The sequence below is a fragment of the Larimichthys crocea genome, chromosome XXIII (genome assembly GCF_000972845.2).
Source record: "Larimichthys crocea isolate SSNF chromosome XXIII, L_crocea_2.0, whole genome shotgun sequence".
NCBI classification, from domain to species: Eukaryota; Metazoa; Chordata; class Actinopteri; family Sciaenidae; genus Larimichthys; species Larimichthys crocea.
This window is the reverse complement of record NC_040033.1, coordinates 14,887,891-15,030,715: the sequence shown is the minus strand read 5'-3', so window position 1 is coordinate 15,030,715 and position 142,825 is coordinate 14,887,891. Positions and strand designations below refer to the sequence as shown.

Sequence of the window (142,825 nt, the reverse complement as noted above, 5' to 3'; positions counted from 1 at the left end):
TAAAAAATAACATGACCTATTTTGCATTTGTGGAATTATTACCATACTTATATTTATACTGATAATTCTGTTTACACTGTGTCATAGTGCCACACGGATGTCTTTTAGCTTGTATATATTTTTAGATTTGTATATTTTTATTTTTTATCTTTTACTTATATTTTATATTTCATGTTTATGCTGTTTGCACCGGGATAAGAGGGAAACAACATTTCAATACTCTCTATGTCCTGTATGTATAGCTGCATTGACAATAGACTTGACTTGACAAGTAAGGTGACCTATTTGTTTGCCTTTGTTCTGAATACATAATAATTTGAAAACATTTGGTATTTAGTTTAGGTCATTAGTTTAGTGTTAGGTTTTTCTACTTGCTGATATTACAGGACTTTTCTAAACCAAAGCAGGAAACAGTGACACTGTGCCAAGCTGTATCTTCATTTTACTTCCAAATGTGGTGTTAATGCAGGTTAGCGTGCAGTGTTTCCAATGCATTTTGAAATTAGTCTTTAAAAACTAATAAGAACCGTGAGTAGTTTTACTTGGCACACTTATAACAGGCTGTCAGAAAACAGACAGATCAGATGTACTTCCAGTCCACAAGGACTGCTAGAATTGATGATGAATAAAATGTAATATGGTTGCACGTTTCTCAGAGTTCCGGCTGATGGTTTCTCAGTTTTCTGCTCAGTCTGTTAGAAGGCCGAGAGAGTGACGCTGCATAAAAATTTCCACTTGACGTATAAATCATCACATATGGGGTGTGAATGGCATGGACATGAGCGCATTCTGTGACTTGAAATCAGAGGCGTACTAACGCAGTTTAGTTTGAATCACACCTGTGCCCCGTGAACTGATGAACTGTCCATCTTTGTGACAGGGGTTATGCACTGTGGAATAGGATACCTGCCAGGTGGCTGCCAGAGGACGATGGGTCTGCACTGCGTCTTGATCCTGTGCTTGTTCACAAGCTGGACAGCGGGCTACAAGCAAGGGGACAACGTGACTCTCTTTGTCAACAAAGTAGGCCCTTATCATAACCCCCAGGAGACGTATCACTACTACACCCTGCCTGTTTGCAGGCCAGAGAAGGTCAGTGTTTGTTCTGTTTCTCTGGGTTTTAATGGGTTGCTGTAATTCACAGAGGGATTATTTTGTCATGCTAATGTATAGGTAACACCAAAGTAACATTTCTTGTAAAAAATATTTCAATCTTAAAGGTATTTATCCACCATGCTCCATGTTTATTTAGCTTGGACAGATACAATATACACAGAGAATTGCAAAACAATTGTCCGATGTAATCATTTGCATAATTGCAAAGGCTGTCTGTGTTATGCTGATGTGAGATTATACCTGTCATCTTAAGTAAACATGAGTTTTGTCTCTTTGTTTAAGGTTTAATTCCTCGTGCCTTTGAAGCAAATGCAGATTTGGAAGTGCGATTGTGTTAGCGGCAGCACAGTAACTTTATTGGATGTGGTACTTTAACAACAAGCATACAGTGACGTAGTGTGATTGTTGCCTGCTGCATTTCCCCCCATTAGCCTGTTAGAACTACCTCATAGCTGTATGTGCTCACAGAATTATGACAAACTAATGCTTTGTTTGATTGTTTGTTTGTTTTGTTTTTTCCCCAGCGGTTACTCATATTATAACACTTCTTCTTCAGGTGCATCATAAGTCCCTGAGTCTGGGAGAAGTGTTGGATGGTGACAGGATGGCAGAGTCATTATATCACATCCGCTTCAGAGAGAACGTTGACAAGAAAACTCTTTGCCAGCTCACCCTTTCAGAGAAACAGGTATTTATCTACACAAGAACAGGATAATATGAATGTAATGCTTCGTATACTACCACACATAGTGGGTTAAAGTTAAATACTCTGGGCTCAAAGATGATTTAAACTGTTAATCATTTATTAAGCAGCTTGATTTTATATTTAAGCCTGCATTTGATAATTAGAATTGCTCAACATTGCCTGTCAAAGAAATGGTTCAGGATCACAAGCGTCTCAGCAGGCTCAGCGATTATTAAAACCATCATAAAGTTCTTTACCAGTAGTAAAGTAGTTTAATTAAATAAACTTCAAGTTGTGGTCCATGAAACACAGGGGATGTGATCGTGGATATGTTTACGTGTGTGTCAGGTGGACCAGCTTCGCGAGGCCATCGAGGAGCTGTTCTACTTTGAGTTTGTCCTGGATGACATTCCAATCTGGGGGTTTGTGGGATACATAGAGGAGAGCGGCTTCCTGCCTCACAGCCACAAGGTAAACCTGCTGTGCTTCTGGTTTGTTGGACATGTAGAGCAGGTTTGATTTAATGAGGCAAACAAACACAGAAAGACTGTGTGAGCATAGTGTAAGTTATCTTTATGCAAAGTACCTGATTAAACTCAGCCGTGCTAACTGTAATTGTCCTTTCTGTAATTTTCCTGTAATTTTCTTTTTTTGTTCTCTCCCTGCCCCCTCTCTCTAATCTTCAACAGGTGGGTTTGTGGACTCACCTAGACTTCAACATCGAGTACAATGGTGACTCAGTGATCTTCGCTAATGTCTCAGTAAAAGATGTCAAACCTGTCCCTCTGGAGGAGGGGGCGGGTGCTGCCGTGGGTGGAGTTGGAGTCGGTGGAGGCAGCGTGACAGTCACCCACACCTACAGCGTGCGCTGGTTCGAGTCGCCTCTGCCTCATGCCCGGAGGGCTGAGCGCCTCAGAGATTATTCATTTTTCCCCAAAACACTGGAGATCCACTGGTTGTCCATCATCAATTCACTGGTGCTGGTGGTGCTGCTGCTGGGCTTTGTCATCATCATCCTGATGCGGGTCCTTAAGAATGACTTTGCCAGGTTGGTCAGTGAAGAACATGGTTATTTCTGGATCATTGTATCGGAAACTTGATGTTTTATGTCTTTAATATGAAGATCCTCAATGCACTGTCAGTACAAAACTAGCATCACTTAAGGTAAAAAAAGTCTTAGTAGTTAAATTTTAAATGTAGTTAGAGAGTTAGAGGTTTTATTTGTTTAACGATGTAATAAAACATTAGTCCGCCAACAGAGGATAAATCTACAGCAATGTTGACATTTTTGTGGTCATTCATGAATTGAAAATGCCAAACATTGCTTCTATCATGAGAGGATTTTCTGTTTTGTCAGGTTTCTGTCATTGTAATTTAAAACCTAAACCTAAACCTATCTATGGCTTTGTGTCCAGAATTACAAGCAATTCAAAGATATCATCTGAGAAGTTCAAAGGCATTTTCTCACTATTTTCAACATTTTATAGACTAACCAGTCAATTGATCAGTTGAAAAGATCGTAAACTACACTAAATATATAATATATAAAAGTCAGTAATTGCAGCCCGAATTGTCCTGTCTAATTGTACCTGCTGAGATCAGGTAGCAAATGGTGTTTTCCTAAAATCCATTGAAAAGGTTTAGTTTTGCCTTAAAGTTATACATTTTGGCTTGTAAAACTTTCACATTCTCTGTTGGACAAAATGTTATGAATTATAAGTGTGAGTGCAGGTACAGGCTAGTTTAGATCTTTCATACAGTATCTTGTTTATTCTTAAAGACATGAATTGAATTTGAGATATAGATCATATATATCATACCAGCCCATCTGATAGACTTTCTCCTTAGAGACTGTTAAAGGTAAAGATTTCTTTCAAAATACATTAAATATGTTGAAAAATAGTTGCTGAAAACACGTGAAAAGACATTTCAGTAATATATCATTCTGAAATGTCGTGTGGAGTTGGAGGTTAAAACAGCTTTTCACCAGTTTTCAGTCCAGGATTTTATGGGTGGTCCTAAAGGGTGGCTTGATGACACACTGAGGGCAACCTGAACATACCTCTGCACCCCTAGCAGAGAGATAGAGATTAATTCATCTCACTCAGAGTGTTTCAAAGTTAGTCATGTCATTCTCTGAATTCATCTGACACGTTTCAGTCGCTTCATAATTTCTGAGTGTGCGTGGCTTCAGCTGGGTGGTTAAGAACACTTTCTTCTTTGGTCTGACAAACTCAGAACACATATTTATTCTCACTTTACACAAACTTTAAGCTTTCTGCTGGTCAGGTTCATAACAACATCTACTGTAATAATAACCTCCCCTCCAGGTACAATGTGGAGGAAGAGGGCGGCTGTGACGATCTGGATCAGGGCGACAACGGCTGGAAGATCATACATACGGACGTCTTCAGGTTTCCGCCTTACAAAAGCCTGCTGTGTGCTGTGCTGGGAGTGGGAGCTCAGTTCCTTACCCTTGCCACAGGTGAGCGTTCACTCTCAAATACACACACACAGAGCAACACACATGGCTTAACATGCTCTGTTAAATTCCACAACCGTATTAGAGGCCATCATTGTTCTGTGTGGAAATTGAGCAGACTTGTGTTTCTGACCCATAGCAAGTCTAGCAGTCATACAACAACTAGACAACTGATAACCAAACCTGCTGCAGGTCTAATCACTCCAATGTCTCCTCCTTGCGATAGGAATTATTGTCATGGCGCTGCTGGGAATGTTTAACGTACACCGCCATGGTGCCATCAACTCTGCAGCTATTGTCCTGTACGCTCTGACCAGCTGTGTGTCGGGATACGTGTCATGCAGCTTCTACACACAGATTAACGGCCAGCGCTGGGTGTGGAACATCATCCTCACCTCGTCGCTATTCTCCGGTGAGTCCAGTAGACAGATTTGGGATCTCTTGACATAATAGTGTCCTTGAAAATCCTGTTCCAACAAATAGCTATTTTCATGCCATGGTATTTTCATGCCATGGTATATTCAATTTCACAACTATTTACCATAAATTATCCCTTTTTCCTCAAATAAACATGAACAATAAACAATTAGTCTGTTCACAGTTTTTGCATTCAGATAAGCTCCATCTGCCACTAGCTGGATGTTTTTATACCCATTTATCTCCATTAATCCTCACCTAGTCTCTATGTCCTTGTTTCACATTTCTGCATATTAAATTAGATAATTAAGTTGAAGAAGGATCTGGGGAAACATAATAACATTTAATGCTGATGAATGTTTTGTTTTTGAGGTTTTGCCTTGAAGCTGGGACTGTAAACCTCAAGAATAAATGCATCCCCCTGGCTATCTCGTATTTTCATTAAGAGACATTAATACAATTCTTTCAAAATACATATGTTGGAAAATAGTCGCTGAAAACATGTGAAATAATAACACTTCCTACTTTGGTCTGACACACTCAGAACAGATATTTATTCTTACTTTATATGGACTTTCATAATAATTAATAATAATAATAATTTGTTCCCACAGCACCTCTCTTCCTGACATGGAGTGTCGTGAACTCGATCCACTGGTGGAGCGGCTCCACCCAGGCTCTGCCAGCCACCACCGTGCTCCTCCTTCTGGGTGCCTGGATTCTGGTGGGGTTCCCACTCACTGTCATCGGCGGCATCGTGGGAAAGAACCGAGCAGGTAGCTTCCAGGCGCCCTGCCGAACTCGCAACATCGCCCGGCAGATCCCTACACAGCCATGGTACAAACACACGGCTGTGCACATGGCCATTGGTGGCTTCCTGCCCTTTAGGTGAGCTGTCTTTAGCTTTAACCCAGGAGGGTGAAATTAAAATGAGATTTTGTTCTTGAACTCAGTATTATTTCCTACACACTCATTTCTTCTTTCTATAAATTTTCTCCCTCAGTGCCATCTCAGTAGAGCTGTACTACATCTTTGCCACTGTCTGGGGCAGAGAGCACTACACCCTCTACGGCATCCTGCTGTGCGTCTATGCCATTCTCCTCTCGGTGGGCGCCTGCATCTCAGTGGCGCTTACCTACTTCCTGCTGTCTGGCGAGGACTACCGATGGTGGTGGCGGAGCGTGCTCAGCACCGGCTCTACTGGCATCTTCATCTTTGTCTACTCAGTTTTCTACTACCGGAACCGGTCCTCTATGAGCGGCCTGGTGCAGAGCACAGAGTTCTTCGGCTACTCTCTGCTCACAGCGATGGTGTTCTCACTGATGCTGGGCAGCGTGTCGTTCTGGGCCTCGCTGGCATTTATTCGCTACATCTACCGTAGCCTCAAGATGGACTAGATGTGAAATATGCGTACACACAGCTATAAACACACATTTCCCATAGCACACATGGACAATCCTCATTATTTTGCTTTGTCATACACAACACACACACACACCTCCTATAGGGTCAATGGGAGGAGAAACAGGGGCCTTTACCTTGATTTGACAGGAGCTCATCGTTGAAGTAGAGCTGTCATTGTTGAAATAAGCGGTAGTTGTTTTTTTTTGGATGGATGGACAAATGAAGGGTGAGCTGGGGAGGGGGATTAAAGGATAAAATGGAATATTTCAGTACAAAGGGATGATTGTATCCCATCAGGAGTGAATGGATCAGATGTATGAAGATATACGCGTGAATGGATTTAATTGTTTTATGATGCAGGGCGGCATCATCTGCTCTCGTTCCTACTTCATGGTCTATCAAGGCTTGGCAGGACCTACACTTATTCCCCGCATTACATGGGTTACCTGCTATGATAGCAACTCTGTAGTCTCGACTGATAATGCAGCAGTGTTGAAATTTGCAATTATACTCCTCCACACTTATGGCAGCATATTCATATATAATAGAAATGTTTTGCACTGGCCCTGCCAAGCTCCACATGGACCTGCAGTGGATATGAGAAACGATGCCTTGTAGATTAAAGAGTGGTTGCAAAATTGTTGGTGATGGGAGCAATATTGTCATTGTATTCTACGGTCACCATTGTTGGTTCTGATGTAAATAGTCTTTTCAATAAAATGCTTTTAATACAATACTGCAAAATAAACAAGTCTGCATTTTTCCCCTGGACTTCATACATACATTTAAAAAAAGTGGTCTATCTACTGTGCCACTCCATGATATTACCAACTCAGCCCTAAATTGTGTTACCTAAAGTTCTCTAGTACTTTGGGTGTTTTGGGAGTTAAAGTTGGTCTAACATGCCCCTCTGTCACTTACCTTTGACCACAATGCTTACATTGTCGTCACAAATGTTTTATGTAGCTGCGGTTGGTAAAACCGTTTTATCGGATTACAGAAAACTAATGATTCATATGCATTACCACATTATCATGCTCTTAGTAAAAACACTCAAGTAAAAACAAAGACAATGTTTCAAGTTACCAAAGTGGACCTGTATTTATAGAAAAAAGCCATTGGAATGCGTGCACATCAGATCTGTGTCAGCACTTCGTCTTAAACACTTCCAAAAAAACATGTAATCCCAAGAATGCATCCAACCTGGACACATCTAGTATCACCAAGAGCAAAGAACACACCAACATACATTAAATAATTGCATATAAAAATAAAACTTCAAGCTAAAAAGGTAAAATACTTTTGAACAGAAGTATGAACAAAGCATATGTACACCCCGCCTGACAAAAAGCACCACAATTGATCACAAACTAGTCAGGAAACTTGAATAGAAAAATATAAACATGGCTGTCGGGTAACATTTACATAAAAGCCTACACGCACAGCAGCTCAACCGTGACCTACTGGCTGTGGTTATGCACTATGGCTGTGTTTAAGGAGCTGCGGTTGTTGATGGGCTCTCCATCTTTGCTTTCAAAGCTTTCGGGCCCGCTGTTTGCAGAGGCAACAGTGGCTGAGTTGAATGCGCTGGGGTTATATTCGTAATGGCTGATGCCTGGGGGCATGGACCAGCCAGCTGCCTGTGGCCTGGCGGGCACTGCAGTCTGGGGTGGGCCTGCGGACCAGGAGGTGTAGCCAGCAGGTCCAGCAGCAGAGCCCATGGCAGCCAGATAGAAGGCCAGGTTCTGTGGAGCGGTCTTCTTGAAGGCTGCCTCCATCATGTGCTGGGTGTAATGCTCCTTGAGCTGGGGCCGACCATCTCCCTGATACTGGGACACAAACAAGTGATGGTTCAGATTAATACAATCATTTTATTCATAATAAATTCACACTATCCTATAATCACAGTACTGATTGTTTCGCCTCGCCTTTAAGGCCGTAACCAGACTATAGTTAGGCCTCCATTACGGACGTCTTGTTCTATGTCCGAGTCACTATTTCTCTGTCATCTGTTAACAGGAAACCTGGACAGGACAATGTTCTGATCCCACTTTTAACTTTTCTGCATTTGTGTGTTATATAGTGCAAACAATTGGAGCTACTTACAGATGGGATGTGTGATCCAATGTTGGGGAAGGCAGTTCCCTGGATTGGGCTGCCTTTGTTGGCGGTGTAGCGCTCGGACACCCAGCTGGTATCTTTCTGGTGTCTCCTTAGCTTCATCCTTCGGTTCTGAAACCAAGTCTTAATCTTCAAAAGAAAAAGAAAAAAGATGAAGGAGATCCAACTGATATTGATAGATATTGAATGGAATTCAATTTCACTGTACTTGTGTGCTCCAACCTTCTGGAGCCTCTCACCTGTTTGTAGGTAAGCCCCGTCAGTTCTGCCAGGTTTTTCATTTCAGCAGGGGTGAGGTACCTCTGCACACTGAAGCGCTGGGCAAGAGTATTCATCTGAGTCTCAGAGAAGGCTGCCCGGACCTTTGCTTTAGGGTTATTGACGCCAGTAGTGCTTGACTTCTTTGGGGCGGTTAAAGGTACGTTTAGAGAGGTGATTGTAGCGCTCTCCACAAAGACCCGTGGCTCCTCCACGAGGGAGCTGGAAACATCTTCGCTGGCATCAGGGCTCCTGCTGCTTGTCTCGTCGTCCAGGTCTTTATTCGCCCATGTAGTCGGGTCGGCCTGGGGGAGACTGCTCTCTCTGCTGCTGCCAGAACTCCATGAATCTAAGCAAAGGGAAACAATGAGTGTGAGCATACATCACTTTTTATTATCATTTAAGATTTTTTTTAATACAGTATGGGTGCATTAGTCTCTCCCAGTCACCACTACAATGCAATGAATCATTAAAAACAAGACAAACATTAGTTTGGACATATTTTGAGTTTCCCCCGTTAATCTCAGATTCTGTCGCGAGATGTCGCCACTTCTCCCAGGAGCGCGTTGTTAAAAATCTGTGGCGGGATATTTTCCCACTTTAAAAACAAAAAAATGGACCTCAGCTGGATTCCCGTTCTGATGGAAGAACTTGTTGCTTTTAGCAGCCAAAGAGGAGACGTAAGCACCGACTCAATGCGTCACAAGTTGTAGTTAAATATAAAAAGTTACAACTGCGCCACAGCTAATTTCACAGCTATCATTAGCCTCTTTTGGAAAATGCGTCATACCTGGAGAGGTGTGCGCCTCCGAGTCGCTGGTTGAATCGCTCCCGGCCCGCCTGGCCTCATGTTCCCGTGAGTCGTATGCAGCCCGGTGCGGTCCAGCCAGGAGCAGACGGCCTCCCGGGTTATCACCGAGGTAGACAACCCCGGTGCCCTGGTAGTGCTGCTCCGGACTGTGAGGTGGGGACTCTTCCCGGGTCCTGGCGGTGGTAGCATAATAGGCCTGCGTCACGCCAGGGTTGTAGTTGCTCAAATCCGTGACCCCAGCTTCGCCCCAGCTGGCCATGTTCCCGTGGTTTTGCTCGGGCCCGGGTTGGTACACGAGGCCGTAGGCGTAGGCATGGTATGAGGGGTTGTAGTTGTAGCTTATCTGCGACTTCCAGTCTGCCATTGCTGACAGGTTTCTTGTGGCGTTAAAAGTGTAAAAAAAAAACAATACACAGAAAAAAATCTCAGGTAACGGTGCCAAAAAATTGCGTAAAATCCAACAGGATAGAGACAACGGCGAGGATCTGTCCAGCTCAAACCAGCAGAGGCCAATTAACGTTCAAAAATTGCGCGCAGTCACCGGACGCTGTTTATAAAGACGTGTGTGGGTGTGGGCAGGGAGGTAGGTGGGTGTTTGGATTTAGGCCAATCTCTTTGATTCACCCTTCATGCACGCCAGTCATGACTTCTCATTGGCCACTTAGATTCATTCTTTGCTTTTAAATTTGTTTTTTTTGTCAGGTTTGGAGAAAGTTTGAAAAGATACCAAATACCAATCAGTATTAAATATAAACACATCACCAAGCTCTGCTTATATTTCAATGTTAAAAATTATACATGGATATTTAAAATGATATATATTGTTTGGTTTTTGCTGGATTGTTTGAGTTTTGTGTTGTGGACATTCCCTTAAATATCATTTTGTTTGGTAATATAAATTATGCACAGTATAAACTTTGGCCTTAAAGCGGGTCCTGTTCCATCACCTAATTCTTGTGTCAAAAGGATTTTAATGATTTCATCTGATACTTTGCATACATAATATATATTCCTTCATTTGTGTTTAAATAAATGATCACACAGCATACTTGAGCTGTGTTGTATCGCAGCAGAAGAATACAGTGCGAGCAGCAGCAGGAGCAGGGATTAAATGGGGTTAATCCAGCATTGACTTTTTTCACAACTAGTTTGTGATCTGTGGGTGAGAAATCTCAGTGGGTTTGGGGTGAAAGAAGTGAAAGGTAAAACAAGTAGATGTATTTCATCGCTAAACTAATGAGCTACATAAGGAAAGGGCAGTATTGCTATATTTATGGGAAGAGTTTTACATTGTCAGCACATAAGCTTTTGGGCACTAATCTGAATGTGAGTCTCCCAGTGGCATGATTAATTATATTTCCATAAACTTCAGTCTTAGATCAATGGACTAAATATAGCTTCTGGGTCTCCAGCATGAATAGTTTATGAATCACCAATACTTCTTAGTCAGCATTATTGTTGCTGCTTGAGAAATCCACATATAGATCTGGGCCCCACTTACTATTAGACGCAATATTTAGTTTGAACGTGCTGTCTGCTGCTGTCGTATAATATTTTGACTTTTTATTTTCTGCACTGTTCATGGAAGGAGACTATAGGTTCAACTCACAACATCCATCCATCCCGTGCAGTGGGTTGAGACGTGACGAGGCAAACTTCACCCCCCCATTTGCATTTCTTTTCACAAATATGAAACAGATTAGGCAGCGTGTTACCATCCTTGAGTGACTGTTTGTGTTTGTCTTTGGCTGTATTGACGTGGTAATCACTCACTTAGCGGTGAGATGATGTGAGAACAATGAGCCTTAACTGGCACATTTGCATTCCTACTGATCTCTGCCCGGGCAGGGTGTGTTTGTGTGATCTTGTACGAGGAAGGGGTACGTGGTGTGGGCGTGTATAGGGGGGGTTGGTGAACAGGTGTGCAGTGCATTAGCATTGGTATGTGCTGAGAGGACTTGAGCTTGGCCTTTGTTGACCACAAATACTGCACTGTATTTGTGCTGTAAGGCACTTCTAATGTGGAACTAACTGGATTACATTTAAATATTGAATATCATCATTTTAATCAATTATATTTTGTTTTGCTGCCACATAAACAATGGGATATGCTCCAAAATATTGATGGTAGTTTATCATTAGTATATCTAGAAAATGAATGCTGGATTAGACCTCTTGCTAACCTCACATGATAAATTACACAATGTGCTCCTTTATCAGACAATGCAGATTAGCCACGAGGTTGTGTTTTCAGTAATGGCTGTTGTGGGCGTGTTGTGCAAGAACACCAGTCTTTCTTTTGTTGTCTGCAAAGTGTGCAAACTCCCCACAGCACAGTTTATTGAGTGCCTTACCCAGTTTACCCTGGCCTGTAACAATAAGCCATTTTTTAATGCAATCTGTAGCATAGTCAGTCATTGTGTTTTAATATAAATCAAATATTAAATAAATGGAAGAAGTACTGCTCCTGTACAGTACTTGATTACAAGTAGAACCCCAATAGAAATAGAAATCCAACTTAAGTAAAGTATCATGTAGAATTTTTAGTGTTGTGTAAGAATGTTAAATTAAAGATACTTGATGGTCAAGAATGTCATTGTAGTCAGAGAAATGCTGCAATTGGGTTAGGCTGATATTGAATTATGAAAATGGATATACAATATATCAGCTGATATTCATGATGTTTTACATAAATGTAGCAATATTTTCCAAATTTTTTCATATGTTAACAATCAATTATTCAAAACAATAATTAATTGAAAATATATCAACTGCAACTCACTTCTGAACTGCAATGTGTGGTACAGATACACCAAACCCGGCCACTTTATTTGTCACACACACATAATTTGGAGGTGTTTCTAATATTTTGTCCACCCCATTTCTATCATTGAGGGTAGGCTAAATAGCAAACACCTATCTGTATAATACACTGAAGTTTAACAGCACTACAAACTACGGGCTGGGATTCATTTGGAAGAGCGTCTACTAATCAGATGATCGGTTCGATCCTCCAGTGTCCTTGGGTGAGATACTGAACCCCAAATTGTTCCTCTGTGAATGCATATGAATGGTTAGCTCCCAAAAAGTGATGAGAGGTTTGCGTGGTATCTGATGCCATTAGTCAGTGTATATGAAATATGTAGTGTAAAAGCAGCTTGGGTGGTCGCAATATAAGTACAGTCCATTTATGTTAAAAAAAAAACAGTCTTAACCTCCATTAAAGTAGGATTTATTGCAGTACTAGACTTTTACCTTTAACCATTTGTACCTATATAACTGGCAAACATTTCCCTCCTCAATGTAGTGGAGTAGAAGTATAAAGTAGCATTAAAGTAAAAAAAAAAAAAAAAAGCAAAGTAGTGTGACCAGTTCACTAAACAGAGGTGTAAGCATTGTTGCAGGGTGCCCTCCTCTCCTGCGGGGGGCGCTGTTTGTTTCTGTCAGTCTGAAAACACTGACAGCTGCAGGTCTCTTTAACGCGACTCACATGGAGCTCCTGGCCGGTTCTGCCCCGCGTGCTGGCAGTTGAGGCATTAACGGACCAGACCGAGCTACCCGTCTTGACAACTTCACACGTATCCGACTTTTTTCTTTTAAAAAAAAAACAGGATTTATCGCGACAAACTCGTCGGCTAGAGATTAAACCTGCCCACGGAGGCTTTGTTTACATATTTGACAGGTGTAGCACTCTCGGTTAACCGCACCCCGAAGGCACAGTCGGTTAATCCAGCCGGATTGATCTAGAAATATTAACGTCAACGGTCGCGACAGGTTAACGGAAAAGTGATAGCTCCGAGCTGTCAAGATGACGGAGCAACTCGAGCAGATCCTCTCACAGCTGACACAGCCTGACAATGCCATTATCCAGCAGGTAACGACAACTAATAACTTCTTTCAAGTTAGCGCCGGTTTGTTAGACAAGACGACAAGTTATTGACGTTAACGTCTGGTAACTGTCAAAGAATGATCTCTAACGTTTTCAACCGCCTGCTGTCAGTTAACCAACTGTAGCTGACTTAAACTTTGTTTTAAGGAGGCATCGGGAGTCATTTGTCTGCACGTTGCGATATGAATGGGTGCCATGTGATTTGTACAATAATGTGGTGTGTTTTGTGGCAGTCAGCCAAACTTAGTGGGGTGTCTTTTGTCCCCCCCGCTCTTTAGGCCACTGCCCAGCTGAAACAGGCTTTCAAAGACCCGGCTATTATCCCAGCCCTGTGTGCCGTCATGAGCGGCTCCCAAAATCCTCAGGTATTGTGTGTGTTTGAGCAGTGGGATAATGATTTTATCCAGCCTGATCCAAGCACCATTCCCAGGCTTGTGTGTGTGTGTGTCTGAAAATCATTTCCTGTTTTTTTTTCCCCTCTTAGATCCGTCAGTCAGCTGCAGTGATGCTGAGGCTGAGGGTGAAGAAACACTGGAAGAAGATTAGCCCTGATGACAGAGAGAGGTTCCTGCAACACTAAAGTTAAAGTTGTTCTAGTTATATTCAGTTGAATATGTAATAATTCTATGTACTTTGTTTGTCTTTGTTTATGCAGCCTCAAGGCAGTGGTTCTGCAGACCTTCATGCAGGAAACAGAGTAAGCTATTAAGTCAATACAAATACTTTGTCAGATTTTATTGACACCGAAAAAATGTTGCCTCAGGTGTGAAATGTTCTGCATGAATTGGCCTGAACTCTCTGCATCTGTATTTCACAGGCACACGGTGCAGCACTCACTCTCCCAGCTGTGTGCAGTGATGGTTAAACACGAGACACCAGACCGCTGGCCTGCCCTGCTGCAGCTCCTCAATCAATCCACCAAGAGCAGCAACCCTCATGACAGACAGGTACAGGACTCATGGAACACCTACGCATTTAGAAATAGTTTGTTTATCTATTGTTTAACAGTTAACTGTATTTTTGTAGTTGGCTGAGCATCTCTGTTCTGTAAGCTGTGGCTACAGATTGGTGTTTGTTACCCAGCTCACAAAGAGGCTGTCAAAGATTTTATAACTGAAGTCAGACATCAGGCTTTTAATTTAGTTTTTCCAAAAGTCACCTTTTTGTTTAGAGTTGATACTAGTTGAATATAACAGCCTTTGAATGTGAACACTCTTCTTTCCTCACAGGTTGGCCTTCTGCTGCTGAATAAGGTGATGGAGTCCAACCCGGAGCCTTTCAAGCCTCACTACTGCCAGCTGCTGCAGCTGTTTAACACCGTGCTGCAGGACCACAACAACCCGACAGCCTTGTACTACTGCATCCTCACCCTCACAGCCATCACTGCATACACAGGCACAGAAGAGATGGTGAGGCAGCGTTACTGTTTTAGCTTTGACATTTGGCAGTTTCAGTTTGGACAGGGTACAGTTATATTTGGCAGTGCATTACCTTCAGATACATTGAGATTAAGTTTAATATTAAGGTTTGCATTGTGTCTAAAACACAACTATTTTGAACACATAGACACTTTTTTAATGTCTGTATGTCATTTTGCTTCCCCACAGCACCAGATGCGTTCCATCATCCCAAGTCTGATTGTGGCTCTGAAACACCTGATCAAAGCAGATCAGGTCAGTTTTAATATGTAAAAGTCGTTTCTACACACATCGATGCTACTGTTGGCAGCAAAGTGTATTTAAAGGTGTGGATGAATCAGACCTGTTTGTCTCTACAGAACCAAGCCAGTGAGGCCATGGAGGTATTTAATGAGCTCATGGAGAGCGAGGTGTCCATCATCGTCCCTCATGTTGCTGACATTGTCCGCTTCTGCTTGGAGGTGGGAAACCGAATGTCTGAACTCCGTCTTAACTTCCCAGTTTTGTGTTGAATTTCGTTTTCACTTCTTAACATGAGAGTTTGTAACAATGTTCAATGTCGATTGTTTGTGTGTCAGGTGGGCAGCGATACCGCACTGAGTGACTCTCTGCGGGTGAAAGCACTCTCTTGTATTGCCTTCCTCATCAAGCTGAAAAGCAAGGTAATGCATCAGCTGCTATAAATAAATGACCTATATCTGTCCTTCAGTTTGTAATGAGGATCAAGGATCAAGAATGGGAAAGGAAGTATCTGCAGTATACAAAGTCAGGGTGCACCTTAATCCATCTGGATCGGTTGTTCTTTAGAGGAGATAGTGGCAGCTGTTCCTCAGTCTTGTCTTGATTTTCATGGACATTTAACAAGGGTAAAGTTTCAGGCACAGATGGTTGTAGCAGACCCTGGCACAGTTATTTATTTTACTGTTATAGGAGACTGCAAATTTTCCCTGTGCACTATTACCAAATTTCTCGATTTGCATTTAGGGGATTATTGGTGATGCTCTTTGTTTTATCATAGGTAAAGTATACAGTAGCTTTCAGAGGTACAGATTAAATAAAAGGCACACCGTTTTAACCTAAATGTTAACAAAGCAAATGTTAAATGTTTCATGCAAACAAAACACATCATATTCATACTTTGTTTTCTGGCTGATTACTTGCAGTATCAGCTGGCTTAACCAGAAACAAAGTTCTGACTCAGTTCACATTATGTTGATAATATTGTGTCTCCACTTTGTAGACGGTGCTGAAGCAGAAGCTGCTCAACCCCATCCTGCAGACTATTTTCCCTGTACTGGTTGCGGCTCCGCCACCTGGTGAGCAAGACCCTGAGGATGAGGAGGATGACACTGGAGATGGTGCAGACAATGACAACCCCAAACACTGTGCTGCTCAGGTGCTTATTTGTGTTAATAGATCTGTAGTGTATTTACTTCAGAGCTGAAAAGAAGATTAAACCTAAATTATTTTTGTTGTATTTCCAGATTATTGACACTATGGCACTCCATATGCCCCCAGAGAAGCTGTTCCAACAACTAGTAAGTCAGCCAGATGTTAATAACAATAACAAATCTTATGTTCAAGTGAACTTTTGTTAAAGTCTTGATGAATCTTTAAAACTGTACTGAGAATTTAAAAGTATTCCTTTGTGTCTTGTGTTTTAGATGCCCCTCACTCAGGCATGTCTTGCCAGTGAAGACCCCTATCAGAGGAAGGGCGGTCTCATGTGTCTTGCAGTGCTGGCTGAAGGTTGTGCTGACCACATACGCACCAAGTACGTCCAGTTGACTGAATACGTTTTTTAAATATATATGTTTTTCTCTTAAGACACATGGTCACATCAGGAGTGGTCTTGTTGGTCACTAGGATTTGAATATATTCATCTTTTTTGTCCGTCTGTGTTAGGATGCTGTCATCTGTACTGCAGACAGTGTGCCAGAGTCTCTCTGACACTAATCAGGTGGTGCGCAGCGCCGGCCTTTTTGCTCTTGGACAGTTCTCTGAACATTTACAGGTGAGGCAACGTATATGCAGATATTTCAAATATTAAAGAAATTTGAAAACCGTTAAATCCTCACAGACTTGGGACTTTGGTCCAGGTTACTGCTCACTTAATATAGTTTTATACAGAGACCTAATTATTCACAGTATAAGTGCACCTGTACATCTGTAGTTTACATAATACAATCATCTTTATTATTGTAATCGACATCTTTCAGAAGTTATTTGTCTCTGTCTGTTGTTTACTTTGTTTTCCACCTATTTTTCCAGCCTGAAGTGAGCAAGTACTGTGCCGAGCTGATGCCTTTGCTGCTGGACTACCTTTCTTCCTTGAACGAGGCCAAGGTCGGCCATGTTACTAAGGCCTTTTATGCCCTAGAGAACTTCATGGAAAACCTAGGTAAGCTGAAAAAAAATGGGTAGACACCTGCATACCACTGCAAGAGTAAACATGACGGTTCCACAGACATCAACTAAGACACATTACCAATTAAACCGGTAAAAAAAAGCAAATCAACAATTACATGAAATGATTCAAACTTGTTTTTGTTTTGTTTTTAGCTGATTTGGTTTTTAAAAGGTTCTTTCATACAATGTTATTTATTATTGTCTTAATCTTTATTTGCTCCTCTTCCCTATACAGGTGCAGATATTGAACCCTACCTGCCCACCCTGATGGAAACTATGTTATCTGCCCTCAACAACGCTGCAAACCTCAAGATAAAAGAGCTCGCCGTGTCTGCCATAGGTGCTATAGGTACGAAACTGTCAAAGAATTGTTTGAAGACCTGCACACAGATATTATCACGCTGGTTTTCTGGCTTACTGTGTAAGCTGAAGGTTAAGCGTAAAACCTCTTTCCATCTTCCTTTGGGAGTGTTCGGATTTGTCATAGGCAACACACTACTAAAACTTAAGTATCGGTTTGCAGGAGAGCAGCTTTATATTTTAGTCACCAGGTCATATCAACCTAGAAAACACATGTCGTTCACTATGACATAAAACTTGCAAAAGAAATGTTACTGCTCAGATCAGAATGAAGTGACCCAACCTATTATGAACCACTGTCTTATCAGCCAATGCTGCCAAGGAGCTGCTGGTGCCCTACTTCCCTCCAGTTATTGAAAGCCTGAAGGGCTTCCTGACTACCACTACAGAGGAAATGAGGTCTCTGCAAACTCAGTCGTTGGGTAGGTAACCTCAGAGAAACTGTGACGTTAGCACATTTAGAAGAGAACTACTTGGAATAGATGGATGTTGATCGTCTTTTTGTTGTTGTGGTTAGATACTCTCTCTGTGCTGGCCCGTACCATCGGCAATGATGTCTTCAGTCCTCTTGCTGCAGAATGTGTTCAGCTGGGCCTCAACCTCACTGACACGATCGATGACCCTGACTTGAGACGCTGCACGTATGTAATTGAACGTGCCCAAACATTATTTTAAAAAACAACTCAATAATTCTTATTGTGTAACCATAAACCTTTCTGTAACCTTTCCTTCATCTGTCTCTGTGCTTCTCTTCTTCAGGTACAGTCTATACTCTGCTGTATCCACCGTCAGCCCAGACTGCCTGACTCCTCACCTCACTGCTATTACAACAGTCATGCTGCTGGCACTCAAGTCCAATGAAGGCATTACGGTATAAAGCATACAGACAACTATAACACTTACAGGCTATTTCTAATAATAATAGTGATACATTATTTCATTTCCTCCCTCCTCTCTCTTCCCTTCAGGCTCACCTTGAGGAGGACAAGACCTTTGTCCTTCTGGATGACGACGACGATGACGAAAACGACAACAACGAAGAAGAAAAAGATGTGGATTTTCTGGAAGATGAGACTGAGACGGAGGTCCACGATATTACAGGGTAGGGGGGGTCACACACATGCGCACACATACATGTGTATTTATTAACCATGTTCGACAAATGAGCCGTTCCAGCGTGTGATACCACGTCTTTCCATCTTTCAGGTTCAGCGTGGAAAACGCCTACATCGACGAGAAGGAGGACGCCTGTGATGCGCTGGGAGAGATTTCCTTCAGCACCGGGTAAGACAGATTTATATGACTGTTCTCGTATATTATTTTCTCCCAGAAATGTTATTACAACCACCAGTCATTAGAGAAAAATGTCATAATTATCTTGTGAGAGTGGTTTAACTCGTGTTGCTGTGATTTCCCTTGACAGCGCCGCCTTCCAGCCCTTCCTGGAGTCCAGCTTCCAGCAGGTTTACGAGATGAGAGATGTAAGTCACTCTAGCTGGTTGGTCGGCCCATTTGTCTGTCTAATGGACTGTGAAGGGCACTCTGTGGTCTGTATTTGTGCATGCATTGTGTCTCAGCTGGTTTGTGTCTGTAGATGGATTGATAATATCTTCTTCCATTTTTCTTGATATGATGATTAGATTTGTTAGATTTAGATTTGACATATGAACATCAACAGTCCACAATAAGAGACAGTGTAAAATGTGCCGAACAAACAAACATGTTTAAATGGAAGTATCAGAGAAACAGTGATCTTCTGCAGAGTGACCAAACCATTATCATTTTTCATTTCGATGTTATGTTGATATAGAGTTTCTCGGTTCCACCTTTTTTGCTGCTGACATAAAACAAATCATATTTTTAGCTTCACCCAGTGAAGCTTGCAGGCCTGTTTTGTGATGTGGGGGCAGCTCGCTGGTTCAGTGGGCAGCGTTCTCACATCACAGCAAGAATAAGCAAGATTATCTCCTCGAAATGTTTAAATGTAAACTCCTACCTCCTCCTGCCTCAGAGTCTGTCTGTGGAAACTGCATTGTAAGCAGCCACTGCTCTTATGTCAGATGTAGGAGAGACACATTTCCCCCAGGGCCTAAAAAAGTTTAACACAAATACTGTATTTTCACGACTATACGGCGCACCGTACGAAAAGGCGCAGTCTCAGTTATGTGTGCCATTACTGTATTTAACACACACATAGGGCGCACCGTACGAAAAGGCGCAGTCTACACACACATATGGCGCACCGCCTTACAACAACACACACACAAGCATACAAGTGTGCGTATTTAAAAATAGAGCGTGAGCAAAACTGAGTTTGATTGTGCTTTATTTAAGTCTTTATTACAAAGTACTAACATTTTTTAAGCACATTACCACAGCACACATTGGCACATTAATCAAACCCATCGAAGTCCTCATCCTCCGTTTCTGAATTAAACAGCTGCGCTAAATCAAATATGCCAGTTCCACTTTCTTCGCTGTCAGAGTCACTTTCCGTGCCGTGCGGCCCCTCGGAAATGATGCCGGCTTTTGCGAAAGCTCGAACAACAGTGCCAGTAGACACGTTAGCCCACGCATCTACAATCCATCCGCAAACTGTGGCGTAACTTGCCCGGCGCTGCCTGCCACTCTTTGTGAAACTGTGGTCTCCATCGTACACACACATACACACATAGGGCGCACATTTTGAAAAAAATATAAGACGTTTATATGCACCTTATGGTCATGAAAATACGGTAATAACTTATTATTTATCCTCCTTTTTCCACTAGTCCAAGATATTTACTGAAGACTACACAGACAGTTTAACTTCTGACAGTTTGCAGCCAAATGAAGATATTAACCAGAGTTCCTGTCTGACCAGTAATAGCGAGGATAAATACCAAAGCATGATGATGATGATTTGCACACAGGACAATTTAACATACATAACGTTTTCATGAGGGAGGAGCTTTGAGGCTTCCCTTTTTATTTGGCTTCAGAGCTGTCACGTACAGTTATGTTATAGTACAAGATTTCAGCATTGAGGAACAATTAGGCTACATTCACACACACACATTTTTATTGAGAATCAAGTTTGGCATGCTCTCTCATTCACAACACGCTGTGGACGGCAGAGATACAGACATGACACAGACAGGCAGAGAGAGAGAGACAAGCAGCACCAACATCAGTCCAAATTAATGTGTGGCCAGCCCTGAGTAGAAGGTTTGTTTTGTTTTAACACTTCATAACAGTGACTTCAGTTGCTTGCTCTCTCTCTCTTAATCTCGTGACCCCACTGATCTCATTTTCTATTTTTACTCTATGCAACAGTATCTATTCTGCTGTAACTTGATGCTTTTCTTTGTATCTTCTCTCCTTTCCCACCCTCCCTAGTTTCCCCACGAGGACGTCCGCAGGGCAGCCTTCGGAGCCATGGGCCAGTTTTGTCGTGCTCAGCACAAAGTGTGGAAGGAGAATCCCACTGAGGCCAACCACCAGGGTAAAGCTTCTGTTCACAGGAATGAAATGCTACAGTTATTTTAAGGAAATAAGACTCAGGCAGTGCTGCATTCTGCTGCAGTGGAGACTATTAATGAACACCAAGGGAGACCAGCTGGTTCTTTTTAAGCCTCTTCCAAACAGACATCAGTGCTCTTGCTCTTAGTCGATATGAATTTTGTTCCTCCTCATCTCCCCCAGCCCTGCTGAAGTTGCTGGACGTGGTGCTCCCTTGCTTTGTGGAGACAGTGCGAGCAGAGCACGAGCGCCAGGTTGTGATGGGCATCCTGGAAACCATGAACAACGTCATCAAGTCCTGCAAGGAGGAGGCCTTCCAAAACCCTTCACGCCTGAAGGAGATCAGCTACGTCATCCGCGATGTCCTCAAGAAAAAGGTGAGAAGGAGGCGGACCGATCGGGAATTTCACATCAAGGATAAGCAGAAGTTATGCTAATAACAGTCCACTGTTGTTTCTCTGTGTTTAGACCGTTTGTCAGGACGGTGGTGGTGGTGGTGTTGGTGATGAAGCTGATGATGAAGACCAACAGGTTGGCTGGCCTCTCGCTGCATATCACAATCATGAACATTAAAGTGCATCAGCACAAACACAAGTAATAAACTGATGAATATGACATTATTGTGGATACATGTGTTCCTATGAAGGTGAATGGATGAAACACTTGTAGTGCACGAGGCTCAGTTACTTCTAGATAATCAGAATGCTTTATTTAACAATTATTTCAAAAATGTCCACGTCACATCATTGTGCTTCCTGTCAGGCCGAGTACGACGCCATGCTGCAGGAGTTTGCCGGTGAAGGAATCCCCCTGCTGGCTTCTTCCGTGCCTGCAGACAGTTTCGCCCCTTTCCTCAACGACCTGCTGCCTCTCATCATGAGCAAAGCTGTGAGTCTGAACCTACTGACTGAACTTTTATATAGAACCTTTCATACAACAGGCTACACGGACAAAAACACAAGGCGGTTTTGTAAAAGGTTGCAGTCTCTCTGGAGTCGTAATGGTACAAACCTTTTGATATTTAGCCATATTTAGTGTATTGCCTTAAAGTAACGCCTTGTTCAGTATCCCACTAATTCATTTTCTCTCTCCATAAAAAGAAATCCTCATGCACAGTGGCAGACCGGTCCTTCTCTGTGGGTACGATTGGAGAAATCCTGCAGGCACTCGTGAGCGTGCCCGGAGGTCGGGGAGTAGCAGGCCGACTGTCCACTCGGTTGCTTCCCGTGCTGGTAGCCGGAGTGAGGGACAGCGATGCAGAGGTTCGCAACAACAGCGTGTTCGGTCTGGGATGTCTGGCCCAGGCTGCCGGACCCATCGTCGTATCGTATCCTTCTCGCATGTGTGTGTGTTTTCTCTTGGCGTGAATGTGTGTTGCATAAACATCATGTAACAACTTGTTCCTTAGTGACGCGTGTACAGAGACTATCCCATGATGCTGTCTGTGTTTTCCAACATGCTGACCAAAGAATCCGACCTCAGGGTGATTGACAACCTGTGTGCTGCCCTCTGCAGGATGATATTGAGCAATGTTGAAGCTGTCCCTCTGGAGCAGGTACATCTACAGCATGGCAAAAAAAAAAAAAGATCTCTGCTGCTGCACTTTTTCACAAACAGAAAACAGACAGATCACCACAGTGTGCTCTCTGACAGGTCGTGCCTGCTCTGGTGGCTCGTCTTCCCCTGAAAGAGGACATGGAGGAGAACAAGACGGTGTTCAACTGCCTGGCCATGCTGTACACTAACAGTCCTGCTCTGGTACATCTATTCAGATCACATGCATTGACCCCCATCACGTCAATCTTTCAGTCATTTTTTTTTTATTACATTTTGTTATGTTCTATACAATATTCCACATTATCTATGCATACAGGCACACCTTTGCAATCTAACAAGGCATAGAGATGAAAACAGGATGTACAAAGTTAAACATTGGATTTTTTTTGACACAAATATAAAGTTGTTACAAATTTTTTTAAATCTCTTTGTCCCTTTTCAGGTTGTGAAGTTAATGAAGCCCATAGTTGCTGCTTCCAGTCATGTGATTGGCAACAAGAATGTTGACAAAGGTGAAATTAACTGAACTCTTTCGATGAACAGATGTAAAGTTATTAAAAAAACAAAGAAAACTTGCTGACACTCTGTTGATTGTTTCCCCTCAGTCTGTCCCTGCACATCAGCATTCTCCTCCTGCGTTAGTCATCTATCTTCCTTGTTTTCCCTGTCGTCCCTAAACTCGTCTTTTGTCTCTCCGCCACAGAAACCCAGAACACTTCGGCCCTGCTGATGAAAGAATTTGCCCAGCGCCACTCTGCAGACTTCCAAGCAGCCGTGACCTCACTTCCCAGAGAGGAGCAGGCCAAACTTAGCGCAGCCATCTCCGCCTCGTAGCCAACACACATCTCCCCACTCTTGTGTGAAAGCCAGCCAAAACAATGAATTTTTATAGTACTGTAGGTGGAGAACGGGACGGTTGTTTGAGATGTTTCCCCCCCAAATACAGCACTTCAACCATTCTGATACAGTCATTATCACATTCAGCAGTTATGCAAGTTCAGAGTATTAACTTTTAATTTATTTCCTTACATGCATGCTATGTTGAAGTTTTATTATTTTAAGAGTTCCAGTTGACCATCCTGTGTTGTTCCCTTTGTGTTTTGTTTCCCTGTTATTCCTGTAAAGTGCTGCTGTCCCCTTATTGCCACTGTTTGGACAGACTTCTGGCTTTGTGTGAAGCATCTGATCTCCTGATAAATTTAATTTTTCATTCACATCTCTCAGTGTAAGTCAGTCAGTGGACTTCCATCCCTCTGCGTTCTCTTCCAGCTTTGCCTTTCTGAGATTTATCTGCCGCTCACAGAGCTTTCTCCTAACGGGCTGTGTGTGTTGTGTGAACTCTGGCAGAAATACTGCAGCAAGAACCCCAGAGCTCACGACTAACTGGAAACACTGAGCTAATTGGCCACACTCGGTTGTTACATAAAAAGAAAAACAGCACTTTAACTTTATTCTCTTTACACTCTGTTAGTGCTTACAGCAGCTCAGCCTGCGACTAGCAGCAGAACTTTTGACCTGAAGCAGACCGTCTCTGCCGGTGCTAAAACGTTTCGACGGTATCCTAAAACACATATTTGACAAAGTGCAAGAGCTTTTTACAGATGCTACAGAAAGTTAATGTCAAGCCTCACTGTAGAAAGAGAAACTGGAGACACTTTGAATCCTCTAAATAAATGCAAACTTGCATCTTGGAATCAAAATGGAGTTCAAAGCTGCGCTTTGCGGTGGACTCGTGATGGTCAGTCTTTGTTGCTCCTCAGATCTCCCGTTGTTCCTGGGCCGGGGTACAGTCCGGCAACACCATAGTCATCTGCACCGGTGTCGGTCCATTCTCCCCTGACAGACAGAGAGACAGAGAGAGAGAGAGGTCTTTTAAAATAATTTTAGCACACACTGATGAAAGGGACAAATGCCACACCTTTGTAACAGCTATGGAAACAGCCCTCTGAAGCTGTACACACAACACAAGTGAGAAGATTCACTCAGGTCTGTGTCTAATTCTGTTATTGACATCAGACATAATCTTCATCTACATCTGTAGCTGTGATCTAACAAATATATTTATAAGAAATAATAAATCCTGTACATGGCTATGAGTTTTTCACAGATTCCTGACAGTATGCAGGTCCAGGTTTTTATCTGGACTCTGATGCAATGTTTACGATGATCTCATTTCAGTGGCCGAGGCTCTGACACACTGCCGCGATCTACATCATTCGGACAGTTCATCCGATATCGGAAAAGTCGCCGCATGACGAATGACTAGAGTGCACATGAAGTCTACATTCTGATATGAACTATGAGCTACCAGCTACAAACACTAAGCTGACTACTGGCAACACAAGTACACATTCAAAACGTGTAGAATTTTCATATCTGATTGATTTTAAACTGATTCCAGACCTGTAGATCTGTGTTTCCAGGGCAGGATATCCATTCCTGTGCGACAGAAGGAGCGGTCAGTGTGGGCCTCAGTGCTGTACAGGACCTCCTGGAGCTGTTTGTCTCCAGGCTTCTGAGCTTTCACTCTCACCTACAAGAGGAAACCAAAGTTGTCATTTCACACCCAGTCCTCAGACATGATTTACTTTGCCTCTATGTGGAGCAAGACAAAAAAAAAAGTCTCAAAGTGGATCTGGAAGTTTTGTTCCGTCTTACCTCTAGGATGGTGATCTCTTTCTCCTTCAGCTTCCCTGCTTTGTTCTTGACCTGCGTCTTCTTGGTGTCAACCCACACCACCCTCTCCTTCACCTCTGACCTGGACACACACATAAGCACACAGACTTATTGAAGAATCTACATGACATTGCTGTTTAGAAACCCCAACACTTGACACACAACTCACTCTTCGATGCCCAGGTCGGCCAGTGTTGTGTCCAGGAAGGGGAATGGTTGGTGCACCGGGTCGGTCTGCACCTGGATGGGCAGCATCACCGACATGGGGATCTCCCACTCCAGCTCCACACGTACCATTGTGCCACGTGGCCCGGGGGAGTCCCTGTCTGTTGGGCAGTCCGGCCCTTCGTTAGCCTGCTCCACTTTGGCCTCTCCCTCCTCCAACAAGCTTTTTGTCTTGTCCGCTGCCAGCTTGTGAATGTGTTGTATCCCTCGCCCTTGCTTGCTTTATCTGATGCTCGGTATCTGCACCTTTTGTCTCCAGCAGCTGTTGTTGCAGATAGTGGCTGGTCTAGTCTTCTCTCAGGGCTGATGATTCAGAGCTCTGCCTCTTCTGATGATGAAAAAGCCTCTGGAAAGTGTGAGTGTTTGTGTCTAATGCATGCAGACTCTTGCTCTGCCCTCCTGGCTGATATAAGGGGCCGCTGTGAATGTGTGTTATGTGTCACCGAGATGTTAGGTTTATTAGACTGTCAGTGGGCTGATGGACGGATGATGGTGTGTGTACTGCCAGGTGTCTGTGTGGATTATCAGTGTGTGAAGTCAGAGTGTTGAGCATGTTTTGACTGTAAATGGAGGAAGCATGCGGCCTAAAGGACTTGAAAGAAATAATTAACTGGATGCTTCATGACTTCAAACTGATATATAATAACACATAATGACCTATCACTTCAGGTACAGAGAGGGCAGCAGATTTATGATTGTGTCTAATGACATGATCCGCTCCTCCACGTGTCATTTGTCTCCCTCCTGTGCCCTCCCTCTCGTTTGTCTGACAGTTTAGGTGAACAGGAGGTTGATGTACGAGGCGTTCACAGCACAGCGTCACATATTCACCTTTTTTGAAGGCCGTGCTCTTACTCTATCTTACAAACATAGAACACACGTCGTCCCGTGCTGTGGAGCGTGTGTGTGTCTCTCTGGACTTAGCATGTCACATTCCATGGGCAGCCACAATAAATCCTCTCATTACAGATACAGCAGCCTTACGTCAGCACTGTGCAGGGATACAGATGATGTAAAGGCCTGGGAATGTATGGAGCCAAAGGGAGGTTGACTGTATATTCAGCAGGTTATGGTAGCACATGTTAGATTGTCTGCTAGTTCCCCATTACTACTACTGTTTATGCTGATAAATTATTATTATTATTATTATTATTATTATTATTATTATTATTATTGTTGTTGTTATTATAACTCTATTTATTTGCATTTTTTTTTTTTTAAAGATCTTGTCATCAGTGGACCTGGGGTGGACTGAATGAAGCTTGGGTGCTTAAACAAGCCATCTGACAGCACCCACCTGTCAATCAAAGCGGCCACGCTCTTAATTATACATAACTTTAAGCCTTAACAATTTGAACAGGTGAGTTAAATAAAAGATTAAGACTAAGTACAGTTGTCATGATGGGGAAAATTTAGCTAAGATACCAAAACTGTTCTTTGTACCAGGCGGTAAACATTTATTACGTAGCATAAGTTGATTTCTGCTGTGAAGTTGGACATTTTTTTAATATGGGGCTTATTGAGATTCATTTGTTTTGTAGCCAGCCTCAAGTGGACATACGGGAACTGCAGTTTTTGGCACTTTGCCGCTCGGCCATAACTACTGTTTAGAATCAGAATCAGAAATACTTTAATAATCCCAGGGGGAAATTATTTTGTTTACATACTCCAGTATAAAACAAACAAAAAAAGCTGATGTCAACACTGTGGTCACAGCTTGTTTCTGCTGACCCCAAGAGACCAAAAAAATCCACAACAAATTAGCCACTTAACGGGATTAACGACTGAACTGTATGCTGCTTTAACATTTGTATTTACATTTTTATCAAATCTGTTACGTTGAATGACAATAATAATAATAATAATAATAATAATAATAATAATAATAAGCCTGTGACTCTGCTTTTCTTAGCGGTGTGTCTGTAAACACAGTGAGGTCACACTTATTCTCTCCTGCAGTGATGCTCCAGTAGTGTAAGCTCTGAGGTGCCAGAGGTGACTAACCATCCAGCTGCTTTATGAGCCAGGCATTTAGCCCTAAACTGTGAGGGTTTTTACCTGTATGAAGGAGCAAAGAGCTGGGGAAGCAACAGAAAAAGGAGTCCTGCATATATTTGTATGAAAACATTGTGTGGCAGTGGAAAGGACATTTCCTGACAGCACCGCAACCTGAATGTATCACAAGTAGTTTCAACAAAATTACCATTCTGCTATGTTGATGTGAAGGAGGATTTCTGTTCTGTGACTGCAGCACTGACCTCAGCTCAGGCCTCTCAGTCACATCGAGGTGCCACATGGGTATGGTCTTACTCCTATGTACACACACACACACACACACACAGCAGTCCCCAGTGAGTTTAACGAGCAAACACTTTAATTGTGTGGAGTTATTGAGGCATGAGGTCAGATGGGAGTTTTCCGCCAGCGAGGCACATTATGGTCCTGTTGGAGGCAGAGAAGTGCTGATGTGCTTTCAAGTCACACCACTGATTTCTATACCTTTTTTAAATCTGCACCAGAAGCTCAAATCAGAATATTTCAAATATACTGTTGGATTTGTTGGCAGCTTGATGTTTTTATGACGCTTTTTTAGACCACAACAAGCTTCATGTTCAGTGGGTTTATTCTTGGATCAGTGTGGGTGAGAAGCAGATGCACTCAGGACTCGGTGACTGTGTTCAGGGTCAGGTAAGGGCTAAACTAGTGTTAAAAATATGTTACACTGATTATTGAATGATTGATATCAAAGAATACTATAAAGCAATTATCACAATTGAATGCAATCTGAGATCATAAGCAATTCTACTGAGCAAAACCATTTTATTGAAAGTTGCAGTCATTAAAAAGTCATAGAAATTCACAAAGCTGATAAAAACAGTATAAAAATTTTCATTTAAAATCAGTGCAGAGGATAAAAAGCCATACAAAAGATACAAACTGTATAACAAAACATACAAGATCCAGAGGGTTTCAACTTCAGCAGCACTAATAAACTCTGTGAATTAATATTTAAAAATGTAACCTTATGAACAAATCATTTAACATTAAAATGGTTAAAAATCTTTTAAAACAGGCAGAGTAATGTAGTTCTGAGTAATCTATCATATAAAAACATTTTAAAATGAAATGAGTGAGATCTGATGACCTCAAATTCATCCATTATATTCATCAATAAAAAAGTATTATGAACTGTGCTGGACTACAGTGTTTGTAACTGTGTGTGTCAGTGTTCAGGCAGTCGTCCCGACAGCTGCAGGGTTTATGGTGATGTTACTGTAGGGTTTAGTCTGATGTACAGTCACCAGTCCAGCAGACAGCAGCTCTGAACGAGAGAGAAACATCGCTGATTAATATGATCACAATGTTTCACTGAATGTTACTGTGGAGCTCAGACTGAAGCTTAGACTGTAGCTAGCAGCAAAGTGCAACTTTTAAATGAAATACATTTCCAGGTCATCAATGCTGATCAATGAAGAACATGATCATCATGTGTTCATCATAAAAAAGAGAGAGTGTCGTTTGATTTCCTCACCCAGCAGTTTGTACAGGGTGTGAGCTGCAGTGCTGCGGTTGGCCTCTGGGGGCACCAGAGAACCGAAGGTGACCTGTCCAAACGTCTGCAGGCTGGAGGAGATCCAGCTGGAAAACACAAGCGGTGTGAGCACAGCATGGCAGGATTCAACCTGCAAGCACCGAGATGGACTCCTTTTGAATTTAGCTTCCAATATTTTTAAGTAATAATAATATATAACTGTTTACGATGCCAAGAAATCAAACATTTCTTCTGATTTTCTTCTGAATTATCTGATGATGGAGCAGAAAGCTGGTGCCTCGACTACATTATAATACTGTAATGTTCAACAATCACTATGCAATCAAGCCAACATGATAGTTCAGTGTCTGACTCTGTTTAAGGAGTAGGGAATAGGGAAATGTGCCCGTGGCTCAGATTTGTCCTTCATGCTTACTGGTTGCTTTCTAGTTTGAATTTCAAAGCAGATGGGAGACAACTTTAGCAGGTGGAGAAACCTGCGACGCTGGAGGCCTCAAAACATTATGTAACGACAAAAACACCTGTATGTATACTGTGCGGTGTGACTCTCCTGATTCAGGATGATTCAGCATAAATATTTAATCCATGAATCCCTTCTTTGATTAACCTTTTACCATCGGTATCCAGAGTGTAAATAACCAGCGGCGTTCTCACGTTGAGCATGGCTGTCTGATCGGTTTCATGAGAAATCTAGGTGTGTTTGTAAGCTTGTGCGTTGTGTGTATTGTATGAAGTACGTCAGCATGTCGCTGCTCTCTGTCTGAGCCTCGGGCATCTCGATCTTCTCCTCAGCTATAGGCTCCATTGGTACCTGGGCCTCCTCTTGCAGAGACCTACACACACACACACACACACACACACACACACACAGATAGACAAAAAGTGAGCAGTGTCTTTATCCATTTGGCTGTCCATCTGTTTATCCATCAGAGACTCACCATCTGCTGACAGGAGTGATCACACCGCTCACAGATTTCTCCTCTTTGGACACGTCCACGATTACATCTAATACAGCTGTTCACACACACACACACATATAAAGACGCACACAGTGAATGGCTGGCTGCTTAAAATAAATGAGGCGTTTATTGTGCTGCTGAAACACGAAAATAATGTTTGTAAGAAGGAGAGGAAGGATTCTTACACGAGCCGTCTGCAGGTTGCAATCCTGACTCGCTGGATAGCTGAGCGAGAGAGAGAGAGAGGGGGGAAGGTGAGTTTCATGACATAGAAACGAGGTTCATAATCTAATTTGTCTAACCACTGAACTGAACACCCAGCTGGCAGGCTAGCCCACTAATGAATAACCTTTATTATTATATCCACAGTTTCACGAGAATATGAATCATTTATCTCCACACAGATGATACTCCTTCACTTTGAGATGTGCTGCACCTCCACACAGACCCACCTCCCTCATGCTTGAGAGTCTCCTCTTCCTCTCTGTCCTCAGTATCTCTCTGTCCTGCTCGGACTCCCCTCTCGCCTCCTCTTCTTCTTCGCCACCTCTCTGTTTGCCCTCATGTTCGCTCAGGACGGTGAGCGAGGCGTGCTGTTTCCATAGTGACTGCAGGTCAGCATGGAGGAGGACTGTGGAGGGGGTCAAAGGACAGGTTTTTGGATATTTTATTCACCAGAGCTGATGTTGATGCATTTGTGGGGAGAGCTAGTGTAACTCACAGGCTGCTGTGAAGTGCTGTGATCAATGCTAATAAAATGTTTGAGAGGCTCTACAAGGTTGTTGCTGATTAGTTTGTGATGGTTTACAATCCAGAGGCTGTAAAGAGACTGAGAGGTTGCAGGTTGATGATCTGCAATGAGCCTTGAGCGTGATACTTCCTCTCTGACTGTGCAGCAAGTCTGTCTGTTGCCTGAAACTTTTGAGATGTAAAACTTTGGCTGTTTTTTTTGTAGTCTCAGTCACAGTAACTTTTACTTCTTCCTATTACGACGGCCACTGACTTTGGGGTTTGCTGTTATTGTTTCATGTTTGATTTTTGTTTCTATTTCTTGTTTTGCGTCTTAATAATATTTTATAATCTTTACATCTGCCTGGAATTTCATTATTTAAGAGATAAGCTGTGTTAAAAACCAGTCAATGGAGGTGAAGTGTAGCACTTATTAGCACTGACGTCCACAGGGGGCGCTGAAGAGCTGAGCAGGAGTGGCACGCTTAGTCATGAAGTCCAGCAACACCTCCGACTGAAAGCAAGAACAAAATATAAGCTTGATGGTGAAGTTTCACATAGATTTTGCCTTTATAGTACTATAGAAAAGAGAGAGAGAGAGAAGGGATAAAAGCCGATGATCGTGTCTCAAAGGAAATTAAAGAAATAAGGAAGGAGTGAGGGAAGGAGGAAAGAAAGAAGAAAGGAAGGAGGGAAGTAAAATCAATGAACACTCTTCTACTGGGCTTATGGAGCAGGACGGGATCTGGAGAGCTGGAGTTTAATTAGCTGACACCCTGGTGAATAGAGACTTTTATGGTAAGACTTTGATCACAGTCAGGCAAGGACTGAACATTCAATTGGTCAGCGCTACAGCTAAAATAATGTGCATTTATGTGTGTGCTTACATGTGCTGGTATGTGTGTGACATCACCAAAATAATAATAATAATAACTCCAGAAAATCTGTTCAGATAGCAAAGATTAGCAGAACTATGAGGTGTGGATGAACCTTTGAGGGCTGGAACATTTGAATAATGTAAACATTGCATTTTAAGTCTTTGAATTCACATGTATTGTATCTCAGTGTGTTTCTGTACCAGGTCCACTGTCTCGGCCAACAGGTTTCCAATCTGCTCCTCCATCGCTCTGCTTGATATCTGGACCTCGGGGTCCGTGAAGACCAGTTGACGCCTGCGACGCCCCCTGAGCTTCCTAAGAGGAGGAACAGCCACCTGACGGCAGAGTGTGAAACGCGCAGCTTGAATGTTTACAGTACTGATCTATAAAAAGAACAGCACACTCCAGCACACAAAGTGGAAAGTAGGAATCTGTGTGCCGACACACCCATGTGTGCTTTCCGTGAGTTGATTCCAGAACGCAACAAGCTGCTGATGAGTCACGTTGTGGAACGTAAATTAAAGTTGATGACAGCTGTCGCAGCAGAAAACCCTTTGTCAGTGTCGTCTCTGAGTTTCCTACATGTCAGAATTGGTTGGTTGTCACCTGGGTTTATATTTGGGCATTTATATGACAGGGTGTCTCCAAAACATGTTGTAGTTGTCGTGCAGCAGTTAGTGGAAATAACAATTTCTTTACAGTACATATTTCACAGATGATCACCTATGTCTCACCTTGTCATATGAACTTTCTGTAACTTTGTCTCCCTCTTCCCCGGATACCCCAGAGGTTGGAGTTGGCATGACAACCCGTGGCGGGGTCATCTCTAGGGCAACAGCAGCCAGAGGAACCTCCACAGGCTGACCCGTCTCCTCGTCCAGCAGCCACATACTGTCCCGCTCAGCTCCCAGCACTGTCTCCTTCAGCCTGCGAACAATAACCAACTATATTTATCTGCCACGTTACACTGTTCTTTTGTTAATATTTGCCTACATAATAACATGCTGTCACGTGCACATAAGCAGGCTCATACTATCACTATGATGTTTACATAGCCCGGTCCTCTACAGTGACTACACAGCTCAGGTTACTGCAGAGGATTGACAATCATCTGTCAGTTTTAAGTTTCTCCACTTGACTTACTGGTCAATAGAGGCTCCTTCAAGATCCCTGGCCTTCTGCTCTGTCTGCTCCTCCCCCACTTCTGCTGAACGCACATGTACATAATGCACAAGAAAACAATGTGACACCTGGACACAAACACGTAATAATCTCATCTGTATAAAGCTGTTCTCTCGCTGCAAAAAACTACCAAACAAAACATGCTAAAACAGGAGGCAGTCGTGTTCTTTCAGGCAGGCTTTACTGAGCTTAGATGTTCCCTTTTTCCTGAAATCAAACAGTTTCTTTCTTGCCGCAGCAAAAACACTCACAGAGTCAGAATTGCTTTTCCTTTCAATTATAGCGTTGGCACAAAGAATTTGACCTGGTTGACTGCTGCAGACACATTACAAGAGAGGATTACACTGTGGGAATGAGAAACTAGACCCTTCCCACAGCCTTTTAATGTAGTACAAACCCACAGTTTGATACCAGACAACTAAAATGCAATGAATGATGAAGCTCTTATCATACACAAACATAATAATGTTTAAGACAGAAACACACACCGCTGCGAAACTGGTCTGGCTGATCCATCAACAAGTCAATCTCTCTGGCTGTGACTTCGGGAAGGTCATCTCCCTCAAAGGTCTGACACGGAAAGAGAGTGACAGAAGTCAGGAGAGGGCAAAATGAAAGAATAATGAGATGGGGAAACAGAAGCAATGAGGTTCAGTATGTTTAACGTCCACAGTTATGAATAATATAAGTGTTATAAAACACAGCGACAACAAAAACAGAGGGATAAAAAAAGAAACGACTAAATATTTGCACGCAAAGTAAAACTAAACCCAAGGGGCAGAGAAGCTGCGGCAGAGGACAACAGCAATGTGAGCCACGTCTCTCTCTAAACAAGCTGCAAGTGCAGAATGATGTAATTAAGTCACATCTCATCAAGCCGAGAGGGACTTGATCAGCTGATCATACATTAGGAGGTGCATTATCGGTCTCTAAGTGACAGGCTGAGGAGGGTAATCGTGTGTGGAGGTACGCTAGACTCAGACTCACTGTAGTGAAACATGGCTGTATTTTATGCTTTATGCTCTGTGGACACTGAGAGGTGAAGCCAGGACAGCCGGTTAAGCATCAGCTATTTTATGCCCACATTGCTTGACACCATTAACTTCACTGCATTGGACACACCATTTAGAAAACGAATGGAAAGACTCTTTCCCATAAATATCTGTTCTTTTTGAGCAAAAACCTAAAACAAAACACATAACTGCCACAAGAAAACAGCAGTAAACTCTGGCTTTAAAGCTACAAAGTGAGCAGCTGAATTGTGACCCGAACCAAAGACTGTTGTGGAAACACGGCCTACATTCCAGATCAATGATTCACCAGGACGCCTGCTGTGCCTAAAAATGATGACTGGGATGTTTTCTGTCCATAAACTATGACAGAGCGTTTACCTCAGCGGTGGTGATGAGCAACTGCTCCTTCTCTCTCAGTGTAATGGCAGCCGGAGGTGACCTGAAACCTGGTTTAACACAGTGGGAGGAATTATGAGCCAGGTGTGTTTGTAGCACAAGAAGTGGGTGAGATTTATCTGTGTTTGTGGGACTTGAGTGATTGATCGCTTTAAGGAGAAAAACAGTCAGGACAATGAAATCTGGGACTGGGCTCAGCCTGTTTTCAATTCAACATGTGCAGATAAAATAAGATTCATTCGCTGATGACAGAGCATTTATTCACAATTTTACAAACAGGAGTGGAAATAGCAACCTTCCTGTGCCAAAAATGGAAATTTAGAAGAAGACCAATTTATGGAATTTAAGATAATAAACTGACCCATTTATAAAACCTCTGAAGATAGATTATCTTGACATGGGAAGTTATACCACAAGCACTATTACAAACCCCAGTGAGAATAATGTGTGTTTAAAGTGCATAATCACAAATGTAACACAGCAATTTCGTTAGCCAGTAAGTTGTGTCCCATTTCAGGTGAGGCCTCTTTTAAAGGACGCGGTCTACAAACTTTTAGAGGAGTATGCTGAACCTGCACATCCTCCTCAAATCATATATACAAAAACAGGACCATGTACTTCAAAGTTTCTTGGAGCGTTTGAAAACAGGGTGACCTGATGAGGAGTTTGGTCTTGGACTCGAAAGGCAGCCGTCCCTGAGATGGGACACAGGTCATGTTAGTTAAAGGTTAAAATATCATTCTCACCCTCTTTGTCAAGTGTGCTGTGGAGACTGGGCACCAGGGAGTGCTGTGAACCTGCCTCTTCAATCGCCAACATGGGCTAGAAATACACATTACAAATATTACATAATACACAATACTGAAAGAGATTTATTCTCATTTCTTGGATAACTCCAGAGTGTGAACTGAACCTGATGAAAAAAACATTTTCATGACCAGACTGACTCAGAGATAATATGTTTTTTCTCCTTTGGTTTCATGTGGAGCTGTGGTGAAATGTATAAGTCACATGCGTGACCCTTCTTCTGTGTAAAACATTAAAATACAAAACAGAATCTAAATATACAGCAGTTTATTTGTGTATTCTGAAAGCCCCGGTCCATATTTATGGATCCTTTCAATTTCATAACAGTCCATAATAAAATATTTTCATATTATTGTTCCCGTGCTCTGTAGTCTCACATGCTGACTGTTCGTTCCAATGGGAAATATTACGAGGAGGACAAAGTTCAGCCATGTCTGTGAGATTTACAGCACAGAGAGTGAACATGAGTCATCTTCTGTGATTTACATCTGAGACAATGGATTGCATTGAGGGTTATTGCGCTTATGTTAAAATGGGAGTCACCTACACACATGAAACAATAATGACTTGACTGTGACTATAACAAGCTTGGGCAATGCAGATGTGTAATTTTAAAAAGGTGTGTATCAAACGCTGAGAAGTAGGTTGAGCCTCACATCAACCTATGTGGCCATGTGGAGGCTACATAGTGTACATTTCTTCTGTGTGTGTGGTAGCTCTATATTTGGACTCGGAGCAGCTGAGCATTTATGCTGAATGGGCTGAGATGAACCTACGTACTGTTATGTAATTTGAATCTCTGATCACTTTCCTGCTGTTTTGGACATCGAACGTTAAAGCATCAAAGGAAGAGGAGAGCCAAACTCACAAATGATCTTACATAAGAGGCCTTGTCCCATTAATTAACTGTTCTTCAGATGTGGAAATATTTCTTCTGCAGTTTGTCTGAGACAGATATAAATGTATCATGTTATGTGTATGGGCTATGTCTCATATAATTTCTTGGGTCATGTCATGTTTGTATAAGTGTAATTTATTAGTTTGCCTTAATCTACTACAGTTAAAGTAAATACAACTATTATTCTAACAGCTGTATTTAACACTGGGGTACCTACTGCTGCATTCATCCAGCCAGCTGGAGTGAATATCTAATTTTAGCTGAGTATTGTTGTTGGCTGTATTAGTGTATGTATTGTTAAGATACCTGCTGTACATTATAGGGGCTGGGCAATCTATGCGATTCCATGAGACCGAAGAAAGGGTCCTGAGCTCTCTCGGCCTCTTCCATCATGTACAGGTTGTCAGGCATGTCCAAGTTCAGCCTGCCAGAGAAAGACAGAGTGAGACCCACAGATGTTACAACCCAAAATATAAACACATCACACACGTGTTTAATGGCTAAATATAAATAAATAAAACACTATGGAAACACTTTTATCTTCACCATTGGTTCCATGGATTTATGAAATATGAGCCCATACATTACGACTGTTCCATAACACAGCTTATTAAACATTTATGAAGTCATTCACATGAAAGGAGCTCAATTTGTCCATCACTCACTCACAATAAAACACAACCATCTCCTTTCCACAACCTTTATTCCCCCAAATAATCCCCCTCATAAATATTATACACAATGCTTTTGAACTCCCTCAAACAAGTACAACCTCTGCACAGTTCATCTTAAGCACCAGGAGACACAAAGGACCCGTCCTCCACGCATGATCGAATTGTGTGTCTATGTGTGTGTACGGACCTGTCGCATTCAGCCATGTCAATGCGTATGCATTTTTTACAGCGGAGCAGGCGGTCAATGGTCTGTTGAACCTCATCTGGAAAACAGGAAAGGGCATGAAAACAGAAACATTCTAGTAATGCAGGTTGCATTTATCTTTGCAGATACTAAGATTTATTCCATTGTCCAAGCTGTGAATGCCACAGAAAGTTATTTGTATCGCATTCTCAAAACACCACATTACGAAACAGAGAAGACAGCACTCCTCCGTGCCGTGCTTATGAAACACAGCATAAAACATTATGCATTCTCAATTGCGTGTGACAGCTTTGCGATTCAACTCTAATTTACTGGGTAGATGAAATGCTGCTGCTGCTGAATCCAAGAGCCTCTGTCGACAGCAGGCAGCGCTTGTTTTCTTGGCTTCTGAATCTGCTTTGTATTCTACTGATTTCATTAACCGCGACGATCTGCATGATTGTGAATCTGTCAGAAGCGAAGTTAGTGTCAGGGTGTAATTCAAGACCGGATGAAGAGAGACTGTCGAGCTGTGTTTGATGACATTGCATCCATCGGCTCTATATTGGTTTCTAAATTGCCGTTTGCCAGGCTGATCTGCAGATGTCTGACCATAGCACTGTTTTGGTTTAACAACAGAACCGTGCAACTTATCTGCTGTGTTTAACATAGGCTGAATAAACAAGCCTTTTCACGTTTCACCTGAGCTTACCTTGGAAAGCCGCCCAGCACAAAATGTTTCTTGCTCCTGCTTACGGACATTGTTCCTTATTAAGCAACAGTTTAACCCAATTAACTCATTTTGCTCCCTGATTTCTGGCAGATGCTGTAAAATGAGATCTCTGCCACAGGAACTAAACACACAGTGCTCATTTTATTTCCTCTTTCTTCTCTTTCACCTGGCATGAAGTTACAGTACATTGTGTGTAGACGACGTAGCGTTGGAGAAAGTTATGACCGTTCCTGTAATTTTCTGTTCCTGATCTTTCTACTCTTCCTTGTTTCACTTTGCCATTTCCTCTTACCAAGCAGGAGGCCACACTGCCTGTGGTAGACTACAACCACTCCATACTGCAGCTGGGACGACAGGTACAGAGAGAACCGCGGCTTTGGGAGGTTGGGTTGTGGAGGAGGAACCTGGGCCGTCACGTAGTCCAAAATGTCCCCGCTGGACATTAAACATTGAACAAAATGAATTATTATATTTCATCTTAAACAAGTAAAAATGATGTCGAAAAATATTCAAAATCTATGAGGATGTAACCTTTTTTTTTTTAACTTTAGACTCGAGCAGGTGAGAATAACTTCACACCAAACTAGACTACAGACTGCTTGACAAGCTACTGAAATAAATACTAGTACATTGATACAATTAAAAATGATCTACCGCATAGTATTATAAGACAACAAATATGAGCTAACATTAACGTTAGCCATTTGGCTGTGGATTTTCATACCATGTTAGCGTGACATTGACTTTGAGAAGCTCTCTGCGAGTGACTCTGATTCCTCTGGTGGCTGCCAACCTGAATAATAAAACACATTTATATCATTTATAAACGAACTTTAGCTGACAGTCCAATCTGTCATGTAGCTAAAGCTAAGCTAACACTGAACTAGCTATTTGTAAACTCACCAAATTGTAGAAAAACATCCAGTATGGCGGCGGAGGACATTTGGGTAGTAAAACATTTTTTACTGATTCAAAATTTAACAGACAAACACTCTGACAAAGTAAGTAAGTCGAGACTGAGGAATTTATTTAGCTGATGTTAATAGTAAAATATTGACACGGTTTTCCCGCGTCAAATCACGCTGGACCAATCAGGTTGTGAGATTTATCACATCGAAAATAAACACGTGTGATGCGTTCAAACGCTTTAAAAAAAAAAGAACGAAAAAAAAGACTTCGACGGTAATACTGCTTTAGCAAGTATAATTGTTCTATAAGTCAAATTTATCTTAAAACTCAAGCGTAGGCAGGTGGTAAGGTGTCAAATTTATCTTAAAACTCAAGCGTAGGCAGGTGGTAAGGTGTACAAAATAAACAATTACATTAAAAATAGCACGTACTGTATAAAAAATACAGCTGTTCTAGTGACACATGATCAGTAGTTGTAAAATATAGTTTTTATTTTACTTTATATGTTGACTTCATGGAAGTATGTCATTATTAATAAGTTTATTATTGTATTATTATGTTAATACAGAATTATTTTGATGGAAATCTATAGGTAATTATTTTTTTTGTTTTAACAGCCTAAATATTACAGTTTCTATGTTTAAAATTAGTTTTAGTAGCCTAAATATTACAGTTTCTATGATTAAAATTAGTTTTAGTAGCCTAAATATTACAGTGTCTGGGATTAAAATTAGTTTTAGTAGCCTAAATATTACAGTTTCTGTTTAAAATTAGTTTTAGTAGCCTAAATATTACAGTGTCTATTTAAAATGAGTTTAAGTAGCCTAAATATTACAGCTCCCGTTTAAAATGAGTTTTAGTAGCCTAAATATTACAGTTTCTATGATTAAAATGAGTTTTAGTAGCCTAAATATTACAGTTTCTATGATTAAAATGAGTTTCAGTAGCGTAAATATTACAGTTTCTATGTTTAAAATGAGTTTTAGTAGTCTAAATATTACAGTCTCTATGTTTAAAATGAGTTTAAGTAGCCTAAATATTACAGTTTCTGTTTAAAATGAGTTTTAGTAGCCTAAATATTACAGTTTCTAGGATTAAAATTAGTTTTAGTAGCCTAAATATTACAGTCTCAATGTTTAAAATGTGTTTTAGTAGCCTAAATATTACAGTTTCTATGTTTAAAATGTGTTTTAGTAGCCTAAATATTACAGTTTCTATGATTAAAATTAGTTTTAGTAGCCTAAATATTACAGTGTCTATGATTAAAATTAGTTTTAGTAGCCTAAATATTACAGTTTCTATGTTTAAAATGAGTTTTAGTAGCCTAAATATTACAGTGTCTATTTTTACGCCGTTGAACTGAACAGGAAAATGTGACGTCAGCCGCGGGGTGAATGATTGGCCCCGCCTCTGTGCGCGAGGAGGCGGTAGCGCGAGCGTCGGGTGGTGTTGGAGTGTGATTGAAGCCGTTCAGTGAAGCAACCACCGCGGGAGGGAGAGCAGCGAGTCTCGGCGTTACTTGCACAATTTTGATAGAGTATTCCCTTTAAAATGGCGTACCACAGTCCGTACAAAGCTCCTCCGCACATTAACGCTCCTCCGGATCAAGGTTTCCTGTGGAATATCTTTCAGAGGTGAGTGTTTGTTTCGTGTCTGTCTCTCACTCCGCTCCGCAGTGAAGACTGCTGCCGTTTGTGGCGCGGAGAGGAAGAGAGTGCTGCTGGGTGGTGACACTAAATGTTTTTCTGACAGCTCCTTTTTTTTGTCTCCACTTATGTGTCCTGAAAACTATTCCCGGCTGGCGGCTTTGCCCCGCAGTGAAAATAGTGATTTGTCAGCTCTCTGGTTACCCTCTCAGTTGTGGAGCTTCCTGGAAATACTACTGCACAGTGTAACGTTACAACACATAGCTATTACACGTCACTCAGGTGGTCACGTTACAATACATTAGATTACTACAGGCCGGCAGGGAGCTTTGTTATTGGCGTTGATTTGTTTTGACATGAAGCCACAGGCAACCAGGAGATGGCTCAACCTGTCAACTGTCTTCTACAGCAATGAGAGTTTACAAACTGGTGTCCAAGGACCTCCAGGAGTCCTTGAAGGCTTTTTGTTCCCAGCAACGGAGAGACACTTGAATTTATTGAAGATGAAGGTATAAATGAATGCACTGTTGCCTCTATCTGCACAGTCAAAAATCAAATCAGGATGGAGGTTTCCTAAATTCTGACAGTTGTGAGTCTATATATGACGCATTATGTATCCATTTATGGGACATGAATACATTGGAAGTCTCTGTCCACAACAACCATAAGCTGTATTATTTTGCCCTGAGATGCTGTTACGGTATAAGTGGTGGCTTTCAACCACTGATTGTCATCAATCTGTTTCAGTCGAGAAGTGTGCCAGCAGCTACGAAGGTCACAGTAGTAGGCAAAAAAAGGGAAATAGTTGCTTTGGCCCCCTGGTCATAGTAAGCTATAGAGTTATGTAATACTGCAGAGGATTTCTCCTGCTGGTTTGCTTTCTCACAACATTGAGATGCTGCACGCATTGCGAGGCTTGAAACACCCTTAACGAATTATTTATGGATGGTGCAAAAAAAAAAAAAAAACCTCTTAAAAATCAGGTTGGGTGTCTCATATTATCTCACACATTCTTGATCTTTTCCCCGTGACTGTGTCATACAAATACAACGACATGACTGTCATGAACACACACAGTCATCGCTCACATGAGCATTGTGCCGCCTCATCTGCTGCCTCTCTCGGTGAATATCTGGCAGAGCGATGCTGGAATTCCCTCAGTCATGTGATCAAAGTCAATAGAGTGGAGACGCGGGAGGCCTCGCAATCTGTGTGTTGTGCACACATGACTCACCGGCCCACTATTCCACTGTCTTCCGCTGATAATCCGTTCAGCTTAAGCCACTCTTGGTGACTCTTTATCCTGACTTGATCGCCACAGGGGAAGAATGAAGTCACTTGCTGTCAAGGTGTTTCACACAGTGAAGGGTGAAGGTAGACCACAGTTATGTGACCTCGACACTGAGTGAATCATGAAGAAGTCATTCTCTGTTTTGCTTGCTTCCTAAAGAATGACGTCGGCATGACAAAAATGTGTGGACACACCCCTTCGAGAGTCAAGAACAACATCGGGCTTTGAGTTTTATGATCAACAACGCAGATTTGTTGCTAAGCAATCACAACATACTCACAGACTGCCTTCTCCCACTGGGTGAACATTTTGGTCTGACAACACATCCAAACTCGTTACTGACAAACTAGAACTTGTAGGGAGGATTTTGGTAGATCTAGAGTAGATGAACAGGAGTGAGTGAGCACAGAAAGTAACAGTGGAAACTGGTGCACACCAGGATTTCCTTGGCAGCTTTAGTGAACGCAGCTTTAATTTGGAAGTTCCCTTTTCTGCTTTGGGAGCTATGGTTACATTGCCTTACTTTTGGACCATTTATGTGGAAAGTAGGCCTCCTTTGTTCCGCAAGCCATATTCCAACCCCATTGCTTAATAGGAAACAGTGAAACATGGGAAAATGTGAGCAGGATAACCGGCATGATGTCGTTACATGCAAGTTCCCTTATGTGACAGCGTGGAAGATGAAAACGCCAGATGCTCAACTGTCTGTGCCGCAGACAAAAGGGAGTTTTAATGATTTTTTTTTCCAGCTTGCTTTTTGTAAAATTCTGCCTGAGGCCGGATGAGTTAGCATGAGGAAGACAGGAGGATAGGAGGTGTGAGAAAAAGGGAAGAGCTCATACTGTGCACACATACTCCTTTGAGTTAATCTATCAGTGTTTGGTAAAGGTTGGGTACCCTCACTGCCTGCACCCACTCAACCACTCCTCACTTTCACTGTGACAAAGCTCCCATTGACGGAGGCCCCTCCAGAGAAAACCAGGCAGGTCTCCTTATGTTTGTGTTTCTTTATTTAGGTGAGGGGGGAACGACCGTGTAGAAAGCCGTGAAGGCTGCAAACATGGAGATGTGACTGCATATAAAGCGTCACAGCTGGGAGCGGAAACCCGGCCCACAAAGTGAGCATTGGGCCGGTCCTGTGGAGGGCGGAAGGGGGGGGTTCCCCTGTCACCTCCCCTCTCTCTCGTCCTCTCTGCCGGCATTTAGACTGTGTTTATCGGGCGTGCTCTGGGTCGACAGGTTGGGCCGGGCAGGTTGCTTAGGAACAACTGAGTCACTGGATGTTTGACTAAGCTACATTTCAAACTGTGAGGCCCGTTATTCAGGATGTGTCACAATTCTTCCTGTTAATGTTTTTATGGCACAGCAGGAGGGAGCACAGAGTTAGGACTGTACATGTGTCTTAATCCAGTCCTGTTGTCGGCTGACTTGTTGTTAACAGTTAGAAGAATCCTCTTACTTCTTATCTGAGGGGATTTCCCTCATGCTTACTCATTCCAAAACCCCGGTGTGTTTTTTTTTCTTTTTTCTTTTTCTTCCATGACCTAAAACTGCTGCATGTCGGTCACGAGATGATGACATGCCCAGAAAGCATTAAAAAAAGACTGATCACACACAAGAAGAAAAACACAACCCTCTGAAGGTTATAAAAAGTTAGGAAAACATCTCACCACACTATTACACGTGAGTTTATCAGCGTGAATTCATCCTATCATTAATAATGTTTAAAGATCTTTTTAGGACGATAGAGAAGATGAAGACAAAGCCAGTCGCTTTTTCCATAACGTCATGGCAGCCTATTCATACCTACTTATCCTTAGACTCTTTAAGTGCGGCTTCCTTTCTTTGATGTCAGCTGGCGAGACAGCACCTCCATAGATTAGGTTTGCACTTTAGTTCTCACTTTAAACACTGACAGAGAATTCAAAATGAACTCTTCACTTAAAGAAGCATAGCCTGAGCCATTATTACATCAATAACACCAGCAGGACTGCAATTATTTTAATTATTGTGAAAACCACTTAATTATTTAAATAATTTGCAGAGCATAAATGCCAAACATTCTCTTGTTCTCGCCTCTCTAGTGTGTTTTTATGTGGTTTTTCTGTTTTATATACTGTAAACTGAATAGCTTTGGGTTTTCAACGTTAGACGTTACCTTAGATTATAACTGACCAATCTTTAGTTTCAAGCCCATTATTTATTAAACTGGCAATTATTTCCTCCAATAATTGATCTGAAAGTTTGGTCTATTAAATATCACAGTAATGAAAAATCTGACATTTGAGAAGCTGGAGCTAGACATTTTTGCTGCTTTGATCAAATTATTATGCTACATTAGTTTTGATTAAACTCATTTTATATATTATAATAAATAATAGTTTGATTAGTTTTCCGGAATCTATAAACTGCAGGTCCTGGACGAAGTAAAGGATGGTGTAAAGATTTGTTTGTTTTATCATCATGTGAACTATGATTCCTCCCTATGTTGTAGATTTTGTCTTCATTTGATAAATATGCGGGATACAGACAAGAAGTGGCTGATTTATGAAACATAACAAAGGTCCCTTGCCAGAATCAAACTTGGGACATTGTGGTTATGTAGTGTTAACCGCTAAGTCACAGCAGCCATTTTGACATGAAATAGTAGATAAACACAGGTGTTACCAATGATGCTAATTAACCTTAATTAGTATCATTGCAAACACCTGTGTTGACCCTACAATTTCATGTCAAAATGGCTGCTGTGAAAAAGGTCTTTTCCACAGGCGCCTCTTTAAATCACTGGACTTGTTTTAGTTTTGCTTTCATTGAAAATATGTCACACAGTCTGGGAGTCTTTCAGGCTGACACTGCGCCGGTCGCACTGCAACTTACTTGTACGTTTGCCAACATTCGCTTTCACTTCGCTGTCTCAGGATCGGTGCACACACGCAGCACTCAGAGCTTGTCTGGCCAGCCTCAGGGGAGACGAGCGTACAAGCTGCCTTGTGTGTCCTGATCACAGAACTCCATTCATTCTCAGTGAACTGTTGAAATGCTTATACGCGCTCAGGAGGATAAAGTTTCATCTGGCGGGTGTTGATGCCCTTCTCCTATTGTGTGTCAGAGTGTCCGGGTGTGTGAAGTGTTTAATGCAAGTGGTATCTAATCTATGTTTTGCTCCCCAGGGTCGACAAGGACCGGAGTGGCGTGATATCAGACTCGGAGCTTCAGCAGGCCTTATCGAATGGTATGTAACAGTCTGACTGCCCTGCCCACTCCCTTTTTTGTTTCTTTCTGAATATCTTTCATCTGTCTCCCTCCATTCCTTCAGTCACCTTTCCGCTCTGTCTTTTCCACGTTTTTATTACTCTCTGTCTGCCTCTTTTCTGATCTCCTCGTTACACATCATCGCCCCTCCGCCGCTCTTTGATTTAAGCAACTGCCAAGCCGAGGCAGGAAATGGAGTATGATTTTTTTTATTTTTAGCCCAGAGTGGCAGGTGAACTGAATAAAAATAAATGAGAGTTTTATTTTTGTCCCAGGACAACAGAGAAGCGGGCAAGAAGTTTATCAGTGGAGCTTCAAAGAGAATGATTCAATGTGCCTCATGATGACTTCACACTTACTGCTGGTTGTTGCAATTGTAGGTGTGGAGTCCAAAGTGTCATGTTCTTCAGTTATTCTTTGTGAAGCAAGTTAAATTATACCCAGAGAACCAGCAATGGGTGCTACTCAAGCAGTTTTATTGAATGAAACTAATAAGAGCGACGCTTGACACCCTCTAATGTAAGCTACAAACAATAGCCAAACTCGTATATACAGTAGTTTAGAAAATTAATACCTACAAGTAGCAATCTGGTGATACTTCCAATTTCAGAGACATTTCGTACTACATTAATTTGTGTGCTTAATGTTCACCTCTAGCACCTTCACTGTGTGGAAGCCTCGATGCAGCTATATCGCTGCTGCATTAGCAGTCTTTCTCATTAAACTGGATTAATCCTAACCTCAGCCTAACCTGTACTATGAGATAGCATTATGTTTGCACATTGGTTAGTGCTCCCAGACAAGTTTGACAAGTTTTTGGCTTGTTAATAGAATTTACAGTCATTATTTTTCATGTTCACACGCTTGTAATTGTTTCAAATTAAAAGGACAGCAGTGCTGCCACACCAGCAGGCTGAGATGGACAAATCCCAATAGACAAGCTTTATTTTAGTTGATACAGAACAATTATTTTTTTGTATTTATTCATATCTTTCATTGTCTTCACCCTATCATGCTCTCAAATCTTCATTCTGTCCTGTTCATGTCTTTGGCCTCAGTGCCTAGCTTTCTGTTTTTTGTAGGGACGCTCCGATCATTTTTTGCATCCGATCACAGGAATCATAAATCTGCCGATACCGATCAAAGAATGGATGGGAGAATAGAGAGCAGAATAATAGATGATAATAGATATGATGGATAATAGCCAATAGCATCCCTAGTTTTGTGGTTTGTGTTTTGTCTGTCGGGGCACTTTGTAAACTGTTTTTAAAGCTGCTATATATAAAGTTATTGTCATTACTGTTAAAATACGATCAACCCTGATGTCAATCTTTAGGATCAGCTCGGGACACCTCTTGCTTTGGACCAGCATCTGAAATTGTCCTATTGTTTCAGAAATGTCATTGTATGCTGTGCATAAGTGGAAAGCTTGACAGTCGTAGCAACAGTAACTAGGGTGGTGGGGCATTGCAAAATTGTAATTGGTTCATCTGAGAAACATTGAGGACTCTGAGGAAATAACTAAAAAGAAATCAGCGTGAGAAGGACCCAGGGATGGAACATGAGAGTTTCAGCCTCTAGTGATGGCTGCGTAATCGCTCTTGGTCCTGTGTAGCTCAGGAGGAGGAGGAGGAGGATTCAAACAGGATTAAGGGTAGTGATTCTGCAAGGCTGTTTGGGGAGAGGTGTTGAATAAATGATACAGGTCACCTTCTTTGCTCAAATCTTGGCAAATAAAGTCACTTTTACTCCTGCTTGGATCGAGAAGAGCTGTAGCCTGCTAAAATATCTGCTTTCACAGTCACACACTACACTACCGCCACAACACCAGCAACGCATCTTGCTCACGATGAGACGCGCGGGGACGAAACACAGCAGTGATTAATGAGACGTGTCTATATGGTGGAGCAATATGTGCAGAAACTGTAGCACAGGTTGTGTCTTCTCATTAAAATATAACATGTCCCTAATCAAGTTTATGGCTGAGGCAGCTTTTCAAAGACTTCTGAACAGATTACTCTCCTCAGAAAGCCATTTTTCTGTGAACTTCAGAGGCAGAGGAAAAATAAAAAATAAAAGCATTGAAGCCAGCAGCAGTGAAAGAAGCTGTTATCAGGCTGCGCAGTGGCTCTGGCTCAGCATACTGATTAGTGTGTGAATGTGTGTTTGTGCGCGCATGCATTAACGTGTGTTCATCTACAAGGCGTGCGAGTGTTGGTCGTTTGGTCTGCATTCGTTCCAAGGGTCAGCGAGTAGCCTTTCATTTTTGTGTGTTTACACACTTGGCATATGCGTGTTGCCTTCTCTTCAATCTTGCGTGTATGATGATGTGCACCTCGCTGTGTGTGTGCATGCAGTGAACGGCATGTTTTCCCCGGTCCAGTCTCTACCAGTTCATTAAGGCTCGCTGTGATATGAAACAGAGCCAGTGAAGCTGAACACACACGGCACCGCATCCTGTCCTGCAGTTAAAACGAACGCCACCAACCACGCCTCTGTCCGTCTGTCTGTTTTCGTGGCTCTACTGACCCGGCAAATACCGCTTTTATTTACATCAGTTTCAATCAAGCCTCATCTGCCATGCCACTGTTGTCCCTCTTAGCCTCTTTCTTTGTCATCCACCTCTTGTTTTCTCCTCTGTCAGGGGAGCAGAGTATCATGGCCCTGGAGGCTGGCGATGCGAGGCAGTGGTTGTTGGGTCTTGTTGCTGTTTACATCCTCCATCCTCTGCTGTTTCTGCATCACATACTCTCCCTTCTTCCCATCTCTCCGCTCAGTGCTCTGCCTCCAACACCTGTCTTTTTGCATTTCTAATCTGTCCGCCATGTTTCCGTTAGTGTTTTTTTCAAACTGTAAAGAATCCGCCAAGAGCGCAGGAGATTTTCAGTTGTTTCTATTCTGGTTGTTCTCTTTTATCAGGTGTTTTTGAAGATGATGTTCATTTTTCTAACTGCATTATAAGGGTGACATTGTCTCTTCATTCTGGCAGCTAATTCTTTTGCTTGTGTTCATTAGAAACTAATAAAATTACAGAACTGCATGGGACTGGAAAACTTGAAAAGCTGGACTTGTTTTGCAGCCTCTCGTCTCCTCTTCTCTTTTTATTTCTCCTTCTCCTCTCTCCAGTTTTATTTCCTCTCCTCTTTTATTTCCTCTCCTCTTTTATTTCCTCTACTCCCCTCTATTATTTCGTCTCCCTACATTCCTCAGGAGGGTAATGGCACCAGCTCAGTGCCTGCTGTGTCCTCTGTCTGTTTGTCCTCTCTCCCTCTAACTTTCCTTCTTTGTCTCTCGTCCATGCTCCCTCACTTAGTTCCCACTTTTTTCTCTCTCTCTCTCTCGTTCTCTCCATTCGCCCTCGCTCCTCTCTTTCATCTCTCCATCCCTCCATCAGTCCTGGGTGTGAAAATGTATCATCCCTGATGAGACACTGATTGGCTCTGTTCCTCTGAAGCGTACGTGCATGTCAGTGTTGTGTGTACGCCCTGTAGCTGCGCCATTTGCTATAAATATGGAATTTTTTTTTTCTTTTGGCCTCCGTTCGCTCAGCAGTGAGTAGACATCATACCAACTTGCCATCATGTTCCCCCACCCTCCCTCGCACACAGATTTATACTCCTCCTTGAGTTATTTATTTAAGTGTGTAGGAGCAGTAATAGCCAGAAAAATTGCTGATACGATTGAGAGAGCACAGGCTTCGCCACACAGATTGCAGAGTTGGCTGAACGGCGGGACTCAAGGAGCTCCTTCAACAACTCTTACCTTCACACTTCTACATCTGTAGCATTTTGTAACACTCGGTTACACCGGCGTTGAGTTAGAAGGTAGTGAGCATTGATCTTTTTTTGTTAGCCAGCATTGAGCTTTAAAGATCTTTTCCATGGCATCAATCTTAAATACTGCTTTGCCGTTTCTGTTACAGATGAATAGATGAGATGCTTTATGTGCTCACTGACTGTTAGACTGTGTAATTCTCAGCTAATGCTCTGAGGCTCTGCTGTTTATGATACCTTGAGCCGAGCCTGATGGTCTGTGTGTCACGTATTATATGAGTATTGTCTGGCACAAAAGCACAAAAACAAACAAACTGAGAATGACTTGCAGACTGACCCATTTATGACACTTTAGCAGTGATTCTTGGTGTTTCAGAATATTGTACTGCTAGACAATCTCTGGTGCTGCAGCGATGAACTGATTTCATGATTAACCACGATTTAATGTCTGTTTCTGTCGCCTACAATCACTGAGGTAGCAAGAGTTGTTTAACACTCATAAAAACAGCATGTGATCCCCTCAAAGGCATAAACCCTGCATAAGAGATGTTCACTTATGCATCCCTGGTTTGAACTGGGAATAAGGTTTCAGCATATTCATCTTTTATTTATGGTGATGATTAAGCAGTTTTTTGCCTGGTCATCCTGCCTTAATGTTTAATGAGACTGGAAGTTTTTCCTTTTTACGTCTCAAAGTCAAACAATTACAACTACTCTGTAAAGGGGTTGCAAAGGGGTGGAAAATGTCCAGTAAATTTCCCAGGAACTTTATATGGGAAGTTAAGCTAGGGAATTTTGGAATTATTCTGAATTCAAAACTTTCCATGGAAATTATGGAAATTAATAGGAATTTATTGGAATTAACTGGAAATTGTGCGTAATTAGGTAATTGGGGTAAGCTAGCATCATGATAAATGTATGAAATGATGAAATAATATTAGTTATAGCTTATTTAACATCTAACATATCAGCTAGCTATCTACCATATGAATACATTTTCATGTGCTATTAAACATTAATATCATACTTGAAATATATTTATCCCATAATACCATCAAAATATACTTCACTTTATGTAGTCATGCGCTCAAATGTGTGGCTTCAGTAGTCTTCCCATTAATTCACCTTAATTCCCATGGAAATTTTCCAACTTCCCAGAATTTTGCAACCCCACTCTGTAAGGTGTGTAGATGTAAAAGTCCATGTCCATGTGTTCTCCCATAAGTGTCTCACTGAGCTCTACACAGTTGTTATATGTGCCGTACATGTGTATACACTGCGGTCACCTCACCCCCTCTCTCTCCCTTTCCTTACCTCCTCATTTCTCCCTCTCTCCACCTCACCACTGGCAGTTAGGCTCACCAGTGAGAGAGCCCAGTGTGTGGATCGGACAGAGGGTGTATTGTACCAGCCGCACACACAGACACACACAAACATCTCAAACCGTACTGACCACCTCACACTGGGCAGCCGCAGTCTGTCTGGCATACATCGGTGACCTCACAGCTAGCTACTGGTCCGAAAAAAGTGTGTGTTTGTGTGTGAGTATGGGGAAATCAGTGTGACTGGAAAGGTCACAGCTTGTTCTTGTTCTTTCTGCCTTTGGTCATTTGTGTGATAGCTGTAATGCTGGAGCAACATTTCTGGGATTTTTGATGTGTTTGAGTGATAAGTTAGTTATCTTGCAGGTTTAACTTGTAATGTAACTTTCTGAGACGTGTAATTCACACAGGGACTAATGTCCCTGTAATTGTAATGTAGTCCCAGTCTCATGATCTTAAAGATAATGTGCATACATTTGACTTTTTGCTGATTTTTGTGAGTATGTGAAGGTGGATAGATCTCAGTATGGTACAGTCAGGCCCATAAATCAGCCAGGCCTTCATATTGGCTGATATTAGCTAAATGCAGACAGTAGCAATAAGCGCACTGAGCACTGACAATATCAGGTATCAGGTTACCCCCAGGTTCACCACTGTCGTAAATATGGAAAGCTGTACACGTGTATTTGTTCTGATTACATTGCTTATGATAAAAATAAAAAAAACAGTGAGGCCACAACTTTGCTAACAGCCCAACTTATTTACAAGACATAGCAGCCAGCTAATATTACTTACTAGTCTAACAGCAAGAAGCCCAGCTCAGCGTCTGTCTTTCAGAGATTTATTTCACAAAGCTCTCTCCAACGACTAAAAAGCCATTCCCAGATTTATTCTTGTACCTCTGGCGCTAGATAAGAAGTCACCAAAATAATTACAGGATGGTGAGGAGTCATAAATGTAGATCTAATCTAAAGCAATATATAGAAATGGTGGTAGAAACTGCTTCAGTGTGTAAAGCAGCCCAAACAAGTGGATTGTTAAAGTCATGGCTCCTGTTGTGAGGGGGCTCTGGGCTTGAGAGTGCTGCATTGGTGGAACTGTCTGGCAGGGTTTATGCCAATTAATCAGTGTTTACAGAGCTGACTATTGCATCCTGCTGAGATGTCTGTCACATGTAATCAGTGAAACATATTCTGCAGCTACTGTACAGTTTCTAAAATACTGTGGGAGACGCAGGCTTTTCATCAGACTGCACTGCAGCTAATAAACGCGGCAGTTACGCTGACTTGCTTTTACAAATTTGACCCGCATCAGTAGGTTTATGATACTTTATGTTTGTTGCTTTAGATCGGGACTGCAATGGATGGAAAGCATATAGATTCTGGCCCTAACCCCAGCTCCAGTGAGAGCCTCAGGATTGGACCCAGAACAGCTCTGCCCACAGTCCCATCAATGAAAACGAACCAATAAAGAGGGAGGAATTGTCAAGTGTCCTCTTTGAACACTCAGACAAAGTCTGGAGTACACATTTGGCATCCCAAAATCTCGAGGGAAAGTCATTTCTGCTTCTTTATCATCCCTTTGGACTCTTTTATGGACTTTTCAAAGGTGAAAATAAATCAAAAATAAAACAGATTCTCTATGTTCTGTTGCTTGCAACCTTTTTATTCAAAAAAAAAAAAACTGCCATCGAAGCTCTTATGGCTCTCACTGCAAACCTGCTTACTGCTGGCATAACTAAACTGTGGAGGGGAATCAAAAACAAGCAGGAACAGCACAGTGCGAAAGAGGCTCCACGCTACGGCGATAAGATGTTAAAATCCTGCAGATGCTGTTTTAGGTTCTGCAGATAGAGTTTCAGGGAGAGATCTTAGGTCAGCAAAAGTAGGTGAGAGCGTTCAGGTCACTGCAAAAAAAAAAAAATCAAAGTTTTTTATGCTCCCTTTCATCTCCTCGTGTCACTTTTCCATTGTTGCCTTTGTTCGTCTGGTTATCTCTCGTCTTCTCTTTTCACTCTACTTTCTCTTGGACGCTCTTGGTCTCTTTCTTTATCCTCCCACGCTCACTCCTCTTCATTTCTGGTCCTGAACTGTCGAGCCTCTCGGTAATAAAGTGAGATGGTGAGTCAGCAAGGATTTAGATACCCTGATAAATCTCAGTGTCTTGAGAGTTGAGAGTGTGAAGTAGGTCATAAAGTATAAACACCCCGCTGAACTAAAACCCAATCAGTCTTTTTCTGCCTATGTACGTGACAGGTATATTCACCTGTGATTGAAGAGTTTGTCCCGCAGATGAAAAATAACCAGTGTGTTTGTGGGGGCAGGCCGTTAAATGCCACAACACTTTGAACCTACTTTCAAGTCTTCATCTTACTTTTATTTCTGTTGTGATGAGTTATTATGATGCTCCTTCCCTAATGTGAATTTTGCCATTTGGTGAACGCTCATCCTCCTCTTTGTGAGTGCATTATCAGTGTGGGTGTCTCCTGTGGGAGCTGAAACATGGATCGTGTTCGTCATTCTCTAAGCGCAGATCGTTACTACTTCACTAGCAGAATGTCAACCAGAATAAGAGAAGGAGATGGCGGCTTGTTACAATGATCCGTCTCTGCAAAATGCTTCCATTATCCTCTTTATCCTTTGTCCTGCACGCCGCCATTGCAGAAATCAAAGAGAATAACATAAATTCAGCCACGCATAATAATAATAATATTTATTTAACTCATTTATTTATTTGTTATTCTCAGATAATGAGTGATTAATCCATGAGTCATATATCTTGAGAATAAATCTTATCTTAAAATAAACATAGGCACCAAAAGATATTCATCTCGAGGAAAAAGTATTTTTAGATAATGACAAATTAAAGATCTCAAGATAATAGTCCTTTTTTTTCCAACTGCAGCTCCTCTCAGCTTCTGGCAGTCGTACTAATCTCTGCTGAGAACTTTAATATATGAGCTTTCATTCCCTCATAATAAGTGGAGCTGGATTATCTGTTTTATCGTGGTATCTGCTGTGTCCTTACACAACGCAAGTAAAGTCATTATGAAGTGTGTTTAGTTTTGTTGTTGTTACAATAGATACTAAAATAGCCCATTAGTCATCCTGGCCTGACATGTTTTTAACTGGTATTGTTCTGTCTCACAGGCACATGGACTCCTTTCAACCCAGTGACGGTACGCTCCATCATATGTAAGTAGCTGCTGACAAAGACGTCTCATTTTTACACAGTTGCCTGTTGTTCTCACAATATCCAATTTTGTTTATTTGCCTCCTCTCCATAACGACCAGATAATTGAATTCTGTTTTGAGCAGTCCGAGGGCAGAAACAAACTTATCCTTGGGTTCAGTAAACTGCCGCTCGAGTGGAAACCTGCAGCCATCAATAAAACGAGGAGGAGAGAGAGCATCTGAGGGAAATGGGAAAGTTTGTCTGAAAAGGCAGCTGCTGATTGCCTCACGCTCCAAATATTGATCTGTTTACAGTCTAGTTGTAAAATGCAGCTGAGGTTAAAACCTTTAAACTCTGCAGTGTAGTTGAGGTTGGCAGATTTTTAACTGTGCTACTGTAGCTCAGACTGTACTTCAGCACAAACGAAGCAAAATATGTTTTTGTATTTAAATGTAGCTCTCTTCTTGGACTCTACAGGGATGTGATGCACATTTTCCTCTATTGTTCCCAGTTTAGACAAAAAAAAAAACATCTTTTTCCTGGTCTCATATGTACTTTGTTCCTGTTGTGTTGTGCAACTTGCAGAGTAAATCCCTATAATTCCATCGCCTCCCCTTCCCACTGTACCATACTCAGTGAATCCATTGTTTAACAGTCCCCCAGCAAGAAGCATATCCTGTGATAACACTCCCTTTGTTGGGAGGTAATTGGATTGAAGCGCACGGGGTGAGGAGTGGAGTATTGGTGGGGAGGATCAAGCAGTTTTCCCTCCCTGTTATAAAGCGGTCTTATGAGGCAGGAGTTAGTCAAGTGTGAAACCCAGAGTTTACACGTCTCTGTTCTCTGACAGCCCTTTGAAAACTATATGTGGAACAGTTTGTTTTCATGTCACAGGATTCGTCCCAACTACATGCCTGGAGTTGTGTGTGTGTGTGTGGGTGTATTGAGATTGAGTAATGTCTCTTCTTCCTTCCTCCCCCTCTCCTTCAGCCATGTTCGACAGGGAAAATAAAGGCGGGGTGAACTTCAACGAGTTTGCCGGCGTGTGGAAGTACATCACAGACTGGCAGAACATCTTCAGGACCTACGACAGAGACAACTCTGGTTTCATTGACAAGAATGAGCTCAGGCAGGCACTGACTGGATTCGGTGAGCAGCAGCAAAGTATGCTTGTATATTATAATTTAATGAGTGTGGTGGAGGGCTCCGTAGCTGTCTCTAGGAGTGTCCTTTCCCTCTGTCAAAAGGTCAGATTTTGTCTTTTCAGCAGCTTTGTGTTAAATCTCCTAACCAAGATGTTAGGAAGACCAATAAGCTGTTGAAATGTTACAAATACTCTGCGTAGACCATACAAATAAAGTGTTACCACTTTATTTAGAGCATGAACACAATTTTTTAGACAAAGCTAATGTGATTCTGGAAACGTAACATAGAAAATTAACAAAAGATGAAGAATGGCAACTGTTATGGAATTTTCTATCCTTAGGTTACACGAGGTCACGTGTGGGCCTTGAGTTCCTCGGCAGTGTTAATTGTTTGGCTTTGGTTGGGAACAGTAGGTGCCAGTATATCTCAACACTGTGGTGGCCGGGGTCAAAGAGACCTATTGCTGCCTTCCTAGTCATAATAGATAGCTGGCCGTTGCCGTTCCAATCTGCGTAAACAGACATCTGTGTCTCCAGACTAGAATGTGTTAACAAGAACACCTCCAAAACAAAAAAACATCCTTTTTGACAAATTCTGGGCGTGTAGTATTTGTGGTTTTATCTTGGGGTTTAAAGTCTATCCACAAGGATGAGTTTGGCAGAATGTGAGACCGACTCAGGCACTTCTAATTGTCCTTGGCCAAGCGTCAATAAATAATACAGCATAAGACATCAGGGGATCCTGAACACTTTCTCCCCTCCTGACCTCACCATTGACCTTTGACTTCAGCAATTTCTCCACAACAGCAACATATAATTGGGAGACAAAGTGCACAAATTAGCGACACGTTAGCTTTGGCTGAACAGTGGTAGCTGTTTTTTTTTCTTTGTTCCTCCTCTTCTAATCACGTAGAAATAAAAATGTCTAAAAAAACAAATGTGTTCAGTCTGTGTGTGACTTGTGCATGATTTCTGTTTGTCTTTGTGATTCTGTGGAAAGTGTTTGCACTGTCTAAACGTGTCTTCAGTGAAATCCCTAAAGGCTTTCGTAGTTTAAGTTCAGTAAATGCCATAAGAGCCATAATCAATATTTTCAGTTAAAGCTGCTGTAATGCCTCACAGAGAAGTATATATTATACTGATGGTGGCATAGCTTTCATTCAACCATATCACGTCTCAATTACTTTGACAACTTGCTCATCTGCTGTCTGCACTAGCTCAGCTCTGAGTAGTCCTACGACTCTGCAGCGATCAGTTTTGAATGTTATCCTTCACTATAAAGTCGTCACACAGCCAGGGTTTTTTTGTCCCCTCTCATTACTGATGAGCCTCAGGTGCCCAGAGCAGGGACTTCAGGCTGATCCAAGGTCACATTTTATTTTGCATGGCCGTGTAAGTGTCACAAAGAAGTTAAAATCTATGCCCTGCATATTGTCATTGTGTTTTTTTTTTTAATGTTGTGCACAGGCTATCGTCTATCAGAGCAGTTCTATGGCACGCTGATAGACAAGTTCGACCGCCAGAGGAAGGGACAGGTGGCCTTTGATGACTTCATCCAGTGTTGTATTGTACTACAGGTAACAGATTCTCATTAATTCAAAATAAACTATATCATTAGATTTATTTTTTTACCACTAGTATGCATATATGTATATATAATGTCCTTTTATCATAGCACTTTAATCACAACAAGGCTACTCTTGTATTCATGAGATTCAGAGGGAGGTTTTAATTATACAAACGCATTACAGTCTTCCCTTTTAGAATATTAATCTCCTGTGGAAGTTCCTCTTGAGCCTGCATGTCCTGTTTCAGTAATTTCACACACATACTGTAGTGGGAGCTGCCAAGTGTAACTATAACCTTTCATTAATACAATAGCTGTAGTCGTTCTTCAGGTACACTAGAAGAGTAATACAATGGACGCTTTTGAAGTGTTCCGCTCAAGGTTTCACTCCTCCTTTCAGCTCCTTGTCCACTTTGTTATTCGCTTTTTTCAGACCTAGATTTGCAGGAGTGACCTTGTGTTGATATATCTGCATTTCAAAAAGTATAAAGCACTAATATTCAGTGATTAGGTGTTGAATGTCTGTTTACCTTGGTAGTAAATGTAAAATGATGACAAATGATGAATAGATGTATAATCCATTTTGTATCAGAGCAATGAACACTCACCATTTTTCTTTTTCCCTTTCCACAGAGGTTGACTGATGTCTTCAGGCGGTATGACACAGACCAGGACGGCTGGATCCAGGTTTCATATGAACAGTATCTATCCATGGTCTTCAATATAGTATAACGCACACGGATCACCACAGAAGAGCACAACTGGACACAACTGTGCCAAATCTACCGGCACCTCCCAGATGTCTGCCATGGTGGACACTACAAGATTTTTTTTAAACCTAAATTTCACACAGTTTCACACAAATTTATAAAAAAAATAATACATGAATACTGAAAGGAACCTTTAGTTTGTCGAGGTTGTGATACCCTCCAGTACTGACAGTATTTATCTGGAGGTACAACTACAATGCTTGATGTATCTTAAAAAAAATCTTGTAGTGTTTTGTTGTATGACCAATCAGAGCTACGTCTGTGTTGGGGTTGGGGAATATTATGGACACACCCTGTCTTTCTGTCTGTCAGTCTGTCTGTTATTGTCGACAAACTTTTTAATGTCTTAACTTTAATTAACACAATTAAAAAAAAAAGAACTCTGAGAGTAAAAATGATGCATTGTAAATATGATTTAAGATGCATTGCATGCTTTTCAGGGAAACTTAGCCCCATGTTGAAGCATGCTTTCCCTTTCTCTTGTCTTCTCCTCAGCCCTATTTTGCTCAAAGCCATGTTTACAAAAACGGTGAAAGCAGGCAGTGTTCTGCTTTAAGATTCACTGACATGCCAGCTTACATGCCATATTTGTACAAACTTATTTTTAACAGCAGATCTTCAAAATGTTTAGAACATATAATTTTTGGTTAGAGGGTAAAGCATAATGCCTTTTAGTATGGCTTATTTTCTGTGCATGATGCCTTAAAATGTGTAAGGAAAAAAATGACACAAACAGAAAAAATCTTTTATTAAAAAAAAAAAAAAAAAAAAATCTCTTGTGGAGTTTGCTTTCATCATTTTACACACACACACAGGACAAACCACAGAGCCACGTTGCATTGCAGAGGATTGCATTGAAGTGGAAAGTGGCTCGATGTCGCTCTCTGCTGCACGGAGGTAGTTTATACCACTGCAATGCACCAATATGTGTCCCGGAACCTTGTGTCTTTGTTTTTGTTTCTGTAGGGGAACCAGAAACAGCAATGAGTGCAGTCTGTTGTTTTAAGACGTTTTAGTCAACCTTACAGCTCACTTTGTCGACATTTTTACGAGTTAAAGCTTCATGAATTAGTGTTAGCAATGGCGCTCAGACATTTTCGGACTTTGACACCGATTTTAAGTGCTGCGTACCAAAGAAAAACTATCAGCCTGTCGATAAAAGCGAGTTTAACGCCAGTCAAATGCTGCAGCACCACAACGAGAGGCGAAGACGCAGGAGCCGGTATGTGTGCACACATGCAGTAACACGGTAATACCTGCAGGGGGCAGCACAGGCTGCCACACTGTCAGCACAGGCAACACACCTGTACTGCGTCACGCTCTTAATTAAAGCAAGGCATCATCAATAAAATCATTTAGAGTCAACACAGAACACACGAAAAGCTCATGGAATAAAGCCAATAAACATTTCCACTGTCGACATGGAAGGTTAACAACTTTCCAGTCCCCCCTCACAGTCTAACAGAGCGAGCACAGGTGTGATTAATCGCCTTAAACAAAGGCTCGGTGCAATTAAAGAGAGCCAGCATGCACACTATCATTGCTTTGAAAGTGTTCAACCTAAATGGTATGCGGCCACTAATTAATGTATTAGCCTCACCTGTGGTTTTCCAGTTATTATATGCAAATGTTTTCTGTGAAGAGTGACTCTGCTATTCCTAATTGTTTTTACAATTTCTAAATGTGTTGTTAAATAATTAAGCCTCTCTTAAAAACACTCAAATGAGATCCTAATTTCTAATTTGCCTTGCCCTGCTGGCTCACTGCATGTTGTGCACAATCAAAGTCCTGAAATGGAAAACAACCCTACAACACAGGTAGTTAAAACGTGGTTCCACTCCCACAGACTGTGTGATAATTTGTTTGGGCTGCCTGAGACAAATTGCCCTTTTTTTTTTCTCACTTCACTGGGTTTTGTTTAGCAGTCCCTTCTCTCTAGAATAGCCCATGTGAGTGAGGTTAATGCATCCAGTAGCTTTGTTTTCCTTGCTGTGCAGTCGCCTCTGGTTGCGGCTGACAGCAGGATTCTCTGGGATGACCCCAACAATGTCAGGTCAACTGCCTGCTGCAACCTCAAGCCACAATCCCTGGCATACACACACACACTCATAAACACAAACTGAGACAGAGCGAGAGCCAAAGCCCTCACCTCAGCCCGGACCATCTCTTTCATTGTTTCACTCTTTCTGTTATCACGTCCGTCCACATAAAACCATTTTTTACATTCCTGTAGGCTTTAAGGTGTCTGAGTCGGCCTCTCTCTCTCTAAGTGCTGTGGTCCATATTGGTTTGTGTCTGTGCATCTTCTATCATTCTCTGTCATTAGCTGTGGGACAGACTGTGGTCACAGAGCGCAGGGGGTCCGTGGTTACCGTGGGGATAAACCGACCCGAGGTGCGTAATGCGGTGAACCAGGAGACAGCGAGGCGTCTGCATGAAGAGCTGGAGGCCTTCGACACTGACCCAGACTTGAACGTGGCTGTCCTGTATGGGAGAGGTAAGAGATAGAATGGACGGATGAAAATTTACTTTTCAGTTCACTGCCTGCTCATTTGTGCTACATTCAGGCAGACAGACTACGGAGTGTGAGCCTGGTTTCAGTCTTGGGTGGGGGTTTTACTTACAGGGCAACCACCCATTCTCTGCATTTATCCTCCCCTCATTTTTTCAGCTTTACAACTAATCATAGATTTTTTTTCATAAAACTCTGACAGCCATTACACCATAAAGAAATAGTTCCACCTTTTTAGGAATTATGCCTACTTGCTTTCCTGCAGAGTGTCAGATGACAAGAATAATACCATTCTTATGGCTGTAAGATAAATTTGTAGCTACTGCCAGCAGCCAGTTAGCTTGGCGTTCCCCAAAGACTGGAAACAGTGGGAAACCACTATCGTCTTTGCCCTCCACTCTGTGCAAAGGTAACAAAATCCACCTACCAGTACCTGTAAGCCTCACTAATTAACACGTTATATCTTGTGTAAAAGCAGCATGCAGTTTCCTGACCAGGAGCAGTACAAGACTAATATTTTAGCTTTATACTTACTTTATACTTGTTTTCATCCAACTCGGCAAGAAACTGAAGTTTCTGAAGTTCATTTTCCAAACTTTGAAACTATCCCTTTAAATAGAAAATCAGGGAATTGGAGGGATTCTCTTGGCAAGTTTGGGAATGTAGGCACTTTTACAAAAGTGTCATTTTATATGAGCATGTCATGATGTATTTTACAACTTCTTAACTTCATGGTTTAAGAAGTTAAGGAAAGCAGACTCTTAGCCTTTTTTATTAATAATTTGTATGATCTGAAAAATCGTTCCAAACCAGAAAGGGAGCACCTTCTGGGTCTCTAATGCAGTTATGGAAAGTCATAGGATAGTCATTAAAATTCTTTAATGGTTTCACTCCAACTTCTTTTCATCCTTCCTCAGCCCCTCACCTCTTCCTCTCCTATGTCCTCAGCACTTGACCCACCTTCTCTCGATCGCCTTCTTCCTCTGCATCTTTTTTCCAGCCTTCGCTCACTGGACTCTTTAGATCCAGCTGACATACTGAGGTGACCAGACTAGTGCGCACACACAGAAAAAACACACACACACAAACACCTGTGAGGTGGCCTGCACTGTGTCAGCAGCCCAAAGCCAGAATTATGCCACGACTCCTAATACCTCTAAAAATAATCATCGCACACACTGAATGAACTCCTTCCCTCAGTGGAAATAATGTCTTCAACCTGGATCAACCTGTCGGCTGTTTAAAGTGCACTGTGGCCTCAAGAGACAAGCATATACTTTGTTTGGTACTTCAGAGGTTGGAGTCTCTCCGGATGACGGCTGTTGAGTGCCACTAGTCTCAGCTGTGAACAGAAAACAGTGTGTGTGTGTTAAAAAGTAATTAGCAATGAGCAGCACAGTAGGTCGTTCTGGCTAAAGTGTGACTTCTGTGATTCCCACAATGTCTGTAATGTGTTTTTAATCGTCCCACCACACATTCCTGTCAGCAGGTTGTCCTGTGTTGCAGCTCCACTGTAACAAGAAGACTGACCTTCAGTGGTGATTAGCAGTCTGTCTGTGTTATGAGATGACAAGCAGTTTGAATGTAGTGTTTCTGAAAACATAAGGAATCCATTTTGTTCAAATTAGCGCCAACACGATCACTCTCTCAGCTCTCATTTTTCAGTCTCTGTTTTTTTTTTTAACTTGGAAAATTAAAAGTAATTGCTTTCTGCAGGTTTTGAGTATTCTGGCACATATTTGGAGTGTCTGGGATTCAGATTTCTGTGGGCGTTGTGGTCAGGTACAATCTATATGTCAACCCAACTGCGTCACTCCAGGTACGTGTTCAGGCCACCTGAGATGAAGCCACTTTTAGAGACCGTAAAACCTCACTAGTCCTGTAAAAACGTAGCATTTTTTGACATGGTCATCAAGTGACAAACATGTTTCCTTACTAACCTGAAGAGGTGTCTATATAGCTTTGGTTTTATTTTGTTTATTTGAGAAATCCACTCAAAATGAATGTGAATGGAATTTGGTTTGTGGTTTACATACATGACAAACGTCATCAGCAGCATGTTTTCTTAAAAAAAAGAGATCAGTTAGTGTTCCAGTTCATCACAAAAGCGTTGAATGGGCTGAGGTCAAGTCTGTGTGCTGATGGGTCAAGTCCTTCTACACAATACCTGTCTTATACAGCGGACACTTCATAACAGAAACCTTAACCGGTGTTACTCCTAACATCAACGAGGGCTCTGTTCTGTTCACGTGCACCGATACGTCATAACAGTGGACCAGTGAGGCAGCACGCACAGTAACACAGCAAACCTTACTGTGACATGTCAATGTGTGTTCAGTGAAAAAGACCTGTTGTCGTATTGGAAGAGGAAAGTGTCTTTAAGTGTTTGGCTTGGCTTAGACAGTGGCTCCTAACCTTTTTGCTGTGTATCCCCTTAAAATTGTGCAGTGTTTAATTATGGCTCTGCATGTCTATCATTTTTTTTACCAGGTTAACCAAACACATATTTTTTTTTCTTCAAGTACTTAAAATTTCCAGTAAGTCACAAAAACCCCTAAAACTCATGAAGTTTAGTACATGGTGCTTCTTTTCTTTAGTACCACCCTGTTAATCATCCTGCCACACCTCGGATTCATCTTCCGACCCACGGAGGGCGGATATGGCTGTCTGCATACTTTTGATCATATCATATACTTATAAATGTGTTTTCTTCTTTTCTTTTTATTGCTCATCTCTCATATCAGTAAACCTGGTATCACTGGAATGTCCAACAGTTCATTGCACAAATTACAAGTGAATACAACGTCTGTCTGTGTGTTTATTTGACCTTTTATTTAACTAGATAATTCAGTTGAGAACCAGTTCTCAATTACAATGACCACCTGGCCATGAGGCAGCAACAGGAGGCAAGACTTTGGCCTCTCTGTTCACTAACAAACCTCCTAAGAGTCTAAATAATGGTTTACCATGCTCCATGACTGTACCAGCTTTACATAGCGTCTGCTCTTTTTTTTTTTTCCTATAAGGACAAAGGGCTTTGGGGAGCTCCGTCACATCGCTGCTCCCATAAACAGCATGACGCACTGTTTTTCTATAATTGCCCTGCGCTGACCCACAGCTGTAATCAAAGCTCCCAGTTGATGGGTGTTGCTGGCACATGTGTTCATTATAATCATTTTCATTACAGTTACATTAAGGAGAGAGGAGGATTTTATGAGTCCCTGCCTGAGCCTGTGACATAGTGTTTGTAGGCCCCTTGGGTAATGTTGTAATTACCACATGAATCCAACGGAAGAGGCTGTGGTTTGAGTATGTTAGTCTTCCATTAATGAGGATATTGTGTGTGTGCATATATATATATTTGTGTGTGTGTGTGTGAGCACATGCATGATCTGTGACTGTATTGGATTTGGGCTCTTTAGGGAAGAGAAGCATTTGTGTGCCAGCCAGCCCAAAGCAAGCTGCTATCCAAATTGCAGCCCTCGGACTCCAGCTCAACTTGTTGTTTTTTTCATCCTCATCATTTTCCCTTCCTCTCTGACTTTCCAGCTGCCATACTTTGTAATTTTGTGGTCTCCTCCAGGAGGGAATTTCTGCGCTGGTTATGATCTGAAAGAGCTGGCCAATCACACAGCCTCCCTCAAATTGGAGCAAGATGTCACCAAGGGTCCCGGTCCGATGGTGAGCGCTGTTTGGGCTGTGTGTGTGTGCGTGCTAGCAAGGGTTATATCTATATTTCCTCGTAATCTTGATGGAGGGCTAAAGGTTTCCACAAAAATATAAAACCAGAAGATGTGGTCTGTCGTGATTGTGAATATTTTTAAGGCTTTGGGAAGACAGGTAGTGGTGAAGATTTGGGTTTAGGGAATGATGTCGAATCAGGGAAATGCTGCAATAACTACAGATGCGTGCTGTGCATGTGCAGTCTTAAGTCCTCTGGCACACGGCTGTTGCTTGACAAAGAATAACTTCTTTGTCAAGCGATAGAAGAATAATGATCATAACACAAACGTAGCACTGTAAGTTATGCAGCCGACATAACATCTGTTTGCTTTGCATGTTAAGTCTTTGGGATTGAGTGGACCTCCTGTGAAGAAAATTACAGCATTACATCTCTCACAGTATATACAGTACTTCATCATCATTTGTTACTCTTTTGTTTGATGCGTTTGAGAAAGAAATCAGGAAATAAACAGACTGGAAAACTTTTAGTAGATAAACCACGGGAAGCCGAGAAGCAAAAAAGCATGAAATAGGAAAAATAGACATTCACATAGACATATTTCCAGTAATTTGCAAGTGGATAAATTCTACAGGAAGCAGTGTTGCTGCCTTGTTAACAGTGTGTATTTCTTCTGTGTTTATTTCACTGTGCAGAAGTCCTACAGCTTTGAATATATATATATATGTGTGTGTGTGTGTGTGTGTGTGTGTGTGTGTGTGTGCGTGTGTGTGTCCGTGTTTTGATGTACTAATCTGGTTGTTCCCTCCAGGGTCCATCCCGTTTGGAGCTGTCGAAGCCACTGATCGCAGCAGTCAGCGGCTTTGCTGTGGCTGGAGGGCTTGAGCTTGCTCTGCTGGCAGATCTGAGAGTGGTGGAGGAGAGCGCCGTCATGGGCGTGTTCTGTCGCAGGTTTGGTACGTCTGACACCTCTACTGCTATCTTTACTGCTACTACTACTACTTGATTTAAAGTTACTGCTAGTGCCTTTGCTGTTGGATGTTTTTCTAACCTTTTATTCAAAGTGTCACTGAGACTTTGGGGTTGTGGCCTTGCATAAAGGCAGCTCAGTAGTGGTAATAAAGGAGGTTGAAGCGCTGCCCATTCACTTTCTCCACCCATGTTTATCTTGCTGGTCCAGAGATTGAACCAGTGACCTTCAGGTCAAGCTTGCTTCAGTGAAACTTGAACTATAAATACATTTTTCCCTCTACTTTTACCAGTACTACTACATACTTGTCTTCTACTATCAGTGCTGCTATTTCAAACTAGTGTTTCAGCTTTTATTACAGCTAATATTACTCCTTTTTCTTTAATACTGTTACTCATAGCATTGATGCTACGACAACAAACATGACAAATAACATCACAACTGTTGCTTAACTACTACAACTACCTGAAACACTTGCTACCTGTAGTAGTGTGGTAGTAAGAAGGCCTTATTGTCAGCCAACTATCTGAGTTCCCTCTGTATTCTCTGCCTGCTCCTCCTTGAAAAGTATTCTTGTTTTTCTTTGCATCAGAGCATACATCATCTGTCTCCTAATGCCAGGAAGTCGACGCTGTTTCTATTTTTCAACTTTGTTACTCTGTCCTCTGTTATCACCCCAGCCTCCTCTTGTTTGTGTGTGAGGACGGAGTCATAGTGCGATAACACCAGTGACTGTGACCTTTTGGCATCACAGTCAGAGTCTGCTGGGCAGTCTTGATAAGTAGGAGAGGAAGCAACCGACTGCCAGGTTTCCACTGCAGGCCAAACAGGGCTTACATATTATTTATGTCACACAATTTCCTCATAAACAACATTTTCCCTTTTTGGCGTCTTGTAGCTTACTGGCACGGTTTTGCCCCGCTGACTCTGCTATAGTTTTAAAAGAACAAGTAGTACTTTGGATCTTCTGTTGTAAACACTTTAAGCTAATCCCGATCCCAGCAAGTCATTGTTGGCTTTACTATGTAAAAGTGGCTCGTGTTGGACCATTGCAGCATCTCTATAGCTGTCATTGCTTTAGCCATGTTGCTAGAGGGTTTAAAATACGACCATAGTGTTTATAAATACAACTGTTGTACTATAATTTACTGGCAGTACTAGATTTAGAGTGTAAACATGCAGGGCTTATCATCTCAGGCCTGTAATTTAACAGGAGAGCATCCTGGCAGTGCCCGTGTCTCTCTGTCTGTCCGACTGACCGTCCTCCCAGACTGTCTGGTGGCAAGGCTTCAGTGCCAAACCATGCTCCAGTCTCTGCAGTCTAACTCTTCATTTAAAGAGCAGTTTCCCCCTCATTATTACAGATGTTGAACTGAACAGTAAGTTGTATAATTTGCTAATCATAATCACAATAATTCAAATGTCCAACTTCACAGCAGAAATAAACACGTTTACAGCCCTGTAGCGACTGAGGGTGAATTTTCTTAACTCATCCCATCAAATTACATTTAGGCTTAAAGTTATGCATAATGAACAGCATGGCTGCTTTGATTGACATGTGGGTGCCATTACAGATTTGGCTCACCTCAGGTCCACCGATGATTCACATCTTTGCCGTTTTTTAGAATAGCTGGGAGGCGATGAAGGCAGGACTACCAACAGGGCGGTGACCAGAGCCAACTCTATGGGTGACATCACACATACAGTACGCTGTCCATTCTTTATACTCTCAGTGCTAATTACACGTGTCCTCTGCTTGTCATTGATTTGTGCAAGAATGTTTCAATCATGCTTGCTACTATTCTGTATGTTACCTGCTGTTAGCATTTCAAATCAGGCACAATGTTGTGATTAAAGCAAAAAGAGGAAAAACAGGAAAACACTAGAATTGAAGACAGTAGTACACATCAGAGGAGACACAGGCGAAGACGCATAATGCCACGGTTCATTTTTAAGAATGGATGAATCAGTGCGTCTTTGGATACAAACTGACAAACTTCTTTCAGCATATTCAAAGAAAAGAATACACAGCCTGAGCTCTGTGTGTCCCATTAGGGATGACATTAATCTAACGCCTGCACTCAGACCTTCTTCCATCAGCTCAAAACTATGTTTGGGAGGCTGAGATGAGCATTACTGCGGTCTCAACACATTAAGTTGCACATTTCCTCCCAGTAATTAATTCTCTGCCTCTTGATTGCCACATATCTTCAAGGCTTGTTTATCAACACATTTGACTCGTTTCCCCCAGCTTAGTTGAAACCACTGCGGTTTTTCACACAGATGTGCGTTTAACAGTGATTATTACTTCGTCTGCTGGTTTTCAACGTTTTTATACACATACTCAGCGTCATTGAATGCTGCATAACCAGCATCTTCACCCTCTGAAGCCTGTAGTTAGTATAGTTTAAGTCCTGGTGCGGTTGAGTGAGCATTAGCAAGATTTAATGGGACTACATTCCACAAAGAGACATTTCACATAAGACTTTAAGCTTAGAAAAGGCACTTTATGGTGGAAAAAGACATAGCAGTGTGCATTTAAACTTACTTTACTTTCTCAACATTAAACAATTGAAAACCAAACTTCCCTGCCCATTTACATCAAACGTAGCACTGCTCTGTGGGACGCACAGTTTATTTAAAGATCGTGTGTTTCTTACCGATTATTTCCTTTTAATGGTTGAATTCTGTAACCATTTTGGGGTCGGGCACAGATGGCAGCAGCCGGAGGGAATCCCTGGTGGCTTTGGAGTCCAAAAACCCTCAGAGGCTCACTACACCGCTCTGATGTGGGCCAATGGCAACCATAAGGATCTGACAGCTTTCTGGCACGTGATTGGCTGCCGAACCTGCGGCTTCCTGTCAGGGGCCCCTCTGCCCCGCCGTGGAGGAAATGAGAAGGAGGAGATGGTTGCGTCACTGGGGTCTGGTATTAGTGTCTACTGCTCGTAGAATTTTGAGAGACCTGAATGAAAAACCACCGAGCTTACCTAATTCCCTGATGTTATTTTGGTTTCTCAAACCAGAGGAACATCACAAAGCAAAAAAAAAAAAGAAAGAAAAGTTGGCTCTGGAAAAGGAAACTTAAAATAGTTAAGTAATGCTTCATTCATGGATTTTTCTTTAAAAGGTGAGGCTAAATCAGGCAAGCATGAAGAGGTTGTTCAGGATTGTTACTCTAGTACTCCGCTGATTTTCCTGTTTGAAATGGAGACCACTAAACGTGACCCCTCAAACACACACACACCAATCAGTCATGTCAGTGTCTCCTCCCTTTCTCTTCCTCCCAGTTTTAAGTCCTGTCTCATACCTGGACGCGGGACATATGAAGAGTGCCAAAGAAGAAGAAGCCACATGTTGAATCGAAGTCAAACCTCAGTCCAAAGCTGACATAACATCGGCCAATTCAAACACCCGCTCAGTGAGTTTGAAACTGAGTGACATAGTCCAGTGATTACATCATCTCGCCTCAAGACCGGCACTGCTTCTGAAACTTCAGGTTTCTTTTCCATAAAGAGTGAATGGACCCAGCAGTTGTGTGTAGACAGACAAATCAGTCAGTACATTAAGTGGATAAATTGCTGACCATTATGGACAGTTACAAATAGCTTTATATTAATCTAAAGGCAGACCATGACAACTGATGTCTCTATCAAAAAGTTGAACTTAGTACCTCAGATTTGGTGACTTTGGGGTGGATTGGGTTCCTGATCATGTTTAAACTTTAATGTGATGTTGCTTTTTCTTATGAGGTGCTACTTCCTCTTCCATTTTCATGGTTTAAGGCGCTGTTGCAGCCTTGGTGGTATCACATAATGGTGCTCTGCAAACTGAAGAATACAGTCAGTCCGGGGCTTAACTCAGTGGGCTAAATAGATCAAGTTAACTGTGTGGCACTCATCTTTGACCCAGGCCAATGAGACCCATTTTACTTGATTCCCAGTGAGTATTTCAAAGCGAGCCTCCGATTTTCCCTCTGTCCATTTAGTCTGGAGTTGTCCGGAAATTGTTAATCCACATCAAACTTAATCGCATTACCCTCATGGGAGGCCATTGTAGTGGGTTTTACTTTGATGTGGTGAGGATGCCAGTAGCACCAGCAGCAAACCAGAACACCGCAGTGTGTCGTGTTTCACACTCTATATTCACAGTTTATCAGCAGCTGTAGATGGTGGATGTGATGTTCCGTGGAGTGTGGTCTTCTCAAATCGGTCATGGTACCGATATCAGGTACCAAATGATGGCTTTTCTGTTTTAGTTGCCAAGTTGACAAGAAGTTCATCGGTCCGCTACAGATCGGTAGTTTTTCAGCTGGTTTGATTGTACTTACTGAAGAGAAAGATGGTTACTTGATGAAAATATATACAGATGCAAACAGATCTGATCTGTAACATTTGTTGTTTTAGGCTGTTTTAGCATAGTTAAAAAATGGCCATTAACATTATGTTATGAATTTATAGTTCCATAGTTGAGGTTTTTAAAGAAGTTTTCAAGAACTTATTTCTAGATGATTGAGCAATTCAAAATGAACTGTGTTGGAAAATATAATGAAATACTTTTAAATTGTGCTTTTTAGTAAATGAATGCTGATTGAGAATCATAAAAAGTACCTAAGAATCCGAAGAAGTTTCTAAGTGCAACTTTTTGTGATGACTCAAAGAAGTTTCGGGAAGAGCTGAACTGTGCCGCTATCACAGACTGACACATTATACCAAACTCTGGAGCAAGTAGATAAAATACAAGGTTTCTTTCTTCCTCCAGACCTCTCCTACATGTCAGTCTGATAAGCTGTGATGGCGCTATGATGCAGGAAGAGAACCACCTATCTAGTTATTAAACAATAGGCATTTGCTGACTCATGTTCACCCTGGTTAATAACAATCCACAGTCTTGACAATGGGCTTACTTTGAACAAGAAGGCAGAGGCTCCTTTGGAAATGTTTAGCTCATTATTGAAGACCAGCGATGACAAATCCACAGTTTTGTTTTGCAGATGCTGACTGATTATCTCGTATCAGGATCATAGCCAAACATTTTCTTCTATGAAACTTGAAATAAGGGATCAGAAGCCGCTGCTCTCCGCCTCAGCCTCAAACATGCCTTTTGAGTTAAAACTACTTAAAGGAGATGCTCCCAACCTCCCAGCTCCCATTCATGTGGGACAAAGCACAGGTCTGTGTAGATTCCCGCAAACAGGACACATCAGAGACGGGACTATCAGACAGAGAGGAGGGTGAGGGTTGGAGGTGCTGGAGACGAATGCTGTGGATAAGAAGGGAGATCCTTCCGGTTGCTGATAGCGATGGTGCCAACAGCAGCACAGACTGGAGGTCAACCTTGCTTTTTATCTGTCCTTTTTAGTGTCAGTCTCCGTCTACCTCTGCCTCATTCCACCTCGGTGTGCCTCTTAATGTTTTCTAGCCAGTCTCTAGCTGTCATTCTTTTTTATTTGGCTTTCCGTCTTTTGTTTTAATCACAGTACATTGACAGTGTCAATGTACTTATGTACCCAAAATAGCAAGTTTAAGTACGGAAGTACGTCAATTCAGACACAGAAGTCATTCAAGTCTGGCTCAGTGTACAACTGACCTAAATATTGATATTAACCTTTAAAATGTTAGTTTAAAATGAATGCATAATGTATATTAATGAATATATATAACACACTAAAGGTTGGAAAAACAATGGACTACTGAACAGATGTACTTGTATTGGAATGCATTTGTGCATGTAAGTGTGTGTAGTTACATGTGGTGCAGAACAAAGCTCAACAGAGCCAAACCTTGGCTGAAACACACTCAGTTGTTGTCTCAGTCAATATTGAAAAGACCTTGAACCTTACACACACAGACCAAGACACACACCTGCACTGCAGCAAAAGGAATTCAGGCATCACGTATGTTGCATTTCATCAGCTCTGGGTGCTCATCCGTACACTCTGTAATTTACATTTCAGTAGAATACATTCCTGTAATGGGGGATGACTGAAAAATTGAGTGAAATCTAGTATTTGCAGACAGTGTAACACTCTCCTCCCCCGCCTAATCACAGTCTTCTGTCTGTCAGAGAGCCATATGTGCTGACTGTCTGAACCCAGACCAGGCCCCTGGATTGGTCGCACATGTATTAACACTGGTATTCCATGTATTCCGATTTAATTTATTTGAACGACATGGGGAAAGAGAGGAGCTCGTAGAGTATGAATACAATCTCAGTATTTCCACGACTCCCTACAGAATGAGAGAGGAGGGAGGAAAAAACCCCCTGAAAGCTAGCATGATGATTTGGGGTTATGAAAACATGTCCGACACATGTGCTCTCAATAAGGGGCGGTCAAATAGAATCAGCGACTTGGAGGAATTAGGGAGTCGGGATTGTGGCGTGGAACTTGGGAGCACTGAACGGTAGAAAGTATGCCAATTCCAGCTGGTGCTCTTTAGAAATTAGGATAGATGCCAGAAGCTTACTGTACCTTGCAATGTGCTCTCTCTCTCTCTCTCTCGTCTTGTTTCTCTCTCCCTCCTATCCCTCGTTCTCTCTCTTGAACTCAGTAATAATGCAAATGTGTCCATTGAGATTGAGAGTAAGGAGGAGTTTTAGTTTTCACGTACTGACGAAAAGAAAACAGAGTCACAGTTAAGGAGTAAAATTGTTTAAAAACTTCTCCCCTGACAGCTGTAACCTAGATTAATGCCAGGAGTATATTATGTATTTCTAAGTGTTTCTTTGGCTGTTTTCACACAGTCGAAGTGACCTGAACCCAATACACTGGCACAGTGGCCTACATTTCCTTTCACCTTTTGCAGTTAAGTAATCCAAAGGTAACTTTAGAAGACCCCCACCCGGTTATGCATAGAGTTTTCACTCAGTCATCTCTAAACGTGAGAGCAACGGGGCAGCAGGATGGTGGAGATATTTCGGTCTGTAATACAGACTACTCTTCAGCGTGTGAAGATAGATGTTCAGCTCATTATTATTTTCATCCTTCATTCATTTTCAAAGATATTTTGCAATAATGCCAAACAGAAAAAAAGCAGCCAATGCTGATACTTGAAGAATATTTGTCTTGATATCTTGATAAAGGACTAATACTTACTGACCAAATGATTAATAGGTAATTCAACCAGTCCTTTGGGTCCCAGTGTGAGAGAACTTTTAGTATAAATGCATTGGTCTGAGATGAAGCACTCTCTTTGGTACACCTTGTAGTCATATGTTGGCACAGAGACATATTTTATACTGAACACCTCCTCATCTTTCAGGAGTTCCCCTGATTGACGGAGGCACAGTGCGGCTCCCTCGTCTCATTGGTCTATCGCGAGCCCTCGACCTGATTCTGACCGGAAGGCCAATCGGAGCACAGGAGGCTCTTGCCTACGGACTGGCTAACCGAGTTGTTCCTGATGGACAAGGTATTGCAGATTATTTAAGTAGACTGCGTGTTCTTCAGTGCTATGTCATAGATGATGCTGGCTATCACTCCTGAATGCATTGCTAATACTGGAATTGGTTGTATTAGTAAAATTAGCATTAAATGCTTGGTCAGATTCTTAGGCTGATCTTTGATTAGATATTTCCTGATCTACAGGAGAGATTATTTAACTCTGTTACTGTATATTAAGCATTTTTTGATACTGGACATTAAATTTGATATAAAAAGGGCTAAAATATGCATGTACAGTAAGTAGTTTGGTATCATTCAGACACTTCATATCATATTGGCACAGATTGAAAATGTTCAAACAATACCTGTCTCATTTGCATTCATTTCTATGCTTTATATAAATGGATGTATTTCATGATTGGAATGGCAGTGTAAAAACACTGGTAAATGTTATTAAATCATTAAAATTTTAGGATTATTACTCTAAAAAATAACTGCCATTGCAGAGCTTTTGTAGATTCATACTGTAGTAGCCAAATAGAGGCAGATTCTTTGACTCTGAACACAAACGTGTTGACAAGTGTGAGGTAAAGATGACTTAAATTCAGGAAATTCAGTCCAGTGCAGCATGCGAGGATGTTTGTGGTGTGTTTACAGTATGTTGAAGTTAGTGTTATAGGACATCTGATGGCAAAGGGTAGAGATGTGAAGACCAGATATGTGGGAGGCTGGAAGTCCTCCGTCTGTTGGGGGGAAGTAGAAATCGTTATTCACTGTGAAGACCAGTCAGGTAGAGAGAGACCACAGAGAAACAGGCCTGTGACCCAGTTTCATTCAGGAAACATAGTTTTTAAGAGACTGTCTTGTAGGTAAGATCAGACATATATAATCAAAATTCGTTCCAGTGAATCTGTTTTCTTTATTTGGCACCAAAACCCACACTGAAGCCATAACTCAACATTAGCACTGTCCTCTCCTCACTCATTCAAGCAGCAGTCTGCGGATTAAGCTACGCACGCATTTCAATCTGGCATTTCCTGTATTTTATTAATGCATGAACACTCCTGTATCTTTGAATCCCTAAAAAAGCCTTTCCATGTGTGACTCGCCGATGCCCCCCCTTCTCCTTCTTAGACATTAGAAGAAGATTAGCTTAATTCCTTTAGGAAGTTCCTCTTCCCACAGTCAAGCCTCGGCCTAATTGGCCTCTCTGAGGGATGATCACTTAGCGCGGGTTTAACATCAGAGGGAGGCGAAGCAGTAGCAGCTTACCAACACATACACATATATACAGGGCATCAAAGTGTGGCATCATGAGGAGTAGTTTTTTCCATAGGACTGATCTGGATGTGGTCCAGTACTTTCATGTGGGCCGGGAGGCAGAGTGGCAGCTCGTAGAGATACAGCAACCTGGATGCATTTCCTATGTTTATTAATGGCTGCATTTCCCAGTGTGTGCATAATGTTCTGTACACGTTCATATGTGTAACTCCCTGTTGCTGCCACAGCTTTACACACAGCCCTGCAGTTAGCAGAGCAGATCAGCTCCTTCCCTCAGATGTGTCTGCGGGCCGACCGCTCCTCAGCCATGTACAGCTGTTACGACGCTCCGTCCTTCACACAGGTATACATAACGTTCTACTCTAATCATATTCTGTGATTATCTGTGAGGCCAAATGACATACATAAAACAGAAGGGTCAGGTCAGTTCTTTTGCTGATTTACTGACATAAATCCTTGTTGTTTTTGGTATTGTAATGTACATAAATCATTTTCTCCTGAGAGATCATTTCTGTTGGTAACCTAAACAGTTTTCTCTTTTCAGTTTCATTTACATTAAGTTTCTACCAGAAAGTCTTACAGACAGATCAAAACTGTCCACAGAATGTCATTTATTTACAAATTACAAGTTTGTTTGGTTCTTTCACAGCGTTTTAAAGTTCACATTTCTTGCTTTTTCTCATATTTTATTCATCACTTTATGACTTCTGCCCTCTCAAACCACTACCAGGTAGAGTTAAGAAAAGACGTTCTGATGCACAAAAAAGTCTTTTGAAATTAATTTAATCTGCCGTCCTCTGTCCAGGCCATGCAGTACGAGATCGACCACGGAGTTCCTGTCATCCAATCAGAATCTGTCGCCGGTGCAACCGTGTTCGCTACTGGAGCAGGAAGAGGAGGGAAATTCTCCTAGGATGTAATTTGCAGACGCCTCGTGAAATGTGATTTTACAGGTGATCAAACACATCTCTCTGTGTCCATGTTAAAGGACAATGGTTAAGTTTTTAAATGTACAGTAGAACTCTGCCCGCTCAACGACACGGAACAAACCTGGTCAAATTCTGTACTGTTTTAGACGATGTTAAATATGATTGATTTTGTATTAGCTCATTACTTGTCCAACCACATTAGCTTGTTAGCTAAGCATCACTGAGTGAGTAGTAGTTGTGTCAAATACAAAAACTAGGCTTTGACTTTTTTTGAAGAAATTCAACTGCAAGGCCACAGTATTCTACAATAAAGTCCTACTAAAAGGGTAAGAATGTTCACTTTATTCACTCTGTTGTATTTTTAGGTTTAATTATTATCATTTAGGTTTGTGTGGGTTGTAATTATGAGCAATACACATAGTTTTAGGGGAAATAACATCCTAAATACCAGAAAGATGAGACAAAAAGGTAAAGTTAGTCTAACATATATTTTAAAATCACAATTTGCAATTGTTGTACAGAACAATTTTCTTTTTTGGACTTGGAGGTTGGGAGGGAATGGAGCTCCACATCAAGTATAAACTGGGGCACGCACACACACACACACACACACACACACACACACACACACACACACACACCTCTATCTGTCTTCACCAAAACTAGGTGTAACCCAAGCTGAAACCTAAACCAAAGTGTCATTTTTTCGTGTGCATATTAGTCTTTTTGTATGATTTCTTTATTCATGCATCATAAATATACATGTTTTGTTTTGTTGTTCTTACCTATAGGAAGGCCGCAACCACAAAACTAATCCAACACAAAAGACTAAGAAGGCTTCAAAAGCATGAAACGTGCTGCAGCTTGCCATTGTTCCTTTGACTTGAACAACTCTTGATTACTGGGATAAAACGTGTTTGTGTATGTGTGTGTGTGTGCGCGTGTGTGTGCGTGTGTGTGTGTGCATACGACCTAGTAACTACAGCAATATACTGTAATTATTGCAGAAGATTCAGCACTTTTTGTCAGATCAGTGCCAGGTGTAAGCATTCCTCTGGTTTTGGAGCACACTTCCCCTTAATTTTGCGTTTTTGGACGGACGTGTGTGTGTGTGTGTCATACTTGAGCACGCACACAAGATTCTCTCTGTCTGAACTCCTCTGTGACCTTTTTAATGCTCTTTAATAAAAATGTCTCACAGGAAGACAGAAGATGAACTAAAACCAAGATATATTGTGATGCGTGTGTGTGTGTGTGTGCGCGCGCGTGTGTGTAAAAGAGATAGATAAAGACAGACAAAGACCTCATTAGGTCTAGGAGGTGTCCTGTCTAGACAGTGTGATGACAGGACACAGAACCTCTGTTTAATGTTTCCTCCTCCTCCCTCTGCTCCCAATTCATCCAGCATACACACACATCACCTGCTCTGCCTCCGGGGATGCACACACACACAGTTGCTTAATGTCAAGCAAAATGTTAAGGACATATAGAAGTATTTAAGTGCTTTTTTTTCAATCATTGTCAGCCAACAGCGTGCAGCTTGTTTATCACCGGGTCACTGGATAGGACTAGAAAGCACCAATGACGAAGAAGCTGTGGATGTTTTGGTGCCGGTTTGTGTTTGTTTAATATGACACATGGTTAATGGCCCATGAAGTGTTTAAAACATGGATTCCATGCGCTGACTCGTATAAAGCGGTCAGAATCACCCCGTTTTCCTTTCATAGTTTTGTCCGCAAAAGGACTTTCTCCCTGTTTCTGTGTTTAGTGCGAGAGCCAACAAAGGCTTAACCGCTGAATCTGTATTATAAATCAGGAATTTAAGTAAACGGGACTTTTGAGTCCAAGACAAACTAAAAACAGCTGATAAATGACAACCTTGAGAGCACTGGTTCTCTGTCAGCCCAGTATGGTGTCTTCAGCCCTGGTTGTTATTTTAGAGTTTGATCTGTTGGTTTCCTCTCAAGCGCACACACACGCACAGGTACGCACATGATTTTATCTCAAACAAGCTTTAAGTTATTATTTTCATACTGTACTGAAGGGGGTTCTGCTTGAAGGATAGAAAAACATTTTTAAAATCAAAACATCTCCTCTGGTATGGTATGGCACGCACTGGTTGACGGTAATCTTAAATAAAAGTCTACAAACGCCTTAGTGAACGTGTAATAATATGCAAAAAGACACGATTCTGTAACATGCTACAAAGTAAAAATATGACTTTTAGTTTTAGCTGTATTAAAGTGGGATGTTGTATTTAGTCTGGAAGCTACCCAGCAGTGAAGTGTGTGTGTGTGTGTGTGTGTGTGTGTGTGTGTGTGTGTGTGTTTGGTGGTGGTATGTGTAGCTTTGATGCTGGTTCTCACTCTTCACATGCAGATAAGATAGGCTCTGGCAGCAGCAGCAGTAGCAGAGACGCAGAGAGATATGGACACCTTTGGGCCTTATCATCAGGACCATCACAGTCTGAAGGCACCATGAAGACATAACACAGGTTAGGGTGTAAGGAATGATGAGAGGAAGGAGGGAAGGAGAGAAGCAAATGAGGATTTAAAAGAAATTTTTAATGATCACATAAAAGATTTCTGGGACAAATTCAGCTGTATATTAATACAGCATGACCTTTTGAAGCAGGTATTTTAATAATATTGGTGCATTTTTAATTAAGGCTGTTACTTTGGATCGTGCAGCTGGTTTAAAATTGATGTGTTATAGAATTAAATTGGAATATTTAGGAGCTTTTATCTCCGTGTTTGGCGGACAGCAGATCACTTCTCTGGAGGTGCTGCGCCTCTTTGCTTGCTGTTTCCCACTCCATCGTCAGGGGTCGTGCCTCAACTGGGCAACATTTTATTCAGCCTAACCGGAGTGGACACACACCTTGCCTCTGGATGCGTAAAGATGGAAGCCATCCTTCATTATAGCAGACTTGACAGTCTCGTTAAAGTGCGTAATTTATCAGATTCTCGAGGAGTAAATTCATTCAAGATGTTACAGAAAAACAACATACTCCGCTGCAAGAAACTAAAAAGCACATGGCTGAACTGAAGCTGCACCCCAATATGAGTAATAACATAAAGAAGTTCAAAAATCAAAAACTGATGGAGTTAAAATACCACAGAGGCTGTAACAGATAACAGGAGCATTATGAGAGATATAAACGCAAACGTTTTAATGAGAATAGACAGGCTGTTGCTCTGCAGCGAACAAAATATGGAAATATGATGTTAGAGTTGTCCTTGTAGCCTGAAGAGCTCCACCTCTGGCTAAGTGCGCACGGAGTGGGCGGTTTCTGGACACGCATACACACACACACACACACGCGAACACACACACACACGTCCACGCGCGCGCACGCATATTATGGACTGCAACCTGCGGATTCCTGTTAGAGTCTCACACACAGTCTGTAGGAGTAGGTGACCGTCACTGAGACCACTTCAGCTGTTAAAGGGCGGCTTTTGTCAGTGCGCAACGGTTGGAAATCTTAGTTTTTGGAGAGCAAACATATCCGCTTAAGTAAAATGGCTTCTGTCAGAGGACTTGTTGTTTTATTAGTGAACTTCGTATCAAACGGTGTCTTTTGACCGACTTTACCGGAGCGCTCAGAATAAAGTTTCACATGGTGCACTTTATCCTGAAGCAGCACAGCGCGCTACGGGAATCAGAAATGAAAGCAGGGCCGACACTATTTTGCGCTTTTCTCTTTAGAAAGTATTTCAAATGGCTTGATACACGAGTCTTTTCTCGCTTTTGATCTGCGGCTGCCACAGATAAGAGCGCGCTCGGACGGACTTTGGTTGCCATTACGCACATTTTACATTTGGATAAGCGACTGAAACTCCAGGCCAGACACACTTGGGACTCCGGAGAGCACAGCGGGACAACACCATGACCAGCTGCTGGCTTGCCTTGGTCGGATTGTGGTGGAGCGCTTATTACTGCATGTTCCTGGTCGCGGGGAGTAATTATTCACTGGATGGAAACAGCGAAGTGCACCCGGGTTTCATCCACCGGCGGCTGCGGACGCACGAGAAGAGAGAGATGCAGAAAGAGATCCTGTCCATCCTCGGGCTGCCGCACAGACCGAGACCGCATCTGTCGCACGGAAAGTACAACTCCGCTCCTCTGTTCATGTTGGACTTATACAACACCATATCAAGCGAAGAGAAAAGCCAAGTGGAAGGCATGCTGGACCGATATCAGACTATGCGTACGACCCAGAGTCCTCCTCTGGCCACATATCAAGAAACTGCCTTTCTAAATGACGCAGATATGGTGATGAGCTTCGTCAATCTGGGTAAGTCCCTTGAGTTTACGGTTAGTTTTTGTGCGTAATTGCGCTCTGGTAAGATGTTTTTGTTAGACATCTCACTTTGAGCGATTGAGTTAAGGGTGAACAGGTGTTTGGCACAAGCAAGGTGAGAGAATCTAACACAGCAAAATGATATAAATTTACAAGGATATGATTTTTAAAAAAGGAAGCATGAATAAGACCTCCTCTTCATCTTAAAATATATTTTTCTATTTATTTTTCACTTTGGAATTATGTCAACGAGCTCATATATGACCCAGATTTTTAATTTACCACTCCATCACTGACACTATCACAACACACGCACCATTAGGCACGTTTAGTAACAGATCATTGTGTGAACCGCACCGATACTCCCCCCTCATCTCCTCTGTGGGTTCGAAAAAACTGATGAGGTATGTATTGTTCCGGAGTAATTTATTGTTTCACGTCCACCGGACAGATTTGCCCTCCTCCGCTCATTTATAGGACCGAAATTCTGTGGTCAGTCCTGCTGTGCAATCTACTCCATGATTTATGTCTTCGCGGGAAAAAACAGACCTAGTATCCTCAGCAAACCATCAACCACCACCGCTGGTATTTGTATATAAAGGGCTATTCCTGCCGTTGACCTCCAGCGCTGCGAGTTGCGGTTTCTGTGCGTAAATTGCGTTGCATTGTTTGTGTTACCCAAGCAGATTTGTCTTTAATTAGCCCCAGTGACGATGAAGAGGGACACTTTAATCATAACGAGTTTGGAACATAAAAGCCAAAAGGCCTTCCTTCCATTAGCAGCTCCAGTGTTTACTGGGAGACTCTAAACAGAGCGCCTTAAGATAAACAGAGGCGCTGCCAGAGTCAAACGCTGGTGGACAAGGAGGCTTAAATCCAGATTGATTGTCGTTCTCCTTGGGAACTAAGGGCATTGTCATGATCCAGGCCATGAGAACAGTGGGAATGTATCACTGCTGAAGAATGTAGTCTTCCTTTAACTTCTCTTCAAACAGGAAGTCCTTAAAATAATTTCCCACTCACCTTTCTATAAATCATTTAATAGTCACCCAGTGCCACACACTGAGGAGAGAATTAGGAGTGGAGTTAGAAAGAGCAAATGTTTCTCTACTTATTGGTCCTGTGAGTATTGGTGTTGCAACATGTAGTGATGAAAACCAGATATTCAGACAGAAGGAGGCCGTCGTTTTGGTCTCAAATATCGAAGCCCCTCTGTTGGCTTCTGTGTGGGAGTGTGATGGTGGCGGCGTGGTGTTTCTGTGTCTGTGGTTTTGGTATTCCTGTGCTGTGTAAGTTTGGGTTTATACTTGTGTGTTGTTGCACATCTGGCTCTCCACTTTGATTAATCGCGTCCTGTGCATCTTTTGACGATTCCCTCAGATTTCTGCGGTGACCGGGGGATTAGGTTGCCATCTCCTCCAGCCGTACACACAGTCCTAACCGCCCTGGAGGAGGGACGGCTTCCTCCCTGAATGTGATTGTAATTAATGTTGGACAGGCCAAGGCTTTCCATCTGCTTTGCAAATAAGGCCTTGCACGACTACCGTGTGTCATCGCCATCCGATTGGTTTTTAATGTGTCTCTTGCTCGTTTGGAGCGGTTTATGTGGAGCGACTTAGAAAGCTATAGTAGAAAGAGGCCTGAAACTCTTCTGGGTGGTCCTTTTTGTTTCAAAACTGGCCTAAAAATCTGGATATCACGTGTGGCCAAAGTGAAACTACAAATTAGAATCAAGATAAATGAAAGGAAGAAAAGCATAGCAGCCAAACAATCTGTCTGAAGTGATCTGAAAAATATGGAGCAGGATCAGCAGACACAGCCAGAAGCAGACCTATTCAATGAAAGGCACCTTCCCTGTGTAATCTGTGTTTGTGTCAAGCAGAGAAGAACGCAGCGGTTCTGTCTACACTGATGATCTGATTTAAAACAGGATTTACCTTTTACGTTAGCAGATCCTCCCTGCGTGAAGATGTAAGAATCTCAGACTTTAAAGTGACCCATAGCAAATAAAGAGATGACAGTGATTTAAGCTTCAGTCTGAACTGATGTGTTTCACAGCCAGCTGCGGCAGTAGCACAGATAGAGACCTCATTTTCTGAGGGTATCCTCTTGGGGCTCGGGTAGATTTAAGAGCCCCTGCGTTACATCCAGTCTCAAGTGCGCTCTCTGTGAACCATATGTATCCCCCACCATACCACATGATTCATGTAGACCACTTGTTCAGTCATCTATTCTCTTTAGCTTTCATCACTTGTTCAGAATGACCCATTGACAAAAAAAAAAAAAAGCAGAGCAAGAGGTGGAAAACTTTAAATTGGGCGACCAGAAACATATTTTCCAGCTCTCCTTTTTCATCTTCATTCCTAGAATAGCACGTTCATCACTGTTTGCCTTGCGGACGTCCTGCTTTCCACTGAGGTCTAGTGAAGTGACACTGTGTGCTGAATGACTCATGCTGTGTGACACGCTGCAGCTCCGAACATGTCCTAATGCCCAGCAGGGTCCTCTGGTAATGGTAGCAGTCACTGTTAAAGGTCTGCCTGTGGAGTTCAAGACTTGCAGTAGAGCTTTCAAGTGTTTCTTGTTTATGACTGCGTCCCGTTTTGTTTGTCCCGTGCACACACAGATGCAGATAACAGATTTGTGGCTTAAACGTGCAAATGCACCAACTCTGAACATGATATCAAATGATTTTACGATCTTATTTATGGGTGGAAACCGATAATTTTACATTAAACAGACACTTGAATATACTTAGCAGTAGTACATGTGTAGAAAATTATGGAAAAGTGCCTCTGAGAAGACTCCGTGTGTGGTTTTATGTACAATTGCGTCTTTTTTCATATTTATATTTTAGGAGAACTCCAGTTGAGACATATTTAGTGGAAAAAGGATGACGCTTTCAGATGCTGGTGTCTGCTCACAAACCTTTTATAAATCCTTCACAAGGTAATGTATTGTAGAGTGAGTGGGGAGACACTGACCAATATTGGTAAGGTGCATCCCAGTGGAAAACAAATACAAGAGGTCAATGCTCACTCAATTAATGAGTGAGCATTGGGTATATGAGTACCCGCAGTTACTGTGAGGGCTATAATAGCCAGCAAGGGGAAACTGTGCTATTCTTATCAGGTTTGGCTTTCGTGGTTGAGCATAACCTCGTGGTTATGATGAGTCAAGGATGCACAGAAATGGCTTTGGTTTCACAGGTCACAGAAGAGGAACTCCAAATGTTGTTCCTGTGTCATCTGTGTTTAACTGTGATGAGTTTAATTCACCGCTGCGCTCCCAGGCTAGCCAGCCAGCCAGCCAGACAGACAGGTGGGGAGGCCTCTCTAAGCTTGACTTGGCTCAGAGCGCAGCCAAAAGTTTGTTTGCTCTCCCATCTTTTGCTGTTTGTCTGCTTGGTCTTACCAGAGAGAAGGTTCCATAATAATCCAGGAAAATCCATCTGTGGTTTTAAAGTTGATCTTCTTTTACTTTTACTAGTTTTAAACACTCTTCCATGATGAACAGGTGAGCTTGACCACACATTCATTATAATTGGCACAGTCCTGGTTTACACTGATCATTTCAAGCGTCTCATTATTACATAAACTCCAGATGGGCTGTAACAAACTTTTGTTTCACTGCATATATGTCTTAAATTAGCCGGATCACAAATCTGATTGCATTGTCAGGGTCAGTACTACTCAAATCCAGGAGATTGGTTTCTTAACATTTTTTGCACCCATACAAATCATTCAATGACCTGACTGGGGTTAACAAATGCTGCATATGTGGAGCTACTTTCCAGGGTCACTTCAGCTGTTATCATAAGAGGGACAGGTCCTCTATGGCTAGTCCCACCGACCAACGATCAGATTTTCTCGAATGCTTCTTGGTTGCATTCCCGCTTGGCTTTTTTGATATCGGATAGCAATCCAGTCTTCCCAAGACACATGAAGTGGCTGTGTGTAAATGTGGCCCTTTTTAAAGACGTTCCAGTGTCTGGAAAGTTGAATCACACATGCCTCCTGTAGCTCAAATATTATAAAATTATTTTATGCCTTCATGCACTTGTCTGTCATCATACTAACCTCCTTTTCTTCTTCTCTTCTCTGACTCTGCACACCCCATTGCATGGCTATAGCTGAGCTGTCACTAGACCTCTTACCTAAGTCAACAACCTGGATTTCTACCAGCCTACCTCCCACACTTTAAAGGCAAACAAGCTAGAAGCTTTAAGAAGTGGGTTTTCAGGAGATTAGCCGGGTCCAGACAGCCCTGGGCTTATTCTGAAATGAAATGCCCTTATTAAATGCCTGTTTTCCTTGTCTTATGATGCCTGGCTGCATTTCTCAATGCCTAAACCTAGGTAAGCCACTTCCTTTGCAGTGAAACGTGTCCCAAAGCCCCAGCATGATCAAATAATTAGTTGGCTTCAATCAAAGAGTCAATTGTTTGATGCAGAAGGGAGCTTTGGAAATTTTTCACTAAACCGTCTTGAAACACTTCCTGCAAAGCCTCAGAGAGTAGAACAGAACAGAACACAAGACCACCCGTCACTTCACCTCAACTTAGAGCATACCGTAAACAGTATTAGCCAGAAGTTAAGCGAGGAATTTAAGATATGCTGCAGCTGAGTAAAGGATATTTTCTGAGACATAAACTTGGCCGCTGCAACCTTTCCTGCAATGGTGAGAAAAATTACATTAACAAACTGCAAACCTCTGTGTTTGTTTTCATCTGTTTACAGTATCAGATATTTCACTGCCGCTACAAGTTCACTTGAACTTGCACTGATGTTCAAGAATGACCCAAGATATACAAATAATTCTGCTTATTGAGTTACAGTATTTTAAAGTCCTTCCTTTTTCTCGTGTTTGGATTGTATTGGTTGTCAAGCTCTCTGGCAAAACACACAGCTGCCTCAAGAAACAAACAGGATTGATGGAGGAAACATCTCCAGTTAACTGGATTATGTCTTTTCCAGTCCAGTTTTATGTCTGACATAAAAGACATGGTGTTGCAGGACAACTCTATTGTCTATCTGAGTCTTTGCCACAAACCTTGAAGGGCGTGTGTGTCTTCTGTTTGTATAATCCACAGTAGATGGAGGAATTGATGCAGCTATCTTTTTGCTGTGTGCGTATACGTAGATGGATGGAGGTGTATACACACACACACACATGGTTGGTCGACCCTCAGGTCAGCAGATAACCATTTATAAGAGAGCATTCCATTTACACTTGAAGTCATCTCTGTCACACACCCTGCTCTTAACACCCCACTACCTACACGCCCACCCACCCTGATGATATCTCTCCCTCTCACGCCATAACTCCCCAACTTGACGAGATGGCAGCAGAGATCGGGGCTAAGTACAGAGATTACACTTCTTGCCTTGTTTTCTCTCTCTCCGTCTTCATTTCATCTCCCGTCCACTCTCATGTCTTCATTGGACATTCCAGTTGGGAGTGATAGTGGCGTGGGATGGAGGAGTGTGACGAGATAAGGAGGTGAAGTGAGGCACACTCACGGCTGGTAACGATCTATCGAACGGAGCCGATAACCCTGGCGGAACATCTGATTAGGGCCCGCTGCTCCCATTTATCACTTCTGGGTGCAGGCATGGAGGAATTTGCACTGTTTGTTCTGCTGTGCTTCACTGTCCTCTCACACATCTGTTGTTTTCTCCATATCTGTCTGTCTTTACATGTCTCTTTTTCTCTCTGTCTGTGCGTATATATATATATATTGCTGCATTCACTTGATTTCTCAAATCAGTCTGGCAAAAAGCTCAGGAGGAGTCTTAACCACATACTGTCCAACAAGAGGCAGCTGATCAGAAACAGGTTGTGTGATGGCCTCCTTCAGGAACTCTTCTAAACAGACATCACACAATATATTAGGTTGTTGGCCCTGTATTGCACATATTGATTATAGTATGGATTTCACTGGAGAGTCTAGTGGTCCAAATGCAGTTTTAAAGGCTTTTCCAGCCTCAAAAGAAAAACGTCTTGGCATGAAAAGGCACTATTTAAAAATATTGAAGTCTGGCACAAAATGGCAAATCATGTTCATGTATATATAATGACTTTTCATTGTGTCATAGTGCTTACAAAGCCTTTTTTTTCTAACTTGCAGTTGTAGTTTTGCATGTTTAGTGTTTGCTGTAACCCCTAAATGAGCGTGTGCGTATTTTTACTCCTGCATCGCTCTTTCCTTCTAAAAGCACCGTAAAACTGTCAGCCTTTGTCTTGTGTTTAACTAGCTATGAGGAGGCCACATAGAGGAGATCATTAACCTGGAATTAGCGTGTGTGCCTTTGTGTGTGTGTGAGCGAGAGAGGTTGTGTTTGTATATACAACGTTTGTATATGTGAAAGAGAGAGGCAAGGATGCAAACAAGTGTGTCCCTTTGTTTTGATTGCTGCATTTCTCCCCGATTTTTGCATTTCTAACTACAAATAAATCCAAAGCCACAAAATCCACTCTGCTGAAAGTTAAAACACCTGCTGCCTGTGCTGGACTTTAGGTGGATGTGATGAGGATTGAGGGTGACGTAAGAACAAAATAGAGTATTCTATAGGAACATGTGGATGCCATAGGTGGCACTGGTGCAAAGTGCATCAACATGCAGCTGTTATTTTGATGGAAAACAGCTGGGAGTCACCACACACATCTGCTTGAACCTCATATTCATCATCTGTTTTTAAAAACAATATAAATGAGGCGTAGCTGAGACTTTTAGAGATTAGCAACACAATAGCTCACACTTTAGGCAATTTGTTAAAGTTGTTAAAGATGCCTGGCTCACATGTTTTCCAAATCCACAACTGTTTGAGGAAGTGATGGAAATATTTGACACAATCAACACAGCTCAGGGAAATGTTGATAAGGATAAGGATCTGACTGACATTTTGGGTTTTGATCCAATAACAAGTAATATAATGGTGGGTATTGCCAATATCAGATTGCACACACTTCACAGGAAGAAGGCTAAAAACACAATAAAACGCACCACAGAATACTTCTGATATTTTCCCTGCAGACACTTCATGTGCAAAACCTAATGCAAAATAAAAGAAATACTGAACTGGTAGGATGCCATGAAAAAAAAAATCTTGTTTTCTTGGGCTGTGGTTTAAAACAGTTTGGAAACCACTGCTTTTCTGTTCTTTAATTCCTTGAACAGGAATACTTAGCACTTCCTTTTTCCGACCATTTGTTTCTCTGGTTTCTAGGTACTTTTTTAACTCCTGACTCTATGGGACTCCTGGGATTTTGCACTTACTTCAATTATGACTTTTATGTGTCAGCCTATATCAGCCTATATGAGACTTGTGTTTTACCCGGTGATGCCTTTCTTCATCCTCTGTGATGTCAAAATACTACCATGGAGCATATCTCCTACCGGGCAGCTCTGTCAGCTGAAAAGTCAATTACAGTGAATGGCAGTAGAAGAGAAATGTGGTTGACCTAAGAGTAATCACTAGAACAGAGAGCTTGCCCTCCATTGTTGTTGTTGTCACTCTTCTTAGCTTCCAACAGTCCGTCACCGTTTCATGAAGTTTACAGCCTGACATCCTTGTGTTCCTCTGTGTACTGTGATGCAGCTAAAAAAAAACAAAAGTGCATTCATTCAACTAAAATGCAAGTTGATTCAGAGTCTTCTTGACTTGACACAACCTATAATGCAATACAAAGTACAGGACTCAAGCTTTTTCTATAAACACAGGTTGATATGTCTTTGGAATTTCTGGTCCACCCCAGTGTTAAAAAATGTTGTGAACTTGTGAACCACTGAACTCCAAATCGGCATGTCCTTGTGTGCCCAGTAAACTCTATCCATTCTCATAATGATCCCGTCGTTTGCTCTCCCGGAGAGGCTCATTCTGGTAATGGAGATGACCGAGGCTGACAGGAATGGCGTAAATGTCACGGTAAACATTCCCGATGTCAAATTCTTCTGTGAAGCCACCTGGAAACATGCAGGGAGTTATCTCTAGTAAATAAAAAGGCAGAGGAAGAGAGATAAAAGGAGGGAAGAGAGGAAAGAAGAAAGGCACACCCAGAGAATGCTTGAAGGGTGAAAAACTCTGGGACAGATGAAAGGTGATTTAAAGCCTTTGGTGACCTTGAAGGAGCAGAGGAAAGAGGGTGTGAGTGAGTGTTTGTTCTGGGAGCTACATATACACTTATGTGTACACAAATGTCTTTGTGTTTTTATGAGTGCCATTTGAAGATATTTTATGGTCAGAGAAACATGGTAGAAACATGTCGGTAGCGCCTAGTCTGTCAGTCCAAAGTGATGGACAGTAGACGATCACTCACTTTTCTTGCAGTGCAACCATGAGGTTGACATCATACATTTTCAATGAAATGTCTATTTGATCGAACTGTCCCTCAGGATCAGTTGTAATAATCTAGCACCAATATCAGGTTGGAACTCAAATTTGATCAAACTCTGACCAAATACCTGTAAAATTAACAACTGCTGCCAGCATCAGGACATGGCTTTAAGTTTGATGATAGACAACAGATATATTGAGAGGGAAGGGTAGCTTGCAGATGCTGCATACCACCCATGAGTGATGATCGGTGCTGAGTTATTTTGTGCTCAGCTCTCTAATTTAGTTGATGAACCCACGCCCCCATCACCAACTTTGCTTATTTTCAGTATATTGCACCAGCTGAATATATAGACTTTAGCCAGGTATTCTCACAACTTAGAAAAGTACTGCACAACTAAACACAATGGACCCAGAAACATAGGGAAGATCAACAATAGCCATTTATTTGACAGTGATAAGTGTGTTAGGGTGGAGTTTTCCTCAAAGGTCAGGGTCAAGGGTTAGGGAATGAATGTAATCACTCACCAATGCAAAGCACAGTCAACCAAGTGACATTATGTGACTTGGCCTGTGTGTGTGTGGTGTGTGCACTGATAATTGAAGTGCTTTTGAATGTACTTGTTAGAAAACAAGAACTCCCACCTCGTTATACAAGACGTTTTCATCAAATACTGGTGTCACAAAGAAAACTGCACCCCTCGGCCTCCTTGCATGTTCCCAGGCTGGTCGGCTCTCTAAAGAGGACGTGCCTGAAACAACAACCATGGGTCCACAGTGAGAAAAAGGCCCCATGTGAGCACAGATGCTCCTGACCCTCCCGAGCAAGTAGCCTCCCTTTCAACCGCGCTGCCGTTGACAAATTTACGAGCCCTAGGCTGACCCGCGGGCTGACTTTCCAAACATGATACTGACAGGAAAACAGTCGGAGACGGGAGGGATGGAGGGAGGCAAGGAGGAAGAGAGAGATGAGAAAAATTGCAAAGAGGAGAAAGAGAAGCAAGACATGCATATGCTGACAGAAGAAAGGAAAAGGAAAAGAGAGCATAATATAGAGATAATGAAACTACAAATGCAGAAAAGATGGACAGGCAGGTGAGAGGTAAATAAAATAAATAACAGATTAGTTATTATTTAGCGTTAGTCATAACTCGCAGGGTAGAAACAGCACACTAATGTCCAGAGGTTAGGGGTTTGACTACCAGCGAGGCCACCCATAAGAAAAATGTATCCACTCCCAGGGCCGTGAGGCTTTCTGGATAAAAGGATCTTATCACTAAGGATGTGCAGGGGAAACTCTGCCCAGTCCTTCCTCCTGTATGGACACTTTCCACACCTCTAAGCAGCCAGTCTCCTGGATACCTTATCTGACTGTTTAAAAGTCCAGTATGAATCCTTTTCCAAGAGGAAGTCTCCCTTTTTTAGTCATGTACATCTACATTTCTCACTATCAGTGCCTTTTTTCACGCACTGTACAATAACACACACACACAATGTATATACTGTCTGACATTAGCTGCTGTTTGAGTCCAGCTGGTTTTATATGTAATCTAAGAGGAATGTACCTCTGACACTTACATAATGAGCAAGACATCTTTTTAATGATGTCTCCCTGTTATATCATAGACCGTTGTCCAGAATGTCTTGGGTCTTCGTATTAGACATCTTTTTGCCCAGTGTGGTGACCATATTGGTAATAATCTACATCAACTATTTAGCATAATGCCTGTTGTTGTTATGCTGTTTTTCAGGATAACCTTTTACATCTTTAACATCCAACAACATTGCATTTCCATTTGTTCCTTTCTACTTAAGCTTAGGGCTCAGATCTTTTCTTACCGCAATGAAAAAGCAACATATCTCTGCGGTTTTGCCATTTACCGCCAATGCTAATGACAGACCTCAAACACACTGGGTAATGGAATAACATGAGACTGACCCAACAAAAAACTGCGGTAGGACTTCAGACGACCGTGGTATTGCGATCATGTGGATATAGTCAAAGCCTTACTTGCGTAAGACAGACGTATCATATTAAAAGATAATTCAAGTTTATTATAAGTTGGGTCTTATTTTTGTAGTTCCAGCCGTAATTTTCATCCTGGATAAAAACATTGTACCCACCAACACAATTTCTAAGATTGTTAAAAAGAAGTGAGACAGAACAAGAAACACAAGCGGTCAGATGATTGAAACTCCCGTGTTGTGACTTGCTTTGAAGAGAAAACAGGTAATGTAACTTGTAACATCAAACTCTCTAGCACACTTATTTTTCTATGCTCATTACCAATAGTTCGGTTGTACTCACTTTCAGTTTCACCTCCAAATAATAATGTGTGTTCTAACATCTGGCTGAGTTAGCATGTTTACTTATCAGAATTAAGTTATAATGAACCAGAATTATTCCCTAACATGGCCATCAGCCACAACTCTGCACTGTTTTGATTTGGACAGATCATTATATTAACACAAGATGTAAAATCCCGAAATTGGATTAAATCTATAATCACAACCCCAAAATAAAAATGTAACTAATTTGCACAACTTCAGTAGTTTAGCACACTACTTTCTCCCTTTTAAATGGACGTGGTTTTTACCATTGCTGCAACATTTCTCACCTATATTTAAATTGTGTTTTACAGTAGGTTTTAAAAACACGTTGCTCTGACTTCACGTTTAGTGCGCAGCATTGTACATTTAGAGAAAAGTGTTTAGGAAACGGTTCCCACTGGGGGCCCCCACACTGTAATAACACATAATTTTGAACGGCATTTGGGACGTGCATTTTTGCTTTCAGCAAAAAACTCACATAACACAAAGAAAGAGAACACTTTCATCTCACCAATATTGTGTTGACATAGTGGACAGATGTATTATTAGAAACATTGATTATTTTTCTCCTGATTTTCCTCAAGGCCCACCTGCTTTTTGAATATCCAGGTATCTGGTTACCGTCGCTGTTTTTGGAGCTGTGCCTGTGTGTAAAACAAGCAGTAGGTCTTACATGTAAGTCAGCCCAGGGGGGAGATTGAAGCTGGCCCAGACTGATTTATCAGTGGATCATATGCTCTGCTTCTAAGCCGCTGAAATGCGTTGTGGTCACCACGGACTTTCCAGAGGGAATCGCACGGAGGCTCAACTGTCTTCATGACAGAGAGAGTGGAGGGGAAAGAAAGGCAGACAGAGAGGTGAGGATAGGGAGTTATAGTGGTAGAGAGGGAAGAAAAGATGTGCTGAGAGGCAGAGAGGGAAGAGAAAGTGTTCTTAGTGAGAGGGAGGGAAAATAAAGTACCAAACAGCATCACCGAGTGAGCTGGCCTTCTCTACCTTGTGGCTCTGGAATGCAAAGTCACCAATATTTTGACTTCTCCTTTGGAAACAGCTGCGTTTCCCTTTTTCAAAGATATTTTTTCCTTATTTATCGGATCCCTCAGGAGAGATCCATCTCCTGGCCCTGACACCGGCTTCCTCCTCTAAATCTGGGACCAGACCGGTCTAGCTCAGACACACACGTATACACGCACACTCAAACACATGCACACCTGCTGCCCAAAAGCAGACATTAACCACAGATCACTATAGCAGGCCTCTTTACTGCTGCTGCAAGTTGATAGAGGCACATGGACACACACACAAAATATGTGTCATGACAAATAAAGGCACACGCATACAGGCAGGGATGAAAACAACTACCCATAAAGCAACCTGGGCATAATGAATAAGCAGTCCACATAGAATAAATACTAAGACTACCACACACACAAAAACATGCCAGTGTGCTCAGTCTTCAGATGGTTTCCCACAAAGCCTGACAAATAAAAGGGGATTCTTGACAACCATCATCCCTGTATTGACACAGCATAAATAAAGTGAGGCCTAAACCCACAGAAATGTTTTGTTTTGCTCAAAATGGACTCTGATCAAAAACCATGGGAGTACATCTCTGTTTACAGAATATTCACTTGTGCTGAATGGTGGCGAATCTCTAAAGCAGCCAAGGGAGCCATTTCTGAGAAGTCTGTGGTCACAACCCAAGAGGGAAGCTGTAAGTAGCCATCCCCTTGTCATATAAATCGTCGAGGAAATGGAGCCGAACATCAAGGATAGAGATTCTCACAGGAAGAAGGAAAAGGATCAGAGGTTTCTTTTTTCAAATGATCAGACCCCCTGTATGTAATGGTTACTGATTTCCTAAATAAATACAGACCTTAATGACATCTTTGAAAGCTATTACAGATCCACCTGTTATCCTACATTTGGTGATTTCATTTGGTGACCAAACAATGGTCATTTATTTTTTTTTATCCATTTTTATTTTCAGAAATCGCTGATATATTTGCAGCAGCTTCTACTTTATAGCAGAGAATCGCAAACCCAGACAAACCCCACTCTGCTGGCCATCCAAATGTTTTTCCCTCATATCCTATGGCAACCAAAGGACAGCAAATCCCGACAATCTGACCAACTCTAAACAATGTATCTTTTAGTGTGCGGTGTACTGCGAGATTAATGATTCTGGTTTAAGACTGTTGTTGTTAGTCACATACGTTAGACAGTGAAGTGTTTGGTGTCACTGGTTTTGTTTATGTCTGCAGTGTTTGGTTGCGTTTATTTTCTTGTTCATGTCTAAACGAAACAGCCAGTAGGTTTTTGTGCCAAATCGGCCGCCAAAGAGAACAAGATGTTGGAGATGGAACAAAATGAACTCCAGCAGTAATCTTGAGCTTTTATCCAAAGAGGACTACAGTCATGCTGTGACCTTATTTTTGTCCATCGCTGAAGGATTGTACAGAATAGAAATAACAAATTACATTGACTACTCTCACAGTAATTGCGTGTCTTTTTACTGAACTTTGATTTGTGCCGTCGTGTGTAGTGCTCTTTCCACCACTGAGACTTTAAGAAGTCCTCTGGCTCTTCCGTCCACAAGACAAGAGTCTTGTGTGAAGACTACTGATTTAAGTTGAAGCAAGGTGTAGGCCCCCATTAGTCTGACCAGAGGCTGTTGTGACAGCTGCTCTGCTGTAGAATTACATTTTTATTAACATCCCATAAAGTGGAAAGAAATATTGTCCCGCTTGTTTCTTTTTCAGCTCATTTACTTCCTGATTTCATGGAATTTCCTTATAAATGTGAAAAAGATGTTGCACCGTCTTTTGTTGACAGCTCATTGGCTTGAATTGATGTCCAATGAAACGAACACTTGTTTTTACAGGGGCTTTTGGGGAAATCACAACTGGCCATTAATGTCAATGAGCTTTTCTCTGTGGCCATTTAGACCTTTAAGTGTTCAAACAGACACAAATCCTGTGTAAAGATTGATTATAGACATGGGTGTAAAAGTTGAATGTGCACAGGCACTTACAAAGTTCCTCCCTCATAGGCTGTATTCAGACCAAATCAGGCATGTGCAGTGGCGTGGGGAGGTGTGAATGTGTTTATTTGTGCTGAACAGCCACTGCAAAACAATCAAAATGTCACCTGCTGTCGCTATTGGTGCTCCCTCTCCTCATTCACTATCTATATCGCATGACCACCACTGTCTCAAACAAACACAAACCAAGGGAAGCTTGTTGGTATCGCTATAGACTACAAGCCAGACACAGACGTCAAAGCTGGGTATGTGAAATAAGCCAAGCAAGAACGCAACTGGGAGAGTATCATCGTTTGGTCCACGAGCTCTGCCTTGATTGACTGGTCCGATGACTGGATTGGCCATCACAAGTGACATTGGGTTGCGTTTCTCCAAAAGTTGATTGTTTGCTGGTCTGAATCGTCACTTACACACACACGTTTAATTAATAAAAGCACAAACCAAATGCCATACTGTGTATGTGGTACAAGCATTAGTATGCAAGAACCCTGCAGGACTTTATCTGCAATTTGCAAGAAATTCGATGCTGCTGTGTGATGATCTGTAGGCAAGACGTTTCTGAGGTTTTCGACGTTTTGTGCTTGTTGCATTTCCATTGTTTTCCACAATCCAGGACCCTTCATGAATACAAGATGACTGTGGCCTAAACAATGCATCAGATCACATTCCTATTGTGGTTTTTGCTTTGAGAATGATTTTTGTATTGTCATTTTTTTTCTCCTGGACTACTTTATGTGGTGAATTCCCAACCAAATGGTACGCACACCTTTTAATGTTTTACAGCTGATTCAAACACTCTCTTCTCCACTCGATGATCATTCACATTTCATTGATTTTGTTTATAGTTATAATGTTATTACAGATGTGTTGGTAAATGGTGTTTGTTGTGGTTGTCTTTGTTGTTGATGATAATATGATGACAGATTTGTGTGACGAATCATAATCAACAGAATTCCTAGCACTAACTGATCATTTCGGTCTGCGAACAGCCAAATATTGTCTAGTTTAGTTACCTTTAGTTAACTTCTCACAATGGCACCATGGTAAAGTACATTAAGCTATGCTAAGCTGTGTTATGCTATATTACAATACTTTATCCAACCCTTGTATCAGGGCATGACAAGAACAGAAAAATGTTAACATTCACATACCCTTGTTGTTTAAATGCATCCTGCAGTGGCTCCACATCTTAATCCTAAGTAATAGGGCTTGAAGAGATGGAATAAAATCTCCTACTGACACACAGGTATGACACATCCAGCTACCTGGAGGCCAACTGGAGACTCAACAGAGAGCTGATGACTGCTACCACTCAGCTGTCAGCCCATCGATGGAAAATACTGATACTACACAGTCCAACAGCCATACCTCGGATATCTATCCGTTAGCAAAGCCCCAGAAGAGGAGCAATTATAGCAAATTATCCGCCTACCCTTGGGGTTAGAGACACACACACACACGCAAACCCACACATGTTGCACACTACCTAAAAATCTCAAATCGACAAAAGATGGATGTGTGTCCAGACTTCATTTTATCATCTTGCATGGAATGCAGCACAGTGGTGATGGAGCTCGGGTTGGTGGGAACAAAAATCAAATGCTCTTACTCCGTGGACGTTTGTGAGTTTGTGTGTGTCCTGGAACAGTACACCTGACATTATGTGTCATGGTTTTGGATGTATCTACAAACCCAAATGGTTTTTCAAGGATTATACGGAGGATGATGGCTGTAGAAAAATGTGATTATATGGTTCAAATGGGGCCTTTGTTCCTGGGGATAACTGTCCAGTGAGGTGATTATGTACTGTAACCTGTGGGAGGTGATGGAAGAAGAGCAGGATGGATATTCAGGCCATTGATGAATGTGTCTGTGTGTGAAAGAAGAGGTGTATATAATTTAAGGTATCACTTTGACAGTGGTATTAATCATTTGGAAGAGTGTAAAGTGAAATACATCAGTTGGGCGACTGAATAGCCATTTAATTGGGCCCAGTTAAATAGTCATTTAATTGGGCACAATTAAATGGAGTCTCTAGAAACGGACATTATTTTTTGTTTCCATTCAACTTGAATAGACACAGTCTATGAAGTTAGTTCTGCAAACCGTCCTACATAATTTAATTTATTGCTTGTTTAAGTAGGTCATTGATCAATTATGTTTCCAGTTGGGCGAATAACCAGTCTGAACATGTCCCAAAAACGTCACATCCAACCAGTTCAGGCAGAAGTTAACAAATGAAATTAGCTCTAGCTACATTTTGTCATCTGTCCAATTTTTTTGTTTTTGTAAAAGATAATGTGCTTAAATAGGTGACAGAGAGCCAAGATTGCTCCAACTAGAAAAAGATATAACACCAAACAGCACCCCATCACAGCTGTCCTCTGTCTATTCACCATAGGCCTTTTTCACAGCAGACATTTTCGCTTGTCATAGCAGGATAAGCAACCATTAGTGATGGTCTGGTCCTCATAAGCCATGACAGTGTGACTGTGAAGCAGCATGTACAATAGTAGGACCCTGAAACAGAACATGGAATTCAACCGTCATTAATTTTGTTATTTACAAGTGTGCTTTCTACCATGACATGTCAAAATGTAAAAAAAAGAAGGCCTATTGCCTCTAACATTGTGTAAGCCTGACTACCAGCTGGCCGTCTGTTCAGAATTTGGTAATAGCATTTAATTAATTAGTATTAAAATGTCAAATTTGATGTGTTTGTCTGTTTTTAATTGCCTGTGTCTAAACATTTGGTGGTACAAATCAGCAACTTGTATTCCCAACAGCACACAGCATAAACTTTCTTTCTTTGCCGTAATGTTTCCCAGAGATCGCCTGATGCGATGATGAAAGATTTGCTCGCTTACTACTGTGCCAGGCTCTTTTTGTTTATTCCAACAAACCTGCTTGAGACATAAAAATTCTTCTTGTGCACAGGAAGTGTGCACCAGAAGGAATTTCCCCACTGAGGACAACCTGCACATGCTGTTTTTGAGCAGTGAACATGAATGTTTTCATGAACGCACGTTGGTTGCATCACTGTTTTTGTGGCAAAATATCGTTTATTTATAGAAAAGTGTCGCACATTGTTACTTGAACTTGAAATATTGCTCATTTTAAGTGTTTTTATTTCTAAGTGCCTGGCCTGCTGAGCGCTAAACACATTTCTTGGCTGTTCTCAGCTGTCTGTCATGAGCACATAACAGTAATTAGTAATGTGCTAGAATCACTGTACTGATTTCTGCTGGACACAGAGTAAGACCATCAGCTGCTGCTTTGTGTTTGCTAATGGGGCTTGACAGTCTCCAAAAGGGCTGGTCGAACTGCCTCATATCCTCGATATGGACTGATGCTCCTGCCTGGCCCTGAAGTCTCACACCACTGACCTCTGGGACTGTGTGTGCATCACAACGTGTGTGTGGGAATGTGAGTGTAAGCCCCCTCTTTTTCTCACTTGTGTGAGATCCTATAACTCAAGTGTGTGTTTTAATTCCTCGCTTTGGCATTTACATCTGTACCTGTGCATGTGTCACTGCCCACATGCGTGTAACTAGCTCTGTGTGTAAGCCCTTTTATGAAATGTCTAGAGGTGTGTGTGTGTGTGCCTACATGCATCGGACATAAACTCTCGCTCTTGCCAGTGGCCCTTGGCTGGTCCTGTGGCGCTCAGTGTGTTGGCTTTGATGCCGGGTCAGGGGAGAAGATCAGAGCACAGGATGAGTCTCCAAAGACATACACACACACATACCCTTGCTCAAAGTTAATGATGACTCCCAGCAGACCCTCAGCCCCTTTCGTCTGTACCTCGACCCCATGAGCTGCCCCGCCAGCTGCCTGAGTACAAAGAGCCAAAACACTCAGCAGAAGGCGGAAACAGCTCCTGGTGGCAGCCAAGCATAGTGGCAACACCGTAGGCAGCTCACACTACTGCAGTGTTTGTGTGTGTGTGTGTGTGTGTGTGTGTGTGTGTGTGTGTGAGTACTTTAGGCTGCCAGTATTCATCTGCTTTGCAAAAATCAACAGCTGTCTTCGTGTTTTATCTTTCCACCCTGCGTCCATGCCAAAGGTTAAAGAGTTTGAAGCATAAAATCTGGCCTGAGCCTCTTCAGAAAGACTAGTGTTTACAGCATAAAGATTTCCACTTAATGAGATGTTTTTCTTTTTTAATGAAATAGTGGCAATCGCCGAAGAGTTGTGATTGTATCAACTGCAAAAGTTTCCTGTGAAAATCAATCTGGCGGGCCAAACCTTTAATTAGATGGGACTTTGGAGGAATTAACGATCAGTGGAAGACATGGACATATCTGACCTATCCTCAGAAACCATCAAGTCTGAGAGAAAAACCAGACAGATTATGGGCTGTAATTACATAAACACAGATGGATTCTTCTCATGCCTTGGACATCCAGAACATTTTTTATTGGTTTAGCCATCCGCAAAGTCTTCAACAATGTTGACAGGTTCTTGGTGTGCAAAAATTTAAGGGTGTTTGTAAAAATGTCTTCTTTTCTATTATCTCCTTTGCCACATTAACTTTCGTTTTTATCTCCCTCGCATAGCCTCTCCTCCAGCGTGATGCACTATAGGTCAGAGGAAATAGTAAATTACAGATTTAATTAGAAAGCAGAGATTTTTACGAGGGTCTTCGGGATTGAGCTTTGGCATGCTCTACTCATATAACTCCCACAAAGCTTGGTTATTGAGAAGATACTGGAATCTCTGCTGTGCTGCAGAGAAAAGCAAAGCTGTGCTTGTTTTACAGCTACACTAGCTTCTTGTTCCCATGTTAGTTCAACAAGGTCAGTGGTTCCGACTGCAATCATCCTATTTCTTCCAGGAGACACTGAATGGAAAGCCTAAAACTAAACACTGCCTACTACAAGGACAGTAAGCCAGAGCACGAAGATGTCTTTTTAATCATACTTTAAACTGTACCTGTCTCTCAAACTAAATGTCAACATCCACGCTTTCCTGTTGGGATGAAGAGGGAAAGGCAGAGTAAACCATGGGTTGTGTGTTGCATTATGGGATGGAGCCATGAGAAAAGTCAGCTTAATATCCGAGGAATTCATCATATGAGGATCTGCATCATATGATTTACATCCAGAGCTAATGTTGAATACCAAAGCATGAAGTATTGGAAAAATAAGTTTGTGTAGGACATCTGACTTTTCATGCAAGACATTGGAAATCTCCTCCTGTCACAAACCTGCAATTAAACTTTTAATCTTTTAATTTTAATATAGCCACAAACTTTTCCTTGCCCCTAAACATACCATAACCATGCGCAGATATTGGAGTGAGCATTTAAAACATGTTGCCTTTAATCTCAAGTTTTCCAGAATGTTCTAATAAAGTTCTTTTCTGGCAACAGCGTTGAGAACATTTGTGAGGAGGACTGTACAAGACGCTTCAACTCCATTAACAATTCCCTCACATTTTGTGAGGCATTTACTAACTCTCTATTACTCCCATGTCATTCCCTGAACCCCGGTGAACATGTGCTGCTGCCAAATTAATCCAGCGCTCTGCTGCATAACCTGCTACATAACACATCTGCACACCTTCTGGATCATATCAGTGTTGCCATATGTTGCAGTGAGGACAACGGCACAAATAAGGGGGACTTAATACATGCAGTAGTAATTACATCTCTGAGAAAATCAGGCCTAGGAATTCATGCTGTTGTTTTACAGAGATATGTTTGTATACAGTACTTATTTTGTGTGTTTCCTTTATAGGAGGAAGCGGACAGTGTGTTTAGATTTGAGATGTTTGTGAATGGTAGTATTAATCTGAATCATTTCTCAACTTATTGGGAACTCAGTGCACTCAGAAGTTAAAATGAAAGCAATACTATGTAACTTTTTGAGTGAAAACACACCCTTACTCATTTCAGTACACTCATGGGCTTTGCAGCCTTACTTGGCCTGGTATGACTAGTAGCTTGTATAGATGCTGTATTCCTGTGTAACTGACATTATTGAGTCAGTCTCATGACTCTTCTTGTGTTCTTTTAGCGTATTGCAGAAATAATAATTAGTAATGAATGGAAATTGAATGTACCACTATCCTGGAAAAGTCACCACAGTGGCTGCTGTTCAGCAAGTTACTTAGTTTTGCTTGAATGCATTTGTGTGTTTTATATGTCTGCAACTGTGGGTGGATGAAAAACCTCTGTTTAAATTGGCAGTATGAAGCAAATCTCTCCGTCTGTCATCAGAGTGGTACTTAGTAAAATCTCACTGACAGATCTAATAAGAGCTCCCTTAAGACTATTATCTGGGTCACAGGTGCTCTGCTCTCTATAATCTACAATGCAGCACAGGGAAATGAATGGAAAAATGTTTTGGCGTTAGGGTACATTCAAAAGATGCGCTTGACTTATAATCTAGGAATCTAACACGTAAAGATCGTGGACCAAAACTGTCATGTCTCTGTTGTGGTGGTTCCTTGCACAAACCTCAAACCCCACGAGGGAAAAGTTGATTACTCATCTAGCTTTGAGGCTAAAAGTTTTCAATAATCCTCTATTTAGGATGGATAGTTATCCGACAACATAATTACCTTTGAGAAAAAAAAAACCTTCCATAACATTTCCTTTAGTTAATTTTACCAACCGAATGTTGATGAAGGGCGAAGAAGTATTTCGGCGAGGGAAGGTGGTTGTCGGTTGTTTTGCTCTGTGGTTGTGGGACGTGTGAGAGAAAGCAGGAGGGATTTGATGCAGGTTGCTGTTTGCCAGCTGTCCCTCCGAGGGATTGGCTGAACGGTGTTAGGAGTGTGAGCAAAAGCGTTGACCACTGACCACAGACAAGTCAGCCTGTCAACCACCCCAGGGCCTTTTCTGCACAGTCTTGCTTTTTCTGCTTCGCATCGAAGGACATTGTTTTTCTCCTTCGCCTTAATTTATTTTCTGTTTATCTTTTAAATATGTCCTTTCCTTCCTTCTGTTTATAGATCTCATCCCTCTCAGTGCTCTCTTCTTTTTCAGGTACTTTGCTTTCATACCTACTAAACTGATTCAAAGGTTCAATATGTACTGGCAGTCGCTCTTCTGTATTTTGACTCCAGAGGTCGTGGTTATTATTCACTGTCAGGTTCATTTTTGTCTCTTCTTCTATCTTGTTCACCTGTTTGTACGCTCATCCGCCTGCCTCCACTTGCACAGACAGCCTTCTGGCTCAAAGTTTCACTCACTCGTCTTTCTTTCAGCACCTTTCCCCTTTTTTTCCTCTCTTGGCTTCTTAAAGGGGCATGCAGTTTTATAAAAAGCCAACCTGTCACACTGAAGTTCCTGTCTGTGTGATTTCACTTCTTCCAAACCGGGTTTCTAGAGGAAATAATGTAGTCAGTCCAACACCAGGGTGGACTTATAGGCTGGTGATTTGGATTTTTATAGAATTACAGTTAAATTATATATTGTTATATTTTTATATTTCCTTCATCATGATGTGACATGGACTATTAGCCACTTTTAGACAGTTTCTGTAATTCTGACGTGTTTTGAGTTTTTAAGTTTTTAAGTGCTGAAGTTCCGATCATATTCACAGAACAATATATAAAGCTGTTTATACCATGATTTATGACTTCATTATTTACAAGCTGTGAATATAAGGACCATATGAATACACGTGATACACGTGCGCGTGTGTGTGTGTGTGTGTGTGTGTGTGTGTGTGTGTGTGTGTGTGTGGGTTGCCATAATACCTACAGCAGCAGGGAGAGGACAGCGGTGCCAGATGTTGCGCAGGTGGAAACGAGAGAACAGCTTCTATCAAAGCGTCCAAGTGAATCTGCAAATCGTCCATCTCACTCTCTTTCTGTCACTAACTGTCTCCATCTCTCCTCCTCTCATTGCATCCCAGACTCCGTCTCTCCCTCCCTCCCCCCCTGTTTTTGTCCCTTTGGTCTCTCCATCTTCCTCTCTGTGACAACTGACTTGTCTTTCTTCATCTGGTCTTGTCATCTTATCCTCTTCTCCCACACTCATTTTCTTCAGCACCATAAACTTTTTATTGACCTACAACTGAGGTTTTTTTTTTTTTTTTTTTTGCTTGTTTGCTGTATTTCTGTTTCCATTCAGGTTATCCAATATCCGATACATCATACGCAAAACACTTCCTTCCTCCCAAAAGCATCCTTAATCCACTGTATATCATTTCTTCCTCTTCCTGTTCTATTTTTCTCCATCTCAAAACTTTAATTCTTGCTTTTCTCTGCCTTTCTGTACTTTTGTATTTATCTTTTATTTCTTTCCTTCTCTCCTTACTCACTCTCCGTCATTTCCTTTCTCTTTCAGTTTCTCGTAGCAGATGAAATCACCCTTAGGTGAATCATCACAGAAATTCCCTGGTATTGTCAGGTTTTATGGTTAACCTTGGCTGATAAGATACTTTGTGATGTTTGTGTGGATTTTCTCATGAACTGGTGACCAACACTGGGAGAGTTGTATTGAAATAAATCCACCTACAGATTAGTATTCACACATGACACACACTTTTTCTGCAGTTACACTGGAGTACTGACCCAAATCACCAATATAATCACTCTTTTCCCATCTTTAGAATCAATTCCTCTCTGAATCATCCAAATCTAAATCCCTTTTCCCTTCTGTGTGTTCCTGTCTCAAAGCTCACGTCATGGTAGATTAGCACAAAGGTTACGCTCCCTGTACGCGCCGCGTGAAGACTGTCCTTTGATTTTAGATGAAAAACCTCAGTGGATTTCAATTGAATTTCAAGCTGAGAAGGTGGAGAAGCAGCTGGAATGCTACTTAGCTGCTAACGCTGTGGCTCCAAGGCCACTAACGCAGAGGACTGTGGCGATAAAGCGTATGATAATGTGAGACGTGAGGCTGTAACTGTCTTCATATTTCATCCTTTTAATTGTTTGTCTTCATCTGGACCCCGTTCAAAATGACTCCCATCTCTGAGATAAAAAAAAAAGAAAAGAAAAAAAAAGAAGAAAGATTGATTTGAACTTGAACAGAGTGGTGAGTTGTTAAATGAGCTCTGGAGTGCCTTGAGATTTTGTTCGGATGTGAGGAAAATAAATGTTAAAGAAATGCACCCTGCAAATTTCATTAAAGCCTAATGAAATCAGTGAGTACATTTTTCATCTCACTGAAACCAGTTCTATTCTTGGCCTCAATCTGTTTTTCATCTTCTGTATAATTGTAGTCGATTTTGTGGCATTTTTCAGGAAATAGAAAGTATGAGAAGTTGCCAGGTGAATTATAAGAGCAGGATGCTAACACCCGTGGAGGTTCACTGGAGCTGCTGGCCACACAAAGTTTAGAGTATACTAATTCTGCTTTCACATCATATCATACAGATATTTATTATGAGCCTAGCCATGTCGGCCTACTAGTTGGAATTCCAAGTTAGAGAAATTGGGAATTTTCTCACCGCTGCTATATCTTCTACTTGGCAGAAAGTACAGCACAAGTGTTTACACATTTGTGGCCACAAAGCAGTAATTGCAGGCTATAACATCTGAATAAAATCCAATATGAAAGGGACACTCCAGCAATGTAGTATTTATTCTTCCAGTGGGGAACTTTGCGTGATTAAGAGATTAAACTGTAAAAATCGAAGGCTGACTTAGTATGGTTCAAGATCCAAAAACAGTCAATTTTACATTTCTAATTTAACATTTAAAATCTACTAGCCCAAGCTGAGATCACCCTAATAACATGACCATATGAACCATTTTCGTGAAATTAACACAGCTCATCAAGAGAAATTGTTATACAGCTGCTTTCACAGACCTACTCTTGTTGACAAGTAAACTGACCTGTATGTGTAATTTGGTAGAGTGCACCGTTGAGACTTTAAAGGAAAGAAATAAAACACTGTTTGTGTCTAGTTTCATTTGCTAATGAACCACTAGAAATATGTAACACAATAGCCGTTTTAGGCTGAATTCCTAGTTGTCTGGTATAACTGTAAGGCTAACAAAGGGATAACTATCTTGGAATTCTGTGCAAATGCTCCCAAAATCAGAGGAACAGCGTTTTTTTCCCAATTCCCCCGCTCTGCTCACACTGTGTGAACACTTAATACAGATAAAAACCCTTTCCAATAAACCCACACACAATGAAAAATCTAAAGATTTGCTTTTGTTTGGTCTGATGCTTAGCTTGCCAGCACAGTCTCCCAAACACTTTCAGCTTTTCTGTCAGTCAGGTGCCTGATATTTTGTATATTTAAGATACAGTGCATTTTAGCAGATGTAATAAATATTTGATACATATGAAACTCTTTGTGACCTTCTCACCACCTACAGACAGTTTATCAAAGAGTTTTCTTGCCAGAAAGGCAGTTGATTCTTAAATGGGGAATATACAATTTCAAGCTGTTGGTCTTTAAGCCCAGAGCTGTTGAAGGGAGTGTTGTAAAGTCATTTAGAGTACCATGACCTCTGCTCAAGTCCTCCACACACAGACACACAAGCTTAGCTGATCTATCTACCCTTCAACACAAGACCAGACCCGTTATCACACACAGTTACTACGATATCTGTGTGTGTTTGTGTCTATGTGTGTGTTGTGTGTGGGCAGCGTATGGAGTACTATGACGAAATATCCACCGTCACATCTGATAGAAGTCACAGTGACACTGATGTGAATAACATTTCGCTCTCTATAGGTGGTTTCCTTTACTTCAGTGGAAAGTGTTTGAAGAGAGGCAAAACTAGCTCAGAGTTGAACTGAGAGGCTTCAATTATTGTAATTTGTTTTGACCAAGTCACTGCAGTACGCTTCAGGATTGGACTTCACTGATTTTCCTCACAAATGCAACAAAGCTAGAAAGACACGCCTTCCCTCCCTTACTGAAGTTCAACATTTATGTAACTTGGAAATGTCTGGGGATGAGGGGAGTTTTGACCTTCCTGGGTGTGGGTACAAGGTGGGGCTGGCACTTTTGGGAGAGTATGATTGGTTCCAGCGTTCTCACATCAACACAATTTTCTCTTCGGCTATGACTTGGGGAACAAAATGTGTCATTGGTCCGTTTAGGGTGGGTCCCCACATCATAAAATTACCAGAAAGTTTTAACAAGCCTGGCTCAGGTACAAAACTACATTCTTCTTACCTAAGCTTCGGGCTATAAACATATCCAAATGAATCCTCAAAATAAAAAGAAATATGTAAAAAATATGGACTTCAAAAACGTAAAGGGGAGGTCTGCGTCACATAGGAACTGACTTAAATATGTCTGAAACAGATGGACACATCAATCATGACACCATGTGTTGGGTTAATGTGGGAAAGACGAAGACACCACAATGTTTTTGCCTGCTGTCATTCATCAAGTCAGGAAGTATCTTCATATTAGCGCTCACATTTAAAGCAAAAATGTTGGGTAATGTCAAAATAGTGTTTCCAGCAGACTAGCTTGACTCGTTAGGTTAATCAGTTATGTTCCCCAACTTGATGTTTTAGCATTTTCCCCTGTTTCAAGTGCTAAGTTAAGTTAACCGACTGTTGGTTCTAGCTTCAGCAGAGCAGGGTCAATCTTCTTATCGAACTCTAGTCAATAAATATAATCCTGCGGGCTAGAGCAGCAATGAAGAGCAGATATAGATAAATGCATGATCTCGGTCGTCTATGTTTGGTCCCACTGCAGGTGAAGAACAGAGGCAGTCATATACTTCCAGCTCCCAGTTCCCAGTGAGTCTGCACTTGCAGTCTGTGGTGGTGAAAAGCCTGTTGAACCTCGTGGCACTGTGGAAGATGATGATATAGTGTATATGTGTAGCATACGACAAGTAGACTATTTAAATCAGTAAGAGTGTGTTGATGTGTGTTCTCAAGCAATTATGTCATATAGCACATATTTGAGGCTTAGCATTTACTCTTTATGTCTGCGCGGATATTTTTGTACACAGCCTTCTAATTGCACTCGACATGCCCCTCTTCATTCATTTCCCTTTTCTCACTCTGTGTGTCCGTCGACAAACTGACTCTACAGGCTCTTTGCTGTGGGAGCAAAACCTCCAGCTGAGACAGGAACCGAAACCCCGGAGAGCACATTATCATTATGGCGCATATTGCACTTTAAAAGATAGGAGGGAGCACATTTGTTGGTTTTTGTCATTTCACGCCGTCAGAAGTGGTCACAGAGCGTCTCTAAGTTTGCTGCCACCGGGAAAAAAAATCCTGGGCTTTTGCTTCGGACTGATGATAACAGGGGTTTATTTAGGGAAACTGGAAGCCACGAAACCTATTAGACCTTAACTATAAATCACATGTGATCGTTTTAAAGACTTCTATGGTCAAACTGTGTGCAGCGTCTGTGAAAAGGATATCCGCTCATCACTCACTACTGTGTATTTACACTACAGTCCTGTCTGTAAATACGTAGTTTGATCCTATTTGTAGAAAATTCATCATGAACGTGAGACAAACCACAGAAGAGGCGTTGTGAGGGTCAAAAAAGGCAAACGTTTCCCATAGGCAGATCAATGAAGTGTCACCTACAAGTACAAATCTAATCAAAACATGATTTATTGGTCAGCAGGAGTGTAAAACTTGCATACCAGTATTTCACTTTATGCACAGAGTAAACTTCTTTAGCTTGTGCCCCTGTAATATTTTTTCCTGTCTCTTTCTCTCTGTGCATAATGTTATGATCTTACTTGTGTGTGTGTGTATGTGTGTGTTTCCATCCCACAGTGGAGTACGACAGGGAGCTCTCTCCGCAGCGGCGTCACCACAAGGAGTTTAAGTTCAACCTCTCACAGATCCCAGAGGGCGAGGCCGTCACCGCAGCCGAGTTTCGTCTCTACAAGGAGTGTGTGAGCCGCGCCTTCCGCAATGACACCTTCCTACTCAAAGTCTACCAGGTGGTCAAGGAGCACCCTGACAGGTAACACACACACACTGATAGTGATGAGCTTTTAACTGGAAGATAACTGGTTAGTTTTTATTTCTTTTTTGTGTCATTTGATATATATTTTTTTTAAGATCATTTTTTTGGCCTTATTTCTGACACTGCCCCATTTCATTTGATATTTAACTCAAATCACATATGTCATTGTCCTTCATCAAAAAAGACATCAATTACAATTTTTTATACATTGTATATTAAATATTACAACAAATAGACCAATAATTTTAGTTTTTTTTACCTCGTCATCCTGGCTCTCCCAAAGTAACTGGCTAATTTAAATAATTGTGAACAGGCAACTCAGTCAGTACATAACCATTAATTTTTTATCTTACTATCTTATCAAAAACATATATATATAATTGAAAACTTTAAAATGTCTTTGTCTTCTTCCAGATATCTTTCAGCAACAAATAAAAGTTATCTTCATAGATAAATTATATACAACACGAAATATACCAAATTTATACTCGCCATACATTAACCTGAATGTACACAGTTTTGTTTTTCATATTTATCATTTTATATACATTTCCGTGTCATTCAGCAGTACAGTTTGACATTTTTAGTATCTTGTGAAATCTAAAGTAAAGTTCTGTGGGTTTGAACTGCACTTGGCCATGCAACATGGGTGTGCATTAATCCACCTTCGGGTGGACCTGGTGGGTTTGCAGAGCAGTGTGGTTGCACTGGGAATCAACGAGTCAGCAAGAGATCGGGTGTTACTGAAAACATCGGACATACTCAGTTTACCATTTCTGGATACAAAATGTTTATGACTATAAAAAAAGTTGCCTCTGCCTCTCTATCACTCTGTGTGTTACACAGACTCTGTGCCTTTACCATGTTTATATTGTCAAATCAAGCAAAACCACGTCTTTCAGAAATAGCACACCTTCAAAATCCTCCCGTCCCCCAAATGAGCGTAGCTAATACATACCAAACATTTACATTACGTCTGCAGGGGAAGATAAACATCCAGTAAGATTTCTGAATGATATTTGTGTTTTATTTAGCCCGCCCAGTAAGACCCAACTCAGAACATGAAGAGAATTTCTGATATACAATTTACATCTTGTGTCTCCAAGTATATTTTGTTTATCACTGGATAAACATCAAAGGGAGCTTTGTTAATATATTATTCTGTGTTGAATATTCTCAAGAAACAAAACACCTTGAGGCGGGTTAAAATATTCTCTGACTACAGTGCTAGAGCAAAGCTGATCCACCCTGATGTCCACGGATTCAAACAGTATTAAAACGTCAGCTATAGGTGTCGGCAAGTATATTTTTCTGTCAGGTTTCTATGGGTATCAAGAGCTACTTATTTGCTGCATTCCTTTATCCCTACAATGGGTGGTTTGTGCTCTCCAGCCTGGTGGTAAAGCCTTTTATTTTTGAAGATATTTGGAGATTAAAGGGCCCATATATGTCCAATTTCTGTGTTATTGTAGGACAGGTTTTTTACCTTGAAGAAAATTACAGCCTGAATGCTGTGCTCTCAGGTGGAGAAAACTTGCTCACGCTGTGTTTGTTGCTTTGTAGGAGTGAATTCAAGGTGAAACATGCACCGCTGACGAAATCAGTGACATTTACACGACGTTAAAGCTCTAACTGGTTTGATTTTACATTCTTATCTCCATTCTCCTAACAGGTGTGGTCTGGGGTTTGACAGTTTTTATAAAAAAAATGGTGTTAAGTCTCGGTCTGTTGGTGTTTTAAACCTTTTTGCAAAACTGTACCTTTTGTAATCGCCCGATCAGTGGGAAGCCTATTAACTTTCTCGCGCCCCTCCTTCCCGTAAAAAACCTGACTCCTGTTTAGACTCTAAGCCGTAATGATAGAGCGCTTAATTAGCCTGACACCCTTTGTACTTTTCATTTGATTGGGGTGGTTTCGCTAACAGCAGGCAAGGAATGTGAGATCACAATGCCAAAAAATGTGGCAGGCCTGACATCGTATTGAGAACGGGCAGGTTGCTGCCAAGGCTGTTTTTATTGACCAAAACCCATTCAGCAGCATTTGGCCAGACTTTACATTGTACAGAATGAGGTGATTGCGTTCCTGTCCTGATACGTGCATTTCAGTTCCTGCTATCAACAATATTGCCTTCATTCTGATTCTTGAAATGATGCTTCTTGAATGATGAAATGACATACTGACATTAGTTACAGATGTCTGTCTTAAAATGAAATAACCGCGCCAGCTGCGAGCTACACTCTCCCACCTTGCGTTACATTTTTAACGACACTCACTGACAAGACTTATAAAGGAGATTTATTGTTGCAAAAAAACACAACTTTCACCTTTGACCTTATTATTCCAGTTCATTTAAGCAGTCAGTCAATAAGAAGTTTTACAGTAGGCTCTCAGTAGCCTTCGCCCCCGCAGGCGGCTCTCTCTCACGGACCCCCTGCGGGCCTTCGTCAGCCCAACGCCGGCTGTGATGATGAGACGGAAACATTGCTACACAGGCCCACGCTGTGACAAACGTGTGAACTTAGCAGTGGGGTGTCATGTGTGTGTGTGTGTGTGTGTGTGTGTGTGTGTGTCAGGAAAACAGGGAGTAGAGGTTCATACTGAAGCTGTCAGAAACACTCTCATTAATGACCAATAAAGAGGGGCTGCTGATGCATGACTGCAGGGGCATTCTCTGAACACCTGGATGATTGTGGGGCTTTGATGCTGGCTCTGGAGGGCGGGTCCGACAGACCAGACACTGTGTTATTACTACTGTAATGGGACAGTGGAAGGACTCTTCTCTTATCACTCACACTCTGTCTTTTCCTTACAGCTCTCTCTTCATTCATTACAAAGATTTGTCCTCCCCCGTTTGACACATTCTTCCATTTTGCAGATCTCATTGACACAAAACATTGTAAATGATATTAACATGCCTGTAGCCCGATACCAAAGATTTAATTCCTTCCTTTCTTCCTGTCCCTCAGAGAGGTAGACGGTATGGTCAAAGCTACAGTAGAGTACAATACAGCGTATCCCAGCATTTTCTGTTAAGTGCAGCGATCCATCTTTCTGTCATTCTGTTATGATACTGTTACCCTGATACAAACCAACAGCTCCTGTGCTTCCTCGGTTTCTTAAAGAGGTAGATCAGTCTTCCAGTGTCCGGAGCTATCATGACACTGTACTGTACCTCTGTGGTTTATCATGTAGATTGAGTGACTAAAGCAATAACATACAACTAAAAGAGCATGATTATCCGAGTCAAGCACGCTGAACTTTTTTTTGCCATTGTTGGCTAATGTTTGCACATGCGATGAATGAATGATGATTTCTCGTTCACTCCCTCTGTGTAAGTTGTGTACTTACCGGTCATTTTTCCTCTTTGGTGCTTACAAATTATTCTGTAGTTTCAATGTAACCAGCTAACTAAATATTAGTGACCCCAACATGACTAGTATATACATCTGGATAACTATAGAGTCAAAAAAAAAAAAAAAGATCAAGAAGATGTTCGTGATTTTCTTCATGTAGGTTTTTTTGTTGACTAAGATACAGTTTGATACAGGAATCGGCAACTTTACATTTTTTATCAGCAACTGAATTAAAGGTCCAGTGTGTCATTTTTGTGTGTCAAGTTTCTATTGGCAGGAATTTATTACTGTATTTCCATTTGTATATAATCACCTGAAATGAGGAATTATTGTATTTTTGTTGTCTTAAAACATGCCTTTTATATCTACAGTGAGAGTGGGTCCTCTTACATGGAGTCTGCCATTTTTATACAGTAGCCCAGAACAGACAAACTCTGATCTAGATATGGCGTGGGAGAGTATTCATTTGGTTACAATCTGTAACTTCCCCGCTAGTTGCCACTAAATCTTATACACTGGACCTTAAAAACAAATTCTTTGTGAACACACTAACCTGGTTAGCAAACATGCAAACTAACCAGAAGAAACTACTAGTTAACTTAGTCTGACTACATCTTTTCCAGTTAGTGCTAAGGTGTTAGGCCTGATAACGTATTTCTCTCCGAGCCATCGTCTTTTTCATTATATCACAATGTTACATTGCACCCAAAATGTCTTTAGCTTCACCCACCGACTGACACAGTCAAGTCACAAAACACTATTATTACCTTTAATCCGAGCTATTTTTCTTTTGTATCATCTCTTTTGTATGTTCTTCCAGAGAGGCAGACCTGTTCCTGCTGGAGTCTCGCAGGCTGTGGGCGGCTGAGGAGGGCTGGCTGGAGTTTGACATCACTGCCACCAGCAACCTGTGGGTAATGAGCCCGGTTCACAACCTGGGCCTGCAGGTCAGCGTGGAGACCAGCAGCGGTAAGACATGAGATCATATATATGTTTGGATTTAACAGAGACTTTTACATTTTTACCTGTTAGTTTAAGTAGTTTAACTTCCTCTAAAACAAATATAACTGACCACAGGATGTAACTGAAGCAACTTTGATGGTTAATGTTGTAGTTTTTAAGTGCTGTGTCTTCTGGAACAGGGCAGAGCATTAGCTCCAAGGAGGCGGGGCTCGTGGGGCGCGACGGCGCGCTGGAGAAGCAGCCTTTCATGGTGGCGTTCTTCAAAGTCAGTGAAGTGCATATCCGTACCGCTCGCTCCACTGGCGGGAAACGTCATCGCCAGCAGAACCGCAACCGATCCACGCAACCACAGGAAGGATCCAGAGGCCTCGGCCCAGCAGGTCAGTCTGATGTCCACAACTCAAACGCTGAACCTCAAGTGACCTCATCAAACAATATATCCAGGAACACAATCAGACACAAAACTGACCTCCGCCTAACCCCACTACATCTATAACTGATGTGTGACCTGTTGAGATCAGTGGCTGAGTAGCATGTGTTTGAAGTATTCCTCCTTGAAACACTTGATAAATTGGACCTGACTTCATCCGGATCTCTCCCTAATCAGCCACCATCAGATGAAAATCCTAGCCCAGGGAACATATCCAAACTCTGTTTTTACTTTCTTTCTTTTTAGTGTCTGAATTCAGCACGGTGAAATATAACCTGAAACCTGCATCCTGAGTAGGGAAATATTGTGTTTTTCAGATCAATATATAAGATGTTTTATTTATGAAGGGAATTTCTGTGGCGCCTCTCCAAACAAGCTGAGTGGAGAGTCTGGCTAGAGATTTGAGCTAAAAAAGAGTGACGGCTAGAGTTTGAGATAAATGGGTAGTGAAGAGAAACAAGTTTAAGAATTTGGTGTCAGGCGGAAAGAAAAAGGAGAAGAGTTTAGAGGCTGACAACTTTTTTTTATGTATTGTGGCATCATTTCAGCCCACTATAAATAGCTATAATAATAATTCTCACCAGAGATTTTGGACAGCGCTGCAAAATGAAAGACACAAAATAGTGGCTTAGTGAATATTCAGTGATTTAGGACGTAGACCGAGAATCCGTCTTGACAGGTGACCTCATCCTCTGAGCCTCCTCATCAAGTCCTCCCCGCTTCTCTTCTTACTCAGCAGATGATGTAATGAGCAGGTATAAGCCTGATGTTATGGGCTCCACAAGCTTTTCAAATTAAATCAAACCCTAATCCACCCACCTTTCACCTGCTGCGTAATTCTGGCCAGACTTTATAGCGCTTAAAGCTAAGCTGCTCCTGTGAGGCTTCATTGTGTGACTAGCGCACCGCATAACGTTTTGCGCCCGGTGACCCCGCTGTTATAATATCGGTCTGATCCTCGGCTAATTTGACAGATGAAGCGTCGTGTTAATATTAAGCCTTTACAGCTCAAAGCTTTGATTCTGCTATCACAGAAGAGCCCTGTATGCAGCAGGACATAAAATGTCTCCAGCTGGCACCTCTATATATATTTAAGTACTGCAGACTTTTCTCACGTCCAATGTTTTTTTTTCTTCTTGCTTCTACAATATCTGCTCATGACAGCTTATGTCAAGATAATAGAAAGATTATGTGGCAAATAAAGTATGGTTTAAGTTTGGTTAGGTTTGAAAGATCGTGGTTATAGATCATAAAACATTGAACTTCACACCCTGCTATATAAAGAGAGTCCAATATGAACATATATATGGAGTTTATATAACTTAAACTTCTTGAAACAGTCCCAAAAAATGTCAAATGTGTATAATTCATGTCAGAGATCAGCCTACAACCTGCATGAACTTGATTACACAAACATAAAGACATGTAAATTTAAACGCAGTAATGTTCTACATGGCACATAGTATTGCTGTATTTAAATATCTCATAAGGCTTTGTATCTGCTGAGCTTCGGGTATCCAAAATTGTTTGGCCCAACAGCGGTCTATCCTCGGCACACCTGCATACTGGACTGGTGTCAGACTTGTGATAAATGACTTGCTAGAATCATCCCAAGTATACTTGCGCTGGTTCCAGGGGCTGAGACTGGTCCAAAGCTAGTCTGAACGCCACTAACTGAAGCTGATTCTCAGCTTAAAAACGGCTGAAGCCTGCAGAAAAAAATCTGACAAAATCCGGTCCAGAGTCAGCTAACCTTTGGTTCCCTAGTGCCAGGTTACAGCTTGTGACAGACAGCAGCAAACGTCCCGACTTGGCTTGCTACCTGGGAAGCGATTTACCTCCGCTTTGCTCCTTCTGCTGCCCCGTTTAATGGCTCCACCATCTGCATGGTATACAGAAGTATTTGTGGGACAAGTTGGGTTTGTTCTCACTACTGCGCTGAAAAACCCTCGCTGAGATTCGTTGGCTGTGTTTCCTGTTTGTTCAGTTCATCTCCTTCACTCTCTCAGTAGGTTACAGCGTGCTGCTGTTAACACAAGAGGTTGTCAGTTAAAAAAATCCTGCAGGGCTTTTCCTCAGTAATTGCATTAGATGAAAGCCGTGGCTGACATAACAGAGAACAAAGACTTATCATTTGTTATGCTACAGGAGAGTTGGAGTGTACCACATGTCTAGTTTTGGCTCCAGACCTGTACACTCTTCTGCCCAGCTGTCTTTGGCTTGTCCTAAGATGTCTTGAAGACGCTGTGATACTGGGGGGCTAAGGTGCACACCATGTGCTCACAGTGTGGGTCAGCATTTCTGTAAGCGATGTCATCCCTGCTCTCTTTCAGTATATGAAGGAATGTTTTTGTCAAATGTGAAATAAGTAAAGAAATAGTTAAATGCTCGCTTTAAAGTGGATTGTTAACAAGGTAGATTGGCTGTAGTCTGTGTCAGGAGGAAAAAGAAAACTTTCCCTGAGGTGAATCTGCTCAAAAATCTGCTCTAACAAGGACAATCTGTTAAATATGCGTCCTGGTGGATTGGACTTTACATAACCCAAAACATCAAGACCTCTCCGCCTCGCCACTCGGGACGACGGGGAGTGTAAATATTTAGATCCTACACAGGAAGCGTGGAGGCCCCCCTCGCGACAGCCGAGTGTCCGCGGCCAGCAGAGGACTGCTGGGATTGGACGGGATGGGAGGATCCGTGTGGAATTCAGGAGGGCATATGGTTTCAATACCGCATCACTCACTCTAGAGACAGGGAGGAGGACAGGATGGATGGGGAGAGCATCCGTCTTGTGGAGCGCTCATGGGGAGAAACTAAATGCGAACGTTGTCCCCCCAGTTTCTGTCTGGCACGGAGCTACAGTACATCAGTTCAGGCCACCACAGCTCAAGCTAAAAGGAGTATTTCACCGATAATTCACCCTGATACTTTTTTTTCTTTCTGAAAAAAAAACATGAGATCTAAGGCCGGAAGGCAGCAATGTGTTTGTTTTTAATTGCTCTAGCTTCCACATAGAGGCTTTTTTAAAAAACCTTCAGCATGAGTTACTTTGCTCCGTGTGTTTTCTAAAAATAGTTTCCATCCTCTCCCCAAAATTACACACTCCTGACCTGTGTGGTTAACCACTGATTTGGCTGCTTTTCGATCGGTTTGATACCATTTTGTCCTCAGTTGAAGCAGAGCTGACACTCCGTTTGTTTCTATTTTTGTCAGTTTTCATTTAGATTTCATAAATTTGGTTGTCCTGCTTTGCTTTGTCATAAATAACTAAAATATCTTCTTCAGTCTGCTAAGCATATAAAACAACCTTTTAACTATGAAACTTTTTTTTCCCCTACTGTATTCCCTGTGAGGCCTTGGCCCTTGTTATTTTCTCATTTTCAAATTTTCAGAGAGCTGGATTTAAAACGACATGTGATATTAAATGTTTTCCAGATGACCAAAAAGGAGAAATTCAGCCAAATAAATTTCTGCAGTATTAGTATTGTAGATAATAGTTTGATTATATGAGTAATAAATCACATTTCCCGATCACACGCACAAAGGCAAGCCATTCACAGACCAAGCAGGATAATGTCTTGTTTTTTTATTTATTGGACAAATTGGCCTTTTTAGTCTACATTTATTCTTAAAATTGGAGTTATGAGTTGGATGCACGAATATTTTCATAATGCTTCCGCCCCCTCTGGGTGTGCCTTAATGTGCGCGCAGTGGAAAATGTTGCTGTGTACCTTGCCAAAAGAACAATGCAACACCTTTAAACGTAATTTGGGGTTTTGTGGGAAAAGAAGGCCGGGGAGGTAATGGGAGTTGGGTTGGGCTTTGGCTGTGGGGGAAGTTAACAACCATCCGGGGAAGGAATATCACGTCCCGGCACAGCACAGGCGGCCTGTAATTAGGCCTAGCCAGTCATTAGCTGCACAGCTAAAAGACTGACCACGTTAACAGTATCGCTTAAAGAATTATAATAACATGGCGCTCGGCCAGCAGTGTTTTTTCATCTGTCTCTCCTCTCCTCCCTCCTCCTCATTCGCCTCGCCCCCTCCCCACCTCGACCTCCTTTTGTTTACCGTTGGAGTAATTAGACGTGGTGGAGCTCCCTCGCAGGGTTTAATAACCTCTGTGATGAAAGACAGGAAGAAAGATAAACTTCAGTAGTGGTGGTTGGCGGGAGGGAATGGAGAGGAGAAACACGTCAGGGACAACAGTGACATTCTTCTTTCATGTCTTCATGGCCATCGGGACTCTCTCCTTCCTTCTTCCAGGTTTTTTCCTAGATCCAGATTTTATTTTAAACATCGGACCTCTATAACCCGAGTTCTGTGTCACCACCACCTCTATGGGAGTTCATGTAATTGCTACTGTAAAAGCTGCAATCTATTCCTGCTCTTGATTCGAGAAATGACTGCAGCAAACTATAGAATTACAGTGAAGCGGTTTGAGAGATTGTGGCCGGCTAGGTTTGAAATGACTTTTTAATGTCACACACACATATACATACACACACACACACTTCCTACACCAAACACCCTGCTATAACGTCTGAACTGGCACCATTTAATTCTTGTATTTTTAGAGCAACATGTGATAAATATAATTTATAGCCTTTTCCTTCCGACAGGTGTTGGTGAAAGTGTTTCAGAGGACTTAATGAATAGCAGGTAGTGTAGCGAAGGGTTAATATCAGCCCAGGACTCACTCAGCATTCAGTAAGAAGCAGTGTTTCTCCTGCTATTCAATAGACAGGGTGGGGAACCGGCAAGCCGCTGCCCCACCTCAATGAATTCAATGTGAATTGGTTTTACTGGAGAGTTTTAATGTCACACGGTCAAATAGATGCTTGTCTACTCTACAGAGAAACATTTCCAGGTTAAACACTGTTAGGTAAACTGCTGTAATATGGCAGTGCAGCTCAGTGCCCCCGGCTTCATTCACATTACCACGTCAATAAAGGAAATCCTGCTTCCATTTGATATTCACGTCTGTCCATTAAGCACACAGCTATGGCTATAGCAGCTGGTTAGCTTGGCTTAAAACCACAACACTTAAGTTTTTGTGCAGATTAAATTTAATACAGATTAAACAAGATTAGTAAAAATTAGTGAGATTTAGAGGTGCTGCTGGCTTGATTTTGTTACCTCCTGATTGTTTCCCTTGGTCTTTATGCTAAGCCACGCTGACCACCTGCAGCCTCATATTCAGCGTACAGACATAAGAGTGGTACCATACAGGCATATTTCTCAAAATGCTATGCAAATCTACTATAATATACAACTAAAGCCTATGGAAATGCTTACAAATACACTGAAGTGTAGCAATCACAGGCGATCAATTAGTATAGTAGTGAGTAATAGTATACAAATGAGTGTAATAAGTATAATATGTAGAGTAAGTTCTCCTCCCCACCTCTGCTCTCTGTCAAGGAAAGGAAAAAGAAATGAATAGAAGCCTCATGGGAGCCGGAGCTCAGCGGTAGCTGTGTGGCATTAAATTTTTACAGGCAGGAAGGGGAGATGTGGTTTATGGGTACCACAAATCTGGGCCTTTACACTCAATGAAAGCCCACAGTAAATATCAGCTTTATTCCTCTTAAAGAGCCCCACAGACTGTAAATGCTGATGGCTTTGAAGGCCAAGAGATGTGTGTGTGTGTGTGTGTGTGTGTTTGAGAAAGAGGGAGGAGGGAATATGTTGCTAAATATTATACGCCGTGCTGCATAGTGAGATATTCCCAATTCATTCAACATGAGTTTTATGATTTTGACAACTACATGAACGATATCATCTGATAACGTGACAATATGTTTATGTTATCCATATGGGTTTACTTAAAAGTACCGGAGAGCTTCATTTTAGTTCTTGACGTTTTTGAAAGATAATGAAGACGCAGGCAGCTTTTCGACTCCTGCAGCCGTAGACGCCTCGTGAGGGACGATATTAACGGCTACTGGTGCAGAAGTCTGAAGGCGGCTTCATTCACCTCCAGCCTGGGCTGTGATTTGACCCGAAGCTGAATGTCACGCACCATAAACTAGACCTGTATGGAAGAGCAGGGGGTCTCTGCGAGCGTGCGTGTGTGTGAGTGTGTGTGTGTGTGTGTGTATAATATGGGTGTGTGCACTTTCAGCCAGCATTTGGAAGCATTGAGTACAGTGTGTTACTTACAGTGACATGCTGACTGGCATCCGAATACAACGATTATATTTTCCTATACGGCCTCTTAAATCTCTACGCATTAACTGTGTGAGAGCTCTGCCCTTCTATAATATTGTAATGTGTCAGTTCCTCTTTCTATAAACATCACCTCAAGTTCATATCAGGTCAGCCAAGTCACATAGCCAATCAGCCTAGTTCTTTCAATAGCACTTTTCCTCCGTCCTTGGATGTTTCCTGTATATAAACACTGTACACACTGTAAACGTGCCTTACAATGCAAGAAAAAAAATGGATTTACTGTTATAATTATAGGGGGGAAAAAATCCTGCAGCAGCTGGTCTAGGACCAGCCTGTTTTCTCATTTGTGAAGGTCTCCATACAGCAAATCTGTTAAATGGCGGGTCAGCCAGTCCACAGGAAGGCAGGACGAGCACATGTGACCCTGTGTCCATGTGTATCATCTGCACACACACATGCATGGAGCCAAACATGCGTGCCTCAATCCACAGAGTACATGTGCACCTATAAGCACACACACACACACACATATATATATATAAACAGTGTATTTCCACATTAGTAGACACCCAGTGAACTGGCCTTCCTATTGGAAAGGAAGGAGCCCTAAACTGGGGAAACACCTGATTGTATTTGATGGTTACGGATGACCATGTTGATCCCACCCCGCAACCGCCTGACATGACCAGTCTCACCTTTCATTTCCTGTCTCTGGCAGAATCACCCTATCCAGTCAGATCACATATTCATGTTCTGCTGCAATAAAGAGAAACTTTTCATTGTTGCTGTTGTTCAGGGACGATTGAGATCCTCATCGTTCTGATTTGTTTGACATCTGAAAGGAAAATTTGAAACATTTGTTATACAGATGATCGTAAATCACATTAACCTTTCCAAACATGATTGTTTTAAGAGATAAATCTTAAGCATTTGGCATTATATCAAGTTATCAGTAATCCCTATGAGTCTGTTTAACCCACTGTAGACATTTCTTATATTTTAGATACTGTTTGGTAGATGCTCTTACACAAAATATCTTCTTGGAGCAGCACATGTGGACTGTGCGACTGCAGCCCAAACCCATGCAGTGTTAGCGCCACGCTCTACTTAGCCCCCTCTCTTTTCTCACTCTGTCTGAGAGTGCTCTCTGTCATTTTTCTCCATCGCTCTCTCCTCATTTACGTCAAGCTGAGATGAAATCTAAGTGACAAATCCAACTTGCTCCGCCTGCCTCCCTCCCTCCATCTGTCCTCCTCTTTCTCACATTTGAGAAGAGTCCAGCTAAAACACACTCAGGTCTGGGCAAGTGCGGTCAGTGCTCAGTCTGCTCAAAATGAAATTTGATTTGATGATGAAATCTTAATGCAACTGGCGCTGGTGAATTGAAATTACAACTCTCTGGTTTAACGAGTGGCTAAGTGGAATTGGCTGTTAAACAGATAAACATCAGGTCATTTGTGTGTAAGTGTGTATTTGTTTATGTACTGTAAGTGCCAGTGGTAAAAAAAAGAAGATAGATGTAGAGATGTAAGGACATCAATGACCCTTACATAATTGTTTACATATACTGTGTGTGTGTGTGTGTGTGTGTGTGTGTGTGTGTGTGTGTGTGTGTGTCCAACTCAAGCTGACTAACCACGGCTGCTGTTGGCGAGTTAGCGAGGTGAATGGCTGGGTGGTGGCTGTGACTGAGTGACAAATCCCTGTCTGGAGTCTGACTCACTTTCTCTTTTACTATGACATACACATACATACACACACACACACACACACACACACACACACACCATTTTTCCTGGTAAAAAAAAATACAAACATCACTGATCTGCACATATTGACATAAATCTATACATCTATTTGCCCATCTACACATCATACGGCAGTATTTTCTTGTAAATGTTGCAGACAGCCGTAAAATGCTGCACATTTCCGTAGGAAGACAGATCCTCTATTTACTGCAGATGAGAGGCAAGTAACCATGTTTGCATGGCTTGACAGGATAAGTGGCTTCACCAAACAGGCTGACGATGCGATGAGCAAATCTGAAAAAGTAGTAAACGACAGTTTTGGATGTGAGAGCCGGTTGCATATAGACTCAAAGCTGTAAATAGTGTTTTTTTTTTTTCTTGCAATGTGTGAAGTTATTGTAGCCAAAATATTTTAAGCACTAACTCTACTTGGCTAAACATGGAATCAGAAAACCAGTATCGTATCCTTAATGACATGTGACACACGAAAAAAGGCAACCGCTTGAAGGTCTTCTGCCAAAACAGTTGGTTAACAGTTTTATAATTAACTTTGCAGTGTGAGAATGTGCAGACCAACAGTTAAAGTCACTCAAGGCTGAAGTTTAGCTTGAGGCATTGTGAGGCCACCAAGAAGCTGAGTTTAGTTTGCTTATGTGTTAGGGTGGCTGCTACAGGGGGGGTTGACTCTAAGCAGTGCCATGGCTTACATTTTCCCCTCTCATTGTCTTTCTCTGGGAAAAAAATCGCAACAATAAAATCAATGAGGCAAGACAGAGAAAGTGTGTGTGCGAGAGCCCTCGATACGTCAGTGGAAAATCAGTGTCACCGCCTTGACTTCAGCGTGGCGACCGATGCCAGCAATGACCTCCTCGACTGTGAAAACCAAACCTATACCTGGGACTGTCTGCAGCCGTCCGCCCCGCTGCTGCCTGACTGGAACAGAGATAATTAAGTACAAACTGCAGGGCAGGAGAGTCTATAAACACGGTTGTCACTGTGTCACCACTTGCGCTTACGCCAAGCAATATTTGGATGCTGATGAATTCAATTAGCCATGCGTTCAGACGCATTAGACGGCGGACGAATGTGAAGCACGTACAGTGCAGTGACCGCTGTCATGAGCATTTGTGCCCGTGCTCCAGTCTACGCCCTCACATGTGTCTCCACCCAGCGCATTACATGAGGCGGATTGTGTTATTCTTCTGCTCTCAGATTCTGAACAAAATGCGTCACTTTCATGGGGTTTAATTGGGATATTTAAAAAAAAAAAATCATTTACCCATGGATGGATTTTTGCTGAATGTATGTTTTACCGTGGCTGTCTGTTTGTCTGTTGCAGATTACAACAGCAGCGATCAGAAGACGGCGTGCAGAAGACATGAGCTCTACGTCAGCTTCAGAGAACTGGGATGGCAGGTAGTGAACATTTTCTTATTCAATACCTCCAACCAAGTCCTAATACACATGTGGAGGACAGGTGAGGTAGTAATGAAGCCTCACAGTCTGTTACCATGCTGTATGAAGTAAAACTTTAGAGGCTAACACAAATAAAACTGATTTTTAAAGATTCATTTGGTTCACTGAGGATCCATCTAGCAGGTACAAAAATAGTTTGCAGAATTAACACAATTGCACGTCTTCAGTTTTTTCAATCAGTTCTCCTCAGTGTAACTTCTTCTGAGATAGGTGTCTTAATGGTTGCTATTCACTTCCTTATATTAAAGGTGCCCAGTGAAGTTTTCATGTAAACAATTCATCATCATCATGTGATCAGATCCTTGAGGTCTAACAAACATGTCAAGTATATTTTCTTCCTCATAAAACTTTTTTGGAGAGCTGATAATTGTCCATTGTTTGCCTCCATGTTTACTAGCTGGTAGTCTTTTTCTTTTCCTGCCTTTGCGTGCGCGTTGCAGCAGATCCTGGCGTGTTACCGCCACGTGTTGATTAGTAAAATAGTGTGACATCATCGCTAGGGCGCACATGTGCGTCCCCATGCATGTACACAAGATTGAAAAAAAAAAACAAAAAAAAAAAAAACAGGGACCCACTCATAGAAAAACAGCTCCATTGTGCTACTAGAGGTTTAAAAGTCCCCCGGGAACCTTTAAATCTGAAGTGCATTGCTTAAACAAGGCTAGCTAAATGACTATTGCACGCTAAGGTAAAGCTGAAACATCTGTGCCTTTTCCACCCATGTGGAGAAAGTAAAAAAAATTAAATAAAATCAAAAATCCATCCAGATCCTGTTTGGACTTTCTGTACCTTCAGGTATAAAAAAATGTGGTGGACTAAAGATTGGTGTCACTGACGAGTTCAGTGCATCGTATCCATTATAACACCACTGACTGTCAGGCTGATATGACAGGGAGGCTCAGTCTGTGTGTGTGTGTGTGTGTGTGTGTGTGTGTGTGTGTGTGTGTGTGTGTGTGTGTGAGGAAGCTACAAAAGGGCAAAATTAGGGACATCCTTCCAAACAAGCTGTGAGCTGTTAACACAGCACTGACATCTAGAGGGAGACTGCCAGCACTCACTCTGCCTTACACACATGCACGCATGCACAAAAACACACACGCACACACGCACACACACACACACACACACACACACAGGAAGGCAGCTGGAAGGACACAAGTGAGAAGAGAAAGACAGAGGGAGATTATTGACACAGACAGGAAGGTACGCTAGATAAAAAACACCAAAACAAGTTAGAAAGAGGTAAAACATGCAGAGAATCTGTCAGAGAGAGAGAAACAGTGCGACGCAGAGAGGAAGGAAGGAAGGAGGAGAGAAGTATTGCTTCCCTGAGCGATTCCACAGACTGCAGTGTTTGAGTCTGGATTTGTCCTCAGAGACGAGGTTAACACTGAATTTACCAACAGGAGTCAGGTGGGCTGCAACCAGATCTGACCGTTCTGTTGTTCCAAAACGAAGTCATACATTCTGATGGATATTAATATATTCATATGTTTTATTTACTCTGTTTCTATCTGCTCTGACTGTGCTGCTTCTTTATGTTTACTCTCATGTGTTTCTCAAGGATTGGATCATTGCTCCTGAAGGCTATGCAGCCAACTACTGTGACGGAGAGTGCTCCTTCCCCCTTAACGCCCACATGAACGCCACCAACCACGCCATCGTACAGACACTGGTAAGACCAACGCAGAACACCGCGAACTTGGTGTAGAAGTCGTTTTGTGATAGTGCTCATACAGTTCCTCTAAAAGTTAAAATTTGAAGCCACACGGCAATGATGAACATATAGCCAATGAAAAAATATTGCTGCAATGTTCCTTAATCCTTCAAAGGCTTTAAAGATACACTGTTTTCTAGTTATTCCATCCATCCGCTTGATCCTCACTAGGGTTCGTCCAGTTATTGTGAAACATAATTAACTTAAAGAGGCACTCCTCTGATTTTACGCATGAAGATAAGTTCTCGATATGAAGAGTATGACTAATCACCTGAAAAAAGTTCCTTTATTGCTGTGTAAGTCCAAAAAGAAAATAACCCTGATGATGTCAAAGTGATGTCATCTTTAACAGAAGACCTGTGTTATGAACTTAGACCGTGGAGTTTGAAAGACACAAACATTTAGCAGGCCGAGAGTCTAGGAAAAGACTGCATTATGGGAAGTGTAGTGTTTTTGGCTTGACTTGTACTCAGGATGAAAAGTCAGGATATCTGCTTATAAGTTCTGCAACTTAATAAAAGCGTTATGCTTATCTTGGTTTTTAGTGCTAAATGCCAATTTCAGATTCTTAAAGGGGCTTCCTGTGATTTTCAGGTTCACCTGATGAACCCCGAGAACGTACCAAAGCCATGCTGCGCCCCAACCAAGCTCCACGCCATCTCAGTGCTCTACTTTGATGACAACTCCAACGTCATACTGAAGAAATACAAGAACATGGTGGTACGGGCCTGCGGCTGCCACTGACACTGGCGTCAAGGGCTGACAACGCTCGATCGAAAGTTGGGTTGGCAAACGGCTGTGACCAGTGACTCCTGGGTGATGACACCAGCTTCCTGACCAAATCCTCAGCCTACAAGGAATGAAAAATCATTATCATGTTTTATTCCAATAATCTTGGACCGTTCAAAACATCCATCAAATAACATGAACATTCTTCTTCATCAAACTAAGAGGGGACCATTGCAAAAAAAAATGGCACCGTATGGGTGTCATTTATAGGCAACTTCACCCTCCTCCAGTGTTGAGCCACCAAGTTGTCTGTCGCCTTCTCTATTAGCTGTGGAGTCTTCACTTCATGGGTCTGCAACTGAGTGAATGACTGTGTGTGTGTGTGTGGGGAGGATGGCGTGTTTAAGTTTGTATATTATGTGTGTGTATGAACGCCTAAGAGGCTACTGCACCCTCTCCCTCACTGAGAGGGCGAGGGCAAAAAACTGAACTGTTGTGGGACCAGTCCGCACGCTGCTTTCCTTCCCTTCTCCTCTCCGACAAAAACACACGGTGGATCAGTTCTCCGAAAAATTACTGATGAACAACTTCCCCACAGCTCACAAACTCGGGGAGTTGACTCAGTGTTATCACAGCACTGAAAGCCAACAGTAGTCAACATCTGGTTTAAAGACAGAAAATGTGTATAAATGGTTTGAGCGAGATGGGAAAATACAAACATAGTTTCCTTTTCAGTGCAAGTTAACTCAAACGATCTACTACTAAATGATACATTGGAGTCAGTAGATTCATATTTCCTTCCTCTTTCCTAATGTATTTTCTTCTCAAGCCATATTTGCCCTCCTAAAATATAATATGGACTGAACCAAAGTGACCGCAGGCTATTTTAGTAGCGCACTGCTCCAAATATCCCCTCCGTGTCAATATTTGCTGGGCTCACGCGGAGCTGCGATTCACCAGGCTGGTTCAACATGATGCATGTTGTGGCTAAACTGATGTTTTTCTCCAAAGAACCGAAGAATACAGCCTTATCCCTCCGACATACCGCAAATGGCCATTTCCATGTTTCTGCACTCGCAAAGTTAACAAACGCTTCCACCCCTGACAACCCATCAAGAGATTGGGGAAAAACATTTAGCGAGTCAAAAACAGCCGGCAGAACGGTTTCTGCGCCAGCTTTCTGAAATTAGCCTTTTGCTTTTTCAACCCTGAGGGTAAAAAATTTCTGTTGAAATTTGTGTCCAGTGGCAACGTCTTTCCGATTGAACATGTTACTGTGAGCTTTGAATGACATGGAGGTTTTTTTGTTTTGTTTTGTTTTTTTAGAGAGCATATTTTAATGGAAAACTAATACCAACGAGAATCAAAATACCTTATGTGCCTAACCAACCATAAATTACAAAATATACCTCTGGTAAGCTGCTGTTTACATTTGTGATCATGTTTAGACTGTTTTTTGTAAATACTTGTACATTCTCAGCTTATTTATTGCACCTTTTATTAAAAAGAAAAATCACATACCTTATTAACAGAGACCGATGCAAGAACAAAATGAAAATACAAACTTATTTTTGAAATTTTTTTTATTATGAAATCTCATGTTACAACTTGCCATTATTCACTCTTTTTTTTTGTACAAAAACCATGGGTAGTCACAACCCATGACTCACAAGGAAAAATACTTCTGTCACTGGAGTTCCTTAGACCATGTGCTATCCATAAAAACTTTTACTGACAAAAAAAAAACTGCGTGTCTCTGACTGTTTGTGTACCTGGGTTAGACAATAAATGGTGCCCTGCATCTTGTAGCACATACTTCACACATAACCTGGGTCAAAGAGCATTTGCAGTGTAAAGGGTGAACACGAGGGTGAAGTCACAGAGAAGACAAACTTTTATTGGCAAGACTGCAAATGCTTTTAAACCCAGGCCTGTGGCTGGTTGTTTTCTTGGCCTTTGACTGGTGAATGTGTGGGATGGTGGTTGATATGATACAGCAGACAAAAGAAGATTTCAGTTTGAATGATTCACCTCACCAGTGATTATAATCGAAGCAGGAAATTAAAACAAGACATCAGCGAAATATAGTTTAGTAAACAGTGCTACTTTTTCCAGATCAAACAACCAGATGACTCCGCTATCCATGTGGCTGAAAACATACCCATCTATTCAGTCCATAGTTTCTTGTTGGTTTCACAGCATGGTTTTCCACTATTTGAAAATACGGACCTCCCATATTTGGGAACAGGAAAAGATAATTCTACAGACCCAAGACGCAGTTGGTTCAATCACTACAGTAAGAATAGGCAGAGGTGATATGATGCCAGCTAAGCCACCTGACCCTGAGCTGCAGTGAACGTGCCAACCAGGAGAACAGAGTTGTGAATGAATCAGTGCCACAACCTTAGAAAGATTCTAAAACATACACGGCATGTTTTACCCTCAACACTGGCTCCAAATGTCCACTCACATGTTACTGAATCCTTTGAACGTGAGCCTGGCCTGAGATATAGCACAAACACTGAGACTACAATTGAGGATAAAATGAAGAGCCGGGATTTCAGACCACACCGCATCTGCTAGAAAACAGTGAAGCAGTATTCACTGTAGATGTTCAGTAATGGAGATATGGAGCAACATGGTCCAGGCCTGAGATCCTGAATGCTAGGAGTAGAAGAGCCGGATGGCGTATTGAAATCACAGGAGTCAGAAAATAGTTAAGATGCACAACTGAGATCTTTTTAAACAAGCCCGTTTGATTAATGTGGTTCCCAAAAGCTAAAATCCCTCACCATGATAAGAAAACAGTCATGTCCATGTGCCATTATCAGACTCCTGTGATAACATAGATGTCTCCATCACAACTTCTTCTAGTCTGCGTGGGCGTTTCCCTGAGAGTTAAGTCAGATAGGCCATCACTGGCATGGATAGAAAGTACCCTCAACTTAACACTCCACTTCACATTTGGGCAACACAAACTTTACAATGACAGTACCGTAACATTAATGGCTTATGATTTAACAACAGATCCCATGTATAAAATGTAGCTTTTTAAAAAAGTCAAACGGCTACAGAAGTTCATCAGAAACAATTGATTTTCTTTAACAGGCAGAAACTGGGACGTCTGTCCTGAAGTGCTACCCCTTTAATAAACAAAAGGAATTCTGCTTCTGATTGATGGAGCAGTGCTTGCAAAGTGGTTGTCAGACATATTACTTTGTTTGTAGACCCTACCACTACGATGGGTTTCTCCGTGCTGGGAGACTGAAGGTTGGGCTACGGCAATGAGAAATACATTCACATCCAAAAACACTCTGACTCATTCTGTCCTTGAAGAGAGAAAGAGAGAGCAGACTGCATCAGTCTGTCATTGGCTGACTCCTTTTTGAAGAGAACCCAAGTGGAGAGAGAGTGAGAGAGAGATAGAGAGAGGTTTGCCTGTTGTAGGAAAGAGAGCGTCCTACTGGCCGGTTATGCAGTGTGGGCGAGCAGAGTGGTGAAGAGTTGAATGCTGATGTGACTGTTTCTACAGCTCATCTCTCGCCTGCCTCATCACGAAGCTGTGCAGGCTCTCCAGGTCGCGCCCGCCATTATGCTCGTCACCCTGCGCCCCCGCCCTGAAGATCATCAAGGTGGGGTAACCTTGAACCTAAAGAGGGAAGAAGAATAACGGGGTTATTCCACGAGCTTTGTCGTCTTTCAAAATCACATTCTTATGTGACTTGCAGTCTTGGGAGTTGAAATGCCAGATCGCTTTAGGTCACGCCTACAATTTTATCAGCTCGAGGAGTTCTTTCTGTCCTCCAAACTTCATAAAAATACAGTCGTAATTTTGAGATATGGAGCTGACATACGGATATTGCCTTTGCGATAGAGATAACATGGTTAAATAGTTAAAAGAACAGTTCAATTGGGAAAACAGATTGACGTGACGTTTTATAGAAGATATTTTAAATATAAAAACAGAGCACAACAAAAAAAAAAAGAGTCACATTTTATCACAGTGAGTCATCACTCTTCAAGATAAATGAGCTGTGGATCTTGACCTCCGATGCAGCAATTCTTCAAGCAGTACAATGTACATCGAATACAATGACAGCTTGGCTTAATGATTAGCAATTTGATTTCTAAATTGCAAACAAATCTAAACAGTGATGGGAAGTTCAAAGTTTAAAAGACACATGTGACTAAAGGTTTTTAATCGCTTCGTTATAGAGGAGTGTTAGGCTGCTTTATGAGGTCTGTCCCCTTTAATTCTTAAACCTTGTCAACATTACATAATGCCCTGGGCTCTCCTCTCAATAACATCATTCAGTCTCTACATCCAATTGAAGCTGATGGTGTGTGTGTGTGTGTGTGTGTGTGTGTGTGTGTGTGTGTGTGTTCTAACATTCCTCTACCCATGTGTTAAATCTGCTTTAGGATTACAGTGTGTAGCGTCTAATTCAAGTACGTGGCAGCTGTATTGTTTTATGGCTCTGTGATAAAACCACCGTCTTTGTTTTATTGCATCCTGTGGAACACACTTCATCTCGAAGAAATAAAAAACGCTGACAGAAGGGTATGTGAGACAAAGAAAAAAAAAAAGAAAACGAGTGCTACAAGTTTGGTTTAGATGGTGTCCCACAGTAGATCTTGTGGATGACACCCAGATACTCACAGAGTACTTGTTGCAGAGTGTGCGCTCGACAGTGCAGTCCACTTTGGCTATCTTGACGTCAGTGAGGCCGGGGAACTCCTTTTTGGCAAGATCCTCCCATGTCGGAGCGAGGTTCTTACAGTGGCCACACCTACAGTCGACGGACAGATGACACGAGAATTACATCACTTACACTATGTCAGTCATGTCATGTTAATGTCAGTGTTTGACTAAAACACATTTAGTGTTCATGTGTACGGGCTGCATGCTGGAGCTAAACCAGGAATAGGATATTAAATATGTGACCAATAAAAAAAACCCTGTACATTTAACTATTAAATTCAATCTACAGGTTCATTTGAATATTTAATATCTGAGAAATCCGAGTTCCAAAAATTCTGATCTTACCATGGAGCGTAGAATTTGATGAAGGTGAAGCCCTTGGCTACTGTCTCATCAAAGTTGTTCTCGGTCAGGGTCAACACGCTGGACTGCAGAGAGGAAAGAAACTTGGATATTTTAACTGTTATGGTCACTTACTATTGATTTTATATTCAAGCAGCTAAGAGTTTGGATGCCATGATAACGTTCTGGTTTCTATTCACGCCCACATTGTCATTTAAAAAAAACAAACAAAACAAAAAAAACACTGACTGAATGTAAATGCAGGAAATAGCTAGCCTAACCATAATTGCTAGTTTAGGGATGCATAGTTGAGTGGGTGCTGAGCGCAGACATCTTTACTTAAATGCAGGTAAACATGGCTGCCATATGTTCGGTCCACCCCGATGAAACATCGGTGGTCGTACGGTGCCATAAAGTGATCGTCTCCGCCCACCTTCACAGCCGCTCATGCGAAACAGATTCCCAATAAAAGCAGTCCGAACGTAGGAGTTGTAATGTTTCTGTAGTTTTTCAAATACGTTTTGACGCCTGCTGAACACTGTAGCACTCTGAAGATCCATAAAAATGCCTTCCACCGCATGCGAAACATTTGTTGGTCACACCCACCTTGACCTCCTCTTTGGCTGGCTCGTCGGTGGGGATCTCATTTCCTTTTTGTTCCTCGCTCGGATCTTCCTCTTTCTCCTCGGCGACGGCAGCCTTCAGCTGGTTGTCCACAAAGTCTTTGAAAGAGTCCAGGTCTCTTTTGCCTTTGTACTGGTCTGTCTAGAAAGGCACACACACACACACACATACCACAATTAATATCTTGCTGCTAGTACCATAATTGTGGAGCCTACTCCAATCATTTCTTTGCATCATGAATCATCCCATTGTCACATGAATACATTTTTTATTTGGACCTGACCCACGCTGACCCTGGAGGGTTGGGCCTACTTGGGGAGAACTTTATAATTAAGAACCACTGACACTTTTTCATACACCAAGAACACAACACATAGCAAAACCAAATACTATCCGTGTCTTACAATAACAAATGTTGTTTTAGCTGCAGATGCTTCAATGTAAACACACCATTGCTGTTGTGAATGACATGACAGTATTTTTATGATTTGTTTATGTATTCATATCGGATGCAGGCAGGCTGCAGCAGTCTAAAACTTCTTCCATACCTTCTGTCCGTTGTAGAAGAAGAGCAGTGTGGGATATCCCCGCACGCCGTTCTCAGAGCACACCTCGTAGTGCTGTGTACAGTCCACCTAAGTCATAAACATAAATGTGTTATCAAACTAGAATGAGACGTCATTGCAAATACAGACACGGAGGGGTTTGTTTAATAATCCAGTATGCAAACATAAAGTGTTCCACTTTGCCCACAGGTAACATGGATGAACAGAGCAAACAGAGCTCTGCTATAACATGCATGCACTTTATAACAGTTACCCTGTTTTTAACCGTGTCACAGTATGTGGTGTTTTATTGTTTACCTATCCAATTACTTATTCTATGAGTAGTTGAACCTGTACAGGTATCTGAGGGACCCACCTTTCCTATCTTGACATCTTCAGAGTGCTCGAAAGTGGTGGCCAGCTGCTCCCAGGTGGGGGCCATGGCTTTGCAGTGACCGCACCATGGAGCAAAGAACTTAACAAAATGGGCACCTGAAGCGAGAGGAGAAAAGACAGATCAGGAAAAAGAAGCATATCCAACAAAAGAACATAAAAAACTCAATTAAATAAGTACAAATTTAGAGATGGATTTTCTGTGCTATAGTGAGACTGAACGAGTTGAAGTGTTCACATCTCTGATTTGATGGAGCCATGTACAAAGCTGCTACAAACTCAACACAGCCTGCCGTAAATGAAAATATACACCTCTTACAGAGGTTACATGCGACCAATTACACAACGTTTATTGCAGCTCTGGTGCCAAGTTGTGAAGGTGGGACCAATAAACACTGTTTAAAAAAATGCCTATGTCATATCCTGCCTTGTTTCGTCTCCAAACAAGAAATCATTTATTTTTTCTTCAAAACCAAAACATTTCAAATTCGGCGCAGCTCAAGAGCAACAATTTCAACGAGACAATTATCGCGAGCGCTTGTTTGTTTTTGCAGTCGTCGTCTGAAAATACAGAAGCGTGGGGCGACAGGTGGCGAGTGTTGTACGGTCGGCTTGAGTTGACTGACGTTGTGGATTGTGGCTCAGGTACTCGTGTTGAAATGTTAGTTATGTCAATCAAGGCAATGAGGTGTTTCCATTCTCTAACGAGGGATCTAGAAACACTACTGAGTGTGGCTGAAAACTGAAAGTACAACTGCAAAATAACAGAAACTATTTATCTGTTGCAGACAGGATGCAGCTGCATAAATACACAAGATGAATCTAACCATTCATTTGCCTAAGTTGAGTGGTGCAGCAGCACTTTCACGTAGCATTATAAATGTTCTCACTGATCCTCACCTTTGGCTATGTGGGCCTTAAAGTTGAGACCGGTGAGCTCATACATTCCCTGTTTGGGTTCTGGGGCTTTAGGAGGCTCCAGCTCAGTCTCTGGCTCCTGGAGGACACACAAGAACAAGCATCTATGAACACCACTGGTCCTTCACTGTAATGGTCACCTGTTAATAAAGTTTGATTGAGGTTTTAAATGAGTGAACAGAACTCACAGAAGGATCCTCCTGGAGTGTCTTCAGCATCCAGGTCTCCAGAGACTGTAGATCTCTGGGCCCCTGGTACTTAACTGGCTCCTGGTCTGGCCTGAACAACTTCAACCTAAACATAACATGATTTTTGTTTAAACTCAATGAACTGTGGCGTGACAGGCAGATGGTTCATGTCTAAATCTTACACATAACATGCCCTAAAACCTACATGCAATCACAATAATCCAATTAGAGTATTTAATCTTCATTACAGGCTCTGGGATCCAGTAATTTATTATATTATTGTTGTAAAGGTTCTGTCAATCATTATGCAGTGACTGCTGTGTTCGCAGGTAATGTATGCAGTCAGCAACATCCGAGATTTACGTGGACGTCATTAAGATACCAGTAGATGATTCAACTAAATGTAAGTCAATGTGTCACTTCTGTCAATGACTGATTAAAAAGAACTCTTTACTTGCACATGTTGGACGTGTTATTGAACCACCAATGCTTTATTTTTCAATCCATTTGTTCAGCTGCTGATTTAAAGTGTTCAAACTTAAAAATCGATGAATTCAATGATTACTGTGACAAATACTTACGTGGGGTAGCCCCTGACTCCATGGACACTGGAGCAGAACTTGGTGTCCTGGACGCAGTCTACTTTTACCACATACGCCGGGGGCTCGTCCATGCTGTTGTATTTGTCTGCCAGTTCATTCCATGCCGGCTGTAACCTCTGGCAATGGCCGCACCTGGAAAAAAATAATTAAAAAACAGCAATATAAATATCGTAGAGTTTTTACATATTTTGGTCTGGTCGAATACATCTTGACCCCGAACCAAACCATGATCCTGATCAAAAGTTTTCATTTGCACACAGAGGAAATGTGGAATTACGTGCATCACTGCCTGCAAGATATGACGGTTTATGGTGTCGTATTCTTGTCCACTGTCCTCTGAATGATCGACAAAGCATAACAAGACTCGTGGTTATCCTGGCATGGACCTTTAGTTTCATGTAATAATTTAATAAATAAGTGTAGACCCTTACTATTGTGCACACGGTCCCCTGATGAATACAGACAAAAGATGTTAAATCATGTCAGCCTCAGAAAAAAATAATAATCTGTAGTTGAAATCTAAAACTCCTTTGATGCAGTAACAGGAGATTTAGGCCAAATGTAGAAAAGAAAGTTACAGAGCCAACCTGAGTGTGAGACAAAGGCTTGATCCCAGAGATTAAAGACATGTTAGTGGATCCTCTCTTCAGACACAGACACTCTTTTTAAATCATCACTAAACTAAATAAGGAGTTGATTGAACTAAATTACAACTTTTATTGTAAATTCCTGAGACCACCCTTTTTTTTTAAAAGGACCCCCCGGTGGTCCGTGGACCTCATTTTCGGAACCGCTGCCATGACCTCAGTCAATCAGTGCGTGCCACGTAAGCACACCTCCACGGGCTGCAGCTTTGACTCGCTGAGCTACAGCCACGCCGACTCAAAGACAACCACAGCGGCGTGAACTGCGTTTAACAGCTCGAGTTGAGCTTCATTTAGAAAGCTGCGGCTTAACTCGGTTTGGTAGCATGTTAGCACAGAGGCCCCTTCAGAAAAGTGTCACAAAGTCGGCTAGGCTAGTTAGCCGCTAGGCTAACACACCGGTTACCCAAAGGGGACGGGGCTAGCTGGCTAACTAGCCTGGTAATGCTAACATGCCGGTTAGCTCCAGCACTCATTTATTTCTGTTTCCGGTGTGTGTCGAGGGTGTTAACAGAAAAGAAAAAGCTCGTTGCCATGCCATTTATTCGGCGTCTTGTGTTGGATAAAACTTGATAACTTACCACGGGGCGAAAAACATGACAAAGTGGGGCGCAGTGGGCACCGCCTCGTTGAACATCTCCACCGTGTACGTGTGTTTGGCGTGCTCGTCTTCTGCGTCGGCGTCGCACAACACACTCGCAAACAGTAACGACAAATAAATAAAACACAACATGAATGGTGTGCAGTAATTCAGTGCTGAGGCCATGGTGAATCTCTCTCTGTCTCTCTCTCTCTCTCGGTGGTGGTGTCCCTGCTGGTGTGAAGAGACAGCCTCTGAGCGTGCACGCCCCTCTGGCAGCCCTCCGTTTAAAGGAATGTGGGCTGCTCTGGATGGGACACATGCATATTATGGAGATTCGTGTTAGTGCAGCTGGTGCATGCAAAGAGGATGTTGTGGAGATCTGTGGTAGTCCGCAAGCGCTTTGCAGCTCTGCCCAACCTGACAGGTTCAAGAAAGTGTCACTCTATGAAGGACTATGGAAGCCTATCTGGTACAAGCGACTTTACTGGAGGGAGATGATGCTTTATTATATATATAAACTGCATTATTTGTTCAGTGGTGTAGACATCTGTTGCATGTTTTTTTATTTATTGCTGCATGATAGACTCAGATCTCTGTGAAGAATAATATGATTTGTGTGTGTTCTACTGATTATTATGAAGGGACATTATTCAGAATTTTCTTCTCACATACACACGTGAAACCAATACTTTTGAAAACCTCTCATACAACATACTGAAAAAATTCAGTATGTTGTAAGAGAGGTTTTCACCATAAATCCACTTAGGTTATCATTCACTGTGACTCACTCCTCTGGGAAAGTATTAAAAAGTTGATTTCAGTGCGGAAAAAGAAGTTGATCACCAAAATCTTAAATCTGTTATCATCAGCATCCTTGCTGCTGTATGCTAGAGATGACAATTACTGTCATCATCAGCGAGCTAATAACTAATGAAGATTTCCAATTATTTAAACATATTTTTTTAGATATATATATATATATATATCTGAATCTATAACTGAACCAGTACAGTGCAGTTTTATTAATGCCAAGAGACATTTAGTTAGATTACTGTGGTCTATATAGTGTCAAAGAGTGTACAAAAACAGTAAAATACCTAACTTTTAAGCAGTTGTGGTGCCACTAAAATATAATTTATCAGGTTTTTTTGGTAAAGAAAAGCTTTTTTCTATCTTTTTTCTGAAGCCAGGGTCTAACAATAGTGGGTGTCATATGCGGTACAGATTGTAATGCCCTTGGAGGTAAATTGCTGATTTGTAGTTTTGGGCTATATAAATAACAATGAACTTGATTTGACATTATTCTGAGAGGAGACTGTATTCCCTAGAAGTTAAGAAGGTGTCTGACCAGAATCATCATTACAATCTAAAATTCTGTGGGATAGCTGCATCCCTATATCCCCATTTATATTAATAACCTTGTGTAACTCTTTAGCACCATGTATATAAATTGTGAAAATATGACTTTAAATGTTAAAAGAAAGCCAATGAAGTCATACTAGGAAGCTCAGTGAGAAAAATGTCATCATATAATTTAAGAGACATTTAGGAGAGTTCGCTCACCTCTGCTAGAGTAAGGAAAAGCCAAATTGGTTGAATATAAATTGGTCCAGTAAGTTCCGGTCGACTGCACCGCTTTGGCAGGCAGTCTAAGTTTCCTTCACACCTAAGGCTGTCCTTTGTAGAACAAATTGGCTGCTCTTCGAATACCTAATCATATAAATATATTAACACCATCCATGAAAAGATGAAATATTATGAAAATAGACTGAGATTTAAGAGAACACAAAGTTACCGCTTTGCTTAAACTGTAAAATATGGACACGACAGCTCAGGTGTCACATCACTGCATCACTGCAGATGTTGGTTTTCTACACCGATGGACAGATATGAGTCAGAGTTGCCCCCTCAATGATGGAAACGATGCTTGCGAGTGAGAACATTTTAGGCAAATATAATTAATCCAATTTATTACATTGGATAAATAGTGCCTCTCGTGGGGGCTGCAGCCTCACGTAATGGAGACAGTGTATATAAATCATGCATCTATTGCCACGACGGAGTGTGTTTGTGTGTGTCTGTTCCCAGAGTAGCAAGTACCTGCTGGCCTCATGAATTGACAGGTCTTTGGCAAGTCCTCCCGTCTCTTCTCCTCTTCCCTTTTCATGCAGTCGTGATTTCACGAAACCAAATGGAGACAGACTTCATAACGTACAGTATTTCTCTTTAATCAGCCCCCCCCTTTTTCCTTTCATCTGGACAACAGGAAGAGTGGGAAGAGGAAAGGAAGAGGTTACAGCATGGAAACAGGCAGAGGTGGCGCCTAGAGCACTGCACTGTATATAAAACTATTCCAGATTGTCACAGCTCTTTCATGAAAGCGGGTCTTCTTGAGTGTCTATATGCTAAAAGTGAGTGAAAATGATCCTACCATGCGTAGCCAGTGTCTGAAGTTAGATATATATATTACAGGCATAGGTGTTTATGAATTCCTCTGTGTGCAGATGTAAGTGTGTCGGTGCTTTTGAAGCAACCTGTGTCAGGAGATTGTCTTTCTGTTCCCTTGACAACCACTGAAATTCCACTGTCAAACACACAGGCACACACACACACACCAATTATTCTGCCCACAGGGAGTACAAACATTCAATGGAGAAGCAATATACTCTTAAGAGACTCCCTCGTGGAGATAGATGATGCTACGTTGACCTCGAGGATGGTCTTTAAACTTCGGGTGTAAAAACTCAAACATGCTCTGTCTTTGAAGAACTTGAAATGTCTTACCCCATGGCCGTGACCTCACTTGCAGAGAGAGAACTACGAAAACACACCAGACAAATACAAAGTGTCAGCGGTCTGTAGATAGCTGAATTAATTCTGGATTTGGCCTCTCCATAGTAGGTAGCCTATACAGCAGTTTGTTTCCATGTGTAATCCTAAAGAAAGACTCCTTTCCTCTTGATAGCCAAACAATTAAAGGAAAAGTTTGACAATTTGGGACAGAGACAATTGATAGCGCTCTCATGTCTATAAGCTAAATATAATAAAACTACAGCCAGCAGTAAATGACCTTGGTGATGAGGGAGCGACATGTCTGCATGCTATATATGAAGCAAGCCAGCAACTGGTCATCTTAGCTCATGGGACAGTGGCCAACAGCTGGTCGTCCAAAGGTAGCAAATTCAATCTACCACCATGACTAAAGCTCAAAAGCGACTGGCCCTTTTGTTTTGCCATCTGTCTCTTGGAAATATCCCGACTTCCTGACTCTCAGCGAGGGAATATGCACATTTCCCAAAATGTGACACGATTGCTTTGAATTTTACCCTGACAGATTGATATGCTCTCACAGTACTTTTAGAGCGAATCGATGCATTTCCCGAAGTGTCTTTCAAAGTTCAACATGCGTATGTGCTGCCTGTCTTGAACTTTTTCCATTTCACATCAAAAGTATTTTTGTCCCAACTGTTATGACTGCTACGATCATTTCCCTGCTCTGATTTAGTCCACTGTGCTGGCATGAAAGTGTTGGCAGTATGAGAACTCCCACCCACTAAAGTTTATTTGAGCTATTATATCAAAAAATGGCCTTGACGTCCACTCGTGACCCACCGTTCTCGCTCCGCTCTCACATTCCAGCCGCTGCTCACTCAGTGAAACACAAATGCCTGTATAGTTAATTGGAGGTGAAAAATGATATATGAGATTATTTTCCTTGACTTATACACACTATAAATAACATCTCCACACAGGCCCACCTCTCCCAAAGGGGCTCTATTGTTACCAGGGCAAGCCAATAACCACACATCACTTTTTAATCTCAACATGTCATATAGCTGTGGTAAATATGACCAAATTGCTGCTGACACATTTTACATTTTGCCCAGTGAAGTGGAGGCTGCATAGTTGTGGGTGTCTACTGGTTACCCATTGTTGATGGCCAGGCACCTTGCCAGGCAGGCTACAGCATGGTGTAATAGGAAAAAAGAAAGATTAATGGACCCCGGGGACCCCGGGACATTCTGTTTATTTTCTTAATTGCTTGAAGTTGGTGGCTGAGAGTGCGAGAGTCGGCAGGTGGCAAAAGGGGTGAAAGTGAGATCTGAGAGACAGTGAATAACAGAGAGGAGTGTGTGTGAATTTCCAAACAGTCCATGCTACAGTTAGACATCGTTCTAGGCCACTAACTTCACAGAGAGAGCATTAACTCAAGGCAGGATGTGAAGACTTATCATGACGTGTCTTTTTGGTCTAAACAGGTAAATTTCCTGAATGAAAGTGTTATTCTGACATTTTAAATCTAAGGCCACAGCCAGCAGCTGTTAAGCTTAGCCTACCATAAAGACTGCTGGGGAAACAGCTAGCCTGGCTCCGTCCAAAAGTAACAAAATCCACCTACCAGAACCTCTTTTACACCTATAAAGCGAACTAATTAACATGTCATATCTTGTTTGTTTAATCCATACAAAAACCAAAGTGTGAAATGGACATGTTGGCGTTACAGGAGGATATGTGCTGGACTATTTCTAGGCCCGGAGCAGTCACTTCCTGAAGAAATAGTGATTAAATAAATAAGATTAAATATGTGTGAGCTTTAGACGTGTTGGTAGGCATATTTGAAATCTTTAGACTGAGCTAAGCTAGCTGTTTTTCCCGTGTTTCCATTTTTTCCAATTTTTTTCAAATCTGAAAGTGTCTTCTCACCTAACTCTCTGCAAGAGGAAAGATATATTTCCAAAAAATGTCACACTATTGCCCTAAAGGTTCAGTGTGTAAGTGTGTATGTTTTCATTAGTGTATAATCACTTGAAAATAAGAACTATTGTGCTTTTCTTACCTTAGACTGAGCCTTTTATATCTACACAGCGAGCAGGTCCTCTTTCACAGAGTCTACCACATTGAGCTGCCACGTTTCTACAGTAGCTAAGAACTAAACAGTGGCTCTGGACAGGGCCTTTTACATTTTTCATGAGTTCACCATTCTCTTATACAGTTGGGAGGGGAGTGTGAGGTGAGGTGTATTCAGCTGCTTGCACTCCACAGCCTTACCCCTGCATGACTCTCTTTCCTACATATTGGCCTTTTAAATCTTGCCCTGACAGATTAATACACTCTCGCTGTCCTAAATGAACATAAAAAGTAATTTAAACTTGATCATCATAAAACTGAAATAAAACGCAGAAACAATACTGAACCTCCTCTCTAACAGCTGTCGACTGCCTCTCACAAACAGTATCTATTACAAATGTGGGTCTGCTTTTCAACACTGCCAAGAAACACACTGAGAAAACCTTTAAGAGGAGTTTCTGGAATATTTCAGAGGCTATTTCTGACCTAATCTAATTCTAATTCTGTCATATAAACATATGGGAATCACCTTGTTGCACACTCAGTGTTTCTGTAGAAATGCTTTCAGCACCATCTTCCCATCATGCAATCCAGAGCCAGACGTGTGTTTCCATTAGGAACACAGAGACTCATGGCAGTATCATATCCGGGACACAGGATGTGACCAGTGGAGGGGAACCAATGTCATTTGCAGACAGCTTACTACCACAGCAGCGGCACCTGTGCTGGGAAAAGAGAGTGAGGAAAGGGCTCTCCCACATGATTGGAACAACTCCAGAAAGAAACGTTAGGGGATGGAAATCGGAAAGCGGCATGTCTTTTCATCTGGGTGGCTAAAAAAGGGAAAGAGGAAGTACAAGAGAAAAAGTGAAAGAAAGAAAGAAAGAAAGAAAGAAAGAAAGAAAGAAAGAAGTCATAAAATCTACTTTTTAGGAGAAAACAACAAAGAAGTAAGATAGAAATGGGATAAATGAGAGAGGAGGGATATGAGAAATGGTTATGGTGGTTGTGGATTACCATGACAACTCCCAATGTATCCCAAGTGTTTTTATGTTCTACTGCTCTCTGCTGGATCAAGGCGGATGAGTAAAGCTGCGCCAAGTCTCCTGAGGTATCTACAGTATTGGAATTACCATCATTTTCCACAAGGTCTGTGAACTTACAGGGTCCCGCTGTTTTTCTGCTGCTGGAAACTCCACACAAAAGCTGTAAACAGGTTGAATATTGACAGGTGTGACTGGAAATTGCTGTTGTTTGAGAGTAAAAACATGCTCCTGAGGAAATGAACTTTGATTTCAACTATTGTGAAATTGAATCAGTTAAATGACAGGCACATAATGTTTTAATTCATGCAAGAATTGGCAAAAGAGGAAGTTGTTTTTTCTAAAAACAGCAATACGTCTGTGCAGCACCTTACATTCAAAGGTTAACATATAGGACAGGAGAGATTAAGTTTAGTTTAGGTTAAACTTTAGTTTAATGCATTTACCACACAATTAACTGAAATCTTTTTACACACATATTCTTATGTTACCAACATGGCTTTATGACGTTTTACAAAACAAAGCTTGCAAAAACACCAGTGCACATAATCTTGACCGATATCTGCTCTCTTAATCAGTTCACAGTTAACTTCCAGCTTCATGGAAGTGTGCCACAGTGACTTGTCTTCAGTCTGCCTTTGATACTTTACAATTATCACTCCTTAATCATAGACTAGTTTTAAATGGAGTGTACCTCCACCTTTGACCATCCTGCCATTACAACTTTAAATGGCACCTATATCACTCACAAATACTTGATTTTGGCTTGACAGCAGACTTATTTTTAACCATTGACTGAAAAATTAAAACTCAAACTTGGTTTCTTGCTTAGAATTAAGGTTGTGGCTGTTTGCCTCCAGCTGTAAAACTATTGTGCAGTCAACCTTCATGTCTGTCCTCGACTATGAAGATATTCTGTATAGTCATGCTGCCACATCAACACTTTCAGCAGTTACCTTCAGTAGCTACGCTTAATTTCATACTCATTGTTCTTGTATGAATACCTGATGATTGAATACGTGTCTTTCTGTGTAAAATCTTGCATTCCCCTTGGAGATGTTAAAGCTTTATGACCTGATGTTTTGTTTATTCTTGTAACTGTTTTTATGAACTTATCATGTATTGTTTTGTTTCTGTCCGTGGATTGTGTGTTTTTGTGAATGTTTCTTGTTTTCAGGTCTCTCTTGGAAAAGAAACGTTAATTTCATTGATTAAATTTAGACTAAATAAGAAAAAAAGAATTTAAAAAATAGATGGAAATGTCGATCTGTTGGTTGTTAGTCCACCACTTTGGTCCAGTGGTGATTACACTGACGATTGTTGGATGGATTTCCATTACATTTGCAATACATCTAGACAAATTCATGTCAATCATAAACTAAGATAATGAATTCACAAGTGAACAAGAGATGTTTGTCAAAAGGGCTGGATTGAAAAAGTCATTTTTTATGCATGGGTGCTTAGGACTACGTGCTTTTTTTTTTTTTTCTTTTTTTTTTTACAATGTGCAAGAAAGTTTCATTTCCTGTGTAAAATACAAACATATTGACTTTCTGATCCCGGTCACGCTCGGCTAATGATGCCTATACTGATCATTATAAAGTTATAAGCAGCCCTGTTATAAGACTCAGGCTCTGACTTGCCATTTATTTTCTCATCTATACATGTGTCTAAATAAAAGTGTCTGTAATAAAACACAGCACTGCACAGCATTTGTCGAACACTCAAACATGTCGCTTTAGGTGAGACATCACAGGTGGTGACAGGACCCACCTCGACTTGGACTCTGCCTTTCACAGACGCTTCTTGGTCCAGAGACTTCACTGTAAAAGCCACACTTCCTGCTGGTAAAGCCATCAGGATATACTGGCCAGTTTGCAAGAGGGGGGGGGGGGGTAGATGTAGGGCAGAGAGAGTGAGAAGAACATAGAAAATAAGGAGTATGAGGGAGGAGGAGAAAAGACGTGGACATCCTGGTGTGACCATTGGTGCCTTAGTGGAAAAGTTTTTAGCTTTGCTAAATATCATGCAATAGAGTTTTTGCAAAATCTGCAAATGAGTCATTTTAAATTAGGGCCTTTAGAAACTCAACATGTTATATTTGAGATATTTTTAACCGAATAACCATCCTTAAAATGAATTATGTATGGATGTGTGTTTGAAAAGCTCCTTAAATCCAGTTTTTAAAAAGGTGTTAAGGGTTTAGTATTAATCTATTCCCCTTAGCATTATCAAATGGTATATGCTACACAAATTAATAATGTGGTATAAATAATAACAGAGACCTCCTTGAAGCCCACACACTGGAAAGCATCCACCCTGCTAAAGTGTCCTTGAGCAAGTCATGAAATGAAATGCTACCACCTCCATGGCTGCCGCTTTGTAGCAGGGCCCAGCCTCTGAAATAGAAGACAGAATTTCCTTACAAAGATCAATAGACGATGACATACTGCTTGTGTCCATGAAAAGAGCATGTGAGGTTGCTTTTACATGAGCAGTGCATCCAAATATCATTGACAACCTACAAATCAAGCGGCTGCCATGAAGGCTTGAAGCTACAAAGAAAGTAGGGCTCTAAAATGATATTTCAGCAGACACTATTTCATATGAGGCGAGCCATAAATGTCATCAATAACCAATGAGGCTTCACTTTGCCTGAGCAAAACCCATATATAAAGGCTGTGCATGGTTTTTATTCTTTTTGGACGTACTGCAAGACGCGTTAAGAGCAGCCCGCTACCTGCTTTCATTGCATCAAGGTTTGTTTTTATTTTTCTCCGCTTGTTGAAAAAAAGAAATTACAGATGCTGTCACCCACTTACTGGTACTCCCGCTTGCTCTCATGGAAAATGTAAAAGGGGCCCAGCCTCGTTGAGGTCAGGCTGACATTGCCAGTGAGAAGTAGCCAAGTCACAAAACAGATGTTTACTGTTTTTCTAAGGATGATTTGTCCTCTGCTCAATATTGACTTGGGTCCAATCATAACCCAGGTCCTTTTTAACAGAACGCTGCATTAGAGTGGGGCACAATGCTTGAACCAGGTGTTTATGTCTTATCGTATGCATTGTTCATCAGTCCGTTTGTACTTTATGTAAGTTTATGATTCTGACAGGTGTCTGGATCTGTCTATTCTGAAGCAGATGTGCAATAAAATGATCTGATGGATCACACGTAGGAAATTTGCGCCTGTGTGTGTGTGCGTGCTCTCTCCTGGATGTGTGACCCTGTGTAAGAAGTGTGTATGAATAACTTTTAGGAAGCCTTTGAGTGCGTGTGTGTGTGTGTGTGTGTGTGTGTGTGTGTGTGTGTGTGTGCAGTGCAGCCTGCACACTCTGAGCGTCTGCAGAGGCAGTCATGGGCCCGGTAAAGGTCTCTTCACAGAAGCCATTAAGCAGTGTGTCTGTTGGAATAATGTGTTTGACTTGGCTGCAGGGCAGCAGCAGGTGCTGGAAGGACCGGCCTGGAGCTGCTGCTCACAGCCTGCTTTGATCTGCAGGCCAGAGACCAGTCTTCCTTCTCTTGTCCCCCCTCCTTCCTTGCCTTTGTTCCTCTCTTCCTCCCTCTCCTCTCTCAGTTTTTCTTACTGTTGTCATTGCCTCTATTGGCTTTATCTGTGTTTTTAAAAAAAAAATTATAATTTTTTTTAACTTCTGCTTTATCTACTGCTTTGATTTTCCTTTTTCAGGTTTTTCATCCTCAGATGGCCCCCCTCATACTTTCTCCTCTCCCCATACGATAGCTGTCAGAGTGCTTAGTTGTACTCCAGCCACACATCTGCTAGACCTCAGCGACACTACTGGCAGAGCAATGAGTGCAAGTTTAAATTTATGTATTCAATGGATCATTGAAAGAGAGGCAGCAAAGGCGTGGACGATGCTCACAAGGAAATTCTGCTGATTCATTATGCAGGCAGTTCCTTCAGAATGAACGAGGGGATAGAAGGTGTAAAAGTGTTGTCTGTCCTCACCTTTGAAATGAATTGCTTGACACTCTTCTTGCTGAGAGATAGATGAGAAGATCAATCAACCACTCTTAGACTGGGAACAGGGGGAAACAGCTAGCCTGGCTTTGTCTGGAAATAACAAAATAGACGTAAAAACATCTCTAAAGCTGACAAATTAACAGCTAAGCAAACCTGCTGCTGGCTGTAGCTTCATATTTAGCCTCCAGACATGAGAGTAGTACTATTTTTTTCATCCCACTTGCAGCAGAAAGCAATGTGCACGTCCCAAAATGAGGCACACTTCTTTTACAGGACTTTTGTTCAAATATGTGAATCGGCATTGTCTGCTGAATGGCAGACAAAACCACGTTGAGCTCTAACAAGATGTCAGTGCTTAGCATGGGCATGCAGTAGGTGAGTCATAATTTTAGCTCCGGACTCCTCCCTTCCTCTGTGTCTTTCTCTCTCAGCCTCAAGGTAAAGCCATTATGCTTGAAACGAAGCAGCAGCAGTAGCAAAAGCAGCAGCCCACTTTGGGTTCAGAGAGAGACACGGGAGGGAAAGGATGAAAAGTAAAGCCCAGGGCCGTCCCGGGGCCCTGAAAGAGAGTTGCCTTTATTGAAGGAGCCCACTCCCATGCATTCCTCTGCCAAGAGCCCGGGCCTCCCTGGAGAAAGCCGGGATGAGAGGCTGACTCACATTCAGAGGGGGTTCATGGGTCGGAGTTGCTACAGATAGACACAAAAAAACACATCTACACACAGGCACAAACAAGTATGCAGTCGCACACGTTCATGCATGCACCTTGTTCCTCCATCTCCTGTCTGCCTCATTGTTCTGTCAGTCAGGATGGTTTTTTAGATGTGATTCACAGCAGGGATTCTCTATTTCCTGAATGCGTAACACACACGCAGGCTTGTAAAGCACAACTGATTGATTTATTGGGTTTCAGGGGCTGAGGTAGGTGGGATATTAGATGCTCCTTGGAGATCTCATCGTGAGATCATTCAGCGAGAGCAAAGGGCTTGCTCTGAGAACAACAGGGGAGAAATTCCACTTTCTTGGATCCAACTGACAATGGGACAAAAGTATTTTTTAAGGGGCGTTATGCTTTGTTAGCTTTGTGAAATGTTCAGTACTTGGGGAGCTTGTCTTTTTCTTTCATTATACTTTGGTTTAGCCTCCCAAAAAGCTCAGGGATAATCCTGTTTTTAAGATGCCTATCATTTATCAGAGGCTGAGAAGCATCCAAAAAGTTTCTGGAAGAAATCAGAATCCCGTAGTCATCGTGATTTACAGCCATTTCACATTTTTCTTTGTCCAGTTTCAATGATTTTACAATCTATGCTGCATGTAAATAGATTTTATGAAGATGAGATACTGTTGTGATTTTCATGCAAACTTGAGAACAGCAACTTCAAGATTCTTGAAACCACCTAATAAAAAAGCCAATGAAAATGACAAAGTTTGTATTGGAAAATGCATTTGTAAGATTATTTCTTGGCACTGACTTCAATTTCTTTCATAGATTTAAGGCAACTGACGCTAAACTAGAACTGAACAGTAAGAAACATCTCATCCAAATCTGGAAACCACCTGTTATGCCTTTTCACTGAGAATGGTGTCTGATTTTATTGACTATTTAAACTTTTACAGCTATATCAGTTTTGTTTTATAGTATTCCTAACAACGCAGACACTGAAAATATTCTTTTGGAAAAGCCCTGTGGGTATGTTCTCAAAAAGACAAATTCAGGAACCAACACTGGACACTGAGTGTTTCATTTTCAATTTAAAAATGTTTCTCTTTATATCTGTGTTCTTTAACATCTCTGTTACTTCAGTCACCAGGGCCTTGAATCATCCTTCATATCCTACCTATCTGTTTAATGACTTATTTCTTTAAATCAATACCCGGGCATATAACATGGTCAAAGAGGCACAGAGCAAATGGTTTTCTCATGACCAGTAGTTAAGATCATAAACTTTATTTAATGTCAAAACAAGAACATTTCAAAGGAAGAAGATGTAAATCTGGAGTGAAATGAGTTGGCAAGAAGTTCAGTCATGTCATGTAAATTGACTGAAATAAAATCTCTTGAGCATGTTCTAACTCCAGTGAGCTAAAGCGGCTATATCAATATTTTATTTACAATGGACCACATCATTTGACAGGAAGAATCAGGAGGCAGCCTTTAAGGGTATGCTCCCTGCAGACCACCAGCCTCTCACACTATCCTCCACTGACATGTGCACTGAGCAGGACTAATGCACGTAAGGTTGCTGGCCCTGATGGCATCCCTGGACGTGTGCTCAGGGCCTGCGCTGGACAGCTGTTTGAGGTCCTGACTGTCATTTTCAACCTGTCACTGGCCCAAGCAGTTGTGCTTTAAAACTACATCCACGATGCCAGTGCTGAAACACTCTACTGCAGCCAGCCTTAATGACTTTCACCCTGTTGAACTCCCCAACCCCAGCCATCATGAAGTGCTTCGAGAGGCTGGTCCTGGCCCACCTCAAACATCACTATCATTAGAATTCCTGCCTGTCCTGTTTTCCCTCAGCTCTACGAGGCTTTTAAATATCATTGTTATTGTTTTGCACTTTGGTTCAGTCTCACAGGTCTCAAAGTGACATCTATTTAGTGAAAATACTGAAGCATATCTGCTCAAGAGCCAGATATTTCCCGAAAGAGTTGGTGGAGACCAAAAACAGAGATAAAATAGTAAATATTGGGTGGACATACGTTGCTTCATAACTGCTGGATGAGTAAGCAACTATGTTTGCTTACAAGTTAGCCATCAACTAGAAAAGGTGATGTCAGCGCTGGGTTTACAGCTTGTTTTTGCCGCATGCATGAGGCCAAAAATTAGATCTTGCAGGGCAAACAATATGTTGAGTAACTGAACCTGCACATTTTCTTACATCTATCTGGATGCAGTAGCAAATGATGTTCTGCAGTGTTCGGGGTTTTAGCATCATTGAAACTGTAACATTCAAACAGAGATAACATCGGGAAAATATCTACCT

The 142,825-nt window shown here is 41.8% G+C and overlaps 8 protein-coding genes across 14 annotated transcripts in view; 5 read left to right on the top strand and 3 right to left on the bottom strand.

The window, feature by feature from the left end:
* The window catches only part of tm9sf1 (transmembrane 9 superfamily member 1), a 7,932-nt gene extending 1,092 nt beyond the window's left edge, over positions 1–6,840 (top strand). The window contains exons 2-9 of the mRNA XM_027274030.1: positions 881–1,092; positions 1,673–1,804; positions 2,150–2,272; positions 2,491–2,849; positions 4,132–4,286; positions 4,510–4,695; positions 5,315–5,588; positions 5,704–6,840. Of these exons, the coding sequence (XP_027129831.1) occupies positions 886–1,092; positions 1,673–1,804; positions 2,150–2,272; positions 2,491–2,849; positions 4,132–4,286; positions 4,510–4,695; positions 5,315–5,588; positions 5,704–6,097 (1,830 nt within the window). The 5' untranslated portion in view covers positions 881–885 and the 3' untranslated portion in view covers positions 6,098–6,840. The remainder of the gene's footprint in view (positions 1–880; positions 1,093–1,672; positions 1,805–2,149; positions 2,273–2,490; positions 2,850–4,131; positions 4,287–4,509; positions 4,696–5,314; positions 5,589–5,703) is intronic.
* Positions 6,841–7,179: 339 nt separating this feature from the next.
* On the bottom strand, positions 7,180–9,833 carry nanog (nanog homeobox). Its single transcript, XM_010741618.3, has 4 exons — positions 9,274–9,833; positions 8,465–8,832; positions 8,211–8,354; positions 7,180–7,933 (listed from the first exon to the last, which is right to left on the bottom strand). The coding sequence occupies exons 1-4, from the start codon at positions 9,656–9,658 to the stop codon at positions 7,565–7,567; spliced, it is 1,266 nt and encodes a 421-aa protein (XP_010739920.3). The 5' UTR covers positions 9,659–9,833; the 3' UTR covers positions 7,180–7,564.
* Positions 9,046–23,642, top strand: ipo4 (importin 4). 2 transcript variants are annotated; one of them, XM_027274029.1, is made up of 30 exons: positions 9,046–9,163; positions 13,462–13,548; positions 13,668–13,747; positions 13,839–13,880; positions 14,001–14,130; positions 14,413–14,592; positions 14,791–14,856; positions 14,961–15,062; positions 15,180–15,263; positions 15,842–15,997; positions 16,086–16,139; positions 16,266–16,375; positions 16,507–16,615; positions 16,873–17,002; positions 17,246–17,359; positions 17,679–17,792; positions 17,888–18,011; positions 18,130–18,241; positions 18,339–18,472; positions 18,577–18,654; positions 18,794–18,851; positions 20,749–20,854; positions 21,055–21,248; positions 21,340–21,402; positions 21,634–21,759; positions 21,972–22,198; positions 22,294–22,426; positions 22,525–22,629; positions 22,871–22,940; positions 23,132–23,642. In XM_027274029.1, exons 1-30 carry the CDS (start codon positions 9,098–9,100, stop codon positions 23,260–23,262), a joined length of 3,285 nt encoding a protein of 1,094 aa, XP_027129830.1. In that variant the 5' UTR covers positions 9,046–9,097; the 3' UTR covers positions 23,263–23,642. The 2 variants fall into 2 exon arrangements, with proteins under 2 accessions (XP_027129830.1, XP_027129829.1); XM_027274028.1 differs by lacking the exon at positions 9,046–9,163 and adding an exon at positions 12,776–13,168.
* A 4,561-nt stretch (positions 23,643–28,203) lies between these two features.
* On the bottom strand, positions 28,204–38,434 carry rec8b (REC8 meiotic recombination protein b). The gene is made up of 18 exons (XM_010741630.3): positions 38,239–38,434; positions 38,060–38,128; positions 37,628–37,770; positions 36,606–36,681; positions 36,051–36,168; positions 34,786–34,861; positions 34,022–34,089; positions 33,119–33,200; positions 32,592–32,652; positions 32,183–32,375; positions 31,649–31,783; positions 31,015–31,084; positions 30,294–30,472; positions 30,027–30,066; positions 29,821–29,896; positions 29,620–29,715; positions 28,862–28,968; positions 28,204–28,651 (listed from the first exon to the last, which is right to left on the bottom strand). Exons 1-18 carry the CDS (start codon positions 38,292–38,294, stop codon positions 28,560–28,562), a joined length of 1,737 nt encoding a protein of 578 aa, XP_010739932.2. The 5' UTR covers positions 38,295–38,434; the 3' UTR covers positions 28,204–28,559.
* Positions 38,435–39,673: 1,239 nt separating this feature from the next.
* On the top strand, positions 39,674–56,551 carry pdcd6 (programmed cell death 6). Of its 2 annotated transcripts, none has more exons than XM_027274286.1 (6): positions 39,674–39,878; positions 44,352–44,413; positions 52,678–52,722; positions 53,693–53,866; positions 55,315–55,424; positions 56,048–56,551. In XM_027274286.1, exons 1-6 carry the CDS (start codon positions 39,796–39,798, stop codon positions 56,144–56,146), a joined length of 573 nt encoding a protein of 190 aa, XP_027130087.1. In that variant the 5' UTR covers positions 39,674–39,795; the 3' UTR covers positions 56,147–56,551. The 2 variants fall into 2 exon arrangements, with proteins under 2 accessions (XP_027130087.1, XP_010739922.1); XM_010741620.3 differs by having other exon boundaries at positions 39,679–39,878; positions 53,693–53,851.
* A 154-nt stretch (positions 56,552–56,705) lies between these two features.
* zgc:101569 (probable enoyl-CoA hydratase) lies at positions 56,706–103,714 on the top strand. Of its 5 annotated transcripts, XR_003461580.1 has the most exons (9): positions 56,706–57,406; positions 58,511–58,681; positions 62,280–62,377; positions 63,190–63,334; positions 70,611–70,760; positions 72,241–72,356; positions 72,819–72,966; positions 75,322–75,436; positions 103,640–103,714. XR_003461580.1 is itself a non-coding variant. In XM_019253070.2 (8 exons), exons 1-7 carry the CDS (start codon positions 57,265–57,267, stop codon positions 72,924–72,926), a joined length of 930 nt encoding a protein of 309 aa, XP_019108615.1. In that variant the 5' UTR covers positions 56,706–57,264; the 3' UTR covers positions 72,927–72,966; positions 73,734–74,048. The 5 variants fall into 5 exon arrangements, 4 of the variants coding, with proteins under 4 accessions (XP_019108615.1, XP_010739923.2, XP_027130086.1 ...); XM_019253070.2 differs by lacking the exons at positions 75,322–75,436; positions 103,640–103,714 and adding an exon at positions 73,734–74,048; XM_010741621.3 differs by lacking the exons at positions 75,322–75,436; positions 103,640–103,714 and having other exon boundaries at positions 72,819–73,017.
* Positions 76,314–123,265, top strand: bmp6 (bone morphogenetic protein 6). The gene is made up of 7 exons (XM_010741625.3): positions 76,314–77,242; positions 103,640–103,832; positions 108,009–108,157; positions 108,331–108,531; positions 117,839–117,915; positions 119,540–119,650; positions 120,287–123,265. Exons 1-7 carry the CDS (start codon positions 76,834–76,836, stop codon positions 120,434–120,436), a joined length of 1,290 nt encoding a protein of 429 aa, XP_010739927.1. The 5' UTR covers positions 76,314–76,833; the 3' UTR covers positions 120,437–123,265.
* txndc5 (thioredoxin domain containing 5) lies at positions 121,987–130,391 on the bottom strand. The gene is made up of 10 exons (XM_010741623.3): positions 129,961–130,391; positions 128,715–128,867; positions 128,134–128,239; positions 127,928–128,024; positions 127,011–127,126; positions 126,638–126,724; positions 126,072–126,230; positions 125,469–125,551; positions 125,082–125,211; positions 121,987–124,070 (listed from the first exon to the last, which is right to left on the bottom strand). The coding sequence occupies exons 1-10, from the start codon at positions 130,143–130,145 to the stop codon at positions 123,948–123,950; spliced, it is 1,239 nt and encodes a 412-aa protein (XP_010739925.3). The 5' UTR covers positions 130,146–130,391; the 3' UTR covers positions 121,987–123,947.
* Positions 130,392–142,825: the final 12,434 nt, after the last annotated feature.

Bases quoted from the DNA above. Each gene is read 5' to 3' on its own strand.
- txndc5 (XM_010741623.3), bottom strand. From the start codon at position 130,145: ATGGCCTCAGCACTGAATTACTGCACACCATTCATGTTGTGTTTTATT. The intron at 128,868-129,960 runs GTAAGTTATCAA...ATTTTTTTCCAG, and splicing joins GTCATGTTTTTCGCCCCGTG to GTGCGGCCATTGCCAGAGGT. The intron at 125,212-125,468 runs GTAAGATCAGAA...CGTCGACTGTAG, and splicing joins ATCAAATTCTACGCTCCATG to GTGTGGCCACTGTAAGAACC.
- zgc:101569 (XM_019253070.2), top strand. From the start codon at position 57,265: ATGGCGCTCAGACATTTTCGGACTTTGACACCGATTTTAAGTGCTGCG. The intron at 57,407-58,510 runs GTATGTGTGCAC...CTCTGTCATTAG, and splicing joins AGGCGAAGACGCAGGAGCCG to CTGTGGGACAGACTGTGGTC. The intron at 70,761-72,240 runs GTATTGCAGATT...TTGCTGCCACAG, and splicing joins AGTTGTTCCTGATGGACAAG to CTTTACACACAGCCCTGCAG.
- nanog (XM_010741618.3), bottom strand. From the start codon at position 9,658: ATGGCAGACTGGAAGTCGCAGATAAGCTACAACTACAACCCCTCATAC. The intron at 8,355-8,464 runs GTGAGAGGCTCC...TTTCTTTTGAAG, and splicing joins CGGGGCTTACCTACAAACAG to ATTAAGACTTGGTTTCAGAA. The intron at 7,934-8,210 runs GTAAGTAGCTCC...TTTGTGTCCCAG, and splicing joins TTGGATCACACATCCCATCT to TATCAGGGAGATGGTCGGCC.
- bmp6 (XM_010741625.3), top strand. From the start codon at position 76,834: ATGACCAGCTGCTGGCTTGCCTTGGTCGGATTGTGGTGGAGCGCTTAT. The intron at 108,158-108,330 runs GTAAGACATGAG...CTTCTGGAACAG, and splicing joins CAGCGTGGAGACCAGCAGCG to GGCAGAGCATTAGCTCCAAG. The intron at 117,916-119,539 runs GTAGTGAACATT...GTGTTTCTCAAG, and splicing joins TCAGAGAACTGGGATGGCAG to GATTGGATCATTGCTCCTGA.
- rec8b (XM_010741630.3), bottom strand. From the start codon at position 38,294: ATGTTTTACTACCCAAATGTCCTCCGCCGCCATACTGGATGTTTTTCT. The intron at 34,090-34,785 runs GTGAGAATGATA...GTGTTAAACCAG, and splicing joins CAGCACACTTGACAAAGAGG to GTTTCAGGTCACCTCCGGCT. The intron at 29,897-30,026 runs GTAAGAATCCTT...GTGTGTGAACAG, and splicing joins GCAACCTGCAGACGGCTCGT to CTGTATTAGATGTAATCGTG.
- pdcd6 (XM_027274286.1), top strand. From the start codon at position 39,796: ATGGCGTACCACAGTCCGTACAAAGCTCCTCCGCACATTAACGCTCCT. The intron at 44,414-52,677 runs GTATGTAACAGT...TCTGTCTCACAG, and splicing joins TCAGCAGGCCTTATCGAATG to GCACATGGACTCCTTTCAAC. The intron at 52,723-53,692 runs GTAAGTAGCTGC...CCTCTCCTTCAG, and splicing joins GACGGTACGCTCCATCATAT to CCATGTTCGACAGGGAAAAT.
- ipo4 (XM_027274029.1), top strand. From the start codon at position 9,098: ATGGACCTCAGCTGGATTCCCGTTCTGATGGAAGAACTTGTTGCTTTT. The intron at 13,748-13,838 runs GTTCCTGCAACA...TTGTTTATGCAG, and splicing joins AGCCCTGATGACAGAGAGAG to CCTCAAGGCAGTGGTTCTGC. The intron at 21,249-21,339 runs GTGAGAAGGAGG...CTCTGTGTTTAG, and splicing joins GCGATGTCCTCAAGAAAAAG to ACCGTTTGTCAGGACGGTGG.